At 46.1% G+C, this 119,900-nt stretch overlaps 7 protein-coding genes and 4 pseudogenes across 8 annotated transcripts in view; 4 read left to right on the top strand and 7 right to left on the bottom strand.

Moving 5' to 3' along the window:
- Positions 1–8,965, top strand: part of LOC144108094 (uncharacterized) — a 25,788-nt gene extending 16,823 nt beyond the window's left edge. The window contains exons 2-4 of the mRNA XM_077641375.1: positions 5,399–5,614; positions 8,318–8,388; positions 8,861–8,965. Of these exons, the coding sequence (XP_077497501.1) occupies positions 5,399–5,614; positions 8,318–8,388; positions 8,861–8,965 (392 nt within the window). The remainder of the gene's footprint in view (positions 1–5,398; positions 5,615–8,317; positions 8,389–8,860) is intronic.
- A 201-nt stretch (positions 8,966–9,166) lies between these two features.
- On the bottom strand, positions 9,167–12,398 carry LOC144106413 (leucyl-cystinyl aminopeptidase-like). The gene has a single exon (XM_077639219.1). The coding sequence runs from the start codon at positions 12,307–12,309 to the stop codon at positions 9,391–9,393; it is 2,919 nt and encodes a 972-aa protein (XP_077495345.1). The 5' UTR covers positions 12,310–12,398; the 3' UTR covers positions 9,167–9,390.
- A 1,904-nt stretch (positions 12,399–14,302) lies between these two features.
- LOC144106415 (omega-amidase NIT2-like) lies at positions 14,303–15,775 on the bottom strand. The gene is made up of 2 exons (XM_077639220.1): positions 15,170–15,775; positions 14,303–14,592 (listed from the first exon to the last, which is right to left on the bottom strand). Exons 1-2 carry the CDS (start codon positions 15,773–15,775, stop codon positions 14,365–14,367), a joined length of 834 nt encoding a protein of 277 aa, XP_077495346.1. The 3' UTR covers positions 14,303–14,364.
- Positions 15,776–17,915: 2,140 nt separating this feature from the next.
- LOC144106412 (uncharacterized) lies at positions 17,916–20,283 on the bottom strand. Its single transcript, XM_077639218.1, has one exon. The coding sequence runs from the start codon at positions 20,055–20,057 to the stop codon at positions 18,135–18,137; it is 1,923 nt and encodes a 640-aa protein (XP_077495344.1). The 5' UTR covers positions 20,058–20,283; the 3' UTR covers positions 17,916–18,134.
- Positions 20,284–27,476: 7,193 nt separating this feature from the next.
- Positions 27,477–42,550, bottom strand: LOC144106335 (peroxidase-like). The gene is made up of 9 exons (XM_077639113.1): positions 42,434–42,550; positions 40,140–40,250; positions 39,409–39,544; positions 37,852–38,061; positions 36,215–36,346; positions 32,731–32,955; positions 30,369–30,538; positions 28,166–28,271; positions 27,477–27,610 (listed from the first exon to the last, which is right to left on the bottom strand). The coding sequence occupies exons 1-9, from the start codon at positions 42,519–42,521 to the stop codon at positions 27,505–27,507; spliced, it is 1,284 nt and encodes a 427-aa protein (XP_077495239.1). The 5' UTR covers positions 42,522–42,550; the 3' UTR covers positions 27,477–27,504.
- An 801-nt stretch (positions 42,551–43,351) lies between these two features.
- On the bottom strand, positions 43,352–52,417 carry LOC144108093 (thyroid peroxidase-like). Its single transcript, XM_077641374.1, has 7 exons — positions 51,984–52,417; positions 49,747–49,910; positions 48,321–48,462; positions 47,519–47,751; positions 45,845–46,045; positions 44,396–44,561; positions 43,352–43,430 (listed from the first exon to the last, which is right to left on the bottom strand). The coding sequence occupies exons 1-7, from the start codon at positions 51,992–51,994 to the stop codon at positions 43,352–43,354; spliced, it is 996 nt and encodes a 331-aa protein (XP_077497500.1). The 5' UTR covers positions 51,995–52,417.
- Positions 52,418–55,982: 3,565 nt separating this feature from the next.
- LOC144106337 (omega-amidase NIT2 pseudogene) lies at positions 55,983–58,473 on the bottom strand (annotated as a pseudogene).
- A 3,735-nt stretch (positions 58,474–62,208) lies between these two features.
- LOC144106339 (omega-amidase NIT2 pseudogene) lies at positions 62,209–63,476 on the top strand (annotated as a pseudogene).
- Positions 63,477–70,231: 6,755 nt separating this feature from the next.
- On the top strand, positions 70,232–71,561 carry LOC144106338 (omega-amidase NIT2 pseudogene; annotated as a pseudogene).
- A 3,765-nt stretch (positions 71,562–75,326) lies between these two features.
- On the top strand, positions 75,327–76,392 carry LOC144106340 (omega-amidase NIT2 pseudogene; annotated as a pseudogene).
- A 751-nt stretch (positions 76,393–77,143) lies between these two features.
- LOC144106334 (salivary peroxidase/catechol oxidase-like) lies at positions 77,144–116,630 on the bottom strand. 2 transcript variants are annotated; one of them, XM_077639112.1, is made up of 15 exons: positions 116,359–116,625; positions 115,525–115,691; positions 103,423–103,564; positions 99,562–99,794; positions 97,393–97,590; positions 95,503–95,637; positions 93,498–93,599; positions 90,958–91,068; positions 88,848–88,983; positions 87,861–88,070; positions 84,907–85,038; positions 80,850–81,074; positions 79,681–79,850; positions 77,824–77,929; positions 77,144–77,642 (listed from the first exon to the last, which is right to left on the bottom strand). In XM_077639112.1, the coding sequence occupies exons 1-15, from the start codon at positions 116,367–116,369 to the stop codon at positions 77,486–77,488; spliced, it is 2,235 nt and encodes a 744-aa protein (XP_077495238.1). In that variant the 5' UTR covers positions 116,370–116,625; the 3' UTR covers positions 77,144–77,485. The 2 variants fall into 2 exon arrangements, 1 of the variants encoding a protein (XP_077495238.1); XR_013308975.1 differs by lacking the exon at positions 79,681–79,850 and having other exon boundaries at positions 77,514–77,642; positions 116,359–116,630.
- Between the last annotated feature and the right edge of the window lie 3,270 nt (positions 116,631–119,900).

The following is a 119,900-nucleotide window of genomic DNA, read 5'->3' as shown; positions in this document are numbered from 1 at the left end:
TCTACTCATTAGCAAAATAAATTAAAACACACGAGAAGGCAGCGACTTACTTTCTCATACTTGCATTGCCTCCCGCCGAAAGTAGCCGGTGAGGAAGTTTACGAGGTTCTTCACAGCGCGCAATGTCAAATCGCGCTTCACTGCGGCCATGGCTTTTTCTTCCACCCGCGTCCACATGCGCACACAAACGCTCGAAGGGATTCACCGCAACTACGTCGTACTGTAAACAGGCGTCCTTGTCGATTTTTAAACCGCTTTCGACGACTGCAACGAGGCAAATGAGCCCTTGAGACAGCGAAACTTGCAAGCGCTTTCCGACACGACCGTCGAGCCGGAGACAGCCATCTTGAGCTAATCGGGAAACCGGAGACGTTTCCGTGCGATAAAGGCGCGCTCACACTGGCGGGAAGCTTCCCGCGCCGGCACAGCGTCAACGTCGACGCTGCCTCGCAGCTCCTCGGAATGACGCTCACACTCTGCTCACACTACGCGCGTTTTCTCGCTGCGGTTGTCTTGGAATGTGGAGAGAGGAGGCGCTGAGGGAGGACCCGAACGAGCAGAAAGAGAAGGGGATAGTCACGTGACACTAGAGAAGACTGGAAAGCGCACCCTGCTAGCTCCCCTCCCGTCGCCCTGGCAAAGCAGCCGCCGAGTGCCCCGGCCGGCCGGGGCCGGCCGGCCGGACGCGCGCAGCCTCCGCCGACGGGGTCACTGAGCTGGGACCGACGTCACGGTTCACGGTCGGCGCCCATTGGCTGTCCTTAATCACCGGCACGGGAAAAATAGGTACCGAACCCATCGCTCCGCGGGACGGGAGAGCAGGCTGTCCGCGGGAGAAAAACCGGCTTGGGCGGGAAGCGGCACGCGGGAAACGCCCGGCGTTGCGCGTTTTCCCGCTAATGTGAGCGCCCCTTAAGACGCTATCTCGCCGCCATGACGACGCTCCGCTAAGCCGGCGCGCCAGCGAAAGGAAGGTGTGCCGCTCCGCTGACCCGATAGCGGGTGAGCGTACTGCGCATGCGTACTTCTGCGCCCTCTCCGCTCAGCCGTGGAGCGGACCATAAAACCGGCCAGCTAAAACTGACTAAAGACACTGAGGCATCACTATCGCAGGAATTACGCGCGTTTTATTGCCGAAACCTCTAGTATTTGTCTCGTTAATCCACAGCGTTTTTCAGAACGCGGGTCATTTGGAAATAAGGAGCATACTTGTGCACAAAGCAGTGATCACATATGTGGCTCGTAAGCAGACTTGGCTCGGTGGCTCAGTGGGCAGGGCACTCGGCTACTGATCCGGAGTACCCGGGTTCGAACCCGACCGCGGCGGCAGCGTTTCGATGAAGGCGAAACGTTAAGTCGCCCGTGTGCTGTGCGATGTCAGTGTACGTAAAAGATCCCCAGGTGGTTGGAATTATTCCGGATTCCTCCCTACGGTACCTCTTTCTTCCTTTCTTCTCTTCGACCCTCCTTTATCCTTTCCCTTATGGCGCGGCTAACGTGTCCGTCGAGATGTGAGACAGACAGTGCGCCGTTTCCTTTCCCCAAAAAAAAAATTTTCATTTCATTTTCTTTCATTCATACTCTACTAACCACGCGCGCAACATGTACGCATTTCTTATTGTGTAAATAATTTGTGTATACTACCTCTCCCCCTACCCTCTCTTCCTGTCCCCTCACCTCTTTCATTTCATTTCTCCATTCTGCCTGCCATCCTTTATTTCCATTGCCCCAGCTCTAGTGCTTCAGTATTGATGGCAGATGCCGGGGCTAGGAAAAATATTATCCTTCCTTGTATGATTATTTTAATAAACCACTACTACTACTGTTCATACTCTTGCAGCGCTTGCACGTTTGTCCAACTAGTGTAGAATCATACGTCAAAGCAATAAACTACCGTATTTAAGTAACCAACGTGCTGCTTCCAGTCATGTTTATTCACCCAGGAACGTTAATTCCAAGCCTACCTTACGTAACAAAGGCAATAGAGAAAGAGAGAAAGGGGGAAGCGAGAACCCCTTTTGTTCCGGGTAACTCTTGGCACCTCTTTCCCTCGGGGGCGAAAGGAGGAAGACACTCTCCCTCTCTAAACAGTTTAAAATTTCGGCACGCGCAGCCGTTGCAACCGTCGCCCGTTGCATCAGCTTGTTTCGGGAGTTAAATTGTCAGGCTCTCAACGTCTAAGCCTGGCAGGAAAATATTACAGAAGCTGAGAATCAGTCCACCCCGGGAAGTCGCTGACAAGATTGACATGCCCATGCAGATGAGATCCCACATTACGACTCACCCCATACCAAAACGCATGGATGAGGAATATAACAGAGGACGGAGACTAGCCAGAGCTAGACACCTCTCTAAGCGCTGGGATGGAAACAAGGACACGATCTACGTCGATGCGGCTGGACCCGTTAACGGAGTCGCGGCAATTGCAGCAGTTTCACCCCGGGGGGATATCATTGCAAGCAGCCTTATGCAAGCGGTGGATACCACATCGGCTGAAGAAGCAGCTATCGCACTAGCGATATCAAAGAACAGCGAGGCAACGGTTATGTCCGACTCACAAGCAGCGGTACGCAATTACCTCCGAGGCCGCGTTGGCGCTCCGTGTTGGGAAATTTTGGAAAGGTCTAATCCTTCCAACATCCAGATCTTCTGGACGCCAGGGCACCTCTCAACGACGGGCAATGAGGCGGCCAACACAGCTGCTCGAGCTCTCCTCCTCCGAGCATCTGGCACGCAGCCTCTCTCTGACATAGTTGACAACCCCTCACCCTTACTAAGCTACGCAGAAATTACGGAGTACTATAAGATCACAAGAAGGGAATATCCTCTTCCTCACAAAACCAAAGTAAATATGAAGAGCACATAATCAGGCGACTACAAACTAATACTCTGCCCAATCCTTACCTAATGAGTAAATGGTACCCAGAAACCTACAATTCGTCCTGCCCCTTCTGTGGAGCAGTTGGCACACTCTTTCACGCGGTTTGGGAATGTCAAGAAAACCCAGACTTGGACAGCAATCCCGATCCGACTCATGAGCGCTGGGAGGCAACCCTTCATAGCCACAGCCCACTCGACCAGAAATTGCTGGTTGAGAGGGGCCGGATTATTATGACGACCAATGGGTTCTCGTACTGAACCCACCCAGTTTTTGTGCTCTGAATAAATGTTTTTCCTCCTCCTCCTCCTCGGGAGTTGTGTCGGCCGGCTGTACTGGTGTCACATATGTCAGCATAGGCTGTAAGTGCCGTTGCGTGAGAGAGGTTTGTTTTCACGTGTACACAAATACTAAAACAACTTTTACAATTAACTACGACTTTATGTTAGACAGTAAGTGTTTTTAAAATCGTGCAATGAATATACAAGGAACGACTGCGGACGTATTGTGTGAACTCAATATGCTTGAAATGACGTGCTGGAATTCTCAGCTGCACCGTTTGGCCCTCTCTTTAATAATAGGTCGCGTTAGATGATTGTAGCATAGAGTGAATGTTTATTGTTAAACGTAAGCAAACGGCTATTGTGCGAATGCCTTTATTCATTTTTTTATTTCTCATAAATTACGTAGCAGGGGTGTGGAAAACGCTTCGCGGGGCAGCTTGAAATGCACATCACCACCTTTCGCCTCTACTTCGCTTTCTAGTGGAACTTACGTAAAATCAGCTCACACAGCATGTCTATGCCATACGTAGATACAATATGACTTAAAGTAACGGGATCTAATTGTTTTAAGCTATCCACCTTCAATTTGTGGTATCCGATTAGGCGAGAGTGACGCTTTATCTGGTGTTTTTACCTATACTTCGCTGCACCCTCACATATACGCTTAGGTTTTTATTGGCTTGAAAAAGTCACGGCTTCATTTCGTTGTAGCGGCGAAAAAAACAATCCTCGGAACTTTTCGCACACGTGGGTGATCAGGTGGCTCCATCTCGAGCCTGCACTGTCGACTACCACGAAGAAGAGCATAGCCTCCGAGATTGGCAAAATATTTGCGCCTTCGGAGATCCATAAAGAGCGTTTTTGGCGAAAGAGATTTTCTCTTTCATCGCGTGTTGTAGTGCCGAAACCTAAGGGTCAGAAACGAATAAACTATAATGGTTCATCTTTTAATGAGGCAACGCAGTGCAGTATGCAAAGAAAATGGTTGCTGTAAAGTTAACAGACCAGGGGACAGCAGAGTTGGTCATGGAACAAACGCAGCGTAATGGCCTCTATTCGAAATCAAGAACAAGAAATGGGCTTGGACAGGGCATGGTTAGTGATTAGTGGTTAGCTCAGTGGTTAGGTCGTTCGGCTGCCGAGCATAAGGACAGCGGAATGAAACTTGGCTGCGTGTCGACGAAGGTGACATGCAAAATTCGTTCGTTTGCTGCTCCACGCCAGAGCCCTTTAAGGAACCTTCGATGGTTAAAGCTATTCCGGAGTGTACCACCATACGGAGCCGCTTTTTACAGTACTTTACTTCTTTCTTCATCCCTACCCACACGGCGCACTGCAGGTTCCCATCAAGAGTTAGCTATTGTTCATTTCCTTCCCTCCAAAACAACTTTTCACACAGGCGCGTTGTACTCTTTATGACTCTGGCAACTTCGGATATTTTTTAATTTGCATGATTAACTCCGTGCACGACATGACGGAGATAGTGGGTCCACATCACTACAATGACACGTGGTTGCTTTTTAATGCGTAAGCATTAGAACCCCAATTAGCGCAAAAAGTGTCCGGTGTCGGCGGCGTGTGAAGCCTCATCAGAGAGGAGGAAAAATGGAGAGAGGGAAGGTCGAAAGCGACCTTCGATGGGTGGAGACAGACGGCGAGAGGCAAGCCGCGGTCGCCAATCATAGTTGAGGGGGTGAGTGACGAGGGGGTACGGCGTGTCACATGGTGACTGACGGTCTGTACCACGCCACCCGTCACCATCAGAGGGAGAGATGAATGCTAACACGTACTGTACCACATGAATAGCAATTACCGCCTGTGACACTTTTTTCTACTTTCTCCAAAATTACTGGCTGCCTGAAATAATTTCTGAATTCTTTTTGTCATTTAACATTAACAAAAATAAGCGATTTTACCAATCCAAATTCCTCTCCTAGGCATCCAAGGCTTTTTGTGCATTTTATTGTATGTTCGTTACTTTAAGATAGCATGCCAGTGCAGTAGCGGCTGCGGACCCCAACCCTTATCTCTTCTTTCACTCCCTGCGCACTAAAAGCTTTCAGTTATGCAGAACCGACTAACCCAGCCAGGAGCTTCAATGACCTTTGCAAACTTTGGTGAATTTATCTTTAGTGAACTGACTCACCTAGAGGTTTAGTGAAAATAGCGTTGTCTTTTTTTTAAGTAGTCGAAAATTCATGAAGGCGAATGAAGCGGTTCACGCATGAATGCCCAGCTGCGCTGACGGCGGCGGAGCTACAGCGCCAGGCCAATGAGGACTGCCGTTCGCGGCAGCTGCGGCCTGGCCACTCCTTCGTCCACTGGCACGCAGTGGCCAACGTCACCTCGTACTACTACCGCTGCGACTACGACACGGGCGTCAAGACCGACTGCGCCAATGGCAAACGCACCGACGGTAGCCGGGACGTCGTGTGCCAAGTGCTCGCCGATGGTAAGTTCGACATTACAGTGCACACCGGGCCACAATTCCACTGCTTTCGCCATGGGGGTCTCATCCTTCTACTCTTAACCTCTCCATTGGGGCTTCTTCCGTCACAGTTTTAAGGCGTTCACTGCATGTTTCCCGTTTTCCGGCGTTGTCTTAACGCCGCGCCCTTAGAAAAATTTCTTTAGACAGTCTATAGACTGTCCATAAACTTCTGTTTATAAAATCTATAGGCTCTCTGTAGACAAATCCTAGAGGACAGTCTATAGGCAATAATAATCCCACTGACACTCTATAGAGAATCTATACATTTATGGCCATACACTTTTAGTAGACATTTGTCTATAGACAGTCTATAGATAATGAACAGACAAAAATAAATATATACAGGCAGGCAATAGAGCCTATAAGAAGTCTATAGACCATTCTTGCAAGGGCTCCACGGTTCAGTGACATCAAGTATGACGCCACTACAGCAGTTTCACAACAGACTCGCTGAATATTCAGAACACGGTACCGTGACGCTTGACGTCATGGTGACGTAATGAGAATTTTACCAGGAACAAATTTAATAATCAATCAACAATATCATGTTCACCACCACATGCAGCGATGGACGAATATAGCAGTCTGTGAGTTTTTTTATTTGTAAAAAATCTTTTCGCGACCTTTTCGTTCTTGTCTTATCTAAACTATTATTAGGGTACCTCGCGAATTTCAAAAGAAGACCAAAAGGCTGATGAACCTTCTTTAACTCCCTCCTTTATTCCTTCCCTTATGGCGCGGTTCAAGTGTCCGCCGATATATGAGACCGAAACTGCGCCATTTCCATTCCACCCAAAAAACAATTAATAATCAATTAAGTGTAACTGCTCGAAGGGAGTTAGGAAAACATGTAGAAACACACAAAACCCTTAGAACGATCATGTCGTTCGTGTTCCTTCATGTTGGCCTAACCCTTTCGCGCCGCTATACCTTTTATCAGTATGAACCAACTAGCCCGGCAAATCTTATTGTAACAAGAGGCTGTACTGCCAATGTACGCGAATCAAACTCTCGAAAACTCGTAAGTTTTATTAATTCTTAAATATCAGTCGTACACGTAAACGTTGCATAACAAGTGTATTCCCAAAACAACACGCCGCTTGCCATGGACCTGTTTCGAGGTACAATGAGATTTGTGCAATATATCTAAGGACTTGGACCCATTGCTGGCTAAGGTAGATGTTATGCTTACATTTCCTAGCATTGCTCGGTGAGACTGAACGATAGCAGAGCCACTTTTGCCCTCTAGACAGCTGTATAAACTTATGCGGTCGATAGCGAGTATTGGGATGGCTGACGTCATACTGTGCTATTGGTGTGCTGTGAAGCTGCTTCGAGAAAAAGCAGTGAGGTACGGAGCCACCTGTGAACTGCAGTGAGGGACGACTAGAGCATCCGAGAAAATGGCGAGGTTATCGGATCAGTCACCATCGCAACAATAAACGAGGATGGTATTTCCCGCATCTTAACCTCAAATCTTCGCAAGTTTTCTCTTTTTCAACATCGAAAAAAAAATTACTTCAGCTTTCAACAGCTTTTCTGTCGTCGTTAACAAAAAAGTTCAACACCACGCTCTCAGAATGTTTGTCGTTCGCAAACCAATTCATTTCCGAACCTCGTGTTGTGCAGCCACTACTGCCCGGGTCAGTGCTCCAGCCAGTTTAAGCTATGTAAAGCCAGAGCTCATCTTAATCACAAAATCCGGAAATGCCTTGAGGCTCCCTTTGAGGGAAGAAGCACAAAGTCTTTAGATCAATGAGAGAACTTACTCCTCAGCTCCGACACGGAGGTTCAACTAAACACCGTCCGACTGGCCGAAGCCGTTGGTAGGGTCCAAGGACTCCTGGCTGTTTTTTAGATGGGAAGGCTAAAGCCTTCCCTACAGCTGTTTGAAAAATAAATTTTTACCATTCAAAATACAATCCATTCATCATCACTCCCCACTCTGCTTCTAATCCGAGGCTGTCTCTACTGTTTTCGGATTGCAGCTATGCTCAAAAGCATAAAAGCAGTCACGAGACAGGACTGTATTCCGCCTAGACAAAGCCTTGGCCACTATACCTGTGCCCTCATTGTATCTTGGTGAGGCTTCCTAAGCCTCGTCCGCCGAGCCTAAATCCAGATCAATACCGTTTCTTTGTTGTAGCCTGACCGTGTCAGTCTAGCAATAATGGAACCGTGAGGAACACCAAGGCGCTCGTCTTATAAGCACTTTTGTCTTTGATCATAGACATTGGTCTGCCTTTGCCTGTTTTTTTTTCATAAACCAGGCACCAAGGTGTCATTGTGGAACCACGCAAAGTTCTTGCTTGCTGATATGTACTCCCGCCCTCTGTGGAAAAAAAAATCAAAGCGAAACAGGTCCGGCTAGGAACGAACAGTACGGCAGCAGATGACGCCCGTTAAAAGGAGCGTTCCATTTTTAATACCGCTTTTCAGGTTAGTTTTGCGCGGTAAGACCAACAAGTAAGACATGGCGACGAAGTGCGTACCACACGCACTTCTTTTGGAGCATGGTTACTTATAATTATTATTCAGTTTTTGTGAGCACGTTTTGAACATCTCTCAGTAGTCTCGGCAAAGCCCCCCCCCCCCCCCCTCGTTGACATGCTCCGCTTATCCTCTGAGAACAAAATTATAAAGCCGTTGCCTTTCTATTCGCAGGTGCTGTGGACCCTTATGAGTTCAGAGGGCGATGCCAGTGTACATGCACAACAGGAAAAAACAAGACAGCTGTCATAATTTGAAATAAAAAAATGTGATGCAAGTATCCCACTCCCAACATCATGTACGTTAGAAAGGACAACAGCAATTTCTGCGGGTTTAATAACTTCTTTATTTAACACAAACCACAACGCCACTAATCTAATGGCACCTTGTGCTGACAAAAGCATGTTTTGCATTGTTTGGGATATATCTCGCGCAATGCTTGAAAACTCAGCCACAGTGGAACGCGCTTTTAACTGCCAGCTACTTAGCTAAAGCAAAAGAAAGTCGAGTTTATGCTCCTTTGCTCAACCAGTGCTCTACACAAGATTACTCATGTCGCCTTAAAGAAAACAAGACTGGGTAGGGGCCAAAAGCTCACGTTCCACTCATAGGGCTTTCACTTGTCAAGCCCCCACAGCTAACCTATACCACGATCTGTGAGCCAGCCCGCAATCACACGCTGTGAAACCCATCCCTATCCCATCCCACTGTTCCTAGAATGACGCTCTGCTAGCCGCTAACCCAACCGACCAGCTGAGGCTGATCAACCGTGCCAAGCATGAACCACGCCAACCAGGCCAAGAGATCCTCCTGCACCACTAGGTGTCCTCCGTGGGTATTCATGAGCAACCACAAAAAAACAGCGATATTTAGTTTGCTACTTCTTTTTCGAACGACAATCAGTTCTCTGCTAAAAAAGCTGTGGACTTTTTGTAAATTTAGCCGAAACTATGAAGATTATTGAAAAAAAACGTCAGGCTGCCACTTGATCATTTTATTTCCTTTTTTTTTGCACTGAAACGATCCAGCTTGTTTGTTTTTTCTTTTACACTATGTACAAAAACTACGGCCCAGCACAGCTTTGTGCAACTGCGGACTGCGCGAAACTTTGCACAGCCTTGATAACATGAAGCTGCACAAGTAAACGCATTGTGTTTTCATCAAGTTTGAACTGCGCTTCTTTTGCATGGGCTCAAGCAACGAACGACACAGACAATTCAAACACGGCTGCATTTGTGACCATGGCATCAGGCCGCCAAAGCTTTCAGCAGCTCCGAATCATGATCCCTGTGCCATGCCGTGTAATGCTTTCGCTGTTCCACGGCAAGCGTGAAGGCTTCCGACAGGAGCCGGTTGTTCGACGTAGTCGCCAATGCGGCCGTGAGCAGGCTGACCTCGTGCGTAGTCTTGGCGTTCATGGACACCATGCTGAACAGCGTGTCACGGACGTCCTTCTCGATGATTTCCGACTCGTTGTTCTCCACCCCTTGCCACTTGGACAGAAGGAACTCAAGCATCACTTCGCTCGCGGTCTTGGACGCCGCCAAGTTGTGCAGAACAAAGAGACGATGGTCCTTGAGCACGGACGATACCATAGTCTCGTTGAGAAGCTTCCAGACTCTGGAACTGTCTGAGGTGCAGCTCAGCCCTTGCAGAACAGCGTCCAGGGGTACATTCGAGTGTTCCAAAGTGAATGTAGAGAAGAGCTTAGCCCATAGCATGTCCCAGAGTTCGACGGTACCATGGAGTATAGCGGCACATAGAAGTTTCCCATCCGGCAGCGGAGCTCCAATCACTGTCTTTTTCTGGCCAGTCATGTAGCCGTTCATAACCTCCCGGGCAATCTGGAGACACTGAGGCTCACCGTACCAGCAAGCTCGTTCCATGACCTTCTTCTGGAATGTTCTGGAGTAGGTTTGGGCCTTCTCCTTTATGATGCGCCCAACAATGTTCTCCAGCAGCCTGTGGTTGTAAGAGCGCCACATCCTCTCGAACTCGCTTTGAAGTAGCATCGTGTCGAAGTTTGACGCGATGTCTTCGTAGGCTGCCCAGATGTTGTGATCGGTCTCGTTCTTCACATGCTGAGCTGCCACAAAGAAGTTGGTGTAGGGCGTCACTCCCGCGTCGGCCAGCTTGAAGATGTCGTCTAACAAACGGACTTTTGTGGCGGCGTCGAAGAAACTGGTGTTCTGAAGGGTATTGATGATTACAGTCCACTCGGTCGGTTCATAATTTACTCTGTAGTAGCCGAGGCCTTTGTAGTTGAACAGAACGATGTCATCGTCTGTGGCGTTCAGGAAGAAATTGAGCTCCGACTGTAGTAACCACAGCTTGCCCTCACTAATATGGCCCGTACTCTTGTAGACAATGTAGTGCAGCGGAATTTGCCACGACTGGTTGAAGCACCTGACACCCCCATAACATATAGACATCTGGGACAGCCTCCTAAAGCCTGGTCGGTGAGCGTATTTCTTCACCGTGATGAGGGGATATCCGATGTTGTTAATCCATGCTTCCATTTTGTCCGCAATGTCCGATGAGCCATTCTGGAGCCGGAAAGCGAGCAGGAAGTCCTTGACTCCCGTAGCCCGATGGCGAGTATTGTTCAGAAAGGCGGCAGCCGACCTCACGAAATTTTCCACCGAGAAACTCTTCAAGATGACGTCCATGATTATTTCCGATTTCCGCATCAGCGGATGGTCGCAGAGGCCAGGCAGCCACTTGCGAGGTCTGGCAAGCCTTTTCTTCACGTCTTCGGCCCGCAGGACATCGGCTACCCTTTTGGCAAAGTAACTTTCAGACACTTCTTGCTTGAACATATCGTGGATCACCAGTCGCTGGAAGACAAAGGCGAGTCCTTCAAACATCCAGATGTCATCCCAGTGTCGCGAAGAGACAAGGTTCCCGAACCACTGGTGTGCCACTACGTGAGCCAGCCGCGAAATTATCGCCTCCCTTCTTTCGAAATTCGCGGATTCTTCGTCGTAAGACACTGCAGGCGCGCCGAGGATAATCAGTCCCCAGTCTGGAAATATGCTCTCTTTTGAGTCCGGAATGGCGATAATCTTGATTTTTTGAAACGGTAGCGGCACCTTCAGCAAGCGGCCCATGTATTCTAACATTTTGACGAAAGACTTGAGGGCTAGGTTAAGATAGGGCAGGTCATACTGAATGGCGAACAGCTTCGAAAAGCCGTCGTTTATCATGTCGAAGCCAGAGAGTACGGCAAAGGAGAGCTGAGACGGTGAGATGGGCACCGACATTTCGAAGTAGTCCCTGCGTTCCTCCTTGGCCGTCACTGTAGTGTTCTTCAACTCCCAAGTCGACAGTGCTTCATGCTCACTGTTGCGGACAACGGATAAGTTGAAAGTTGCTCTAAGACCTGCTTCGTCGAAACAAGGAAAAGCATACCTTGCCTTGCCATACAGCAGGTGGGCGGCCATAACTTTGCTCACTTTACCGCCTTCTCTGGTGTAGTTCCTGACCACCAGACCCGTGTTGTCCGCTCGGAATGTCCCACTGAAGGTGGCCGTCAGGTTGTACACCGTACCGCTGACAAGCTCGAAGCCCAAGTCAAACACAACTGTGTCCAGGAGCTCCTGCTGGGAAGGGAGCTGCTTGATGACCACATTGCTAATCTTCTGATTGCCCGAGTACGTGCTGATGTTAGCCTCGTGAACAGTGATGTTCACGGCGTGGGCCGTGACAGTAGTGGAGCCCCTCTCGACGCAGTCGATAACCACGTTGATCCTACCACGGTAAGCACCGCCTACCTCGAAGTTACTAGCGTTGAGATCGAGGTCGTAGTGGACGGGGACTACGTTCTTCGGAAGCGCGGTGCGTTGTTCGATCTGCGAAGACACGCTGCCCTGCGCGAGTCTTGAGTCCAGGGGCGGTGCGGCCTGAGGCACCAGTTGCGTGGAGTTCTTTGACTTCTGTCGGCTCGGCACCGCAAAGAATGACATGAGGAGTACGAAGCTGACCAGGCAGGCGAACAGGACGAAATTTCGCACCTCATGGTCGGCGCTGTTGGTGGACCCCTCCGAGTTGCCGGACAGTCCGAAAGGCAGCCGGTCGAGAATTCGCCGCCGCCTCGGCTCAGGGGGCGGAGGAGGCTCCGGAAGGAGCCCTTCGAGTAGCGTCTGGCTGTGGCTCTGCCTCTGCATTTCATCTCATGTTGTCTTCTTTCTCTTTTGCCATAATTCAGTCTATTCGCGGTGATTCTGCAGAGCTTCAGCGCAGAGGAGGGGCTACCTTCTTCATAATGGCTTTATCATCATCATCAACAACAACTACGGATATTATGATGACAGTGATGGTGAATCAGCCAGAACATAGAGTAACGAGATTATTAGATAATCATATTTCGTTACATGATTGCCTGCTTATTTTTTAATTCAAGAACAAAGCCGGTCTTCTTATTCTGTCTTATCGTTACCTAAACCTGCGTTGTGCAGTGCGCGATGTCAGATTTAGAGTTTACTGCCGTGCAGTTCATAGTTTTTGCTATAATTGCTCTCGCAGAATTATTCGCGGCAATGCATGCAGTTGTTTTTTGATACTTTTTTGCAGGGCACAGTGCCGAAAACTTGAGCGAAAGAGCCTTTCCCAGGCGTTGCGAGCCTCTAGATGCCGTAGCTGTCATGAAAGACCTATAAATTCAGTTTAAAAACACGTACATTGCGAGAACTCAAGGATCCAGCTTGACGAAATCGGGTATTTTGTCAAATTCTTTCTCACCATGCTGTTTGTAGCGCGAAAAATAAATTCTTCCAGATTTAATTTTCTTTCATTTTTTCGTCAAGAAGCATGCTAGACAAGTAGTGCTAGCGTCAGAGTCCAAACTGATGTTTGCGACACGAGGTACGCAGTGAAGTTATGCATCACGATGTATTGTTTTTATTAATTAAACTCTACATCTGATAAAACACAGCCATTAAGAGTAGCAAACCACAGGGGTGGTTACTGTTGTGCCCTGGGTTTTGGTTTCATTTTTTTATTTGATTGGACTTGGGCTTGTTTATATAGATGTGCACTTGTTATTGGCTTTGTAATTGTCACGTGATTACTCCCCTATATAAACCCACCTCACCTGAATAAAACGTCATTCGTCATGTCATTCCGAGTGTTGACTCACTTCTTACGGCTGCCCAGGCCGACACTACAGTTACTACTCAACTATTATCTTACTTAACTTACCACTACACTCAGCAAATAACCTTCTTTATTCACAGCATGCACTTTGTCACACAGAAATTAGTAGGTAGGCTTTTGACTTCTCCTATCGTTGCCCAGGAATATATCCACAATTGCGTTCGTAACAGGAGTCTGCAGCAATGTACCCATGAAGAAAAACATCTACCCTGTAACGGCCCCAAGAGCCAACAGTGTAAATAAATTATCGGCACAACTATTCGATGCAAGAAAACACTTGCGGAACAATCCTGTATTTCTACGATGTGTCAGAATTTCCTCTTTTTTTTCCACTACTTTCTTCTTTCGTTTTCACTGTACTGGTCTTCTGTGCCATTAATTCTCTGGAGATACAACCCTCTTCTTTATACCTGTTAGAAAATTATAATTATGTAGAAACTGCGTGAAACAATGATCTAATCTGCTTGAAATGAGCTGCAATCCTTGGTGATCCGCATAAACTACGAGGCACTCATTTTACGCGGTGAGTAGTAGGAAAAGCCCCCGGATATGCACTGTAGTTTACGCTAATGACTTTCGCTATGACCAATTTTAAGCAGTCATGTCTTTCAAATGAAGGCTAAAAATCAGCACTTTACAAGCTCACCAACCTGAATGAACGAGTAGAAGCGTTATGAAAAGAAACACCAATTTTTCAGATAAGAGATGGCTTTCCAAGCATGAGCGAGTAGCGAATGTTCAGCACGTACGTCATTTTGTTTTGTAGGAATAAATTGTCTTGCTCCATGCAGAAAAAAAATCTTTAACGTCTGGAGTTTTCTTGGCATTTTGTCACAGCTCCCATTTTGGGATTAATAACCAGTTTATTGACGCTGAAATGCCCATTCAAAGATCCGGTATCTCTGAACTAACACTGAGCTTCGCTGCCAGCTAGTAGCGGACTACGAAAAAAATAACTGTTACAGGCAACGTTTGGAGAAGAACTTGAACAAGGAGGTACCTAAAGGGATAAAAAAATAGAAGTTAGAAAATTGAAACGCATAGAATAAAGCTTGCGAGTGTAGTCATTATTTCCGGGAAATCACTTCGTAAAGGTCGTTCCTCTTCTGCCTGGTGAGTGGTATCTGCTTTCTCACAGACTGCAAGTAATCTAGGTCCACGTCCGCGATAACCGCTCTCTCGTCGTGTCCGGCGGAAGCGACCACTTGCCCCATTGGGTCCACCAGCATACTGTGTCCCCATGCAACCACTGGCGCACGCTTGTCCGTTGCAGGAGAGGTCGTGGCTACGTATACCTGTTCAGGCAGACAGGAACGAATGTTATGGAGCTAGTGACACCACTCGCGTCGCTAATGAACATCTATTGCGCTCAGTATTTCTGCATCTACCCCCAAAAAACGACCTTCGATATCTGATTCCAAATAACTTCTGCCAGCATTGACTGAATTCTGACCGCATCCTCCCAGTCGCGTTTTGGGGACCACAGCAAAATCAAACACGGAGGAAACTAAAACAACTTTGCTTTCTTATAGCACCTCGAAAATTGGTTGTTGATCTCATTGGACTCAAAAGGCTTGCTTCTTCAAGGTTACTGTCAAGGTTGCTGCTCTAGCTTGAAACCAGCACCATGTTTCGTTGCGTTTTGTAACACGTATGGACAGCAAAAGTGTTTTCATTATAATGATCCATAGAAAAAGTACTTCAGACTTCTGGAATATTTGCTCTGACAGCCAAATGGAAAGCCAGTCATTGAGGGCCGTACTGACCCACAATATCTATATAAACAGAGAAGTATCTTAGACAAGTGAAAGCAGCGGCGGGAAGCTATATTACTAGGTCGAATTATAATATATTTGTTAGCCTCTTATATACCTGGTTATCGACGGCCCTAATGCGTTGCAGTAGCTCCCAGTGAAGTGGCCCCGTGGTCATGTTGAAGGCGCTTGGGTATACCAGGAGCGTGCAACCACGCTCTGCGTAGATCTGAGCCACCGGCGCAAAACGCAGGTCGTAACAGATTCCCAAGCCGATCTTGCACAAAGACGCGTCAAATATGGTCAGCGAATTGCCAGCCGCGAAGCTGTCCGACTCTTTGAAAGTGATCTTTCCGGGGATGTCGACGTCGAAGAGGTGGACCTTGCGATGCTTGGCCAGCAGGGTCCCATCAGGGCCGTAAGCGAGGCAAGTGTTATAGAGCCTGCCGTCTTCACGTTCAGCCATGGAGCCACCGATGAGATAGACGCCGTGTCTTTTGGCGGCTTCGGAAAGCATCGTGCTCGTCTCTCCTGGAACGGGTTCGGCGTTCGGCGCGAAGTGCTGGACGCCGAAGGGGAAGCCGAAGTACTCGGGCAAGCACACAACCTTGGCACCGCTGGCTGCTGCCTTCTCCACCTCAGTGCTGGCCCTGAACAGGTTCTTGGCTTTGCTCGCACTGACAAGGTACTGGATGAGGGCGACGCGGAATTTTCTACAAGCCATGCCGACTCAACGCTTCTTCTTTGTCCACTTCTTCCAGAGCGTGACCATTTAGTAGTAGTAGTAGTAGTAGTAGTAGTAGTAGCAGCAGTAGCAGTAGTAGTAGTAGTAAGTAGTAGTAGTAGTAGTAGTACTAGTACTAGTACTAGTAGTAGTAGTAGTAGTAGTAGTAGCAGAGCAGTAATAGTAGTAGTAGCAGCAGTAGCAGCAGTAGCAGTAGTAGTAGTAGTAGTAGTAGTAGTAGTAAGTAGTAGTAGTAGTAGTAGTAGTAGTAGTAGTAGTAGTAGTAGTAGTAGTAGTAGTAGTAGTAGTAGTAGTAGTCTTCAGACGTTGCTGGCACATACCCACTGCGGGGAAGTGGCCAAGACACAGGCGGTTAATTGCTGGATACAGGAAAGTTTTGACGGGAAAAGGAGTGGTAATAGTATGTAGTCTGATAGATTGGAAGACGGAAGGAAAGGGGTCCTGTTAACTTGGAGATCGAAGACGGGACAATGGCTTAATGTGCATAATAGTGTACAATGCCTGTAATGCTTCAATGTCGTACTGACTGAAAGAGGGAAAAAGAAATTAGAATGGGTGTCGCTGCGTTTCTTGAAGGAAATTTTGCACAGCAGGGCGCACACTCCTGTCGCTTCGTCCAAGCAAAGAAGCGCCAATGGACATCAGTAAACATGGCACACACTCACGCGGGGGTATTGGCCAAGGTTTGCTGGCCATTTTCTGCCACCAATGACTCATAGCCACAAAGTTCTTGAACTGATAATGACAATGACTGATGATGATGACAGCAGCATCGCAACTACCCTCTGGGTCACAGGATTTCTAAAACTCTGGGTGTTTGGGCAGCGCAGCTGAGCTGATGAGTACGGCCACGTAGCTTATTTTGGCTGCTAAGAAGCGCTTCTGCACTAAAGCCTTAGCAAGCAAGAAAACACTTCAGTACCCAAATCTTTCCTACGTACAATTTATTTGTCACCCTAGTGCGCCGCCTTAGCAATGGTAAGCCGCTTTTATAATTTTTTCTTCATCCTTCTCAGCCACGCTGCATACTGTAGATATCCTCTAATATTATCGCTTCAGACTCAAGTCGCTGTCGTTGTTCTATTACATTGGGAGTACGCCAGTGCAAGTCCGGACGCATTCTATTTATTTAGGTGTAAGGCCATCGTGTTTTAGGTGTTTCTGAGCACCTAAAAACACAGAGCCAAAGGTTCCCTTTTTGAGAATTGTTTCATGACCTAAAATGTCCAGCATCGCTTGTTTGCGCAGCACCTGGTGTCCTACAATTACAGAAGAAATTTAGCTACAACCCGCGACATGCATACTTGTCGGTGATTTCGAGTCATGTAGCTGTAAACCAAACACAAGCGCTATGTACACACATTTGTGTAAATAGCGCTATGTAGACGTCTTTGTGTGTAACGTTGTGTAAATAGCACTTCCCTCCACACACGCGGATCATAGCGCCTTTCTGCCTATACTAATGTAGTATATAGGCTCTATAAAGTCCATGCACCTATGCGCGCGAATATTCAAGTGCCTGGAACGCGTTTTTTTAGGACAGTGATATAAATGATAAATCTTTTGACGTTTGTAATAAGGGAGTGATTACCCATTGGCATCCACCCAAGCGCAGCCATACGGCTACAAAGGAAAGCTATACAGCTTCCCAAAAAATCGTAGTTCAAGAAAAATTCACGTTTTTCTTTAACTACGAAAGTTTGTGGAAGCTGTACGGATTTCCTCTGTGGTTGTATGGCTGTGCTTCGGTCGATGTCTATCAGTAATCAGTCCCTTATTACAAACCTACACCTGTGGAGATTCTACTTACAGTTCGACCAATTTGCTCATGCCCTACCACTTACTATCAGTACTGGTTAGCCCCGTTGTTACTGCGACTTTTCGGGTTACACGGTGGTCCCTGGTTCGAACCACGGACCAGGACGAATCTATAACTACGAAGATTTTGTGGAAGCTGTATAGTTGTCTTGAGTGTCAATGAGTAAATAATGTTTGAAGGTGAGTAATGTCAATGTTTGAAGATGAATATCAATGAGTAATTACTCTCCTTACTACAAATCTGCTCCACATTATGGGATCCCAGTAAACATTTGACGAAATTTGTGACGTTTAGGTTGCCAATCATCGTTTATTTCCCATCACCATGATGCCAATGGCCTAACGTTATCTACTGCCGCTTTATCGAACAAGTTAAAGCAGACAGTTAAAAATTTTCACTTCCAAGAACAAATGCACCTGGATACATCTGCATGGAATAAGACATGCTGCCTTTCGGCAAGCCTTCCTCAGAATGTTCAGTTGTAAGACTGGATATGCGGCGCTGGATTTTTTGCAAGTCCTATTTGTGGTCCTCAGTACTTTTGGATTCATGTGGTGCGACGCCAGTCGACTCCATGATGAACAGCAGTGCCAAGGGTATCGTTGAGATCGACGAAAAAGATTCCGAACTTCTGCTCTTCCTCCTATTCCTTTTCCCTTTCTTAGCTTTAGCTGTGTGTTCGCGTCTCGTGGAGGATGACCTTCGCGTACTCTTACTCCTAGAAGTCCTGCTTCTGGACCGTCTGTGCCTTGTGGATACACGCTTGAGCGTTTTGCTCCTGGTAAAAGACGTGCTTGCGGACAAACGACGTTTCTTAGCACGGTGCTTGTTTGCTGTACTCCTATTCAAGCTACGTGACGAACGGCTACCAGACTGCCTACGTCTTTTGGTCCCGTGCTTCCTTGCAGCACTGCTTCTTGAAGACGTGCTTCTTGACCGGTGGTGGTGATGATGCTTTCGGTCCTTATGCTTGTTCCCGGTTTCGGCGGCAGGTGATGAACTCGCAGACCGGCGGAGTTTTCTGTGTTTTCGTTCACCACCAACCCCGACGCTCGAAGAGTGGCTACTTCGCAAGCGGCGCCTCTTCGTCGTGTGCTTGTATCCCTGATCACTAGTTGAGCTGATTGTCGAACTTTTACTTGGCTGCCTTGGCCTTTTGATCCTGCGCTTGTTCACAGCACTTCTTTTCGATGACGTGCTCCTTGACCGCTGCCCTTTCTGGTCCTGCAGCTTATGTGCAGCTTTCCTGACAGATGGTGTGCTCACTGGCCGGTGCTGTTTTCCGGGTTTGCTTTCGCTACCAACACTGGCTTTTGAAGGTCGGGCATTTTTCCGCCCGTGCGTTCGAGACGAACGCTTGGACTTGCTGCTTCTGCTCGAAGAACGGCTGGTCGACGAGCTCCTACTTGGCTTCTTCAGCCTTTTAGTTCTCCGCTTGCTCACCGCGCTTCTGCTCGACGATGAGGTTCTCGGCCGCCGTTGCTTTCTGCCCTTGGGTTTGGTCTTGGTTACGCTAGCAGGTGATACGCCGACTGCCTTACGCTGCCTTCTCCCTTTTCGTTTGCCATGACCAGAGGCGCTCGAAGATTGACTTCGAGCCGTACTCTTGGACTTGGTGCTTGTGCGTGAAGAGCGGCTCGTTGATGAGTGACTACTTGGCTGACTAATCCTTTTAGTACTCCGCTTTTTTACCGTGCTTCTTGAACGCTGGGACTTTCTGCCTTTGCCCTTGTTCCTGGTTCCGACAGCAGATGGTCTGCTGGCAGACCTGCGTTGACTTCTAGCTTTTTGTTCGCTCCCTCCGTCGCCGACGTTGGAGGAGTGAACACTACGCCGCGGACGTCTTGGAGTCGTGCGCTTAATCTTGGTTGTCCTCGAAGAGCTGCTTTGTGATTGGCGTTCCTTTGTTGCCCTGGGCTTACTCTTAGTTTTGTTATCGAGAGAGTTACTTGATGATCTTCCGACCCTGCTCCTTGAAGGCGAGCTCCTTGACCGTCGTGTCGTCTTCACTATTCGCTTACTCGTGACGCCCTTGCTAGGCGTCCTTGTCCTTGATTTGTCGTTGCTCTTACCATTGCGGCTGCGTTTCTTGCTTGCAGACCTGCTTCTTGAGCCGCGTCGCCCCTCAGACTTGCGCCGCTTGGCAGCGCCTTTCTTCGGCGTGGATGCTGTTGGACGACTCTTCTTTGCCTTTCGTCTGCTTCGGCTACTTCTGGTAGACGATACGCTGCTAGATAGACGGGCCTTTCTTGTGCCAGGCTTCTTGGCGCTGCCACGCCTACCAACGGTAGAAGCTGCTCTGCCTTTCTGCTTGGATCGCCTTCGGCTCGACGCCTTCCTGGAAGATGCGGTGTCTTCATCTTCCGACCGGCTTGAAGACGAGTCTTCTGCGGCTCCACGATCAGAGTCAGACCGCTCGCAAGCAAAGCAAACTCCGGCCATTGCGGGTCTCGGTGGGAAGGGACTGGTCCCGGCTGAAGCTCTCGATGACTCTTTCTAGAAGCTCAAGGCCTGCTTCAGTGGGCTTTCCGTGCAATAGCATGGGCACACGCTGCCGATTAACGGCCCGGGCTGGTGACGGGGTCCAATTTAGTGATCCATTTAATATATTAGACGTCCAATCTGTACGGCCATGTTAGCCGCCCCAACGGTCCTATTCTTCTTTCACCTTTTCTTACCTTCTTGTCTACTGCTAGCGCGTGCATATGCGCGTTATTAGCTGGCTAACCGCACAACACAGCTAAGTACAGCTTAATAGCGCTTCGTCCACTAACAGTCACGTTTTATAAGAACTAGACAAACCTGTATGCAATAAAGGTCACGAATAAACTGCTTCTTCTTCTTCTACGGCGGTCGAATTTTGATAGAGGCGAAATTCTAGAGACCCGTGTACTGTGCGATGTCAGTGAACGTTTAAGGACCCCTGGTGGTCGAAATTTCTGGAGCCCTTCACTACGGCGTCTCTCATAGCCTGAGTCGCTTTGGGACGTTAAACCCCCATAAACCAACCATCTTTTGCTTCTTCGTCATTTCCCTAATTATAAGCACAGATTATTGAAAGAAATAGCAGCGAGTCTGCATTACTTCAGAAGGGTTCGCTAAAGTCAGGCGCACACACTATCAAAACGTGCATTCGTGTTTCAATAGGACGAAAAATTCCAAACAACCAAATATACTTGTGCGCACACTACAAGACCACTTTTTACTAAACAGCCCAAAGGAAATCAGCGAATATTTTTTAAGCTTGCGAGATGCAAATTTAGGTCTCGAGGTCTCCTTCAACCGTAATGTATAAGGAATAAAACATACACTTTTTGCTTGCGTGTCTTCTTGTATCAAATGATGTGTTAGACATAAGAATTCATAGATAGAGTTATTTGTAATCGCTTACGTTCGCTGAATAATTTATAACTGAACTTATTTTATGCCGGTTTCAATTCGGTTTCATCCATGACTGTGACGTCAAGTGGGTGTTTAGGTGACGTGAGGCATAAAAAAACTCCATTATAACCTCCGATACCTCGTTTATTGCCATTCCAGCCATTGAAGCACGCTGTCTTAAGTGTTGTAGTGAATTAAAACATGGTGTTAGCGAATAAATTCGAGTTTTTTCGTGCCTGACGTGACCTAAGCACCAACTAGACGCCACAATTGTCGCTCGGCTGACGAAACCCCGCCGCGGTGGCTCAGTGGTTAGGGCGCTCGACTACTGATCCGGAGTTCCCGGGTTCGAACCCGACCGCGGCGGCTGCGTTTTTATGGAGGAAAAACGCTAAGCGCCCGTGTGCTGTGCGATGTCAGTGCACGTTAAAGATCCCCAGGTGGTCGAAATTATTCCGGAGCCCTCCACTACGGCACCTCTTCTTCCTTTCTTCTTTCATTCCCTCCTTTATCCCTTCGCTTACGGCGCGGTTCAGGTGTCCAAAGATATATGAGACAGATACTGCGCCATTTCCTTTCCCCAAAAACCAATTATTTATTTATTTGACGAAACCGAAACCAAGACATCATCAAGAAGAAATTGAATTAATAACTATTTAGTGGTCGCAGATGAAAACTGTGTTATGATCCATGTATTATGAAGTCTGACGCATCACTCCAGAAAGAAAACACGCCACAAAAACTAGTCTATAGTCCTTTTACGCAACTCATAGACGTCATTCATCTTCTCTCTGTTGACCAGTAGTTAATTGGCGCATAATAGACATCAAATTCACGCTGTCTAAGTAATGTACAGTATCTCTCAAAAATACACAGCCCAAAGGGATTGCTTCCAAGTCGTGTAGCTTGGCACTTAAGCACATTTTACTATCCTAAGCTTGGGAGGGTTAAGGACTTAGTTCATCCCGCCTTTGTGATATTGGGGTCCCTGAGTATGCAAGAGGAGCCGCGCTGCAGGGCTCAGAAGCAGACCCCTTGGGCTGCATACTTTTGACAAAGACTGTACGTCCAAGTAATCCTTAAAGCTCTCTATGAAACGTCAACTCTGCCCAAGAGATCCAACAGCGTATTGCAGTCCTACAGGCGCGTTGTCCGTGACTATCACAGCCAGGGCTATGAACGTCTCGTTGTGCTCGGCTGATGAAACTCCCAGAGAAGCCGGCCTGCCATTATGTTGGATACATCGGTGTATCAGGGAAGCTTGCAGCTTTTCTTTGAATACAGGAAAGCTATTTCTCCAAAGTGGAGATGGAACCAGTTATAAAGACCCCATTGCCCCAAGGACTGTGGAACGTTGTTAGCCAACTGCCTGGCAGGAAACAATCTTATCTCATTGCCGTCACCTTTTAAAAAATGTGGTGTTTTCGGCTTCTGGCGAACCTGTGGCCAGGTTTCCGACGTTTGTAGCCCTCATAGCAAGATGGAATTGCATAGCCTATTGTCATTCTTCACAAAGAATTTCTTCATGAAGTCGAGCGTAGTATTTTCCTTACGCTGCTGACAAATTCGTAGGAAAGGTCCTGACTGTTCCTACAGAATCTCAGACGTTGGCACTGACTGCAAACTGCGGAGATATATTCGAATGTAACCGGTTGAACACTATGCATGACGATGGAAAACGTTAAACCGTCTTTATAGACGGTGGCAGCAATTTATGAGTTCTGAAGATCACTGAGCTTGCCCCAGTCTCCTGAATATGCTTTCTGACAGTAAGTAAGCTTGTACGACGGTAACGTCTCCTGGGTTAAATCCTCTCCATAAGAAGCATTGCAAAAGCGAAACGTGCTCACTTGAAGATGAAGCCACGTTTATTCAAATCTACGCACGCTAGCTTCCTGGTTGGCCCGACTACCGGTGCGTGAATGGCATTTGCATACACGTGTCTAAATTAACTTCGTAGCACATGCTGCAGTGTATTCGGAAAGAACCTGCGCGGAATGCTAAAAGCTTCATTAATGAACGCTAGGTGTTCATCATCATACCTTCTTAGTCTAGTAGGACAGCCAGGTTGCCTCCAGATGATCCATTTTATTGATTTCGCCAGCGATAATAGCTCACAGACGCTCTATCACTGCTCTATAAGTCATCCGCAAGACTATGTTTCCCGCTATTTTAAGTTTTCTAAACTCTTAGGCTCACAAATTATGGACACCCTGAAATATTCTCGATCATGAAGTAATCGCTACATCTAGATCCGGTCTATCTTTATGTCAATGGTGGCTTCAAATATCAGTCCCTTTCCACCCACCTCGATTGGGTACACCAGTGATGGAGTTCTGACGCGCACAAACGTTTTTATGGGTGCACATTCGCATGTCCGACCTCCCTGTAACTGAAGACTTCGATGCATCCAGACGCATTTGTGCAACAGCCGTGCTCTGCCTCGACGCTCTAATGCCTATACTGTTCTCGTACCCAGAGCGGCACTGCTCTGAAAACGGTTTCCCCGTACTGCTATATAATAAATTACATATCAATGAATAAGAAAAAGCGTCCGGTGGCTCTAAGCTCAGTTTAACGCTTCTGAAAAGCAACCGATTTCGACAATCCAAGCTCTTTTAAAACATGAACAAAAACATTTTTTTTTCACAACTTGGACTCTTCTCGAAAGATTAAACATGAAAGGAAGCTTGCAATGTATTTCTTGTCTTTCTAGACCTTCTTTGCATGTAAAGTGTTGTAGATCACGACAGCTAAATTTCTTTTCACTTTGAAAGGAACGCCGACCGGCGCCGTCCGTTTCGTAATAGTTGATGTAAACGGTGAAATACGGCTTTTCCAGCTGAAATAAATAGGAATAGAAGCCAGACGTTTCGCAGTTGGTCGTCTGGCAATGAAAGGTCTTTTATTATATCCGACAGGACAGCGGCCACTTACACATACAGTAGCATAGGCAGGGAGTTTCATCACAATCATTTAGAAACACGTAACGCAGGGCCGCTGGGGTAACAGCGCCCAGGATACTTAGACGGCCGCTGAGCTGTCGTTGCGAGATGCATATTTCCTTACCCGTGAAGTCCTTTGAGACGTCGGCGACAAATCACGCGTCGAGAGATTAGAATGTTAGTACTTCGAACGGTCCGCTGCAACACGGACCTGTTTTCAGGTAGTGAAAACTTGCGTATTTTTTTAATCAGGAAATTGTTTCTGATGATCTCCCTTCATCGGTCTGACAATCTCACAACTCCAGAAGAGGTTGCAACAGCGAGAAGTCAAACATGCAGCCCGGTTCGCTCCTGCTTAATGTGTCTGCTGCGGAATGCATTTCTTTCGGGCGATCCGCAAGCTGTGATAATGCCGATGATTATATTCCGCAGGGATTATGATAATGATGATAGGCGGTTGTTGTTTAAGAGGGCTTTTGCTTCGGCGTCACTGCAACTTTGACCCCTCGAAGCCATTGAATTGTAATTAGCGACTTAAAAATTACATGTTGGAACATTGCGGAGATACCAAGTACGACCCATTGATACATTTCAAATAGTTACATGAGACTCCGAATACAGGTCCTTCTGAGATGATCTTACCTCCGAGAATTGCGCAGATTTCAGGCTCGAGCCTTTTACGGCATTCTGCATTAAAATATGTCGTTTTTGCTCGATGCCAAGAAATATCGCCCATAAATTGCCGACTTATTTCCACAAGTGGGATCATGGATTCTGTTACTCATGAAAGGCATTTAAAATGGCTTCTGCACCTGATATTCATTGCCGGTTTTCCTCTAGTTTCTCTGTATTGGTCTCCGAATATCAAGGTTATTATTCCCATGATCGAACCCACTGCGGGCAAGCAGAGGAAACAAGTTCGGCTCATCGGTACAAACAGCCCTTCATGGCTACTCCGGTTGTGTGTCAGCAAACAAATTTGTTATCTATAACATTATTTCACCATCGCAAGCAATAAACAGGGTTGATGAGTAAAGCCTGAACGGGCTGCACAATTCCCCGACCCCTCCATTCATGGTCAGTGACAGCAGACTAGGAGATGCAATGTCATACGTATATCACATTGATTACTTGTCACTTTGTATGAATGCACATCATATTGACCACATGCTCATTAGTACTACAACGAGAAAGGATAATAACATGCACATAAAATAAAAGGAAGAAAATAAAGATATTGCGGCTCAATTGTACTTTTATACGGACGCTATGAGGTAACAGTCTCTGTAGCAATCGTTTAAGTTTATACTGCCTGAACATATACCATAGCAACGGAAGGGTTGATCAGTTGAATGGATAATCAGGCGAATTTCTGTTTTCTTTACTACTTATGCAGTGAGTTGTGTAAAACACCGTAGGTCATAGCCGCCTCCTCTACAGCACTCGCTTTTTTATAATATAGAAAAATAGAAGTAACTGCCTCCCTAAACCACTAGTTTGACGTAATATTAAGGTACACGTCATGCTTAACATCCCGGCTCAACTATTAAAGTTGCTTTGCTCCTATCCTCTCGATTTACGAAGAACTCTTACGGTAACTTTTACCTTGGATCGAGGTGCGATAGGGGAACGTATGGATATGGTAATGCCAGGCCTGGAAAAATGAATAACATCGTCTTCTTTTATGAAAGTTAGAAGCCAGCGCCAGGAGCATTTTCAGAGTTCAAGAGGAAAACGTTCTCTACCACGAGAGCCTTAAGCCACTTGAGAAGAACACAACAAATTTTGATGTTAATAACAATTATTATTAAATATTTATTAATGTATTTGGTTGGCCTCTCGCACAAGCGTTGTCTCTAAAACCTATCAGCGTGTATTTCAGAGCGCTGCCCGAACGCTTCGTACAAGTTTCCTTAACATTATTCGTGTGCGATGCTATGCCCATGACCAGGTTTCCTGAGCATTATCAACACGCGCCATCTGTCGGCCGCTAAAAACAAACACTACGTTAATTGAATGGGAATATTTTCATTTGTAGCTGAGCGACATAGAGAGAACTAGAGCCTCCCGTGAAGTGGTGCAGCGCGCGAAGATGTTGATAGTGGTGGCTTATTCTTCCTACGCGCTGGAGAATATGGCATATAATGCTTCCTATGCTAACAACGAAAAATTCTGACGGCCATGGGAAATATATCGGATGTGTCAGTCAGTCAGTCAGTTTTTATTTGCAGGAAAATCACATCATCCTGCGGGTGTCAGAGACTAAAGGCATGGTTTCCTGACGAGATCTCTGCCCCCGTAACAAAAGGAGCAACCTACAGCAGTACAGCAGAGAGCTGGTACAAAAAAGAGAAGCTGCGTTACAGATAGTACACGCATACATACAACATATGGCTGTACTTAAGCACTATGGACAGTTTTTTTTTTTTTAAATCACGATGAAGATTCACTCAAGTATCACAAAAACACGTAAAAAGAAGTCAACAATTGAAAACAAAATTTACATCTATCATTGTTACTTAACAATCTCATCGGAATCAAAATTGCCCGCAGTTCACGTTTGAACCTTTTTCTGGGTAGGCAGAAATCTAAAATAGAAGCAGAGTTACATAACATATCTATTACTTGGTATACCAGATCTTGTTTTCCATAATTTGTTCTGACTTTTTTATTTCTGCGTTTGGGGTTACGAATATCATATTGAGCCAAAACAGGTGTGTAAACACTGTGAAGTTTCTTTTCATATATTTGCTGTCCCAGTATCCATAAAGAGACTTTACTTGCTGGTAAAACATCAAATCTGGGAAAAAGTGGTTGCGTCGACAACAATGTAATAGGGCCGGTGTGGTTCACAAAAATTTGATGGACACATTTTGCAGCAGTGGTAGCCTATCATAGTTCCCTTTTGTCGTTGTTCCCCAGACCAGAATGCCATACAAAGGTTTAGAATAGAACAGGGAGTAATATAGTGATTGCTTTAGCCACAGAGGTAGAAGAGAAGCTATTTTTCTAATACATCCAACGGACTTCGCGAGTTCGGACAGCAGATGATTAACGTGAGGGGTCCAAGACAACTCTTCACTAAACCATACCCCAAGGAACTTTTGCACACGTACTTGTTCTAAGATATGTCCTCTGTACTGTAAGTTAATTATTTTTTATGCTTATTGATTGGCTTAAATTTCATGTACTTTTACATTTTAAATTCCGACGGCAAGTTTTGATGCTCAGCGCCATGAAGGAAGTGGTGGCAGCCGCACGAACTAGAACTGCTTATACAGATTTCATGGGCTGGTTGGGCCCACACGCTTTCCTGACCACACCTTGATTGATGCTCTACTGCTCCAGTTTAGAAATGCAAGCTCATGAATATCCGCGAGCACGTTCACGCTGAAGACCAGCGCCGACGAGAGAGCGCCCGTCATCAACTAAGTGTACACAGCTGAAGCGACGTCTTGTGCGCTTGGCCTAGAGGGCTCATGATGCTGCTTTTCCATGTTGGCGTGTGTGGAAAGTGTTTGCGAAGAACTGCGTTTGATAGTCAATCTCCTGGTGAATTTTATTCACGCTTCAAGTTGCGCTTCGTTTCCTGAGTAGTCACCACCACTATTGGAATCCCACAACTCCAGTTGAATTTCTGGGAAGTCTGCGCAAGTCAAATTGCATTCCCTGCACGGTAATGGAAGAAAAATGAAGAAACAGTATTGCAGCACGCGTGGGCACAAAGTAACTACAGCAAGGGAAGAGTAGTGTCTGGGAAACATTCGACGCCATTATACAATAGCCAGTGGAGCGTAAGTTGTCATCAGTCGGCGTTTGTATCTTCATAGTACATGGACTTCTCGCCTTCCCTCATTTGGTACTAGAGACAACAGCCGCTATCCAAAGCTAGGAAAACAAACGGGTGTACATTTCCACAAGCAAAATGTTTTCACCTCAAAAGCTTTTGCAGTTAAGTTAATGAATGGTGTAGTTGTCTCTCCAGTCGGCTCACTTAACAGTTTGCCTGCTTCATTTCTCCCTTCGCTCTGCACTCAGATTCTTTGAGCAGCAACTGATGAGGGATGCTTTGCTTGCAGTGACATTAGACGAGAGAGGATAATCATTTATGGTTATTTATAGACATTAATCGGGTTACAGGATTCGATGACGGTTATCGAACGTTAGCTCCTACCGTGAGTAACACGGTCGACTGTGGGCTACAAGTATAGCCGGGTCACTTACTTGGAATCCAGCAGTTGAAATACATTTCGCTGAAGGTTCTTCTTCACTCCAGTGTTTTCGCAGATAATCTTGGCAAGGGTTGTCTCTCTTATAGTCCGTAGTTGTTCTAAGGAACGCATGAAAGATGGTGCAATGAATAAATCAGAACATATAAATATTTGACATTTAAATCAGTAGAATAGTGTTCGTAGGATTCAGTTTCTTCCTGGATTACGCACACGCTGCGCTCGTGTGTCTAACGCTGCTACCGAAATGGCACATGAATTCTTACTGATCCTCACTAATAAACATTCCTTTGTAGAAGCCAGTTGCGCCTGTACATATGTATTGCCGCGTGTTATTATTGCCGACACTTGGCTCTCTCTTCGGATAGTGCCCTCCGTTTTGTTTATGTGGATATTCTTTCCTCTGTTATAATTTCGACTTCAGGAGTATTTAAAATGGATGAACAACTTGCACTCGAATTTCAGGTAACTGCAGCCAAAAAAACGCTAAAAATTTCTCATCAGACAAACGCGCTTCATGAGGTAGAGTATACATTAGCCAGGGGAAAGACTCACCACCTCTAGCCTCCCTCACCACCCCTCACCACCTCTAGCCTCCCACCTCCCATCTGCTCTTCATCTTCTCTCTCCTCTCCCTTGAAAGGAGAGTGGGGTAGTTACACCCTCCACTTTGCTTCCTGCCAACAGAGGATTCACATGCCAACGCCGTGCACTTTTTGCAAAAATGGGCGTTCTAATGCTAACGCATTAAATGTCACGATGTGCCTTAGATCGAGTGAAGGTGGAAGCGTTAAGTTGTTTTCTGTGGCCGCATTATGCGTGTACCGACATTTTCTGTTTACAGCATACACTCTGCTTCGCTATCACGGACCAAACGCACTTTATTCGCTGATGTTTTGTGTTCCGTTTACTCATACATATGGCAAAAGGTGTAAACCGATGAGCAGGTTGTAGTATCATCAAAGCAGGTTAATAATATTTTCACAGTTTGAGGGGCATGCCTGGCTCCTCTACAAAAAGGTGCTTGTTGTTTTTAAATACCTAACTGTTCAATTTATGAAGCATTACCGCTTGAGGCCATGGCCTTCTCGTTTTCCTGAAACAAACAATCGAGGCTATGCTTAGAATGTTGTCGGTAATAAAAGAAACTCGGAAATTAAGTATTGCTATTTTGACTCTCTGAACATTCAAGGCAGCGTTTTCATAAAGAAGTGCATAGGAAATATTTGTGTTCAATGCGATACGCTGTAGTGAAGTCATTTTCATCGCTGTCGTTTCTTGCATGCCATTGATTCACATTGCGTGCTCTAACAAAGCAAAGCAATCGCTTTCCACCACTGACCGCATGTCCTGCTCATCATGCGCCTTTCTGAGCCACAGTCGCTCAACTTTAGGTGCGCAGAAACATGCAATGATGTTGCTATTGCACGATACCGCTCTTCACTAAGAGTAAACGCCGTACACTCAGTAACGTTTCGAAAGGAACCACTTTCGTGATAGGCTGAATGCCTAAAAGCTTCGCACTTACCTTTATTTTAGCATCTTACAGTTATAAGGCTCGCGATACACTATTTAGCCTGCAAGGAGCTCTAACGACTAATAAAATTTTACCTGTACTGCTAGATTACGACGTTGTAATGTCAAAGACGCCACTTTCACTGTCAAGGGAGGTTCTATATGCAAGAAAACGCCAAAAAAATGAAATAAAGCTGCCATTATAATCTGCGCCCTTTCACAAGGAAACTGCGGTACGCCAAAGGCAGTTTTTCTGCCCGGATCTGTGGGGCTAGACTGCACCGGCATTAAGTTGCGAGCGGTTATCATAAAGTCCTTTTAGAGCCGTAACATCACAAGTTTTATTCGCGTGGCGGAAAAGTTTTCCAGTCCAATTGTGTCGGCAATAAATTCATCGTTTGCTAGCGGACGGACATTAACATAGCCAGAGAGAGCAACAGGATCAATTTTTTACTATGAGGAAAACTTTAAAAGATGACTTCCCAGTGTTTCCTTAAAACCCTCCCCCCCTGCAGTGCTATTTTATCGGGGAAGCAATCTCACTTCATGTCAAGAAAGTCTGATTACTCCAGCTCGGATAATACTCAAGAAATCAACCTCATGTATCGCTTCCTACTGTGGTGCCACAGAGCCTAGTGTAGCGGCAACAACCGAAGCACATAATACAGCGATGCTGTGCTTGCCTGGCGTGAAGGAGCCGGCCTGTCCCCCGTGCTCGTAGTAGAAGCGGTCGCCTCGCTTGAGTCTCCCAAACATCTCGGCCACCACGCACAAGAATGTGGGCCCCAGCGAGGCGCCTGGCACCAGGGGCTCGTTCAGGCCAGCCGAAAAGAAGTCAATGTCACGGACGTCCCTGCGACGGCCGTAGAGGACCTCTCCTTTGTGTCTCAAACCAATTAAATCTACCACACGTTTGAGCGCCAGCGCTATCGTCATCTCTATGATCAGTGGAGTCAAGGCACTGGTCGAGCCTATAGACTATGGGTTCGTAGGACGAAAGTCTGCAGCACAGTAAACAGCAAATTTTCTTGACTTCTAATTTCACCCCTTCCTGTACCCCTATTTATTACGCTTCTCGTCTAGTAGTTCACATTGGGCCACTTCAAAGAGCCAGGAGTTATCGGCACTGCCAGAGTCTGCTTCTTCTTCTGTCATCAAAAGATGCCTTAAACGTGGCATCTTTCCGCTCTGCCCTCCTGGTGTATTTCAATTCACCCCGTATTGTCCAAATTATTGAGTGGTCAAATGAAAATATCATTACATGGGCATTACGCTAGCTAAAGTACCATACAAAAACCAAGATAAAGATTTTCTCACCTCCGCTAAAATGCGAGAAATAGGCATGTAGGCGGTTAGCACTAAATTTAAAACTTTTCAATTTAACACTTGCTAGAATTTGACCACCACGTCAAAGTTGTGTGAAAGACCAAGTCGAAGGCCTCTAAAAAACTCTGATGCCCATGGAGAGTATAAATAGGTTTTGTCCAACAAGTATCGTCTTATTGCTTCAGCAAACAGAAAATGTGATACAATGGATCGTTCGACTCTGGCTTCAAGTCGCTTATTCAAGCCCTCTTTTTCTTCACACATCTTGCTCACACTGAGGCCAAGTATTCTCAACAGGAAACGCTTGCTACTGAGAACAAGTTGGCACCAAACATTGTAATTAGGATCCATGTAGTAACTGAGTACACGGCGTCCAGAAGGTACGTTGCGAATTCGTGGTCACTGGGTGTCTAAGCGTTAATACTGTAGCTATGGTTTTTCTTTTCATTCCTTTGTTATCAACGTTTTACTTCGTTACTAGCTTTTTCATTGCGATAGGTGTTGGAGGATTTTTACGGACTAAGCAGTGTTCATACCCTGTAGAAAAAAAAAACGGCAGTATCATGCCCAAAGTACGACAAACTGATTTGTCGTTTCGCCGTAGGGACAGGGCTTATGGGCTTAACCTCCCAAAGCGACTGAGGCTGTTAGGGATGCCGTAGTGAAGGGTTCCGGAAATTTCGGCCACCTGGGGTTCTTTAACGTGCATCGCACAGTACACGGGCGTCTAGAATTTCGCTTCCATTGAAATTTGACCGCCGCGGCCGGGATCGAACCCACGTCTTTCGGGTCAGCAGCCGAGCGCCATAACCACTCAGCCACCTTGGCGGCTCGCCGTAAGGACAGATTTTTCTGTAGTACTGTAATATTTTGCTGTACTACGTTTTTGTAGTTCAATCGCTGCTAAAAAAACAACACAATTCTACAGAAAGTTTGGTTGTTACTACAAAAATTTTTTATTTCTTTCCAAGTTTATAAGAAATATTGCCCCAAAACTCTGCTAGCCAGCAGAAAATTTTCTGTTGTGTTTTTAGACTCAGTAGAACGCCGTGGATGAAGGCTACTGCGCTCACGCGCCCCACATGCATGCTATACAGGTAGGCTGAGAAGTGGACGTTCTTGACAGCGCTCCCTATGAGATAATATGATCCAGGTAAGCCCTCCTCATATTTGCCACAAGCACTGAGAGGTCTCATATCGTTAGAGATCACGACATGACCGCAGATCAAGCTGTCACATTTCTCCTCATTCGCCCTTTACTTCCACGCCTTTTCCAGCGTTTTCATGTTGGCTTTTTTCCGAGTCTGTTTTCCTTTTTTGCTTAGCCTTGCATCCAGCCTCCGTATTCTCTTTTCTTGCCGTTATTCATTCGAAACTCGCCAATTGTCTGATTTGACACTGCGTATTCCTCCTGGGTCATCTTAAATTATGTCTTTCTTACTGTGAGCTGTTTTCTTCGATTCTACATCAGCGTTTATAGAGAAGGTTGCAGCGTAGTTCGCACCTCTCCACTCCGACCTACAATGCCAGCTACAGCGAATGACTATATGACCCGCTTACGAGTGCTCCACCCATCCACGGGTTCAAATAAAACCTGTGCCTCGCACGTATAAAATTCTATTGTATAGCATAACATATATTTGCACTACAATGCGTTATATCTTATTTCTAACGGCTAAGGCTCTAGGTTCCCGTGACGACACACGAGAGCACACTTACTCGTAAACGTGTGAGTACAGCTTCTCAACGTCGTCGGGCATCAGCTTCAAGCGGCTGAGGTCCGCGAACGTCTTCAGTGTGACGTTTCGGCAAAGCTGGACGTAGTCCGCGTACGGACGGATGCCGTGATCACGGCCCCTCTGGATGTCGATGGCGAACAGGTCAGCGCCGTAGGGCCGCCCGGGAGACCGGAACAGGAAATTTGTCAGGGCCCGGTCACCGAATCTGAAAAGCGGTTAGTTTGAGGAGACTTGATGGCGATGATTATGGATTTTTGTGGCGCAGGGGCATCTTGACAAAAGAGCGCCAGGCACAGGGTATTTTCGATTACTCAAGGTGGGGTCAAAGACAAATTTTCCAAGCATTTCACCCCCGATAAGCAAGCGAGCACCACACCAGGGGGAAAGCTTGTGCCCATTCTATCAGCGGTGGGTGCCCGGCGGCACTGGGGATCGAGCCCCGCACCTCCCGCATGCGAGGCGGATGCTCAACCACTCGGCCACCGCTGCGGTTCCCTTTGACGAGATTTGCGTGATGCTAGAGCTTTTTTCAGTATTTCTCTAGAAGACTCTAGAAGAACTAGGGGGCCGCCGTATAGCAATTCCTGTACTGCTGCGTTCAAATTCAGCCCCCACTTCCTTTGTGCCTGCACCGGGAGCACAAATTAGTCCAGCAACCGAAATGGCGGCGACCAGGTTGGAAAAATTTTGAATTCAATTTTCATGCCATTCACAAAGCACATCCATAGATAGCTTCAACAGGGTGAGTTGTTGGGCTAGTATCTCGTCCCGTCCTTTGCGCTAAAAATATGCCTGTAACATCCATAGCTTGCTGACTTGGGGGAAAAAAATGCGAGTTTTTCCACCTTTTTTTTTTGGCCTATAAGGAGACAGCCGTAGTTTCATCAGTGTTTAGCACAGAATGGCGCCGCAGAAGTCGACATGAACAGAGAGGCGACAAATACACAAGTGCCAACTTTCAACTTTTCTGGAAGGCTGCCATCAGGCCATCATTCCATTACATTAAGGTTTGAATGCTTTTTCCTGAGGCGTGTTATACTTTAGATTTTTCTTTTTCTCTACCCTTGTTCCTTAGGATTTTAGTTTTTTTAATGCGTCAGCATTAGAACCCCATTTTGTAAAAATTTTTTCGTCCGTCCAACTGAAGCCTAGGTTGGCAGATCGCAAAGTGCAGGGAGGAAAAGTTCCTCTCCACTTTTCCAATTTCAGAGGAGAGGAAGAGGAGAACTGAGAGAGCGAAGACGACGGGTGGGGAGGCTTGGTAGTAGATCGATAGTGGATCGGTAGTATTGGGTCACTGAACCCGGAAGCGGCTGATCAGTCCAGCGGGAACACTAATGATAGGGCCGACTTCGTCGCATCAGTCGCATCGATCGTCTATATCATTCCTCTTTATGTTTTTCTTTGTCGTTTCAGTCTTTCTGCGTGTTTCTGTTAGCTTGTGAGACAGCTTTTCTCGAGGTGGTTGCTTTTTATCAGGTCTTTTTCCTTTTTTCCTCATTGGGGCAAGCTGATAATGGTTTATTAACGGTCTTGTCTTAGTTAAATATTTCAGTTTTTCGCCTGTTGCATTACAGTGTTCATGTCATATTGGTGCCCATTGGAAGCACATTTCCATCCATGTTTATTCGACTTCAGTTCTGAATACGGCGGTCCACCATATGGGGTTGTTGGGCTTTGTGTGTTTGCAATTGTGTCAATGCTCATGCCCCATGTCATCTTCGCCTATCGCCTCTAGCTACCACGTATAACCGTTTTACCGCGATAAGGTTAAAGGCCCCGTTACCCAGAAAAGCCGGCGTCAGCATTGTGAGCAAAAAACAGGATGTCGTATGGTCACCTAAGTGGCCACCATTCGGAGAAGCAGCTTAGGTGGGCCACTAGGTCAGGTGACCTTGTGGCGTTATCGCAACCTCCCCAACGGACTGTGAGCAAGGTGACCACCGCGGCAGATGGCTTTTATATTAATGATTGATCGCGAAAGGTTGCTCCGGAAGAGCAAGTTGGTTCGCACAAGCCCCACCGGTGGCAGCACCTGTCATCGCAGGGCAGTGGCGCATCTCTTAACCGCTGCACAATAGCGGAAGGTGTGGTGTGAGGACTCCCACGGACCAGTGAATGTAGGGATCAGAATGACCCTTTCCGCATATATGGGCATTCACTAACTAACGCTATCGCGTCATATACTTCGGGCGGAGCCTAATTGTCCCATCCATTTTTTCTCATTTTTGTCTGTCATGGCGCGTGTTGTCTGCTATGAATTCGCTGTAACGGCAGCATTGCAAGAAAGGTGAAAGTTGACGCTTGTGTGTGTGTCCTGTTCTCGTGAATGTCGGTTCCTGCTGCGCCATTCTTCACAAAGCATTTTTCACCAACTTTCCCAAACTTTCCCGCTACTGCGTCAATGCCATACGCCATAACCACGAATTCGAGACAAGCTCTTCTAGTTGCCTTGGCTGCCATCTTGTGGCGCACTGCGTTGAACATTCATAAATAGCACGATGACATCACCCTTGACGTAAACAAAAAAATTAGCGGTGGTTTAGATCTGGTTAAACCTGCAGTGACGCGATAGCTACAGCTGGCCCCAGTGGAACTTGGTCACGTGACCAACCACGTGACGAACCGCATGATCAGCCACGGCGCCGCGCCGCCGGCAGCTGCTCCACACTACTTGACCAACCCTCTGACAGCGTGGCGCCGCAGCCACAGCCACAGGGTGGCGGCGCCGCCACGCTGAAGGCTCGAAATGCTGCCGTAATGCAGCCATCGCTACAAAAGAATTACCGAGTGGCCGCAGAACACAATGTGATAGACCGCTTAGACCCGCCGCGGTGGCTCAGTTGTTAGGGCGCTCGGCTACTGATCCGGAGCACTCGGGTTCGAACCCGACCGCGGCGGCCGCGTTTTGATGGAGGCGAAACGCAAAGGCTCCCGTGTGCTGTGCGATGTCACTCCACGCTCAAATATCACCAGGTGGCCGAAATTATTCCGGAGCCCTCAACTACGGCATCTTTCTTCCTTTCTTCTCTCAGTCCCTCCTTTATCCCTTTCCTTACGGCGTGGTCCAGGTGTCCGTCGAGATGTGCGACAGATACTGCGCCATTTCCTTTCCCCAAAAACAAATTTTCATAGACCGCTTAGCCACACTGCCCGCTCTGGCAGGGCGCTGTCTCGAATGCTGGTAATGTTGCTGAAGGCGTCCTTATCAAGGCTGAACTGAGCCGGGCAAAAGCAGCGGTATGACGCAAAGAATTTTAAATGCTGTAGCACCAAATACGCTGTTCAAAGCAATTTTTTTCACTCACTTGAGTATAGATTTGTTGATATAGTGAGGGCGTGTACGCGTTCGGTCTGGGGCCCAGCGATAAACTGTTCTGTCTCACGCACTTATTTTGAGGTCAACTGATTTCATTTTTCCATTGAATGCAGAACTAGAAAACGCAAGAATAGAAGATGAGCACCTGTCAGTAGTCTGCATTGGCTGCCTGATCAATCCTCGGAAAGCGTTGTCTTCGATGCCTTTGTAGTTGAAGGGCTGGAAGTAGCCGTCCTCGAGTTGGATGCTTCCCATCTTAATGCCGTCCTCGTTAATTCTGCGCGTCAGAGAAAAGATGCTTTAAAAGAACTTGAAGGAAGGCTAGATGGTTTTCAGATTCAGAGAAAAGATGGAACACAACAACTTCCTTCGGGTCACAACGGAATCGTGCAGAAGAATACGGGTCGAATTGAATACTCCTTTGCGCGCTTTGAAAATCGCGCGCCTAGCTCCTGCCGATGCGCCTCAATTGGCTGCTACCTGAGAGGATCTAAGTAAGCGCTGCAGCAGTGAAGTTTCTCGGAAATTTTTTCACTGACACTCAGCAGACGTCGCTGTTAGCGCTTATGACAATCAATAGCGTCGAAGAACTCATATTTTAGCGCTTTTAGTTCCATACATAAGAAGAAAAAAAACGTTTATGACGACACTACCTTCTCAAACAAGCTGAATTGACGGTTCTCTTGACTTGGTGCTCCTGTTCTTATTAAAAATTTTCACTGCCTCTTGCGCTGCGGCAAACGCCGCTCAAAGAAGGCCCTGCAGCTAAGTGTCGACCTATTGGCACGACTGCAGTGTGCTATAAGTCGAGGCAGTGCAAAAAGTGTGCATAGGTGGCGTGAAGCCGAAAACGTCGACTGCCGACAGGGACGCTGGAATCGAGTTAACGGCGCTGGTGAGCTACTAACGAGCACACGACCCTACGCTGCCATCTCCACCACCACTGCGCCCGCTCCGATGGTCGCGGATCTTTGAGCTTGTTCGCGCGTATGAGGTTATGTCGAGGTTCGGGACAATATCTTCTCAATGCACGAAGTTCGACTCCAGTGTTCCGTTTCTTATTAAACAAAAATTTCAAGACGCTGCTCTCTTCAGTGAACTTACGCGAGAAGAAGAATGTGCACTAATATGAACATCAAATTAATGCGCTTCGAGCTTTCTCGTCGCACATTGCGCACCAATAGGCTTCGCGCGGCGCTATGGAATTAAGCGCGCCGTCTCCTGGGCTTTATACACAAAGTACATCATACGAAGGGTGTCCCTTTTTTCACTATCCCTATTCTAGAGCACTCTAGTCACGACGTCATAAACAACCACCCTGCACATCTTAGTGTGGCATCGTAGGCGGATAGGTGGTGCAAGGCGACTGGTCACGACGTCATTACAATCGATCGACGCCATTGGTTGGAGGCCCTTATTTGACGGGGATGTGTCGGTGCAATCTTGAGTTGTATCCGACTGTATACCTAATTACTTCAGAAGGAGATGCTATACTGTAGACACACGAAGTAAGCGGTAAGAACAGTAAGTTTCAATCTGAGTCCGATAGGTCATCGCACTGGTGGCGAACACTGCACAACAGAAGGAATTTAGCCTCAATTAACGCGGCGTTTCTGCGTTGTCCTTCTAGAAAGTATATCAAGATCTTACACTGCGTTGCACAGAAGCAACAACTATCAAAGAAACCATAGCAATGTCATAAGGTAAAAAAATTTTGGCAGGAGGTGCAAGGATTACAGTGCAGGCACCACAACAACATACGTATCCAAGCGAAATTCTTACAGGTCGAAGTGTCCTTGAACATTCGAGTGGCCGAAGCGAAAGGCAGCCGTGGAGAACTCGTTGATGATAGTGGAATCCACCCTTGGGTCATACTTGGTGTAGCCTTCCTTAAGCGGCCACAGGTCGTATTTATCCATGGCGTCGGCGCCCACGATACCAGGCAGCCATTCATTGTAGACGACGTGCTGAAAGCGGGAATCCACTATCCTCCTAGAATAGATGCGGCGAAAACAACCGACCTCATTACTCTTCACGCCTAACAGCTGCACTGTGTGCTACGGAGAACTTGCGCTGAAGTTTGCAGTGCCGATTGCAGCGTCATAACACACCGCCTAGCGAGAAGAGCAAGCAGTTTTGGGTATACTCTTGGCACTTTTCCGCGCCACCTTCAGGCGCTTATTGGCGTGAGCCTCCGGGCTCTGTCGAAGGCGCACGTGCCGTGCGTCAGCTATCTGGGCTACGCCGAGAGAAGCTAGGCAATGAATGCTGTCAGCCAAACGCGGGCATCTAATCGCGCCTGACAGCTGCACTGTGTGCTCTAAAAACGGCTCTCTGAGCAGAGGCACATTGTAGGGCCCCTGATGAATTTGTAGTGTGAGGCTTTGCGACACGCAGGGAAACCTGAATTCCCGATTTAGGCAAGCGAAATAGTTAACCGGCTCGGAATAATTGCGAGGCACATGCGTGCACAGAAGTGAGCCACTTGATCATGAGTTCTGTCACGTGATCAAGTGGGCCAGTGACAGTGCGCATTTAAGTGGAGGCGAGGGGCGTGGCAGCACGTAACTGATAAATGTTCGCCCGCCCGGCCTATTCCCCAGTAGATAAGTTCACGGAACAAAAGACGCGGACAAGCGAAGATTCGAGCTGGGCAACTTCACGAGAGCGTTATCTTTCCACTACGGTTCGAACGTATTTTTCCTAAATTTTGCAGTGTGCTCCTGCAGTCGCTGCCTGGTTACGACAGTTAAGTCCGCACTTTTTACCGCAATGAATACTCGGAAGAAGTGGCGATGCAATGGTAAAAGAGGTTACTCAATTCCTTTATAACCGGTCCCGAGTTTTTCTTATATATGCAGGGTGCTGACGTCCTAGTCACGGTGAGGTAGTGTAATGTGGTATCTGCAATTCAACGTGGAGAACGGACGCGAGCTTTGGAGGAAGCTGTAAAGGAGGGCTCCGGATTAATTTAGACCACCTGGGGTTCTTTAACGTTCTCTGACGTCACACATCACACGGGCTGTTTTATATTGCGGTACCATTCCAGAATTCGATCCCGCTACCTTATGATCGGCATCCGAACCGCGAGTACACTGGGTAACATCGCCTTCTGGTGAGAATATAGAGCTGCCCTAGATAATGTCGTAATACTGCCAATTTTATTTTTAGTGAGATATTGAGCAACAGTAAAACTGTTCCAGGTGTTATCCCTAAATAAATCCCTTTGAATGTGTCATAGGTTCTGAAATTAATTATTTCAAGACGTAACCTACTTTAAGAGAAAAAAGAACACCACAGAAACCTATTTATTATGTATTAGGTAAACTTCAGACTTACTTCGTAACTTGGAACACCTTCTCGTCGTCCCAGTGGGCGTTGATTGTAGCGAGCTTGTTTGCGATTCGGTTGTGCTCCCTCACAAACAGCGTGTGTAGCCATATGAGCCCCGGATTCTGATTGTTCCTGAGATCACCTGGGCTCAGAAAACGCGCCCTCGGCAATTCCATTCGTCGCCATTATTATCACCATAAACAGTAGCATCCACACTGCACACACTGCATGAACAGCAAAAGCCGTTTAACAATGGCTCCAACGGCTACTCTCCAACCGTTGTGCGCATTGCGGCGAGAGCCATTTCAAGCAGTTTTAATGTAGTAAACGATAGCAACAGCGACGCAGTTCACTGCAAGAGAACACGAATGTAAAGCTGTGCCTACTTTTTAAAAGCAATCAAAATAGGGTTAGTAGTAAAAAGGAGTTCTAAGATTTTGGATAGTACAGACTTATTTCTGAAGAACTAACCAAAACAAAAGAACAAAAGAAATGAAAGGGGGCGGGGGGGGGGGGGGGGCGGCGTCATGTCATTCCCAGGTCGCAACTGGTGGATACTGAACATCAAGAACGTAAAGGTGCAGTAACTGTCTCGTTTCTTGGTGGACACCTCAACCACGCCGTGAGGAAATAAAGGAAGGATAGAATGAAAGAATAAAGACAGAAAGAGGTGCCGAAGTCAAGGGTAGAAATAAGAAACTGTGCTGACAATGCCCGGGAATGCCTACAAGGCTTACCAGCTCTCAAGCAGATTTTGTCTTCCTCGAAAAGGCTGCAGGTGTCGTTTTCTGGCACCGGACTGAGTGGAAGGAACATGGAGCCGTTCACACTGTGGTACTTCAAGAGTCCTGCAATAATTCGTGACGGCACTTCACGTCGCTGTCACCTAAAAAGTTTTTAAAACGCCCTGCATAGGACATGTGCACTTTATATCCCTATATATTAGCTGCCTACCTTTTGTAGGATTTATGTATGTGCCAAACTGCTGGCTAGCCAATTGTTTTCAATTATATTATTGTAGAAACATAAGCAGAACTCTTCGAAACGAGTGTTCTTATTGCAAGTGGAGTGCCGTTATCTACACTCTAAGCGCAAAACAGTTATAAAGGCAGTAAGCTGTCATCTAGCGCTCTCCCTTTAGTAAAACGGAGTGCGCTAGGGGACAGCATCAACCCTTTTTACTCGTATATAGGCGCACTGGCGTTTAGAGTGTACGCATATCTTATGAGCATTCGGCCCGGGGACTGTACGCGTTACCTGTGAGATGTTATAGGGCAAAACTCCTTCCAGCTCCTCGAATATGCACTTGCACGAAACGAGTTGAGGTGCGCCGAGAGGCCGGGAGGTTTTAAAGGTGGGGGGGGGGGGGGGGGGGGTAAATCTGGCGCGTAATATGACATGCATGCAAGAACGAAACTTCCAGGTACGCACGCTGCACTTTGGGAGGACACAGTACATAGATTAATTACCATCGATTGCCCACAGAAGTTCTTGTATTCCATGTATTCCATTGAGGCTATTCTCATCGGTTGTTTGCCTCACAAAATGGCACATACCCACATGGGAGACTGGCTATAACCAGGCGGTGACTTTTCTCATGTTCCTATAAATATTCTCCTTCCTCTTCTTCTTCATACGCTTCGACTAAGGTCACCTCGTATACGCGGACATTTATGCACGGCGTTCCCTACTGTGCCCTGTATACGGCGCACACTTTAAGAAATATAAACCAAACATTCGATGCGCGTCTGCCTTTTTGGGGATACAATATCATGAAGGAAAGGAACGCCAACCTATTTCTTCCAAGAGACACGGCGTTACAAAACCTCCTCGGTTTCTTCGTCACGGTGAGACAGCTGGTGAGTTGGAACTTGGCTTTTGAAACAGCCTCACAATGCAGCTTCTCTGATCTCTGTGCCACTGGACTTAGACCAAGCACGTAGGAAGAAGGGAGGTTTCTGAGGAGGGGGGGGGGGGGGGGGGGATTAACAATACCCCGCTTCTGCTGAATATGGCAGCACTCAAGCAGCAACCTCCTTTTTTGCGGGTTAAACTCGGTCTTCCGCACAACAGTTAATCGTCAAAGTAAATCTCGTGGTCACATACCTCTCAGTGCTGGGCCACCACGCTTTGCTCATTGCCATACGTCGATGACTATTCAACAGTGAATGAAGTGTGGCGGGTGAGCACTGCGGGGTACGCGACCATCAGATTTGCTTTGAGAAAATTGTTGTGCTGGGAATCGAATCGAACCCGCAAAGGAAGTTGTGCTTGAGTCATGTCATATTCAGCAGAAGCGGGGCGATGTTAACTGCGCCTACGGAACCCTTCTTGAGTGATCCGGCTGTCGCAGACATCTGCGTGTTTAAAAGCCAAGCTGTAAATGATTAAGAATCTCAGTACGTTCCTAGACGTCGTGTCTCTCACAAGAACTTCGTTAGCATTCATTTTCTTCCTTATTTTAAAGATATGGTGGCTTCTTTCGCTATCCACCGGAGTTATTTAGTGCGCCGAAAAGCGGCTGGAATTTAGATGCGCTGTTCCTACAGTGTTTTCGGTTTTAAAAATCAGTATACTTAACACTTTTGCACGGGCTACGATAAAGCATTCTAAACTTGGAAGGACGTGAAAATGTGACGAACGTAATAACACGCCACAATTCCTCAAACGAATAACTGCATGTTATTTTAGACAGAAGAGGTCTTCCAAACCTTATGTAGTCAGTTCCTTTCCGGACACGGTTTCACGCCACATAGAAAGCCTAGTAGTGCTTATGAAAGCAAGATTCTTTTTAGGTTTTTGCTTGCAATTTCTATCGGTGTTAGGTTTCTACTGCTTGCATTTCCTGATTATTTGCATTTGAGAAATGTTTATTTTCTTGCTTATTCTTGCTGCTGCGTGTACAATACGGCGCGAGTTGTTTAACTGCATTGGGCTACACTGTCACTGTTGAACGTTTATCTGTTTTGTGTCGCCCGGAGGTTTACATTTACGAAATGCGGAGCCGTACGGACTCGCGTCCAATACGTACCGCGATCGAACGCCCTGAGGCTGTCCATAATGTCTCCGCTGATACCGTATATATGCGATGAGTCGATGAACGATGTCCTTGAGTTCATCTGCTTTCTCGGACCTGCTCGGAAAAATTGCCATGGAAAAAGTTCTAGCAGTAAACGGCCTTCATTTCCAATTTTTTTTTTTTGAACAATGTGAGTTAACTTATCTCACTTTTTTCAGCTCTTTGCGTTTCACCAACGTTCGTTTTCGGGGACATGCTCCGAGGATTTGCAGTTAAATGGCGTTTTGGTGTGGCGAAAATGCCAGGTTCTCACACCGAAAGCGATTTTTCCTTCACATCATTTTTAGGAGCCCCGATACTTGTCGTTGTGGACGGCCTAAAATTCTGTGTGAACAAAAATTCAAGCTTATTTTTTTAACATGGACATGTTTATGCTATTTCTTTTGAATTTTCGCACGGCCTTGTTTTGAAATCGTATCTTATCGGTCAAAAAAATAAAATGAACGGTGGGCCGGTAAGGTCATGAATCTAACCTTCGACATCCAGGTTTCGTGACCGATGTTTTGGCAACTTATTCATGAGGCCGTTTGTTTTGCTTACGTCATGGTAGCAGGATCAGTCAATATTTCGGTTTTAAGGACGCTCATAATACTTTTCTTTTGCGGGAAAACTGCCAATATTTTAGAACAAAGCGAAATACGAAGAGCGACATCCTGCAACTTTAACACAACTAATTCTTTTAAAACTGCGCTAATTTTTAATTCAAGCACACTTACAACTGTTGGCTTCATTCTAAACATATCTTAACCAGACCCTCAACTTCATTATTCATGTCTGCTCGTTGCATAGCGAGTGACCAAGTTCCGCCGTGCTTGACATCGAAGCTCCCACTAGAGGGTTCTCTTGCAGTGGCATGTACCCCACCTTCGGTCAGGGTTCACGTGGCGCTCGCCCTACAGCAGGGCACCCAGGTTGATCGCCATGGTTCAGTGTGGCACTGGTGATTACTCTGAAGGTTAGCCAACACCTAAGTTCAATGCCTTCGAAAGCAGAGGGCGAGTCCGTCGCCTCCGTGCCTATGATGGCAGAGCACCGTACTCGACATGCGAAGGTCTTACGGTTACCACCGGTGACACCGGTGACATGAGATTCTCTTTTCGGATAGTGCTTCTGAACTGTCACGTATCTCAAAGAATTCATCGAATAATTTGGTCTAATTACCAAGAATTGTAATTAAAATAGCAGAAATAAAGCGGAAACTTTCTCCTATGTCGTCTACGACTTTAATGATTCTTGACGTTTTTCTAAATAGTTAACACTGGGTTAGTTTGTACGGCAGCCTTTTAGAAGAGTGAACATCGCGACAAATAAGCAGGAAAAAACGGTTTCACGGCACAATTGTTTGCAATCAACTGAGTCAAGATACGAAAAAGAACGTGATTCTTTGTTGTGAACCCGTTCGAAACGCGACTGTTTAAACCTTTCTTAACAGGATTGAGCAACAGTGTTCCCCACTGCACACGTAATGTCCCAAGATATAGCGTCTGATAATTTCAGTCCAGCAATTTCGGACGAAATTTCTGAAAAGTGCAAAATTGTAAGAAACATTTGCCGTAATACTGAAGGCAATGGTCAATTCTTCTGATATGTAGCAAAATCTTTTTTTTAAAGTGTTTCCATCGGTCGCATCGAACAGTTAAGATTCCCATAGAAAACCAACCTGGAACATTTTTGGCGATAGCAAAAACTTTAATAGAAAAAAAAATCAAGACTTCCGTCGGATGATCTGTATATACATTGATTGTTATAGTAAAATTTTGCATTTTATGAAAGAATTGCGCTGATAACGGTTTCCCACTCAAAAATGCTTGTGTGAACTCTGTGAACACTAAGATATTGTTTCCATGTGTTGCATAGAATTTTCTCTCTTCCTGTCTGGCCATATTTCCGAACCATTGAACGGAACCCGCTTGCCCAGCTTTGAGACCCTGCGATAGAAACTTACCCACGTGACAGTGACAGCATGGTAGGGAACGACTAAAAGGAAGCGAAGTGCGGTTGAAAATGGGGTAGTCCGGATCATCCGGGGGAAACTCGATATCCCAGCTCACGGTGCCATTGCTGAAGCCGGTCTGGAATCCTGATGAGAGGGATACAAACTCACGAGTGAGGGAGACGTCGGGTCGGGCGGACACAACGAAATGTCCCATGAGACGCAAACACTTTGTGACCCACGCATTTAAGGATACAGGCGCCATCTTACTGCAAATTATTCGCACGAGTCGCGTTTACATGAATGCGACAGAAGTCGGCTGCAGACAACTCTTTGAGGGAAAGTGCAAAAACGTCGAGGAAAAGAGTAGAGGACGAGTCGTGCCTTTCCTTCTCAAAACCTGTTCTCGTTCCCCTCGAGAAATCGACTGAAAACGCATTCTGTCGCATTCATGTAAAGGCGGCTATAGTTCTACACAGATTCTTTTTTAGAAAATGAGTTGCTCGTATGACATATAATTCGATATAAAGAGGGAGTAATTACTCATTGGCATCAACCCAAGCGCAGCCATACGGCTACATTCGATATATACCTTCGGTGATGCCCAGTGCAAGAGATTGAGAGAATGATTCCGCTGGCATCTCTGATGAGGTAACAGATACCAACTTCCGCATAGCTATAAGCAAAATTTCAATTTTTCACGGAGGAACCACCTGTTATCAATAAAGCCTCCACTAGCTCATTTTGGATACGTTCGCGACGCTCAGCTGTGAAGGGAACGACAACAGCTTCAACTTCTCTTTTACAGAGAGAGAGAGAGAGAAAGACAAACGGAAAGGCAGGGAGGCTAACTAGGCGGCGCCCGGTATGCTACCCTACACGTGGGAAGGGGAACGGAGCGAGAGATAGAAAGGGGAGAGAACAAAGGGAGAGGATAACTTTTACACATGTCCGTTGGCCATTACTTGCAGGGTACACAGATCCCACACTGATATTTCAAAACCTTGCACTCAGTCCTGAGACCTCCAAGAACTTGAAAAGTGCCTTCAAAGCTGTCCTCTGCGATGAAGGCTTACTCCAAGGACCGAGAATCTTGGCTTCAGTAAGGGGCCGAAGATGTCAACGACGGAGTGTTGCTGCCAGGAGTGCACGCTCACGCTGAAACCGAGGGCAGTTACAAAGAAGGCGTTCTATTGTTTCGTCGCGCCCACAGATCTCACACTCTTTTACAGTTCGCTGGAAAAGAATACGGCTTCAATCTGTCCGTACCAGCAGTGCAAGGGGGTCTTCAGCGCACAAAATTGTCGTCGCAATGTTTCTGTCAAACATGGCGCTTTGGGGGACATATTGCCGGGCATGTACAGCACCGCAGTTTCATCATGTTACAGCAGCAGCCATAGAACCGCAAACTATTCTCTGAATGCACGAACCTGCCCCCAGAAATGTCTCGAGGGGTGGCAAAGTCCCCGGAGGTGTGGCGGTGAGGTCGTGGTCCAGGAACTGCCCGAACGCCATGGTCAGGTGAGTTAGACGGCGGTCCGGAGCTTCCTTCGCTGTGTGCATCTTGTACGACACCCGCCTAGTGTTTGGAAGCGGACGACCGCTTAGGGCCGCCCTCGGCTCGCTGATGCCTGCAGAGACGATGCGGAAAGGGCGTAATAGCTGATCGTCCGGCTTAATAACCAATTTTTTTACAAAGAATATTAACTTCTAGACAAAAAAAAGAAAACCAGCCTCTTCGGCCTCTTGCCGTTGCATTTGGTGAATTGGCGAATTGGTTTTGGAAGAAAAGAAATGGTGCAGTATCTGTCTCACATATCGGCGGACACCTGAACCACGCCAAAAGGGAAGGGATAAGTGAGGGAGTGAAAGAAGAGAGGAAGAAAGAGCTGCCGTAGTGGACGGCTCCCGAATAATTTTGACGACCTGGGGATCTTTAACGTGCACTGACATCGCACAGCACACGGGCGCCTTAGCGTTTCACCTCCATCGAAACGCGGCTGCCGCGGTCGGGCTCGAACCCGGGAACTCCGGATGAGTAGACGAGCGCCCTAACCACTGAGCCACCGCGGCGGGACCATTGCATTTAGCAAGTTCATGTTTATGGGCTCATAAGCAACTGAGGCTATCGTGGAGCAAAACACAATAGTAATAATTAATAATAATTGTTTTTTGGGGAAAGGAAATGGCGCAGTATCTGTCTCATATATCGTTGGACACCTGAGCCGCGCCGCAAGGGAAGGGATAAAGGATGGAGTGAAAGAAGAAAGGAAGAGAAAGCTGCCGTAGTGGAGGGCTCCGGAATAATTTCGACCAGCTGGGGATCTTTAACGTGCACTGACATCGCACAGCACACGGGCGCCTTAGCGTTTTTCCTCCATAAAAACGCAGCCGCCGCGGTAGGGTTCAAACCCGGGAACTCCGGATCAGTTGTCGAGCGCCCTAACCACTGAGCCACCGCGGCAAAACACAAGGTCAAATTAAGAAAATCGAGAACAGCTTGAATAATAGAAGTTGGATACACAGCATCTTAAACTAATGTGGTCTCCACCCTGCTCTTATGAGTCGCAGCCAGTTATTATACCTTGGTTGCATTAATATTTAAAGTGCAGCATCGCATCCATGTGACGTGATAACGACAACGCAATAATGACTGTACCCAAAGGTGTTTCATTTCAACATTCTTTATAGCTCATTTTACTTAAACACTCTGCAGGGGACTGCATCTTTGGTGACTTGTTGCGTGAACTGGCACCTAAATCAGTCTTTCGATCTGAAAATTTCTGCTATATATTTAGCATGTCCAAAATGCGTACTAAACGCGAGGAATTTCTTGGCCCTCCTTCTTCATTTATTAGTTAAACTGCAGTGTAAGCATCGACTTGCAAAACAAAAGTATGCTGGTTATATATAATTTCATATATTTACACCAGTGCGGGTTTCCACGCAGATTGTCGGTGTAGTATACCTGTAGCAAGGAACTGCGAGTTAAACAATAGTGATGTCACAAGAGCCATATGGCTTAAACTGAGTGTACCACTCAGCCAAGTGATCAGAGCTGCCCCCGACCATGTTCCTGCGACCAGTAGACACTACCATCTTACCGTCTTGGTACGCAGCGGGAAGCAGTCTCCGCTCGCAGGCGTAAGCCTGACCCCAGGTTGGATTCTTCAGGTTGTTGCAACTTCCGTCCGGCTCCCGGTACGGCTTGCGGGGGTCGCAAGATGAGGGAGTCTGAACGGGGCAGACCCCGCACGAATCGCTCTTTTCCCTCTTCAACCATTGGTTGACTCGCGCGAGCACTCCATCAGCAACCCCGGGACCGCTTGCGCTTAATCTATAGAAGAAAAGAGGCATAAGAGCCGGCAGCAACTATTCTTTGGCAGTCGTTTCTGAAGACACATAACACAGTAGCCATGCAGCTACGGTGCCCAAGGCTGCGATATCGAATACCTACACTCTAAAGAGTAAGGAGAGAAAACAGCATAAGGTCCAATATAGGCGTATTCGAGTTCAGAGTGCACAGTGGCGGTCGCATATGGATAAAGAATGAATGCAAGCAAAGTCCGTGTCTCTCCACAAGAGTGTAGCTCGTAGATGACTGCGTATCTCGTTACGATCGCCACCGAAGGCGGAAGCTCCACAAGGCTAACCTGATAATGCCTTCGGTGTATAACTAGGCTGCAATTAATATACCGTTAAGTTTTTAATAACAGCCTAGAAGCTTGCCTAAAACTTCTCCCGATGTGAAAAGGTCGAGCATGAACACTACAGTTAATTTCGAATCTCACCTGCATAAAAGCCGCGACGAGAAGAAAAGATGGCGTGCAAGCAGATTCAGTGTGCGTCTCCATAGTATGGGCGCGAATGCTTGCGTATGTTTTGTACTCTGATGTATTCACTCACCGTGATTTAACTATGCGGGTAGCCTCTTCGTAGATGGAGGCGGCGCGTGCACTTCGGGATTCGGCTTTCAGGGCCCGCTGGCTTCGCTTTTGGGGGCCAGAAAATGGGCACCCAAACTCCGACACTCGGATGCGCTCCGACTCTGAAAAGCGATATGGTATAACATTTCCACGGTGCAAGAGGGATGGCTTGTAGAGTGAGGTAAAAAAAAAAGAAAACATGCGCACACAATTTTTCTCTCGCCCACTTCAGGTTATCCGCTATTTTATGGTAGAACATCAAAGTTCCACCGCTCGCTATTATTGATTCCGCGTGCAGTTTTAGTGGGCCTATAGGGTCCTCTACAGAGTCTTAGAAACACCCAGAAGAAGGGCGGGGGAAACCCAGCAGAACGACGGCGATGCACTTGAGCGCCAAAACTTATTTCAGCCCTCATCGTAGACTACTCCGGGCGGAGAAGAAAGCCTCGAAAAAAAATGCGTGGGATCAGTGAGAGCTCCTGCCAGGAGAAGCAGAAATGGAGAGAGGAAACGCATTTAATCCGTCACATTCCGGGTTTTCTGCCAAAGCCTACCGGACAAAAAAAGAAGATGATGATGATGAAAACGTTATAGTTTCATTAATATTCGTGGTCGGTCCCCCTATCCCGGTAATCATTTGTACTTTGCAGCCGCTCTTAACCTTTCGGCCAGCTTGCTCTGAACATTCGGGTCGGAGCACAGCAGCATTTCCTACCATCGCTCAATCCTCGGCTCTTTCCTTCTTTCTATTACTTTGCTGTTTTAGCAAGCCGATGCCATGTGATACAGGTACACCTCTTTGCCACGGTGTGCGAATTGTGGTTTATAGTCTTCTGGATAGATAAAATGCGCTGCTATTCAGATGGTCTGAATGAAGAAGACGTCTAAGAAGAGGAGAATGTACGATGCGATTCCTTCAGAGGCAGCAACAACCGCCTGAGCAAAATGTACAATCGGTGAGAATGCAATTCCAGCACCAGCTGCACTTAGCATCTCTTCTGTATATTTGTACATACCCGCCTTCAACGCTACAAGGTCGAAAGTCTGCAATCACTTCAATTCTGCCCTCGCAACTGTCTGTAATGCTTGTTGACCTGCGCTTTGCTGAACCATTCACACTGTTATGCGGTGACGTTCCCAAGAAAATCGCAGTAGGAGAGATGTTTACGTCTTGATGTATAATGGCCGTAATTACTTGTCACGAGCGCTCTGACGTATGCAGCTGGCCGGATTTCATGCGCTTTGCTGAACCATTCATACTGTTATGCGGTGACATTCCCAAGAATATGCAGTAGGAGAGATGTTTACGTCTTTGTTTACAATGGCCGTAATTACCTGTCACGAGCGCTCTGACGTACGCAGCTGGCCGGATTTCATCTTTCTTGGAAGTCAAGTTCTCAACTCACCAGCGTCGCGCCGTTCTACGGCATTTCCTTGATTGATGACGTACAGTCTACGTTGCAGCTCGTCTACGACCTTCCTGGCAAGTCTGTCCACTTCTCTGGAGGCACTCAATCCCTTCACGGTTAGGACAAGCGTTGCGGTGCACAAAACTGCAACGAGTGTCCAGCTGGAAAGTTTAAAGGGAACGACTAAGGTTATTCAGGACCGTGGGATCGCAGGTGTATATGCAAGCATTGAGCAAGATGGGATCTCTTATGTCCTTTGTGTCCAGTGAAGTCTGCTTTGATGGAGTAGGTTTGAAATTAGAGAGTACCTGCTCATTCGAATCCATGGAAGCGCTATCGAGGATTGCTTTTAAAGATACATATGAGCAAGGGTGCTCCAAGGTGAAGCGACTTCATGCGATTACGACAACATGGCAGAAAGCATGTGCGATTCTCCTTAGGAAGAAAAAGGTTTGGTGGTTTAAGACTCCAAGTTATGACTTAAAGTTTAATATCTCTCTTTCTTCACAAAAATAATATATGTCTCCTTATGCATGCAGGTTCTCGAAGAATCTGTAGCTTCTTGAAACAAACCATCACTAGAGACGGGCTAGTTCGAGTGGTATGGAAGACTGAGACCTAGAACCCACGCTCAAGTGCTTCTGTTCTGTGGCTCCCTTCTGTGTAGAGGGTTACGCAAAATCTTCAAGCGGCAATGCAGGAAGCTGACAAATCAGTACGCTACGCTCATGCTCACTGTCCAGCTTGTTTTAAGTGAAGACGCGCAGCACTGCATCAGCGGTCTCTCTAGCTTCGTTCACGTGTTCCTTTTTTTCGACGCCGACACCAGACCTTTGCAACGCAGCCACGGCTTTATATCGATATAAATCTGTCCGCAGCTCTTCGCACCGTACGGTGGATGTGATCACCCGCCACATGTGTTGCAAACGGAGATCGCACGCTGAGAGCAGTCGTATGACTCGTACCGCATCGTGGTGAATTTATGCGATACAGAAAGGCGACTTATTAGTGGGTTCAAAAGCTATACTAGGTGTAGTCTGTCGAACCGGTGTGCCGGGCGAGAGTGCGCTATTCGATCCACCAGCGGCGAACTGCAGCACATGATAACAGATATTGTTAGCATAGCGTGTACCGTCAGTCTCCGCTGCGCACGCGTAGATCGCTCTGAGAGAGCCAGATGGCGCCACGTTCCCGTTAACAGCACGCCCGCCTTTCCCGTCGGGACCAATCAGCGCATGCATAGTGGAGGGCAGCGGTTCGCGCTATGTTAAATGTACCTAATGTGGAGGCGAATTCGGCGGCGCGCTAGCGGGATGCCGTTCCCCAAATAAGCGAGAGCTATGTCGTACACAAGTAGCAGCGGTGCGGCTGGACAGTCTACACTGCATGTTGCTCGACAATGGCGCTACCTAACAAGCGAAAAGCGGATGGTGGGGATTATAATGGTAATTCAATACAACGGAACGATGTGGGATGAACAAAGCCCATAAACAAGAGAATTAAGCCAAACAACTGTCAACCCGAAGACCGGCACTGGTACTAAGAATATATAAGCTGCCAATTTGTTGTTCAGCGCAGTTAAAGATCCGCTCAAACTTATTTGGAGCTTCGTTTTGAATTTCATATAAAAAGGAAAGGCGCGAAATTTGGAATGGTTCGAAATTTTAAAGGACTGACGTGGAATACTTATTTTAAGGTGTGGTAGCAGGAGTGATTCTTATAACGATTTCAGGGAATGGTTATATAATGGCCTTTCGTAGAAGTCTACGTGGTACGAATTAGAGCTTTCCTTTATTTTACCACAGCGACATTCACCTGTTTCACGTAATGCAAAAACATTACTTATGGCCCCACAATGTACTCAAACTACACCAGTGGCTCGATTTCGTTAACTCATCTCAGGGATAACCTTGTCTAAGGACCATTAACCACTCCACGTAATTCCAAAAAATTTGAGAGGGCACAATGATGCACTGTGACGACACTTGTAACGTGTATTCATTAACGTATATCTATGGAAACCATTTCTAACAAGTGCCGCTGAAAAACCGGTATGCTTTTAGCGGTGTGTCATATTCGCGAAAATAAAGTAACAAAATCGGTTTCACTAAAAATAGGATATTATACATTAATATTCTCACATTAAAACGTCAGGTTTGATTCCTCAACAGCTATCGGGGTCTTCTTCTCTCGGTCGCCTTCTGATCTTCAAGAGGTTCGCATGCAGCACTTACCTTCGGCCCATGATTCCCGCTCCAGTTGGAATCACCCGGCAATCCTTCCAAGGGTTCGTCCTGCCAGCTTATATAGCATATGCTACGGAGTGGCACAGTGACTTGAAGAAGACAAATGAAAGCTAGACCGCAGGTGTCGCTAGTAGCGGTACAGCACGCTACGCTATCTGGCGCCAAATCTGCCTCAACGTAGTAAGTGCGTAGGGAGCGGGGCGGATTAAGAAAGTGACATGATTTATAAGACCTTTGTTATCATGCACGTAAGAGGAACTGAAAGATAACTAGAGTTAAGTGGATTAGGTTTAAATCTGCCATGTAGACAGTAAGTTCAGCTGCAAAGAGGACGCCTACCAGAGTATACGTATCCTGATGATATTATTAATTTAACATATAATCAAAAAGGCCTTCCAGATTCCATGTATGAGGACCGTGGACACCGTCAAACCGTTTAGAGGCTTTCTTCACCATATTCATCAGTGATTCTGGTAAAAAATGACGCCTGTCCACTCATACAGGGTATCTCCATAAGATTCTACACAATTTCTAAAAATTGGCTTTTTGGGTTAGAAGAGGGTTTTTTCCGCAAAACATTGTCAGCGGTGAAGTGCGTCAGAATACAGATGAGACGGGCTAACTATGAGACTGGTTAACTAATATTCAAAAGTTAACTTTTTAACTATTACTGTTAGGTTCGTTAGTTATTGAGTAGCATGTAGACCACCGTAATTTATATCCATATCAGTATTTAGAATTTCGAAAACGCGGTTGCCCTCGGCGCTCTGGCCCAACAAGTTTTGGCTATTTCGACAGGTTTCGTGCACTGGAGAGGTTGCTTTGCCTGCAAGCTTCTCGAAAGCGCATGCATTTTTGCGCGATGTGGGCAAAATTATTGGGGCCACAGCGCCAAGGGTAACTGCATTTTCGAAATTCTAAAATGTGATATGGACATTACTTACGGTGGGCTACACGTCTCCCAATAATTAAGCAGCCTTACAGTAACAGTTAAAAAGTTCACTATTCAATATAGGTTAACAAGGCTGCTTAGCTGAATTCTGATGGACCGCCTTTGCCAAAAGTAGCCGGGCAACGGTTGTTTGTTTCTTAGCCCCGTAGCGAATCACTTGTGGCAGCCCTAAATATGTCAGTCTGTGTAAAGTAAAGTGAACCCTTGTCCTCACGTTTGACACCTTTCGGTATTTAGGGGTGCCGGAAAGGCACCGTTATAGGGTTCAGAAGCAAAAACCTGTTGTTCGGTTGCTTTTGGCAAAGGCGGTGCTACACCACTGACAATACTATCCGTCGTACTGTTGAGAAGCAAACACCTGTTGTTCGGTTACTTTTGGCAAAGGGGGTGCTACACCACTGACAATACTATCTGTTATACTGTTGAGAAGCAAAAACCGGTTCGGTTACTTTTGGCAAAGGGGGTGCTACACTGCTGACTATGCTATGCCCAAAAAAGCGCTCTTCTATAGCTCAAAAAGCATATTTTTGAAAATTGTCCAAAGTATTAGCTGCAGCACCCTGTATAGGATATGCTACGGAGTGGCACCGTGGCATGGCAACGACAAAGCAAAGCTCGACAGCGGGGGCCACACTGAGTTGGTATAGCACGCTACGGAAACAGGTGTCAAGTCAGACTTCCCGCAATGAGTGCGTAGGCTGCAGGTGCGTAGGGAAGGCGACTGTTCTATAAATTCTTGTGTTGTGCGTCAACGGAAATGGAAGATAATAAAGAGTAAGCGGACTGAGTTTAAAACTGCTGTGTCGGCGACTAGGCTAGCTGGAAATAGGGCATATACCAGGATCTACACATGCTGTTTTTATTTTTCTTCTAGCAGAAAATCATAAAGGCCTTCATTATTAGCCGCACTTCTGAGGGCAGGAGGCGGAGGTTTTAGGTTTGAGATTCAGTGCATTAAGATTTTGTGTTGTGGTTTGTGACGGTGATCCGGGCGCCATTATGCTGCAGTGTCAACAGCGGGCAACATAGGACTACTTGTTGATTGGGCATCATGTAAAGGCTCATGTTCGTCCTCTTTCTTCTATCCCGTTTGTTCTGCGCTGTTTACATGACGCTCCATTTCGAGCTAGCTGCAGTTAAGGTGTGCAAACTCCTGCCTATATGTGTGAATTATTAGATTAACTACATGCACAAATAGAGAAGAAAAATAGAAAAAAAAGCAAAAGGCGGAGCACATACAGCATATAGCACTCCTTGAGAACATAGTAAACGTGTAGTGATTCGTGTTATCTGAAAAGCCGCAATGCTGCTGGTGGTGGCGTGCAAAGGTGATCAAAGCCTGCCCAATCAGAAAACAATGGCATAACCTCTTCAAAAAAAGGGCAAAACTTTTTGTGGTTTTGTTGTAACAACAAATTTTTCAATCATTCGGTAGTATTTTTATGTAGTTCTTTAGCCTGTAGTTCTGTAGTGCTTGTCTGTAGTTACTTCACAAAATTCCGTTTTACTACAAAAATTTCTGTTTGTACTGAGCGTTCTTTGGTTGTGACTTCATCAATCTTTCTGTTGTGTTTTTGAAGTAGGTGGTGTATGACTGACTCTACTTTTGAAATAAACATGAGGGACGCCGGCTAGATTAAAGCACACGTGGAGCATCTAACGAAGCAGATCAAACAAATCTGGGCTGGTTAATGCTTGAACTGGGAACAAATGCGCTACAAGCGACAAAAAGGACACATACACACGCTTGTAGCGTATTTGTTCCCAGTATGATCAACCAACTAGCCCCTGTAATAGCTTTGCTAATGCTTGAAGCGCAGGAAACCGAAGTAGGACTAATTACAAATAAAAAATTCAATGGAACGGTACAGAAAAGATGGGGGCAAGAGCTCTCTGGTATTTATACCGCTGTTGTGACAATGCGGTGGGGTAATGGAGAATGCATTAGCAAACCAGTACACAGATAAGTCGAGACGAAGGGAAAAACATGAAACAAGAATCATGAAACAGAAAGTACAGGGTTTTGAAAGTATTGACTAGAGAAAAAATTGTGTCCACGTTGTTTCACGACGTGCCCTTACATTGTTTCAAGCTCAGTAAGCCGAAAGCGATGAAGTTCCACGCCATTAGATTTTGTCTGTAATTATTTTTCGTGGAAACATGTTTTGTATGTAAATATTTTTTCAAGGAGACTTTTTGAAGGGCTTTGGGCCACTATGGAATTGACATTCTTCTCTCGGTCGCGGTCACATCATATATTCCATAAGGAATAAAAGTTACCGCCTTATTCTAGCATCAATGAGCGACAATTTTTTTGCTTCTCTTTTGTACCCAGACTTCTGATACCCCCTGCACTCTAAACACGAAAGGAGTAAAAAAAATGGAGTCAGCTGCCATCTAGCACGCCAACCCTTTTATACAAAATAAGTGTGTTAGGGGACATTTTACTTTCATATGGGCGTATTAGTGTTTAAGCATACCTATTTGCTTCAACTCTGTCGCGCCAGAAAGCTTTCCTCCTTTCAAGTATTGGGTACTTTGTTTATCAGTGTTCCGGCCAGCGTCGGTGATCCCATTTTTCGCACTTTTTTTAGAATTGAACAACAAATAAATAAACTGTCAAAATATTGCTTTGTTCTTGGGTTGTGTCTAAAGCCGCAGCACTGTGGACTCTGCTATTCCGGAGCTACCTGGACAAATCCTTGAATTATTTCCTTCGTAACCGGGTTGAGACCCATTCTCCAACGTATTTTACGCATGAAGTCGAATGAAATGTAGCTAAAAGCAAGAACGTACTCAGCTAAAATTTTAACTTCTGTACATTCACTGTATTATTAACTACGACTTAAATCCACAGTTATGCTTTGGAAGTACGTAAAGATACCAGAAACTCAATTGTGTGGCAGTTTTCGTAGAACTAGGATCCCTAGAAATCCCCTGCGGCTTAATGTCAGCATTCACATTCCCTTACTGGCAATTTTAACGATGTAAATTCGTCATTGTTGCATATACGTTGCCACTAGGTCTCCAAAATATCAGGCAACCGCGTTCCACAAGGATAAAGGCTGTGACATTGGAGTACTGGCTAAATACATGGTGTTTATTATACTGGACAAAAGCTCCATAGCTGGGATTTACGTTGTAGTGAGTTAAGACGAATAATCAGCGATTACATTGCAGCTTTTTCATGCCTCACATAATTTAGGCAGACCGTCTCCGCGACAGGCACCACTCTACTTTCGAAACCTAAAGAGATTAGCGAAGACATTCCGCCATAAGCTATTTGGCAGTTGCAGGCGAATACCTTGTGGTGACCGACGTATTCAAATCTTTTACGCATCATTGCAGAGAAGAAAACACGCTATCAAAAGCTAGGCGTCTTACTCCTCTACACTATTTATAAGAAGTGGAAAAGCCTGTCGTCACCATCCACTGAATTTGTAGGAATCGGCATTCTTAGAAATTATGAATTTGCCTGGTTCATTCATCTCCCTCATTGCTGTTCCGTTACCCTGACACTCCTAGCCTTATTTCTGTTGTAATTTGGTGTCCTTGGTTCTCTTGTTCGTTCTTACAAATTTCTTCCTTTTAGTGCTGTTCGTTTTTAATTGCAGTTGCTTGTTGTTGTTTGTAAAAGTCATTTCTTTGTCACTAGTGAGATTGCTATTCTTACTGGCGTTACTTCCATGAACGCAGTGACAAGCCAAGCGGCTTACGTGGAGTCACTGCAACTGCATCCGTAACCGTATAAGACACTGAAATCTTGAACGTTTACACAAGGTTTTAAAAAAGAAAACAGCCTAACAAGTAGTATAAGATCACACCACACGTTTAGCTTGAACCAAGTGGTGTGCTATCAAGAAAAATAAAATCCTCCATGTCTGATACCTTCCCACACTGGATACGATATAACTTTTGCTGTCAGTGCATCGTCTAGGATGAGAGCAAGAGCAACCAGCAGTAATATAACTGTCATGTTCGAAAGGAATGAAAACAGGTACAACTTCTGAAGTCCGAATTTGGACAAAAAAGATGTGTTCAGAGATACGCCCCTTGCGAAGGGCAAAAAACTTCACTCCAATGGCTCTGCTACCAACCAGTCTCCTATACTGAAACAACACCCACGCCACAGTATACAACTGAACATCCGCAACAACCAAAAATAACATGTTTTCATTGTATAACATCGATTGCTCAGGCCGCGGTCATAACACCCATTTATCGCAGAAGTTTGTGTTTCAAGAGTCAGTGGGCTCGCAAAAGGGGAGTTTTTTTTCGATGTGCCATGCTACGGCAATGAACATCTACGCAGCAAACTGCAGAAAACCATAGGATACAGTTATCGCAACAAAGGCTCTATTCAAAAGCGAGTGTTCAAGAAAATTGTTGATCGCTAGGAGGCAAAAACTCAAAGGCAATTCTGAACTTGTAAAGTTTGGCTTCTGGGGCTAAACCACGTCGGAAAAAGCGTTAGCGCTGTCATCTCTCTTATTCAGTCCACAATCTGCCCTGTTTAAGCTCACAACTTCGTAAAGGTCGTTCCTCTTCTGTGTTCTAATGGGTATGTGGTTCCTCACAGACTCCAGGACCTCCAGATCGACGTCGCCGAATACCAGATCTTCCTCTGCACCCGCCGAAGCGACGACCTTGCCTAACGGGTCTACCAACATGCTGTGACCCCAAGTGACGTACCAGTCTCGTTTATTCGTTGCCGGCGAAGCCGATACGACGTACACCTGATTGTCGACCGCTCTAGTCCGTTGAATCAGCTCCCAGTGAAGCGGGCCCGTCACCATGTTGAAAGCAGCCGGATAGCACAGAAGCTTACAGCCCTGCTGGGAGTAAAGTGATGCTAATCCTGGAAAGCGTATATCGTAGCAGATACCAAGGCCCACCTTGCAGTCAGGGGTTTCGAAAGCCGTCAGGCTGTTGCCCGCAGCGAAGCATTCCGACTCGCTGATCGTCATTTTCCCGGGAATGTCAACGTCAAAGAGGTGCAACTTGCGGTGCTTGGCAAGCATCTTGCCGTCGGGACCATACACAAGACATGTGTTGTAGAGCTTGTCGTTCACACGTTCAGCCATTGTGCCACCGATGAGGTACACGTTGTTGTCACCGGCCGCGTCCGAAAGGAATTCACTTGTTTCGCCAGGGATTGGTTCGGCGTACTTATGGAAGTTCGGGAAGCTGCAGGGAAAGCCGAAGAATTCAGGCAGGCACACGACCTTGGCGCCCCTCGCAGCTGCCTTGTTGACGTGGTCTCGGGCTCTGGCCAGGTTTTCGGATTTGCTCGCCCCCACAGCTAGCTGTACGATGGCAATGCGAAATCTCGTAGACGCCATTCTTTTTAATAAGTCGTAGTTTCAACGTGGCCCTTACAGGCTCCGAGAAAGTGGTCAAATCGTTGTGAGGTAAGAGATAGAGATCGACCCAACCACTTGTAAGACTTCTAGCAAAACTGGTGCAGAAGAAACACTACACAGAATGAAACACTGCATGAGGGTTTACCTACAACCGTCGCTCATTACATTCTGCGGGGCAGCGCTCGGCAGGTGGCAGCGCTTTAAAATAGGACTTCGGCCTTACTTTATGTAATGGAAAAACAGCCACGGCACTCACACGTGGGTGTGTTCGTGCGTGCGTGCGTGCGTGTGCGTGTGTGCCTGCGTGCGCGTCGCTAGCTGCGTCAGCTCTTGCATCGTTCATGCAGTGGTCACGAAAACAGGGTAAAAATTCTTGTTTTTTTTTACATTTTAACAGGCACCGAATAAGCAGATGGTAAGCTGCGCAGGTGTTTCAAGGCAAACTTCATATGAGGATTTGCGGCTGAGCTTACTGACAAAATATAGCGTGGTGGCCGCCAGGTCATCGGGCTATTCTTCTACCACTCCTTTTTCTTCACCTCATGCGCGTGCTGCATTGCGAGGATATATCAAAGTTGTTTCGTTGATGTGCAAAGTGAGCATTACAAAGATATAGAGTTCAAGTTTTTGGGTAGGTGGCATAAGGTAATGGTTATTAGCGGGGTCCCTTGAGCATCACATATATACAGTCTTAGTCAAAAATATACATCCCTAGGTGTCTGCTTCCAAGCAGTGTAACAGGGCTCGTTAGCACATTTGACAGTCCTAAGCTTGGGAAGGTTGAGGACTTAAGTTCTTCCCACCTTCGTGAGGTTAGGGTCGCTCAGTATGCAAGAGGAGCCATGCTGCAGGGCTCAGAAGCAGACCACTTGGGCTAATATATACTTTGACAAAGACTGCACATACCATATATTGGATGGGTGGCTGCCGATGGGACAAGAAAGCACATCTTGGCAGCCTGTACGTAAACGTGCACGGGGGCTTATTAGTGTTTTAGCACAGGCAGTATGCTCCGTACTTTTTAATAGTGATGCTTGAAGAGGCCAGTGCGAATATCGAAGATGCGTTTGCCCACCTCAGGGAGGATGTTTGGCGGTTTCTCGTGTCGTCAATCGTGACACTGGCACGGATTGTGGCATCCATTCCACAGAATTTGAAACTTCCGGAGTTACTTTAACGGCCCTCAGTGCATCTCCACTCTATCTCCTTACCACACCCTAATGGCCTAGTACCTATTTATATTTTAAATTCTGGAATTTAACACCCTGAAGTCACAGATGGGCTTTGTGGGCAACAGTAGTGGAGGGCTCCCGATCAATTTAGACCTGCCAGGATTCATTAACATCCAATGACAAAACACAGCACAGGCATTTTTGTATTTAACCTTCATAAGAATATGGCCTCCTTAAAGCTATCACGAGAAATTGAGCCCATTCTTATCCAGTGTAAGGCCCTTCATCCCTCAGTGCCCCAGGCTACCAGAGATCCGAGTTGCACTCGCATTAGGAATAGCCAAAGGAGGCTCAGTTTGTAAAAGGACAATCAAGTATGATGCGATTAGAAGAATATGGTGGTGAATAGAAAGAGAGTAGTTTAGAGGGGTGAAGAAGAAAACTTGCAGCTATTTCTAAAAAAATTTAGCACGCAAGGAATTAATAGATATCTGATCATTATCACCGTTACAATAGAAATGGTATGATATCTATCTATCTGTCTGTTTGTCTGTCTATCTATCTATCTGTCTGTCTGCCTGTCTGCCTGTCTTACCATCTATCTTATCTTTCTATCTATCTACCTGTCTGTCTGTCTGTCTGTCTGTCTGTCTGTCTGTCTGTCTGTCTGTCTGTCTGTCTGTCTGTCTGTCTGTCTGTCTGTCTGTCTGTCTGTCTGTCTGTCTGTCTGTCTGTCTGTCTGTCTGTCTGTCTGTCTGTCTGTCTGTCTGTCTGTCTGTCTGTCTGTCTGTCTGTCTGTCTGTCTGTCTGTCTGTCTGTCTGTCTGTCTGTCTGTCTGTCTGTCTGTCTGTCTGTCTGTCTGTCTGTCTGTCTGTCTGTCTGTCTGTCTGTCTGTCTGTCTGTCTGTCTGTCTGTCTGTCTGTCTGTCTGTCTTACCATCTCTCTTTCTATCTGTCGGTCTGTCTGTGTGTCTGTGTGTCTGTCTGTCTCTGTTCGTCCGTCCGTCCATCTATCAGCATGCCTGCCTTCCTCTCTGCCCGCCTGTCTCGTACCCAACAATTCAGGACAAAATAATTTCCAACGAGAAAAAGTTTATGAGCGCAATTTTTTCCATGTTATAAGATTTCACTATAACAATCAATACACCTGCAGATCTCCCGTCGGCAGGCTTGAATTTTTTTGTTATTAACGTTCTTGCTATCGTGAAAAGCCTTCCCCATTGCTTTTATATGACAGTCTAACCACTCGATGCGAGCGATATAAATTATTTAAAAGAAAGATTTTGCTACATATCGAAGAATGCATCATTACCTTCGATATTTAAATACCAGTACCTTACATTTTTTTATATTAAAAATTTTTGCCCAAATATGTTAGACAGACTGTCCTTACAGGCTAGTTCACAACGGCTTCTTTCCTTACATTTAACTGCTATAGTTCAGAGCACGTAATGTCGCTGGTGGTGGACAACGTGGTGCCTTCCTGTGCAAAAGCGTGAGGCGCACCAAAGCCATCTCGGTGAAAAGGGAGTATAAAAGGAAGATGGACCACTGAGCTAATCACTACTTGATCGAAAATACAAAACATCTGACTTCCAACCGCTGATGGTGTTCAGGCCGATCTTGTCCGAAAGAGGCGTTAGGTCGGCTCCAAAGCTTCGGGGTTTCTTGTGATGACAGCTTTGGTGAGGGTGTAACGTGCCAGTACCTCTACTCAGCACTGGCTTGATTGGACCTTGAGGGTACCTCCCCCCCCCCAAAAAAAAAAAGAATCAGCATTGCCTTGAGCAGCACCTAGATGACAGGCACGGACGGACGGACGGACGGACGGACGGACGGACGGACGGACGGACGGACGGACGGACGGACGGACGGACGGACGGACAGACAGACAGACAGACAGACAGACAGACAGACAGACAGACAGACAGACAGACAGACAGACAGACAGACAGACAGACAGACAGACAGACAGACAGACAGACGGACGGACGGACGGACGGACGGACGGACGGACAGACAGACAGACAGACAGACAGACAGACAGACAGACAGACAGACAGACAGACAGACAGACAGACAGACAGACAGACAGACAGACAGACAGACAGACAGACAGACAGACAGACAGACAGACAGACAGACAGACAGATGCAGACAGACAGATTCAGACAGACAGATTCAGACAGACCGATGCAGACAGGCAGGCAGGCAGGTAGATGCAGACAGGCAGGCAGGCAGGCAGGCAGGCAGGCAGATGCAGACAGGCAGGCAGGCAGGCAGGCAGACGGACAGATTGATGGATGGATCAACAATTTTAAAACATCTTAGTGTCCTCCCTAATCTCAAGCCGAAGAGGTGCAGAAAAAGGGGTGGTAGAAAAATAGCCTGAACATCTGGCAGAGCGGTTTTCTGTCCCCTGCGCTATATTTTTCTCACTATCCGCAGCTACAAATCCACACAGGAAGTTTGCCGTGAAACTTGTGCGAAATTTCCCATCTGCTGATGATTCCATGGCTGCTAAAATTTACAAAGAAATCAAGGTTATTTTTCCCCCAGATCGAGAAGACCTCATGAACTGCGCAAGAGCTGGGGCAACTACTAGCGGCACACACACACAAGTTTCAGTGGCGTTGTTTTTTTTTAATTAGTTTGCAAGTACGTGAGTTTGCAGTGCCGCTTGTGATCCGTTTTTACACTGCCTCAGAAAAGGCGAAATGCTAGTTATGAGGGCTGCCACCTGGCGTTTGCTGCTTCGCAGAATACAATGATGGAGCCACGATTGTCGGTGAAATGTTCTGCAGTGTTTCATGCCGAGCAGTGTTACTTCTGTGCAAGTTTTTGCTACATAGCATAGAAGTGGTTGTGGTGTTCTATATCACTTAGCTAAACGGCGTGAGCGTTTTCTCCAAGCTTGTAAGGGACACGTAGAAACTACGGCGTTTTAAAAAGAATGGCGTCTACGAGGTTTCGCATTGCCATCGTACAGCTCGCTGTGAGGACGAGCAAATTCGAAAATCTGGCCAGAACCCGAGAACACGTAAGCAAGGCGGCTGCGAAGGGTGCCAGAATTGTGTGTTTGCCTCCATTATTCGGCTTTCCCGGCGGCTTCCAGAACATCGTTAAATATTCCGAGCCAATCCCTGGCGAAATAAGCGAGTGGCTTTCGGACGCGGCCAGGGATAACAACGTTTATCTCGTCGGTGGTACAATGGCTGAACGGGTAGATGACAAGCTATACCACACTTGCCTCGTCTACGGTCCCGACGGCAAGATGCTCGCCAAGCATCGTAAGCTTCACCTCTTCGACATCGACATTCCGGGCAAGATAACGTTCAAGGAGTCGGACTGCTTCACGGCGGGCAGCAGTCTGACGACGTTCGACACACCTTACTGCAAGGTCGGCCTCGGTATCTGCTACGATCTGCGCTTCGCTCAAATGGCGCAGCTCTATGCCAAGCAAGGCTGCAAGTTTCTGTGCTACCCGGCTGCTTTCAGTATGGTGACGGGTCCGCCTCACTGGGAGTTGCTTCAGCGTGGTAGGGCCGTCGACAACCAGGTTTACGTGGCCGGTGCTTCGCGGGCAATGGATAAACGAAGCTGGTACGTCGCGTGGGGTCACAGCATGTTGGTGGACCCAATGGGCAACGTCGTCGCTTCGGCGGGTGCGGAGGAAGATGTGGTGTTCGGGGACGTCGACCTCGAGCTCCTGGAGTCCGTGAGGAACCAGATACCCATCACAATACAGAATAGGAACGACCTTTACGATGTCGTGAGCGTAAACAGTGTACAATGTGGACATCACGCTGATTAAGAAGCATACAAGCGCCAAGAGACCGTTAAGAGACAGGAAGCGGGCAGAGTAGGTGAGGGAAAAAACACGGGTTAATGATGACATCCTAGTCGAAATCAAAGGGAAAAAATGGGCCTGGGCAGGGCATGCAATGCGAAGGCAAGATAGCTGCTGATCTTTAAGGGTAGCGTTGTGGATTCTACGAGAAGGTAAGCGTAGCAGGGGGCGGCCCAGGGTTAGGTGGGCGAATAGATTAAGAAGTTTGCAAGCGTAGGGTGGGCGCAGCTGTCAAAGGACAGGGCTAATTGTGGAGTCATGGGAGAGGCCTTTGGCCTGCAGTTTGTGTAGTCAGGCTGATGATGGTTATGATGATGATGATGGTGGTGGTGGTGGTGGTGGTGGCGGTGGTGGTGGTGATGATGGTGATGATGATGATCATGAAGCTCTGACGCTTTATCTTACTTGATTTAGCCCCAGCAACCAAGCTTAGCAAGTTCAGAATTGTCTTAGCGTTATTGCCCTCTAGCGATCAACAGGTTTCTTTAACGCTCGCTTCTGTACAGACCCTTTCCTGGCCGTGGTAACTGCATCCTGCGGTTTCCCACAGTTTGCTGCATGGTGGTCATTGCCGTAGCATGTCGCAAAAAGTAAAAAAGATTCGTTCGGAGAGTCTCCTCACCCCTCAGTCACGAGCACAATTCTCCAATGAGAAGGATTAATGTCCGCCCCTTGAACAATTAGAGTGATGGAATAAAACATGCTACATGTGCTAATTAGATCTATGTGTCCTTGATGGTTTACCAGCTGTAGACTGGGAAGTTGGTTTCATTTTAGTGCATACGAGAGCGGTCGGCAACACAGCCAATGTAGTGAATTCTATGCGCTTCGCACAGCATGTATCTCTGGGAACATTATTTTGTGCACTGCCGCACTTGGGAGGTTTCGTCAGTTTCCAGTCCCTTTGCACGTTACAGTGATAATACTGCTAGCTGTGCTACAAATACACTACAAGGTTGCCGCTCCCATCCTAGGTGACACAGTGGCGGCAAAATTTGCATCGTATCCAGGGCTGGAAGTTGTCAGACAAGCAGCATTTTATTTCGGTTAATAAAACACAGCTTGGTTCAAGACATGTATCCGATTTGTTCTCTGCAGCCTGTTCTGCTGTTTTCCCTTTTTAAACTTCGTTTAAACGCTTAAGCTTTCAGTGTCTGATACGTGGTTACGCATGTAATTGTAGTGCTTCCGCGTAAGCCTCTTGGCTTCTTATTGCTTCATAAATTAACCCCAGCAGAAATATCAATCTCATGAGTGACAAAAAAAATACATTTAGAAACAACTATAACAAATAACTATCTGCAAAGAAACTGCGTAAAAAACGAAATCAAAGTGCAATAACTGATCAGGAAACCTAACAAAGGCATCAAATTACCAGAAAAAAAAAATCGTTACAAGTGTCAGGCTAATGGCAGCAGCAAGATGAAGCCGACAATTGGATGAAATCTCGTCTTGTCGGGAACAATCCTTTTCGGTCGGCGTCCATTTTTAAGTTTTTCTCGCAGAAGCAAGAGTAATAAAACATAATTGATGGATATGGATGAACCGCGCCTTAATTGTTAACACTTTTCTCCGAATCCTGCAACTTCATCGCGTGGTGACGCCTGGCGTTTCCCCTTTTATTTAAGTAGTACCGAGATGCATATGCACCTAAATTGTGACAGCGCATTTTCTTCTTTGTAAAGATGCGTAAGAATTAGTATACATCGATCACCACATGGTATTCGTCTGCGACAGCTAAATAGTTTATAATCGAATGTTCTGATTCACCTGTTTTTAGTTTCAAGAGCAGAATGATGCCTAGGACGTAAAAGATCAGCCTAAATCTTATGAGACATGAAAAACTGCCACATAATCGTTGATTATTCATTTTAACTCGCGCAGTAGTCGGTCTGAGATGCAAGCAGTGATTGGCATGTCCTTCAAGCAAAGAATTTTTCGTTTTTTTCTCTCTACCGTCATCATAATGTGTCGATGTAAGACAAATTTCATTTCATTTCGCGTGTTTTTTCACAACTTTGTGCTCTTTTTACTCAGGGACTTTATGTACAACTAGGCGGATGACATGCGGCCAGTGCGAATTGATGTCCTGATGGTTTTTTTATAAGTTAACAGCGGTCACACATGGCGACAATAAAAACTTCGAAGCCCAAACTAGTCCAGAGACAAAAGTAGTAGCAGTTCGATACTTTTTTCAAACTGACTTCAGGTCAGGGATTTACTAGTATCTGGGCAAGGTAAAGGCCAAGAATGGTGGCGGAAACAAGAAATAAAATAGGGGGGGGATACTTAAGGGTATGACGCGGTAGCGTAATGGGTAAATTCCCATATATGCAGGAAGTCATTCTCTACATTCATAGATCCCTGGGAGTCCTCATACCCTTCTTGGTGCAGTGGTGCAGCGGTTAAGCGATGCGCCACTGCCCTGCGATGCCAGGTGATCCTAGCGCTGGGCCTTGCACGACCCACGTTGCTTTTGCCGAGCGGTCAATCATTAACTGAAGTGCCACCCGCCATGGTGGGCAGTTTTCTCACTGTCCGGTGGCCAGGTTGTGATGAAGATGAAAGGTCACGTGATCTAGGTGGCCCACCTGCCTTCTAGGCTGCTCGGGTTACTCTCTGGGGACCACCTACCAGAGCCATGCCCGTGATCGTCCGCTCACGATGCCGACAACGCCGACGTTGAACGGGGTCATTAACACTCTTGCGTTAAAATCTGTTAAGGGCAGGTCTTAGGCTGGATACAAAAAGTTTTAAAGCGCAAGCAGTACCAGTGTCACAGTGAGAAACAACCGGCGCCTGCCTGCCTGGCTGCCTGCCTGCCTGCCCGCTCGCCCATCCGTCCGTCCGTCCGTCCGTCTGTAATCTTGGAGGATCAATAATTCAGCCCTCACAAGCAACACACTCCACCCCACTGAACATCCGCTGCAAGGAGGCTCGCTCCATCACCCTACCCAACTCCCGCCCGCATTCACCCTTCAGTGCGCCTTCCAGCCCCACTCACCTAGCACTACCCTCCACCCACCACCAGCCCTTTTACATTCACCTTCCACAAGGCATCTACCCACTATGAATCCCGCGCCGTAGCGGAACCAAAAAGCGGCGGTGAAATCGAATGCAAAGACGTGATGGCAGATCCAGATGGCTTACCCAGTATGTCCGCCACAAATCACTCGCTGGTGACGGCAGTCCAGCACATTTGTCTTTAATAGCTTTAGAAACGTCCTCTCTCTCTCACCTTCCCACTTCAATTATTTTTGTTTAATGCGATTGGAGAAGCAAGTAAGTGCACCGACTTTCCAGACATTCTAGTCGAGTTTTGGGCAGGCAGCTTTGCTTGCAAGGCAGCTGGCAATCACATGTAGCTGTAAGCACGGATACATGTCATTTATTCGAGAAGGAGGCACTATTGGCACATATTCAGACATTAGAATATACGCCGGTAGACTTCTGCCGATATCTTTCACGCCTGTTTGGCAGCGTGCTCATCCGTTAGTCTAATAAAACTCAAGTTCTACGGTACCAGCTGTTTCTGTGTCAATACTGAAAAATTAAAAAGCGAAGTTTGTCAACATTGGCTTTCCGTGTCTTCCATCTATTCTGATCGCTTGTCTCAGTCGGGACGCATCCACCTCCGATCGCAAGCAAGCTGCATTTTTATTTCCGGATTCTGAAGAAATAAACGCAGCGCTCCTTCCCCCCCCCCCCCCCCCCCGCTTATCTTTTCACATCGTTAATTTTTCCTCACTGTGCGCTTGAGCGCAGGAATGCAATAAGTTATCACCAGCGGCAGCACACGCGACGATCTACCGCAAAATATCACGTAAGAAGCCGCGACAAAACAGGTTATTAGCGAACCGACTAATACGGCGGGTGCAAAGGGGAATGCTTGTACTTACCCTGTGGTACTTACCCAATGAGCACTGAAACTCCCGAGGATGTCTTAGGGACTTTTGAGACGTCCTGTGGACGTCCAGTGAAGTTTCAGTTGCGATTGGGCAGCTGCTTCTCACTTTCCTAGCATTTCGCGCACCTTGGTCTACCCTCTTCCGCGGCGTTTGAAACACAAGCCATTGGCAAGGTCATCGTCCTGTCCACAAACCACATTTTACCTACATCAAAATCAAGCTCTGATGTGCATTGGTAGTCAAGACGCTGGTAGCCAATTTCGTTACGGCGAGACGTACACTAACATTGAGGAAAAACGCTAAGGCGCCCGTGTGCTGTGCGATGTCAGTGCACGTTAAAGATCCTCAGGTGGTCGAAATTATTCCGGAGCCGTCCACTACGGCACCTCTTCCTTTCTTCTTTCGCACCCTCCTTTATCCCTTTCCTTACGGCGCGGTTCAGGTGTCCAACGATATATGAGACAGATACTGCGCCATTTCCTTTCCCCCAAAACCTATTATTATTATTATTATTATTATTATTATTATTATTATTATTATTATTATTATTATTATTATTATTATTATTATTATTATTATTATTATTATTATTATTATTATTATTATTATTATTATTATTATTATTATTATCAACCTGCCCAGCCAGATATAACAGCTAATTCTCAGCATCAGAAAACAATTCAATAGATGCCAGGCCAATGGGACATTGGCAGTAATTTGTAATTTTCAGCGCATGCTTTCTCATGCGCTGAAAAAAACTTAGTCATTAGCCTAGACCAAATCCCACGATCCACGCCAGTCTCATAAATAAACCAAAGTACAAATAAGTTACAGGTATCCTCCATCCGAGACATGGGAAAACACACCACGATTCAAAATTCCACATTGGAGAGATCGCTCTATATTGTGCTCCACGGAAGCACTATTATATCCCAGCACGTTCGTCTTTTCCTCTCCCATTGGTGCGGCGCCCTTCGTAAAGCCACGTACTACAGCAGCGTTCCCGTTAATATCCGACGCCTTAACACACCTCGCCCTGAACATTCACCACATTCCTTGGGAAAGCTAACTCGACCCAACAACACAAAAGCTCCGAAAAAATATGGCTGTGGTTTAGCTCCGGTTAAACCTGGAGTGTCGCGATAGCTACATCTGGCCGAGTGGAACTCGCTCAGTCGAATTGCAAAGTCAGTCTTTCGCCGCTCCGTTTCACTGGGCGTTCCTTCTTCATTTTCGTCCCTAGACGTAGATTCACTCCCCCCTCCATCTCTCCATCACCACTCTCCATCTCTCCATCTCTCCATCATCACCACCGCAGCTGCTCCGCACCACGGGACCAACCACGCGACCAGCCACGGAGCTCAAGGGGTGCCACGCTGAAGGCTCGAACTGCTAGCGTAGTGTAGCTATCGCTACAATATTCCGCTGTCCTCCATGATGTGCTGGAAGAGGAACGGGAGGTGCATTGTTATTGATTTTTTTTAAAACGAAAACTTTGCTGCTCCTCTCCGTAGCTGCTTCGCCGTGTGCGCGAGTTTGCCCATTGCCCCGCCGCGGTGGCTCAGTGGTTAGGGCGCTCGACTACTGATCCGGAGTTCCCGGGTTCGAACCCGACCGCGGCGGCTGCGTTTTTATGGAGGAAAAACGCTAAGGCGCCCGTGTGCTGTGCGATGTCAGTGCACGTTAAAGATCCCCAGGTGGTCGAAATTATTCCGGAGCCCTCCACTACGGACCTATTCGTTCCTATCTTATTTCACTCCCTCCTTTACCCCTTCCCTTACGGCGCGGTTCAGGTGTCCAACGATATATGAGACAGATACTGCGCCATTTCCATTCCACCAAAAACCAATTATTATTATTATTGAACCGAGGAGAAGCCGCCTGACAGCCGTGACGTCACTCAGCCGCCGCCGCCGAAACCGAGCGCTCGCCTCTGTTTATATAGGCCGTCGGCGTTCACTGTGTTCATTGGTGTTGGCAATGAGAACGTTCTAGACTCCGATGATTTTGAGGAAAGAAAGGGCGCATAACTGTCTCCTTGGGTCAGTGGACACCTCAATCGCGCTTTGAAGTACGTGGCAGTGGTGAGACAGAGATGTGGGCTGCATGCATTAGTGCTGACAACGTTGTGGGAGATGGGCTGCACTGCAACAATAAGCCGCAGCGTTCATTGGGGGAACAACCTCTCGCACGATCAACCATTAACAATATGCAGGGTGGCAGGGTAGACGCACTGCCTATCCAGCGAGCGGACCGCACTCAACGTTGCAAACGCCAAAGCGTGTCTAGTTGCCAGATACACTGCAGCTTGCTCTCTCTAGCCAGGCTCAGCAGTAGTTAAACCGCAGCATATTTTTTTTCGGTTGGCTTGTTTAATTTTTTTTTTTGCGCCGTTATCGTTCCCCTCTATTCTCGGGCCATGCGTCAGCAAGTGAGGTTCACCTTGAACCTCTTTTTAAAACTCGCACATCTGATTCCGTGAATGTGACGTTGTTTCAGCCGACACAGTTTCACGATCGAGGAAATAACGGAATCAAGCCTGCTTTTCCCGTCGATTGAGACAGCCGAGGTCACTGGAATAAACGCCGACGCAAGACCGCGGCCACTTGCACGCACATGCACACGTGTGCCTCAGTGCCACATTCCAGCTCTTGCACTTTCCGTCACCGTAGGTGCACCAAGACGTCGCCCTAGCTGCAAGCTCAGCAACGCTCGCAATATTTTTCTCTTGTGCGTTTTTTACAATGTTCTTAATGGAGGCGAAATCCGGTTTCCCAAGGCCAACCGTACGAAGAGAGCTGCCTGGCTGAACGTGAAGAGCCGCAAGGGTCAATAAGCTCTTCTCAATGTTTCGTCGGCGCCTAGTGTGCGCCAATTTTTCTGTTTTTTTTTTTTGAGGGCGTAAGTTTCTTAGGAGAAGCAGGTTTAGTTTCCGCTAGAAGGTATAAAAGCAGCTGCGGAGCGCGCTTGCACATAGTTGAAAACAGTTAGAGAGCTTTCTTGGAGGTTCTCAATTGAAGCCCGCTTTTTTATTTCGGAAAATAATGGCGTCTACAAGCTTTCGCATCGCCATCGTGCAGCTTGCTGTGAGGGCGAGCAGATCCGAAAACCTGGCCAGGGCACGAGACCACGTCAGCAAGGCGGCAGCAAAAGGCGCCCATATCGTGTGCCTACCTGAATTCTTCGGGTTTCCCTGCGCCATCCAGAACTTCCATAAGTACGCCGAGACAATCCCTGGTGCAACCAGCGAGTACCTTTCAGACGTGGCCAGTGCAAACAACGTGTACCTCATAGGTGGCACAATGGCCGAACGTGTAAACGACAAGCTCTACAACACAAGTCTTGTGTATGGTCCCGACGGCAAGATGCTGGCCAAGCACCGCAAGTTGCATCTCTTTGAAATTGACATTCCCGGGAAAATGACAATCAGCGAGTCGGAATGCTTCGCGGCGGGCAACAGCCTGACGGCTTTCGAAACTCCTTACTGCAAGGTGGGCCTTGGAATTTGCTACGACCTACGCTTTCCAGGATTGGCGTCACTCTACTCCCAGCTGGGCTGCAAGCTTCTGTGCTACCCCGGTGCTTTCAACATGGTGACGGGCCCACTTCACTGGGAGCTGATTCAACGGACTAGAGCGGTCGACAATCAGGTGTACGTCGTATCGGCTTCAGCCGCCACGGACAAAAGCGCCTGTTACGTCACGTGGGGTCACAGCATGTTGGTGGACCCAATGGGCAAGGTCGTCGCTTCGGCGGGTGCCCCGGAAGATGTCATCGTTGGCGACGTCGACCTGGATTACTTGGAGTCCATTAGGAACCAGATACCAGTCACACGACAGAGGAGGAGCGACCTTTACGAGCTCGTGAGCGTGGATAGCTCAGATTGTAGAGATCACTTCGCGCTACGTACATGCTAGCGTTGAAGGCAAGTGCTAGCGTCTCTGATCTTTTTTACCCCAGAAACCAAGCTTTATGTAAGTACGCTGTTTGACTTCGTTTTGTCTCAGAAATCAAGCTTTATGAACTTACAATTGTCTTAGTGCTGTTGTGCACTTGTAATTAACACGCGCCTTTTGAGAACTTACTCATCAAGAGAGTCTATAGAGTGATTAATGCTTCTGGAATATTTTCAACTCTGCGATGTGGTTTTTGGTTGTCTTAGCGTTTCGCAAAAGAAAGGTACCCTTTCTTCAATCCGCACTAATCAACAGGACCTAAGTCACCGGTGTGTCCAATTTTTGAGTACTGGGCAAACAGAACATTAGCAACACTCTTCCTGTGGTTTCTACATACCCTCCAGAGGCCAGTTACTATCCTGTATCCTTGAGGGGGCGATGTCCTCTACAACGGCCGTGCTTCATGAGTTCAAAGAAGCTGTCCTGCATATTGTCATGTACTTGTTGAAAAAGAGTACTTTAATACGTGGAGCCTGGCAAGAGGAGAGGGCAACGGCAGCCTACACGCGATGGCGCGAGCGCTACGTCGTCGTCTTAAAAGGTCAGCTACTTCTCTGCTTGCGGTTTATTGACACTTCGCCGTGACTGGTCTGCACTAAGCAGCCCGACGATAGGCGATATTAACTGATTCAAAAACAACTCCACAAAACCTCTCCAGCATCCGCAGAAAAAGCAACCATCAGCCAGTCTGTCATGACAATAGATGTCTACATAGCCTGGTCAGCGTCGCAAACCGCTGTACACTTTCCTAACGGACCCCAGCACGCTGTCTCGTTTTGGGCAACAAAACCGAGTGAAAAAAGGGGAGGAAAAAATATGACCCCTATAAAAAAAATGATGGTCAATTTGAGTCAGGAGGCCAAATGCGGGTTAGGTGCGGTAGCAGTTCGGATTTCCCTTCGGTTCTGGTGTTCCAGATCCAGTATTCCCGGATGACAATTGTTCGCATAGCGATAATGGGTTAATGTCAATATATGCGGAATAGGTCATTCTCTCCGTTCATAGATTCCTGGGAGTCTTCCTACTATTCCTGTCGCTGTGGTGCAGCGGTCAAGTTAAGATGCTCCACTGCTCTTCCATGCAGGTGCTGCCATCGGTGGGACTTGCGTTGCTTGGGTTAGGGTGCAAACCAGGTTGCTCTTTCCGAACAGCCCTTTACGAGGTTGGTAGGTATATATATATATATATATATATATATATATATATATATATATATATATATATATATATATATATATATATATATATATATATATATATATATATATATATATATATATATATATATATATATATATATACCTGCGAAAGATGCCCACCACCAGTTGGGCAGCTGAGCAGCCTGCCACAAAACAGGCTTCAGACAAACAGACAACATATAAATGAGCGGAATGGCCACTATAAATGTTAGCGCACTTAAACGCTATAGAGAAGGCGTTATTGACCACTTGACACCGTGATGAATAAATGGCTGCGCCGCTGCTATAGCTTAGAGTTATCGCCTTATGATTGGGACCTCCAATGATGTTTAAAAAATTTTGGCGTCATTATTCAACAATACAGTAAGCGTGATGTGGAAAAAAACTTGCTTGGCGTATTTCAGTGCTTATCAATAATTAGAAGCTATGGCACAATATAAATCCCAGTGATAAGGAACAACCGCTTAATTTGGCTCTGCGATGAAGGCGTTTTTTTTTTCTTACCTACAAGACGTCTTATGGAGGTAGTGGACTGTGGGGAACGATGCTTGCATGAAATGATGCGTAAAGTTATGCGTTCTAGCACGAGAAGAATCTTTTTTGTAAAAAGGCACAAATTTGTTGCCACAGATACGGTTAGAAAAGTTTGGAATGTGCTCATCTTAAAAAGTTTCGAGTTCTGCATATATGGACGAAAAAACTGCTTTCGAATAATCTCTAATATATTTGGGATTAGATGGCATACGTTTTTGAAATCCCTTTGAGCTCAAACTGAATGAACGAACGAACAGTCACTGAGGCCCCGCTGAAATTTCAATGAATCAACTAGCTCAGGAAATCTAGTTAGAGCAATATCAAGAATATTTGCGCAGGTAGGTGTGGTACGAGTTGGCTGAGTAATCAGCTGAAAAAAGTTGAAGTATGCACACAGATTTATGAAGCCAATTGCGTCTGATGACGAATCCAGAGTGGAGTGCAATGCACAGGACGAATTTCTTTTTTTTTTTTGATGCCTTGAAATCACCAAGTAAAAAACATTGGCGAAGAAAAAAATCTAACCAAACCTCGGTTGAGCACATCACGAAGGCCGCCACAAAATGACAATGGAGCATTTGGAGGGCGATAGCATGCGCAGAAACTTTTATCTCGATGATTAATGCGTATACAGACGCACACGGTTTCTAGAATAGAAACAAATGGCACGTGTGCAGAATGCAGATAATCAGCTAACGCTATCAGAACACCTCCTCCTGTTCTGTTGCCACGGTCACATCGGTATGTAGTGAAATTCGGAGTTTAGTATTTCGTCAATCGATATTTTGGAACTCAGCCAGACTTCAATGAGGCCCAAAATGTCTGCATTGCAGCTGTCAATGACAGTACACAAATCATCACTCGTGTTAACAACACTACGAATGTTAGAGAAAGAAACACATGTGTAATTTGGAGGCTCATTATCACGAGCAGATAGCTACTCGGAGGGCTGATCGGCTGTCAGAGCACTACTGTCAGGGCTGTGTGACGATGACTCGTTATTTATGTGATATTCGCAGATGCTATTTGACGCCTAAATGTAGACGTAACGCTTATTCTTTATGAACAACTTGTTGTACCATTTATATGCCGAAATATAGACGTAACGCTTATTCTTTATGAACGACTTGTTGTACCACTTCTATGCCGAAGTGTAGACGTAACGCTTATTATTTATGAACAAGTATCACTTCAGTAGTCAAGTTCAGTACTGCTTCTGCACGTACTTAACTCGTCTAAGAAAATGTAACAGATCATCCTCACCTAGACATAAAACTTCAATAGGCACCAGGCCAGGGCGGACAGGTGAGTGAATTTGAGCGCGAATGTGCTTTGCCCGCTAAAGTAGCTCCAGGATCTCCGACTCTCCGCAATGGATACCACAGTCTACGCCAGTATCATGAACGACGACACAAGCAAAGAGCAGCCATACTTGCAGAGGTGCGAAGACACACCAACGATATTCCCACTATCCTATCCGAACCTCACTCTTAAATACTACGCAATATATTGAATAAGCTTCACGTGCCAAACCATTATCAAACCTCAATGCACTCGCTACATCCAGAGGCTGCCAAGTTGGTCATTCTGGTGCCGTTTGCTTTCCCTCCATTAAATACAGATAAATGATGCTGGAGCGTTCCTGATCATATTCTACACATTACACAGTCTACAACAATATGTTCGCCCTATTTCTAGGTAAAGCTGACCTTCCCTACCAACAACCACTCCGACATGTCTAACTGCCCACCTAATTCAGCAAGCCCATGAGATGCAAGGAGGTGACAGAAAAAGCATTGGTATAATACTGGATGGGGCGTCTGAAACAGTTTTCTCCGCCTCAGGTTGTATTTTTCTCACCAAAAGCAGCCATGAATCCGTACATGAGGTTTATATTGAAACAGCGGCGCAATTTGCCACCTCGTGATCCCGTGGCCGCTAAAATGTACTAAACTGCCGAGGGTTTTTGTTTTTTCCTGGCTGTGACAACTGTGTATATAGGGCAAATATGGCACAACGTCGAGTTCCTCGCGCACGCAAACATGCACCAACAAACACCCACATACACACACACACAGACACACACACACACACATGCATTCGTCAGAGCCTTGTGCGTTTTTCGCTCCATGTGCAAGTAATTGCCCATTTTTGATCTCCCGCAAATGTTGCACAGAGAGGCCCTGGATTCATGCCGAGCCACACAACCAGAAGTTATGTGTTATGCGTTTTTACATTATTTTCAACAGAGGCTAAATCCGATTTTCAAGGCCCCGCCAGCTGGTGACTGCTGCCTCTCTGAATATAAACAGCCACGATGTCGGTAAAAGCTTCTGAAGCGTTTCAATGCCACCTCGTATGTACCATTTTTGTTCTACGTTCGGTTTCTTGCGAGCAGCTGTAACACTTGCTAGAAGGCATAGGAGAAATTGCAGTGTTCGCTTCGCACGTAGTTGGGAAAGGTTTTATCGTTTTCTAGGAGCCTATCAGGGACACGTTGAAGCTGCAGCGTTCTCTTTGTGAAAGAATGGCGTCTAAGAGGTTCCGCCTCGCCATCGTACAGCTTGCTGTGAGGGCGAGCAAATCCGAAAACCTGGCCAGAGCCCGAGACCACGTCAGCAATGCGGCCGCGAGGGGCACCAAGATCGTCTGCTTGCCTGAGTTCTTCGGATTTCCCTGTGGCATTAAGAACTTCCACAAGTACGCCGAGCCAATCCCTGGGGAAACCAGTGAATGCCTTTCAAACATGGCCAGGGAGAACAACGTTTACCTCGTCGGCGGCACAATGTCTGAACGGGTAGATGACAAGCTATACCACACTTGCCTCGTCTACGGTCCCGACGGCAAGATGCTTGCCAAGCACCGCAAGCTGCATCTCTTTGACGTCGACATTCCTGGAAAGATGACGGTCAAGGAGTCGGAATGGTTCACTGCTGGCAACGGCCTCACGGCTTTCGAAACTCCTTACTGCAAGGTGGGCCTAGGCATCTGCTACGATATTCGCTTTCCAGAAATGGCGTCAATTTACTCCCAGCAGGGCTGCAAGCTTCTGTGCTATCCGGCTGCTTTCAGCATGGCGACCGGTCCGCTTCATTGGGAGTTGACTCAGCGGAGCAGGGCTCTCGACAACCAGGTCTACGTGGCATCGGCTTCGCCAGCAACGAATAAACCAGCCTGGTACGTCGCCTGGGGTCACAGCATGTTGGTGGACCCAATGGGCAACGTCGTTGCTTCGGCGGGTGCTGAAGAAGACGTGGTCTTCGGTGACGTTGATCTGGATCTCTTGGAGTCCGTGAGGAACCAGCTGCCCACCAGAAGACACAAGAGGAGCGACCTTTACGACGTCGTGAGCATAAACAGTGCAAATTGTGGACATCACGCGGAATAAGAGACATGAAAGCGCTCACGCATTTTCTGCGGTCCACTTATATCCGAAAACTTTCTAATCACAACTGCCTTCATGTCTTTCTGCCACTCTGTGTTACGCTTGCACTTTCTTGGAAACCACTCTGCTACCTTTAACAACCATCGGCTGCCTTGCCTTCGCATTGCATGCCCTGTCCATTCCCATTTCTTCCTACTTATTTCTTCTTGTGATCCCATTAAATCGCATTTGTTCCGTGAATCTTCCTTAGTACACATCTTGTAAGCCATGGAAGAAAGCTATTGGTCTGTAGTTAATTTTAGTCCTGTACGTCGCCTTTCTTATGTATTAGGATAATGTTTCTTTCCTTTCTTCCAACATTCTCACGAATATATTGTCACGTAGTGGTGACGACCGTCAAAGTAGCGATGAATACGGACGAAAGGACCTTCTAAAATAAAACTGTTTATTGGGCTGACTTGCACCCAAAATGGACTGAATCACTCGGCGGCGGCGAAGCGACAAGCGTGCTCAGCGGTCGTCGAACAGAATGCCCGCCGCTGTCGGCCGTGCTCAATTTAAAGCTGATAGCGAACTTTCGAGATAAAGTGTGCAAAGTTCCTAGAACATTCCGGAACAACGTAGAATCAGCTCTGCCTGGCTGCGATCAATCGAGATAAATCTCGTTGCATCTTGCGTCGCAAACAAAGCGATAGAGTGGTGTGGCGGCTGATTTGAAAAATGAACAAACACTGCAAATATTCGCGGCAATATACAAGTGAAGATGAGGTCCACGCACAGTGCTTGCGCTAATTTCCCCCCCCCCCTCCTGCCAACCTTCCCGCACGAAAGCGACCACCCTGGTTGGGGGTTAGAGTTATGACGGGCAAAGGGTCTGAGGCGCGACATGAGGACAATCCCGATGCCATGACAGCGATGATCGGTACCAGGTGAAGCGGGTACGACACGGTAGTTAACTGCCACGTTTGTTCAAGCACTGAATACGGACAAATATAGCAGCTCTTGAGTTTTTCACAGCTATTGCTGGACATGATGTTTATTATACCATTAAGTGGGCATGCTACCGAAGAAACATAAGATCTGAACAGAGGTCTACATACCTATATTTTAATGTGTAAATGTGCGACAATAGTTTCTAACTCCTGAATAAAGGGATGTATTTGTGTTCAAAGCTACAGCTCATTGTCAGTTTCACTGCTGTCATTGTCAGCTTCACTGCTGCCATTGTCAGCTTCACTGCTGTCATTGTCAGCTTCATTGGCAGCACTGCTGCCTGCCCAATGCTCCAGTCGAATGTCTGGAAGGTCGTCGCAATTCACTTCTTTCTCCCTGCGAATTGAAAAGCAATCATTTATGTAGGAAAGTGAGAGAACACAGCTATAGTGGTTAAAGACACAAGTGCTATTCAGGATACAAAAAAAAAACGTGTACGCCACTTGTTGTTTATGTTGCCACTGAAAGTATTAGTATCGCCGGAGTGTATATTATGAATCTCCGTATGACAGCTTACCCCGAACCTGGCAGCTTGAAGACATTTCGCTGAAGTTTGGTCTTCACTTCGGTGTTCTCACAGATGATCTTGGCAAGGGTTATCTCCTTTATGGTCTGAAGTTGTTCTACGTAAACAAGGAGGCGCGACGCAAGGAATGAATTCAAAGCGGACCAATCCTGTCCTTCGAATTATCATCTGCTTAGTTTCTAAAAACAGGATTTACATGCTTATTCGAGACACTGCTTTTATTTCGTGGCATCCTCAAGGTCGGAGCAGGGCGTCCCATAGTGAAGAGAATTATAAACCGTTACACAAGAAAAAATTATTAAAGCACGCAACATAAACACCACACCAACGATTTCACACTCTAAAAAATAATAGCATTTAGATTGAAAGGTTCGTACTCGCAAACTGATTTGCTATATGTAGCAATAAATAGAAACTCGGGGTATAAAATTATGCTGGAAACGTTATACAACCTCTCAAAAATGGCAGGCTAAAATATGACAACAACGTAGGCCTCGTCTCATTAGGCTGAAAAGAAATTAGTCCTTATCAATAATTTTCTACAGTAGGGACATTTGACTTGCTAAGTTTGTTGCAATGAGACTCATCATCAAAAAAAAAATCTAAAGTATGCGCAGTGTCTGTTCCGAAATACAAGCAGTGTTTCGAATGCATGTCAAATTCATTTCCGTTTTTCTCCGTGCCGCTAACATAATTTATGGGTGTTACACAAATTTCATTTGATTTGAAGCGTAGTTTCACATGTTTATGCCCTTTTCCATCAGCCAACAGCTGTAATTTCTGCACGCATACACTTAGTATCAGTTATTGGACGTAGCACACAACAGCACACATCTCCAGTTGGTAATAGGAGCCATTAAATAAGTTCCCCGTAGCTTTACGCACAACAAGGCACATGGGAAGAGCTGAGTGCAAAATAATGTCTTGATTGTCTTTGGAAATGAGCGGCTCTTACGCATGACGACAAAGAACATGAAAATTGTCACCATCGTTTATTTAATAAATTATGTTGTAGAAAATGTTGACAGGCTCAGGAGGAATCTACCATTCGACGTCGTTTTGCATAATTCAGGAATTGCAGCAACAATATCACTCCGCGGCTTCTCAATATGAAGTCGAAAGGTACATTTCGCAAGTTATATAATTGGTTTTTGGGGAAAGGAAATGGCGCAGTATCTGTCTCATATATCGTTGGACACCCGAACCGCGCCGTAAGGAAAGGGATAAAGGAGTGAGTGAAAGAAGAAAGCAAGAGGTGCCGTAGTGGAGGGCTCCGGAATAATTTCGACCACCTGGGGATGTTTAACGTGCACTGACATCGCACAGCACACGGGCGCCTTAGCGTTTTTCCTCCATAAAAACGCAGCCGCCGCGGTTGGGTTGTGGAGGAAAAACGCTAAGGCGCCCGTGTGCTGTGCGATGTCAGTGCACGTTAAAGATCCCCAGGTGGTCGAAATTATTCAGGAGCCCTCCACTACGGCACCTCTTCCATTCTTTTTTCACTCCCTCCTTTATCCCTTTCCTTACGGCGCGGTTCGGGTGCCCAACGATATATGAGACAGATACTGCGCCATTTCCTTTCCCCAAAAACCAATTGTATAACTTGCGAAATGTATCTTTCGACTTAATATTGAGTTCCAAAGTTGTAATTTTATTTTGAGGAAGCCAATGAAATCTCTCACAACAATGGGCACAAATGATATACGAAGGAAACGCGGCCATTCGAAACCATATTGCGCTTATGGGAGAGGGCATAGGGAACACTAAACCCGAGTAAGAAAGGAATGAATATAAATCATACCGCGAGCAACTATTCAACTCTCTGCAAAGGTCAATACTGCCGCTTGCCTGGAGTGAAAGATCCGGCCTGTTCCCCGTGCTCGTAATAGAACCGGTCTCCACGCTTGAGCCTCCCGAACATGTCGGCCACTAAGCACACGAAGGTCGCTCCCATGGCGGCGCCTGTCACCGGGGGCTCGTTCAGACCCGCAGAAAAGAAGTCTATGTCACGGACGTCCCTGCGACGTAAGGTTCTGGATCAGCTTTCTCTTGCGAGCGCCTGCCCGGCTTTCTCCTGGGCTCCAAAGTGTGTTTGTTTCATACGAAAATTACGTGTAAATATACTCGCAGTTTTTTATTGTATGCTAATCGGTGGTATGCAAAACAAGCTTAGAAGCGAATAGTTTTTATTATATTTATTTATACGTACTGCAGCTTTTCATGAGGATACGGCAGAAGGAGACAAAAACGCAGAAATAAATGGCAGCAGTCAGCGGAACACGAAACACTGTGAAAGCGCGAGGGAATGCGCAGTAAAAGCATCTACATATCACGGGATCTAAAAATTCATTCAAAGGTAAAGCCCGAGTAGGGACATGAAGGTAGTTCCACATTGCTACAGTGCGCGGGGGAAAAAAATTATTTCAATAATCAGTATACGAGGAAGGACCGAGAGGTGAAACGTTCAGTTCTTGGTAGTTCTTGCTCACTGAGGATGGTTTATTAAATTTTATAAAGCTTTCAAGTGACACAAATCGCATGAGAGTTAATGAGCGCGTACGAGAACTTTATACAATCAGTGCGACGACATGAACAAAGCGGAGTTAGCCCCGGGTCAGAGAAATGATCAGAAGGCGAAAAATATCTCGGAACAAAAGTAAGTCCTCTGTTTTTTTTCCCAATACTCATTTTACATAACTCTTACCTTATAATAAAAAGTGACGAATGATGAAGAGAACACGGTATACTCATGCCTTATTCTGGCTGTGTTTCGTTGCCTACAAATCTCTCATATCGCTGGCAGCTCCAGTGATCTGATAAAGGCCTGAGTGAATATGCTTAAGTGCTGTGGTCGTTCCAGGTATGGCATATTACAGATGTCGCAACCGGTAACATTTCCTCGCACCAAACAGCATAGGTCAATGTCGCGGTTCATCTAGAGAACGACCAAAACCCTTTACTCCTCCTCTGGACCCCTTGCGCGTGTTAAACAGCCCTTCCCACACTGCCGCACTTACTCGTAAACTTTCGAATACAACTCGGCAACCTCTTCGGGCATCAAATGGAAACGGGTGAGGTCCGCGAACGTCTCCAGCGTGAGGCTCCGGCAGAGTTTGACGTAGTCTGCGTACGGCTGGATGCCGTGGTCGCGGCCCCTCTGGATGTCGATGGCGAACAGGTCGTTGCCGGTTGGACTCCCGGGCTGCCGAAAGAGGAAGTTGGTCACGGCGGGGTCGCCAAACCTGCGGATCGACCAAGTCAGTGGGGTTTGAGCAGAGTTCTTTAATTCCACAAACAGCGAGATTTTATCCTTAATCCGAGAATCACCATTTTCAGGCTGTTTATTTTTTATGTACACCACCGGCCACGAAATCCTACGTGATAGTGCTGTGCGAGGAAATATTTATTCAGAAGCAGTCACGCAAGCCAATCGCTTGAAATTTCTGAGGATGCGTTGTAGCCAGCGGGTTCCATCAGCTGGCAACATTACCAGGCTACTAGGTCATGAGGCAGAACAACATTTCCACTACTTCAGGAGGTCCAACGTGCTCACCGAGTTTATGTGAAGCTTGACCTTGAAGGCGACCTTGGCCAAATCATAAATAAATAAATTAAACTAATATTGCCATGACTGAGTATCGAACCCAGATCAGCTTCGCTGGCTACTCCGCGAGAGCCCTATGCTGCAGCCGCAGCTGATCACGCCTCGTGTTAAACTGCAACACACTCTCGCGCTGTGCATTGCAGATCGCAGTCTTCATCAACTAATACTACAATCGAAATAATATACACTCTCTCACGCTGTGCATTGCACATCGTCATCTTCATCAACTAATACTACAATCGAAATAATATACACACTCTCACGCTGTGCATTGCACATCGTAGTCTTCATCAACTAACACCACAATCGAAATAATATACGCTCTCTCACGCTGTGCATTGCACATCGTCATCTTCATCAACTAATACTACAATCGAAATAATATACACACTCTCACGCTGTGCACTGCACATCGTCGTCTTCATCAACTAATACTACAATCGAAATAATATACACACTCTCACGCTGTGCATTGCACATCGTAGTCTTCATCAACTAACACCACAATCGAAATAATATACGCTCTCTCACGCTGTGCATTGCACATCGTCGTCTTCATCAACTAATACTACAATCGAAATAATATACACACTCTCACGCTGTGCATTGCACATCGTCATCTTCATCAACTAATACTACAATCGAAATAATATACACACTCTCACGCTGTGCATTGCACATCGTCGTCTTCATCAACTAACACTACGATCGAAATAATATACGCTCTCTCACGCTGTGCATTGCACATCGTCATCTTCATCAACTAACACTACTATCGAACTAATATGCACATTCTCACGGTGTGCATTGCACATCGTCATCTTCATCAACTAACACCACTATCGAACTAATATGCACATTCTCACGCTGTGCATTGCACATCGTCGACCTCATCAACTAATACTACAATCGAAATAATATACGCTCTCTCACGCTGTGCATTGCACATCGTCATCTTCATCAACTAATACTACAATCGAAATAATATACACACTCTCACGCTGTGCATTGCACATCGTCGTCTTCATCAACTAATACTACAATCGAAATAATATACACACTCTCACGCTGTGCATTGCACATCGTAGTCTTCATCAACTAACACCACAATCGAAATAATATACGCTCTCTCACGCTGTGCATTGCACATCGTCGTCTTCATCAACTAATACTACAATCGAAATAATATGCACACTCTCACGCTGTGCATTGCACATCATCATCTTCATCAACTAATAGTACAATCGAAATAATATACACACTCTCACGCTGTGCATTGCACATCGTCGTCTTCATCAACTAATACTACAATCGAAATAATATACACACTCTCACGCTATGCATTGCACATCGTAGTCTTCATCAACTAACACCACAATCGAAACAATATACGCTCTCTCACGCTGTGCATTGCACATCGTCGTCTTCATCAACTAATACTACAATCGAAATAATATACACACTCTCACGCTGTGCATTGCACATCGTAGTCTTCATCAACTAACACCACAATCGAAACAATATACGCTCTCTCACGCTGTGCATCGCACATCGTCGTCTTCATCAACTAATACTACAATCGAAATAATTTACACACTCTTACGCTGTGCATTGCACATCGTAGTCTTCATCAACTAACACCACAATCGAAATAATATACGCTCTCTCACGCTGTGCATTGCACATCGTAGTCTTCATCAACTAACACCACAATCGAAATAATATACGCTCTCTCACGCTGTGCATTGCACATCGTCGTCTTCATCAACTAATACTACAATCGAAATAATATACACACTCTCACGCTGTGCATTGCACATCGTCATCTTCATCAACTAATACTACAATCGAAATAATATACACACTCTCACGCTGTGCATTGCACATCGTCGTCTTCATCAACTAATACTACAATCGAAATAATATACACACTCTCACGCTATGCATTGCACATCGTAGTCTTCATCAACTAACACCACAATCGAAATAATATACACACTCTCACGCTGTGCATTGCACATCGTCATCTTCATCAACTAATACTACAATCGAAATAATATACACACTCTCACGCTGTGCATTGCACATCGTCATCTTCATCAACTAATACTACAATCGAAATAATATACACACTCTCACGCTGTGCATTGCACATCGTCATCTTCATCAACTAATACTACAATCGAAATAATATACGCTCTCTCACGCTGTGCATTGCACATCGTCATCTTCATCAACTAACACCACAATCGAAATAATATACGCTCTCTCACGCTGTGCATTGCACATCGTCATCTTCATCAACTAACACCACAATCGAAATAATATACGCTCTCTCACGCTGTGCATTGCACATCGTCATCTTCATCAACTAACACCACAATCGAAATAATATACGCTCTCTCACGCTGTGCATTGCACATCGTCATCTTCATCAACTAACACCACAATCGAAATAATATACGCTCTCTCACGCTGTGCATTGCACATCGTCGTCTTCATCAACTAATACTACAATCGAAATAATATACGCTCTCTCACGCTGTGCATTGCACATCGTCATCTTCATCAACTAATACTACAATCGAAATAATATACACACTCTCACGCTGTGCATTGCACATCGTCATCTTCATCAACTAACACTTCTATCGAACTAATATGCACATTCTCACGGTGTGCATTGCACATCGTCGTCTTCATCAACTAACACCACTATCGAACTAATATGCACATTCTCACGCTGTGCATTGCACATCGTCGACTTCATCAACTAACACCACTAGCGAACTAATATACACATTCTCACGCTGTACATTGCACATCGTGGTTTTCATCAATTGATACTACTGCTGAACTAATATCGTCGCCAGAGGTGCCAACGACCCAGCAAAGTGAAGCCATCAGCCCACCAGGCTAAACATATACTTTCGCACTTCTACTCAGTTCAACTACGTTAAAAACCCTCCCTTTTTTTCCCCGAGAACACGAATCCCGTAAACGTTTGTGGCCGATAGTACCAGCAAAGCCCGCCGCGGTGGCTCAGTGGTTAGGGCGCTCGACTACTGATCCGGAGTTCCCGGGTTCGAACCCGACCGCGGCGGCTGCGTTTTTATGGAGGAAAAACGCTAAGGCGCCCGTGTGCTGTGCGATGTCAGTGCACGTTGAAGATCCCCAGGTGGTCGAAATTATTCCGGAGCCCTCCACTACGGCACCTCTTTCTTCCTTTCTTCTTTCACTCCCTCCTGTATCCTTTCCCTTACGGCGCGGTTCAGGTGTCCAGCGATATATGACACAGATACTGCGCCATTTCCTTTCCCCAAAAAACCAATTATTATTATTATAGTACCAGCACAGCAAAACAGCTTACAAAGGGGGTTTTTCTTAGAATGCGTATATCCGCTGCCAAGTTCGAGCGCTCGATAACGCGTCATGCCGAAGGGAACAAAGGCAAGATAGAGGACGATTACCTGTCAGTAGCCTGCATTGGCTGCCTAACGAATCCCCGCAAAACACCGTCCGTAACATTGTTGTACTCGAAGGGTTGGAAGTAGATGTCCTTAAGCCGAATGGCTCCCGCTGCAGTGCCGTTCTCGTTAACTCTGCGAACCAGAAAGGAAACGCAATTAAAGCGTTTGAGGTGAAATGATTTAGCTGCTACTGCCGTCACTAGGACAATGGCCCGACAATTAGCAGTTTGAAGAACACGGAGTCTGACTTCGCAGAGCGCAACTTCTGCCTGGCCTACAGGTATTTACCACTGGCTCTCTGCCGTGAAGGCGAGGAGGACCAATCGAGGTATGCTAGAATGCCTGCTGGAAAACATTACGCGGTACAGATAGACGCATTTTTCAGAAAGGAAAAGCAAAATATAAACTAAACCAAAGGGCGGGTGACACTTCTTTCAACTAATTAGACTTCTTAAACAACCACACAATGGAACACCCTGACAGCGAAAGCACAGTTGAAGAAAAAAAAACGAACAAAATAACACAAGACACCACAAACTAACAACATCAAAGGCAGTGTCCAAACCCTAAAAGGGTCAACGCTGACCTTTTTTAAGAGCAACTTTTACCTCAAAATATAGGTAACAGCTGAAGAAGTGACGGAATGCAAGCAGGCAGAGAGGAGAAAGAAGAAATGTAATACATAAAAATCTAAATCACACCGACGTCACGTGGTTGTTTTTTCTTCTGCTTTCTTATCAATTATCTTTAAGTGATTGAATATTTACACTACTAATCTGTCATTAGCTCCACAAATTGGAAGATCCCCTATGCTCCTTGGCTTATGTGACTGTCGGCTTCCGCCATGTATGTGATAACGAACACTTCTTTTTCATTTCACTTGTCTCCTTAATAATTTAATGAGGTCCTCGTTTCTGGCAGTCTTGATGCCATAGGTAGCATAAGAAAATTCTCGAACAGCAACCACCCTCAACTTTTGACCACGTTCCTACGTGGCACTCGCGGCAATACAGGATGTACTACGTCCGCCGCTATGGAAGAGGGTGGCGCTGGTGAACACTCTCATGGTTCAGTTACACTACACATTAATACCCCGAAAGCTGAAGATTACACAGCCGTCGCCGTAGCTCAGTTGGTGGAGCACCGTACAGAAATTCGGTGGTCGTGAGTTCGGATCCTACCGGTGGCATGTGGTTGTTTTTTGTTCTGCTTTCCTGTCAATTATCTTTAAGTGATTGACTATTTACACTACTAATCTCTGATTAATTAATTCCACAAATGAAAAAGATAAAAACATCCCCTATGCTTCTTGGCTTTGCTGACTGTTGGCTTCCGTCATGTAAATAAATAATTGTCGGAGGAAGCCCGCGCTAAACCGGAGGTTGTGACAGGCAGAAACAGATATCATGATGGACCAGATATCTTGGAGGTACAATAGATATATTGATGCATAAACTGTAAGGACACAGTCAACGTTTTTTTTTTTATGAGTAAAGTACCCTATGCATGCTCACGGTTTGTCAGCTCAGTAAACGTACAATATTATTCCTCACAGTGCTCAAATCTTGTACGCTTTTCTTGCTGAACATCGATGTACGCGATGTGGTTGAATCTATTCGCTACTTCCGGAAAAGACTGGGCGCTCTTTCTGCACGCCTACAGCGCGCAAACCTGAAAGCATACAGCGTCACTCTTGCACGTTAAATGTTTAGGTCACCTTGAACTTACGCTAGCGGGTACGAGCGTTCGCAAGACAAACAATTAGAATGACTGTGCAAAACAGCGGCGTCCTACGTGCAGGACACTCGAGCGGTGTCCTCTCCTGCATAAAAATCGGCATCTTGTCGTAGCGTCTAGCTTTAAAAGGCTACGATTGCAAGGAAGTAGAGCCACATAAGCTTCCAAGCAAGGTGGTCACAAGCAATTTGCTCGCAAAGCACTAATTATTCCGGAGCCCTCCACTACGGCACCTCTTGCTCCCTTTCTTCTCTCAGTCTCTCCTTTATCCATTCCCTTACTGCGTGGTTCAGGTGTCCACCGAGATGTCCCATTTTCTTACACCTAAATCCAATTTTCTTCTTTCACTCCCTCCTTTATCCCTTCCCTTCAGGTGTCCAAAGATATATGAGACAGATACTGCGCCTTTTCCTTTCCCCAAAAAACCAATTATTCTTATTATAATTATCTTCTAATTTCACTTTTGACTGTTGTGCAGATTGCTGGAGCGCTCTACACAAGAGTGACGCAGATTATACGTGTGACCGGCATTGCATGTGAACGGACCCTACACTGAAACTCCGAGAGCGTACACAACACTTGGTACGTACTGTCAGCTAATGCAAAAAACTTCGTTGTATGAATTGCCCCGAAAGTGCAAGCATGCCGTAGTTGGCGAGTGGAAGTTGAAGAGCCGACTGTGCGGTTCGAGACCAGGCTCGATGTTCACGCTTGATGATTATTTGTGTCCTTTATTTCATCATCATCATCATCAGCCTGACTACGCCCACTGCAGGGAAAAGGCCTCTCCCATGTCTGTCAAATTAACCTTGTCATTGGCCAGCGGCGACCACCCTATGCCTGCAAACTTCCTAATCTCATCTGCCCACCTAACCTCCTGCCGCGCCCTGCTACGCTTGCCTTCTCTTGGAATCCACTCCGTTAGCTTTAAGGACCAGCGGTTACCTTGCCTTCGCATTACATGCCCTACCCAAGCCCATTTCTTCCACTTGATTTCGACTAGGCTGTAATTAACCCGCGTTTGTTCCCTCACCCACTCTGTCCGCTTCCGTTCTCTTAACGTTACACCTATCATTTTTCTTTCCATAACTTCAGGAGCAAGCAATACATTATCGATTGCGTCCCTTTAACTAGGAATTCCTGACCTGAAATTGTGAAAGCAGCAATATCGGATCGTGGCGGCAACAAAACCAAAAGTAGGCAAGCCAAATGCTCACATGTCGAAGTGTCCTTGGATGTTCGAGTGCCCGAAGCGGAAGGCAGCCGTGGAGAACTCGTTGATGATCGTAGCGTCAACACTCGAGTCATAATTCGTATAACCATCCTTGCGCGGCCACAGATCGTGCTTGGTCATGGCGTCCGGACCAACAATGACCGGCAGATACTCGTTGTAGACGATGTTTTGTAAGCATGCCACGACTATCCTCCTGTGAGAATAGTGTACACAAAAAAGGAACTCCGATGGTATTGGTTGGTGTCAGAATATTACTAATATCATTAACAGATAACTCGAAGTGAGAGGCGCAGTGTCCGAAATCGCGAAATGCGGAATTCTTCACCGAAAACTAAAATCAGGCAGTCGGTGGTGCGCAACCTCCGCGAAAGTCATTTATCTGTTTCAATTAAAGGGACACTGAGGAGAAATTGAAGTTGGCTTGTATCCATAGAATACCAGGTCGTGATCACAAAAACGCCACTCTTCCTGAAAACAAAGCTCTTGTAATGTAGAAAATAGCAAGAACCAAAATGCAGGTATCGCCGCCACAGGCCAATCTCGCAAGTAGAAGCGTGATGACTTTCTAGAACAAGAGGCGCCACCATGGAGGAATCTTCCTTACTTCATGGAAGTCACGAATCTCTGAGGCTTGCAAAAAAAAAGGTTGCGCACCGCACCGCTACCTAGCAGAAATCACGGAGTCTCCGTTTACGTCACGTTTCACGTCACTCCGTTCTGTGTAGTCATAAGAGTTCTCCCGTGTCGTCATAAGAGTTCTCGAGTTTGAATCGGAGCGGCGGGAAAAAAATTTTTAACTTCGAATCCAAATTTCTTTGAAATAAATGCATCTTTCGCTCCCGGACAAGCGTCAACAAAGTCATGAAATGCCGAACTATCAGATATTGCTAACAAAAAAAATTCAATAGGGTTCTCCTCAGTGTCCCTTTAAAGGAGGAAATTTTAATCAATGATTTTAGGGGAAACTCACCTGGCTGTTTGGAAGACGACATCGTCGTTCCAGTCGGGATTCTTTTCAGCCAGTTTCCTGGCGATTCGGTTGTGTTCTCTCAAGAAAAGCGTGTGCATCGTCACGAGGCCCGGATTCTGGTTGCTCCTGAAGTCACCTGGGACCAAAAGAGGGGACCAAGGTCGAAATCTAGCCTCTATTTTTTTTTCGACTTGCTTATTTTTGTTATCGAAATGTTTGTAGCTTCTGCCCCCACCATTTGCGGTCGCCTTCACACGCTATTATAGTTTTACTCCGAATGTAAAATATTCAAGGAAGACAAGATTGCTACCAAAACGCTGGGTTACAGCTGTAATAAAACCCTGCGATGATGCGAGACAGCTGTATACTCTTCTTTGTACTGAAGTGGCTATGCCGTCGCTGGTAATCTTTCTATTGAAATAAATATATTACGTCTTCAAGGATTTCCCCAAAGAGTACATGAGGGTATGACTCTGCTGCTTTATAGTGGAGAACTCGGTGTAGTACGAGTTGCCGGAGTTACCCAAAGGTTTTCCGCGGGAGTTTCGTGCATCTTTTTTTCTTTTTTTATCTTTTTTTGTGATCAGAGCAATACAGTTTCACGCAGTTAACTCGAGGAAAAGCTGACACTGTAGTCTTTCACCCACCACAGCAATACCAGAAAGTATGAACTTCACATCCGGCTTTGCTGATATTCCTCCCAAAATGTGAAATTGCCTAAATGTGTAAAAAATTGGTTCGAAGAAAGCCCCTGAGAGTTACTTGCGCGATTTCAAAACACGCGTAGTACTAAACGCTTTCCGATGACAATGTGTATTCAAGAGTGAGAAGCAGCAAACCATAATTAATAATTTAGCTTGCTTGGTGAGAGCACAACTATCCAACTCTGCAATCAAAAAACCTGTATGAACATTAGAGACAATAGCCTCCGGACTACTAATATTGAGCTTTATTTAATATTTTTTTTCAGCAGTGCAATAGTCTCCATCGCGGCGTCAGCTAACTTCTGCAGCTGTATAAACGTTTCCGCTCAGTTATTAACCAAGTAAAATAAGCAGTTCACACTGCTAGTCATGGCCACTGTGGCTGACCCACTCTTTCAGCAAATATCTACATAATTTTGAGAATCTCTGTATGAGGATATATTGCACTGCCCAGCAGCCACTAACCTTGTTTCCTGTACAGTCGGCACAGTAGGAAGATCGCCTTAATCAGTGTTCCCAAGAATTCGACAATGTTACGCCTGCAGTTCACATGCGCTCCATACAATTGCGCGCACTGCTGGGGACAACATCGACCAATCAGCATTAAAAATTTAGGTGGCACTAGAGAAAAAGAGAGAACTTGTTTTAATAAAAAAGCCCATTCCAGCTATCAACATTTCTTTTCGAAAGGCCGTGTATACGTTCTGGATTTAGGATCGGCAATGAGAGGTGTTAGAAGTGATTTGGTAGGGGCGGTACCAGCTCTATTTAGAGACAGAGTGCAAGACTGGAGTAAAATGGTCTAGGCGCCAATACGCAGGCTTCGGAGCTTTACGGGGTTGTATTTGCGGTATTTTGTCAATAACACTTCGCCCTCGTTGTACACCGACGCTGCAGAGTGCAAGAAAGAATTCGCCTCGTTTCTTAGTGGCTGACAGTCGGCCACCGCACAGCCGCAAGAATTCAAAAATTTCACATCCCTGCCTTCCACTGGCTCTCTCTCTCTCTCTCTCTCTCTCTCTCTCTCTCTCTCTCTCTCTCTCTCTCTCTCTCTCTCTCTCTCTCTCTCTCTCTCTCTCTCTCTATATCTATCTATCTATCTATCTATCTATCTATCTATCTATCTATCTATCTATCTATCTATCTATCTATCTCTCTCTCTCTCTCTTTCTCTCTCTTTCTCTATCTATCTATCTATCTATCTATCTATCTATCTCTAACTCTCTCGCTCTCTCTCTCTCTCACGAGCTTGCTGCACATGTTAGATAGAAAAAAAAACGCGAAAACTACGAAGTGATTTAACGATGCCGTGCGCTTTATGCATATATGCGATCAAGACATCGATGCTCTGGTCATACATAATGTCACTCGTCTAGCACTGCAGTGTAGACCGAAACAGCTGCTACCTGTTCTCGAGCAGATCTTGCCTTCGTCGGGACGACTGCAGGTGTCATTTTCGGGCTCCGGGCTCGGGGGTAGTACGACTGAGTCGTTCACCGTCCCGTACTTCAGCAACCCTGCAAGAGCGGAGTAGTTTCAAGTTCATCCAGACGGTTGGGGAAGCGCGCTCTAGGAAGTGATTCCATCGGGATCTACGAGATATTTATCAACCATGGCCGCACAGCCGACTCTATACGAGGTAAACAGGATCGTCTCCATTTTCTGTCGTGACCGGAAATTTTGCCCTTCACCTGATGTCTACGGTTGTCCATGTGTGCCGCGGAGATAGGGGTCTCGAGAACATGCCTTCTGCGATCACCGCGGTGGCTCAGTGGTTAGGGCGCTCGACTACTGATCCGGAGTTCCGGGTTCGAACCCGACCGCGGCGGCTGCGTTTTTATGGAGGAAAAACGCTAAGGCGCCCGTGTGCTGTGCGATGTCAGTGCACGTTAAAGATCCCCAGGTGGTCGAAATTATTCCGGAGCCCTCCACCACGGCACCTCTCTCTTCCTTTCTTCTTTCACTCCCTCCTTTATCCATTCCCTTACGGCGCGGTTCAGGTGTCCAACGATATATGAGACAGATACTGCGCCATTTCCTTTCCCCCAAAAACCAATTATTATTATTATTATTACTATCACGTGACGCAGTTGAATTCTTTCACACTGAATTTCACCCGGAGTTCCTGTATAATCTAAGTCGATGTCTTTGTGGATACGTGAAAAGCCTCGTGTGAGTTGGAAGGATGGTCCATATGGATAACGGTTTTTTCATGTGGGTCTTCTTTCTAGCCGATCTTTCCAGTCTTAAAGTGGGCGCTTTCGTGGCGTGGCTGCGCCCCTACTGCTTTTCTTATTTCTTCGTTATGGATGACAGCAAGATGGCTCGAAGTTTTCTTTTTGTGTTTTGATTTTGTTTTGCGCCATCACACGGAGGAAGTTGTGTGTGTGTGTGTGGGGGGGGGGGGGGGGGGGGGGGTCTACCTTTCGGGTTGTAAGGCGTTGTGAGGCGAGCATAACACAAATAGCGCACTTCCCACTGGTCGCCCTCGTCCAATGAGCCTGACCTAGTTGTCCAGGCTGTAACGAAAGCCTGATGTGCCTGGGACATATGCAGCTATTGCTAAATTTTCTTCATTCGAGGTTTTCGGAGCGAGAACTACTCCCCTGAATACTGCCTTTCGGAATATAATGAAATCCACTAGTGACCACGGTTGTATTTTATTTATTCAAGATTATTAAAGGAAGAATCACGTTAAGCCTCGATACTGCTGCCGAACTGCTATGGGAAGGTGAAAGAAGTTAAGATCCAAAATTAGGATACCACATGAAGACAAAAACAAATTCAAGAAGTGCCTCGAGCCCAAAATCAGCATCAAGGCGTACCGACCTGCCGCGGAATGAAAGGCTCGAAGACGTTGGGTGTGACCCCTGCTTAGCATACAAAACGCATAACATTCGCCTTGGTGCGAAGTTACACGTGTGATTATAAAAGGCCTCAGCGCGCGAGCCCAGCCGCGAACTCTGGTGAGCCGGAAAGCGATATACGATAGAACTTCATATGGGTTAGAAGTTACCATAGCACCATAGCAGATAAGTTACCATACCGTTCCACTGACACACTAACCGCTTTCATGGGGCAACACAACATACAGACACTGAAAACACGAAGAAAAATTCAAAGGTTGAAGCTACTTTTCGTACTCAAAAATAACAAACTTTCTTGAGCCCTGATTGATTTATTAAACCCAGCACAACGCGACTAACAAGAAGTCATAACCTGGAATCACTTACACCGTACAACGCTAGGGTCGATGTTTTTAAATACTCATTCTTTTCGCGCACAATACAACAATAGAATGAACTCCCGCCTGATCTACTAAACAACATCAATGCCTTTGACAAAATTGCTTGTTGACAGCTGCTGAGTGCTTGTTTCTTGTTCTGTGCCATTATTTATATTTGTTCTGCGATGTTATTTGCTGTATTTCTTTTATGCCTTTTTGCCCCTCCTTCCAGAACCCAACTAGGGTCTGCAGTATACTGTAAATAAAAAAATAAAATAATAAATATCAGGGCACGAGTTATGAAATGCATTCGCCCACGATTGTAACTGCCGGTTACAATGTCCAACATCCTTGGATAAAAATTTTGAATATTGGAAAACGGTAAAGTACTGAGTACAGAAATATTGAAGGCAACTATCCATTCTTCTGATATGTCGAAAAATCTCTTATAGAGTTTCCATCGCCCGCACCGAGCATTTAAGACTGCCATAGAAAACCAATGGGGAACGTTTCTGAAGCGAGCAAACACGTTAATAGCAAAAAAAAAATGCAAGCGTGATGACAGGAGATGTGCGGATATATTGATCGTCGTAGTGAAATCTACAATATCTGAAAAAAAAAATTCCGCTCATAAACTGTTTCCCATTTAAAAATGCTTTTGTCCAGAATTGTTGGGCGTGATAAACTGTGTGACCGCATAAAGAAGAACCAACCACTCACCGCCATCGAACGTTCGCAGGCTGTCCATGATGTCCTTGCTGATCCCGTAAATTTGCGACCCGTCGATGAACGATGTCCTTGAATTCATTTGATCTCTCGGACCTGTTAGGAGCGGTCGACGTCATCGACACAAGTTGTCAGCTACCCGTACAAGCAAACGAGAACTTCGCAATGATAATCGAGAGCTAACACCACTACACTTCTGGAAACTTCGTCTTAAAGTCATGAGACATCCGAAGCTTGTCTGCAGAAAACTATCTGGAATGAGTGATTAATTTTATCGCTACAAGGCATATGAAGTGAAAACATTTCTGAACCACTTAAAGCGAGCAATATTAGAACATGGCATCACTCCTCAGACGGAGGGTATTTTGCCACTTTTGCACCGGTAAAAAGAATACTTCATCCGTGATATACCAACATATCTCAAAAGCACAAAAGCCATGAAGTAGCCAATCCCTTTGTTTGTTTGTTTGTTTGTTTGTTTGTTTGTTTGTTTGTTTGTTTGTTTGTTTGCTTGTTTGTTTGTTTGTTTGTTTTTGTACTCTAAAAAGAATAGGAAGCGCGAAGTCCTGAGGCCGCTGTCTACCTGACTCTGCACGGACGTACACCCCCCGTCAGTAGTACATAGCCCCAATGGGGTTTGCTTGTGAGGCCTGCAGCCTGCCTCTTTATAAGTCCTCAGCGACTTATAAGGACGTATAAAGAAGATCCCGCCGTGGCCCGGATCTGGAGATTACAGTCGATTGCTCAATTTTCCCAACCTTTGGACTGCTAGGTGAGCTACGGAGCCACGCATAACAGCATAGAACCAAACCTCTTGTGCTGTATACTTTTTTCCGGTAAGTCTACATGTCTCATACGCGATCCACTTAATAGGTTAACTCCTGAATTCATATCAATGTGTCTGTAGTGCAGAGCTACTTTCAAGAGCTTGTGTGCCAAGGAATTTGTTCCTTGGTCGCGCTGTGAGACTCTCCAGCATTCCACAGCTCTAAAAGATGAACACAGCCTTAGCTTTTCACCTCTTCAGAACTATAGTTTACTGGAGGAGCGTCTAATTTTCCGCTACGCAGTCTGAAAGGAAATCTCGTAGCCCAGGGAAATCAAGAACAAGTCAGGACAATGGGTTTATGAGGGTTAACGTCCCAAAGCGACTCCTATTATGAGGGAGGCCGTAGTGAAGGGCTCCGGCAATTTCAACCACCTGGGGCTCTTTAACGTGCGCTGACATTGCACAGTACACGGGCCTCGAGAATTTCGCCTCCATCGAAATCCGACCGCCGTGGCGGACATCGAACCCGCGTCTTTCAGGTCAGCAGCCGAGCGCCATAAGCGCTGAGCCACCACGGCGGCGCACAGATCAGAACAAATCTCAAATTGAGAGCACTCATAAGGAACTGGCTCGGTGGCACAAGGAGTTTAAGGGTACACTCTTCAGTATGCGTCTTCCTTTTTGAGACGGTTGGTCAAGCGCTGGCGTTTGATTACACCAGAAGTGCTTTTTCCTGACATTGTTCTACAACGCAAATATTTCCAAAGGTATACAAGTGCTTGCTCAACTTATAAAAGGTAATAAGTATACAAGAATGACCAAAAATAGGCACGCAAAAAAAAAGGCGTTCAAATCACTTTTTGCATGTCTCTCGGCCGACCACTCTGCTGGACGCAAAAATAAGACTAGATGCGATGTTCTCAAGACAGTCCTAGAAAACACAAAAGTGACAGTGATCGAGTACTTAACCTTTAAGGTCAGCGTGCGACTGGCACCCAGCTTTATTCTCACTTTTTTTTTCAGTTACGTGTGAGCGCATTTTTTCTTAATGTGGATTCTATTTACCATGCCACAAACAGTACAATAAGAACATTGCGGTGCTCTTATTAAAAAAAATTGTTTTCTGCGCAGCTGTAAAAAATAATTCGCAATTGAAAATCGTTCACGTAAAATGCAAGGGTTTTCTTTTCTAACCTCACAAACGCAAGCATTACAAAGGGAGGAGCTTACCCATCTGACAATGACAGCATGGCAGGGAACGAGTGAAATTCAGAAAGCTGCGATTGAACCGGGAGTAAAATGGATCGTCCGGGGGAACATCGATGTTGAAACTCTCGGTGCCGTTTGGGAATCCGGCCTGGGAGCCTGTGGGGGGAGAAATTTAGTACGCAGCTCAACTCAAGTCAACGGCAGCTGCAATAACCCTACTTTCTCTACAATATTACAAGCACAAGTCAGGACGTAGCGTTGTCCGAATAGCGTAAATGCATATTGCTCACTGCACCTTGTCCAGTCCACTCCCGACAAAAATAGGAGCTCAACCATTGTTGGCGCCCCTAAAGCTCTGTTTTTTTAATGATTATGTTCTGGAAAAGCTGTGGATGTTCAACACATAATTCCTAAACGCTGCATTTTCGCGAGCTGAACACTTCCTGAGTTTTACAGGCAGGCAAGCAATCTATAGCACAACGCCGAAGCTATCATGCAGTCTCATGAAAAATTATTTTCTGCCTCTTTTTTTTTTCCAGTGTACAAAGTGTCGCTTAGTTTTACACCGAAGTAAACAAGAATGTAGCTTTTAAAACTGCGCACAATTTTAGCCGCTTTTCTTACTAAGACTTTCCGCCTGCCTTTAAGCTTGTGAAATTTGTAGCTCCTGAAACCACAGCGTTTTACAATGTATCAGTTAGTATGGTCATTCAAAGTCTCGTTAGGCGTTTCTCAGTAGCGGAATCTAAAGCAAGGACTCAAAAAAATAAGGGGTTTTCTCATGGCGAGGCCACACCAGCGGCCGCGTTTTGTAACAATTGTTTTTAAGTTTGTTCTTCTGATCCCCTCCTTTAAAAGCACAGCCGGGAAATGGTATTTCTCCTTTAGCTGCCAGTTATGACTTCACATGCCACAAATGCTAGTAGCAGAATGACAAAAAAGGATTAATCGCGAAAAAAAATACTTACAACCCTTGGCTATGAAGGCAACCTTAGCAGAGCTCCCAGGGGAAAAATTGGTAGGGGTTTAACTTAGTTAAATCGAGCAGACGCGCGAAAGCAGGCAGTGATTCTTCAATTTCAGGAGGCACCTAAGCTCCGCCTTGAGGGCTTGACGCTATGTATTTTGTGGTTTAATGTCCGTATATGCAGAATTGCTCATTTTCTACTTAACATTCATAATCGCGGCGAGTCCTCATACCCCTGCCAACGCAGTGTGGCCGCGGTTAGGTGATGCGCCACAGCACTGGCAGTCGGCTGCTCCTATCACTGCCACCCGTAGGGATTGTGCGACCCAAGTTCTTCAAGGTTGCACTGAAGGTACCCCCTGAAAACCTGGCGTAGTGAAGCTTTCGCTTCAAAAGCTACAGAGACTGTTCACTGCATTAGAGTCAGTGCTAAAGCACGGATTTTTGCTACGTAGAAGACGACGATGAGCCGGCAATGCCGCGGGACGGATCGCTCGCGCTAGGCTAGCTGCGGACATGTGCCATTAATGGCTTCACAGGCAACAACAACTACAATGCAAGAGACGATTTTGCTCGGGTCAAAACCACCGGATTAGTGTCATGTAGAAGACAACGAATACCGGACAGTGCAAAACTCTCATCCATTTTCTGTTCATGGGGTAGAAACCACAGGTGTCCGTTCTCGCATGCTTTTTTTGTTAACTGAGTACAGGTGAATAGCCACCCGATTCTTGGCCGATCCCCCAGTGTGGGTAGGTGCAATCTTTTGTTAGGCTAACAACAACTACAGCGGGACGGAGCGCTCGCGCTTGGTGGACAACGCGACAACGGATGGCTTTGCTCGGGGTTAACACCCATCGGATTAGTGTTTACGAACTAAAAGCTCGGCCGCCGGGGATTCGTCGCTGAACCGCAGCAGCAGGTATGGAGGCGACTGTACGCACCCACAAACGTCTCGAGCGGAGGCAGTGTGCTAGTGGGTGTGAACGAGATGTCGTGGTCGAGGAACTGCCCGAAGGCCATGGCCAGGTGCGTAAGCTGCTTGTCCGGCACGTCTTTCTCCGGGTGCAGCTTGAAGGAGACCAGCCTGGCGCTGGGAAGTGCGTTTCCGCTGAGGGCTTTCACCCTCGGCTCACTGACGCCTGCAAATTAAGACGAGAAAAGAGTCGCGACATGATTCTAAACCAAGCCCTATTTACTTCGACATACTCTCCCTCTTCTCGCTGCTTTTACCAGGTTGAGGCTAGAGCTCTCAGGCAGCCAAAATAGTAGCCTCAGCCTGGATAAAAAAACTCACAGGACGGTTACGACCGTGTAACGCAATATTCAGCGATAGCTGTTTAGGCGCTTTGTTTTGGGGGATATATTCCTGGCACATTGGAGTAGTGGTCAAGTGATGCACACCTGCACTGGCAGGTGGATATCCGAAACAGAGCCACCCATAGGCTTATACGACCCAGGTTCACCGTGACATGTACGCACCCACCGGTTACGCCGACGCTCAAGCCAGGGACGCCCGCCTAACAGCTATCGCTGTAATATACTGGCGAATATATAACCCTACCTCAGCGTTGTGTGCAACGTATAGAGCTTCTTTAAAGGTTTCTCATGTACGCACATGACTCATACGCAAGTGTGTGTGTGTGTGTGTGTGTGTGTGTGTGTGTGTGTGTGTGTGTGTGTGTGTGTGTGTGTGTGTGTGTGTGTGTGTGTGTGTGTGTGTGTGTGTGTGTGTGTGTGTGTGTGTGTGTGTGCGTGTGCGTGTGTGCGTGTGTGCGTGTGTGTGTGTGTGTGTGTGTGTGTGTGTGTGTGTGTGTGTGTGTGTGTGTGTGTGTGTGTGTGTGTGTGTGTGTGTGTGTGTGTGTGTGTGTGTGTGTGTGTGTGTGTGTGTGTGTGTGTGTGTGTGTGTGTGTGTGTGTGTGTGTGTGTGTGTGTGTGTGTGTGTGTTGCCACTGAGCCGCCACGGTGGATATCCCTTCAACGCGCACTGTCACGAGTTCTCGACATACCAATTACATGCCGAGTAGTCATTACTACTTGCAGCTTGCATGGAAATTTTGATATCGACATGTTCTCAGTAGCCAGTGCTTTCCGATCAAACTGTTTGGCTTCGCTCTCAGGAGGCTGTGCTAAGAACGTTTCGTCATCACTCATTTTCTGAGAGGTGTTGCGGAAAAAACAGGATGAGATTTGTTGAAGAAAAAATTATCTACATTCTCCCGTGCCGTGCCCTCAACTCGGTTCGTGGCCTTCGAGTCAAGATTTCGCACAACTCGGATTAGCAACCCATGATGTACCAAATGCTAATTGCTGGAGCTGTGTCGATTTCTCAATTTCTAGAGGCACTAACAAAATTTGGACTTTGAGTTTTTACTGTGCGAACATACTAGCTATCAATACGTGAAGGTAACTATCTTTGGTTCCTTCATAACTTCAGCGTTAAATGCTTAAGTGATAAGCGTTAAAGTAATAAAAACAATAATAATAATGTCTTTATTCGTGTCATATACGATACATGACACTGGAGGCCGGCAGTAAAAGCTGTCATAATGACAGCTTGACAGAGCCGCAGGCCCCCAAGCACTAGACAGCGGTACAGTGCCATTGCTTATATATAAAATACAATAGAGCACACAGTAAGCCCTAATCAATGAAATTTCACTCCTCGAGAGTGATAGAGCATGGAATTAGCATATATAAAGCAGGAAAAAAGACAAAAATAAATTTACTGAAACAATAAATGTTACAAATATGCATACACAATTGTAGTCGAGTGAGGTAAGAGAGAGCAGTTTTAATTACAATTCACTCGTCCGGTGGAAATAACTTCAGCACATATACATTTAAAACGGGTAAAGCAAACATGGTCACAAGGGGGAAGGCCTTAAAGGAAAGGGAAGTAAGTTGACAACAAATTCAAGCAGTAACAGGCGGAAAAAAAGCAAGTAGTCAAATTTCAGCTGGTCAGTGACAAAGTGACAGAGCCAAAGACCATCATTCGAACATGTAATATTTCCAGAGTTATTTAATCGTATATATTTCTAGCTGTACTCTGGTGATGCTCAAGCGCCAGTCCCCCCCCCCCCCCCCCCCAATGGATTCTGTCGGCTCACCGTCTTGGTAGCCAGCGGGTAGGATCCTCCGCTCGCAGGAGTAGGCCTGTCCCCATTGTGGATTCTCCAGGTTGTTGCAGCTTCCGTCAGGCTCTCGGTAAGGCTTGCGCGGGTCGCAAGATGAGGGAGTTTGCACCGGGCAGAAACCGCACGACTCGTTCCCTTCCTTCGACAGCCGTTGGTTGATGTGCGCCAGCACAGCGTCGGCAGCCTCATTGCCGTCATGGCCCAGTCTGATGTGAAAGCACAACAGCTAGGTGTAATACGCGGCAGCAGCAGCTTTGTCTCGCTTAGCGATTATAAAAGACCATCCAGTAATCGTAAGTTGCAAGTCGCATTTATGTAGGGTTTATGCCTGATGGGGGTCTAACGTCCCATAGCGACTCAGGCTATGAGGGACGCCGTAGTGAAGGGCTCCGGAAATTTCAACCACCTGGGGTTCTTTAAGGTGCACGGACATCGCGCAGTACACGGTCCTCCAGATTTCGCCTCCATCGAAATTCGACCGCCGCGGCCGGGATCGAACCCGCGTCTTTCGGACATGATGGATGATGGTGTACATGTAAATCGGAATGTCGTAACCGTGGTTCTAGACAGCCAGTGCTGCTCTAGCACCTGTGGAGGGGGGGGGGGGGGGGGGGGGAGGTTGCTGAGTCCCCAAACAATACCTAGGGGAATCAGGTCCGCACAACCCTCCCCGCTGCAGAGTCCTTGCCGGTGTAGGAAAAGGAACAGAACACTAAATTCACGCTGAGGGAGGAGCTTTATTTCTTTCCATGTGGGACGCATCTGACCGCTCGTATCCCCGTTCACTTATGTTCCGTCCGTACACTAACATGGTTTAAAACAGTTGCCGCATCTACCATGTTTTTAGAAACTAACGTATATTGGCTTATGCCATCCGAAAAATCTCATCGGACGTTTTTTTTGTTTTGTTTTGTTTTTATGGCATGAGCTTCACGGGAGCACGAAAAAAAAAAAGAAAGCTACGGCACTCCCCACAGCACCCTGTCTCCCGTACGCTTGCTAGGGTACGTGGCGCCCTCTCTGTTTTGTGTTATATACTACAGCACGGATTGAAGGGATAGGTCCGTGGAAGGAAAGAGCGTCGGTGACGCAAGTGTTTCGGAACGTTTACGTAGACAAGCATAGCACCTCAAAAGCAACGGCGCCGTGACAACAATGTCAAAGAAGCGTGTAGCGTTACATTGGCGTCGGACTCAACTGCGCATCTTAGGCATAGAGTCCTTCAGTTTTGGGTTTGTTTTCTTACTTTTTTTTTGCATCACGGAGCTAATAATCAGGGGCTATTTTTCTTAGCTTAAATTCGGGTACAAATTAGGTTCTTCAACAAAATCTTGCATAATAAGGGATTTTTCGTCTTAGTTTTTTTTACCGGAAAAAAATAAAAACTATTGCCCCTCATTTTCACGCAGGACTTAACGTTATCTGACTTTTGCTTGAAACGCTCGTTACCCAGAATTGACCGAGATGCTCTAAAGAACAGTTCACCGGAACAGGCATTTTAGTTAGATGCCTCATGGGGCCAAAATGGGTCGACGGTCATAAAATTCGCCCATGGACTGGAGGGGATGTGGCAACTCAGATGTACCTTCACAGTGTCCCTGTCGCGACTTCTAGAAACCTTCAGTGAAACATCTAACCAGCAGCTAGGTGACCCGAAGAGATGCCTGGCTGTGTGTAGACTGATGTTTAGGGGTCCACAAATCCAAACTTGTAATATTGTTGCAATGCCAAAACATGTAATTAGATGTTACTGTTAATTTCTTTTCTTCAGTATTGCAGTTATTTCCTGGGTAACATTATGATCTCCATGCATGTGCAGAACTTACGTGCATGCTCAACCTAACTGCTTCGTTTGTACGCTGGAAGAACATTTATTCAACATCATAGCGTACATTCGAAAGAGGGAAAAGCCTTGGAGCACGACATCATTAGCGTGGCGCAGAGATCCGGTCGATCATTTCCTGTGCTCGGGTCTCTCGCTTTCAAAACATACGTTTAGAAATTATGCTCGGATTAAACCGCACCGTGAATAACAACTTTTAAAAGAACTGTAAAACCATCAACCATTAAATGAAAACACTCCTCCCCTACAATAAGCACACGCCATCGGCCAGTTTCCGTACGATGTCTTCAACATTGTGCGCTAGCAAACCACATTCTGAAAAGGCGCATTTTAGGGCATAAATTTGGTTTAAATCGATTTTTATTACATCTGTTCGGAGTGCAGGAATCGGTTGAAATTGTGTTTCCTTCGAAAAAAAGGGGGGGGGGGGGGGCTACAAATTATATTATGCAGTACTTAGAGGAATTCCTGATTGGTTTGGCTCGACGTATAAGGCCGCTATGCATCCTGTAGTAGGTTATATCAGGGGCACGCGGACGATCCTGCCGACGTTTACTTCATTGAACTTGAAAAATTATTGAAGAAATCTTAATTCTAAGAAGGAAAAAATTAAAAACAAAAACCAAACAGTAGTTTTCAATCATTCTTAGTAAGCCTTCGTTGAATGTATGCTGAAAAGTATCACCTTCCTTATAGTTCCGAGGTGCAAGTAATACGTGTTTCAACATATCTGACATCGCGCAGCACACGGTTTTATGGAATAAAAACGCTAAGGCGCCCGAGTGCTGTGCGATGTCAGTGCACGTTAAAGATCCCCAGGTGATCGAAATTATTCCGGAGCCCTCCACTACGGCACCTCTCTCTTCCTTTCTTCTTTCACTCCCTCCTTTATCCCTTCCCTTAGGGCGCGGTTCAGGTTTTCGGCGATATGTGAGACCGACACTGCACCATTTCCTCTCCCCAAAAACCAATTATTATTATTATTATTATTATTATTATTATTATTATTATTATTATTATTATTATTATTATTATTATTATTATTATTATTATTATTATTATTATTATTATTATTATTATTATTGTCCTACGCATGAGCCGGAGATGACCAGCAGCTACAATCTTGAGCGCAGTCTGCTTTGTTATCCGACTATATCCGACTATATCCACCTCAGGGAGCAGGAGGGGTGACTCCAAACTCCCTTCTCGCGCAGCTTTCCCACAGGGCTTGGAACAAAAATGGCGGACCTCGGCGCAACCCTCCTCCTTGCGGGAGAATATACAAGGAGACTACTGGACCCCAACACGTAGAGTCATTTGTTGGCCGCCAGCCGCTGCTGCGGCTCAGTGGTTATGGAACTTGGCTGCTGGCCCGGAAGACACGGGTTCGATTCCGGCCGCAGCGGTCGCATTTTTATGGGGGCAAAATTCCAGAGGACCATGTACTGGTCCGTATAACCCGAAGGCCCGTAGAACCTCAGGCGGTCGAAATTTCCGGAGCCCTTCACTACGGCGTCCCTTATAGCCAGAATCACTTTGAGACGTTAAACCCCCATAAACCAAACCAGTAGCTATCGCCCTGTACGTCAATGGGGATATATTGAACTTGTAACTTTGGGAAAACTAGGCAGCGCGACGACATTCTGCGCGAAGCATGGTGACTATCATGGCCACCGCTTCCTCCTCGCTGCAAATTCTTACCTCTAAAATGCTTCCTCCGCATTTTATATCAATATAAAGTACCGAGGATTTGAAGTTCCCGCGGTAATTTTGAGTGTTCAGCGCCACACAGCAATTGGTGGCAGCCATGGAAACTAAAAGCGCCTGTTCAAGGTCTCCGAGAATCGAGTACAAACTTCTGATCTAGGAGGCCATGGTTTGTCCACCTTTCCTGTGTTTGAGAACGCAGTAGGCACTAAAGCTAACGCGACGGCTGGGTCGCGCGACTAATTCCAAGCAGCGAATTCTCGCCACTGCACGCTTATGCTCACCTGCTAAGAATCGATCGCAAAAGACCTTCCGCGACGGCTGCCACCTGTGCGCTGTGCGCTTCATTTCGCAGGGACCGCCGACTCCGCTGCTGGCTTTTGGCGAATGGGCAGCTCCATGTCGACCTTGGGACGCGCCCCGGCACTGGAAGATAATTGACCGCGGTGGTGTTTAAAAATTAAGGACAAAAATACAGATCTTTTTAGAAAGTAGCGAGCTGGTTTTTAAATATTTATTCTACATACTCTCAAGCGCCACAGTATTAGTGAAGGGAGTGGGAGAGACTAGACCAAGAAAAACTCTAGCACAACGGCCAGCATTTGAAATTCTCCGCCTTTCTTTCATTAAAATTCCCTTTCTTCTCTTCTCTCTCCGCGGAAATGTTGAGCGTTCAGCGCCACGCGCCAGTTGATGACAGCCGTGGTAACTAAAAGCGTTAGTCCAGATTTCCTGGGTTTGAAAACGCCTTACGAACTAGGCTAAGGCGACGGCTGGGTCGCGACTAATCCCAAACCGTGAATTCTCAGTTAAGAATGCAAATAAATTTAAAAATGAAAGAAATTACGAAAACTACTCTAGCAAAAATCAAATACAAATTAAAACAAGCCAGAATAACACCCGAAACTCTGAAATGAGACAAACCTGCACAAGCCGTCAGAGAAAAAAACGTTCTCCACGTATCAAGATAAAATGCAAAAGTGGCATGATTAGCTCGCGCTGTCACAAGCAAAAATTGGTGGGTATGATGCGATAGAGTTAATGGGTTAATACTGATTAATTCTCGGCTTGCATTCACTGATACCTAGGAGTCCTCAAACCAATCCTGCCGCAGTGGTGGAGCGGTTAAGAGACGCGCCATGCAGTGCGATGGCAGGTGCTGCCACCGGAAGGGCACCTGCCATAGCGACGAATCATTACTTTGACTGCCTCTTGCCACGGCGGGCGGTTTCCTCACAACCCGATGGGCAGGTTTTGATGACGTCACAAGCTTACGTGATATAAACAGCCCACCTGCCACCTAGATTGCTTCTCTGGGGAGCTTTCGTAGATTCTTTCTCGCACGGCCATTGACAGCGACGACGACGCCGGCTTTTCTGCGGCACAGCCCTTACAACAATAGTCTATAGACAGTCTATAGACTTCTCATACACTCTATTGCCTTCTTATAGATATTTATTTTTGTCTATTCCTAGTTAATAGACAAAAGTCTGCTAAAAGTGTATGGCTATACGTCTATAGACTGTCTATGGGATTTATATTGCCTATAGGCTGTTCTCTAGAGTTTGTCTATAGAGAGTCTATAGACTTTAGAGACAGATGTCTATGGATAGTCTATAGACTCTAAAAAATTTTGTAAGGGAGGGCCCTTAACGCTGTCGCGTGAAAACAATGTAAGCAAAGACTGCCGGAAAACTGGACAAGCTGCGGCTGCGGGAAGGCGGTTCGCAGATAATTCGCAGATAATTCGCAGATACCCGCCGCGGTGGCTCAGTGGTTAGAGCACTCGGCTACTGATCCGGAGTTCCCGGGTTCGAACCCGACTGCGGCGGCTGCGTTTTTATGGAGGAAAAACGCTAAGGCGCCCCTGTGCTGTGCGATGTCAGTGCACGTTAAAGATCCCCAGGTGGTCGAAATTATTCCGGAGCCCTCCACTACGGCACCTCTCTCTTCCTTTCTTCTGTCACTCCCTCCTTTATCGATTCCCTTACGGCGCGGTTCAGGTGTCCAACGATATATGAGACAGATACTGCGCCATTTCCTTTCCCAAAAAACCAATTTAAAAAAATCGCAGATCGTGGGTTGAGATTCGACAGGCGGGATGTGCTTGTTTTTTTCTTATCAATTATATTTAAGCGCTAATTTAATTACGCTATTATTCTCCAATTAATTAACACCGCAAATTTTGGAAAAAACATCCACTGTGCTCTATGGTTTCGGTGTCTGTTAGCTTCCGTCATGTATGTCGTAACGAGCACCTCTGTTTCCTTCACTTGTCTGCTTAATCGGAGAACTACAAAGGAATATAACCGACAACGTTGAGGCAACGGAACGGGTTCCAAGAAGCAAAGCGTAGCAGGGTGCACGTAAAAGAACCCCAGGTGGTCGAAATTCCCGGAGCCCTTCACTACGGCGTCCCTCATAGCCTGAGTCGCTTTGGGAGGTTAAACCCCCATAAATAAATGAAGAAACAAAACGTAGTAGAGGGCGGCAGAGCGTCAGCTGAGCAGTTGAAATTACGAATGGTTTGCTGGGACTCGGAAGTAGCGGATAGCACAGGACAGGGTTAATTGGCGACCTGTCGCGAGAGGCCTTCATTATGCAGTGAATGTAGTTTGAATAGAAATGACAGTATAATGAGATCGATGGCAATTGTTGCCTGTCATTTGCTTTGCTTGACTACACATCATGACGGAAGCCAGCAGTCACAGAAACCAAGGAGCATGGGGGATGCTTTTTATCCCAATTTGTGGTGCTGATTACTCCGAAATTAAGTGTTCTTATTTTATGACTTAAAGATAAGTGATAAGAAAGCAGGAGAAAAACAAGCACGTGCCACCGGTTATATCCGAACCCACGACCTCCGAATTTCGCCTCCAGTGCTCTACCAACTGAGCTACGGCGATGATTTTTTTTGTTGTTGTTGTTGTTGTTGTTGTTGTTGTTGTTGTTGTTGTTGTTGTTGTTGTTGTTGTTGTTGTTGTTGTTGTTGTTGTTGTTGTTGTTGTTGTTGTTGTTGTTGTTGTTGTTGTTGTTGTTGTTGTTGTTGTTGTTGTTGTTGTTTCAAATAGCCATAATAATAATAATTCTTCAGTCTTCATAACGAGCACCTCTTTCTTCTTCCCTTGACTAGATCTTGTTAGTTTGGTTGGTCTAATGAAAATAGATACACGCGATTAGGGTCGCAGTATGACAGGTAATGTTCACATGCTAGATTTGCGTAGTTGAACCAATGATCATGAAACGAAGGCGCTACACCTACGCGAGCAGATGAAAAAAAAAAGCGTGCAGCAGATGTGTACACGTGGAATCTTGCAGCTGGTTTGCACTGGGAGCTTTTTTCAGCAGACAGGAAGTGTTCGCAGAGCACTGAGCTGATTTATTGCTGGTCGGTTTGCACAGCCAAGCTTCCAGAACAGAGTCATGCTCTGGCAGTTGAGTTATTGCACCCCCATTTCGCTGACGAGGAAAAATCGGAGGTTGTTGGTGCGCGGTTTTTTTTTCATGAAATATCGAGAAAAAGAATGCAGGTTTTCGAAACCAATTTATGACCCGTTAAAGAGTCCGATGTTGCGCTAGTTGGTTTTCCGACAAATTATGCTTATTTTTTTATCCCAAACACGGCAGGACACAGAAAGAAACAAAGGCAAACACGGGCGCCCGTTTCTTTCTGTGTCCTGCCGTGTTTGCGCTAAAAATATGCACACTTTATTACCCGCCTTTTGAAAGTATGATGAAGGATGTAGCATAGATCCGATTATCGAGTTATTTTATTCAACTAAAATTCCTGTAAGCGGATGCAGACCATTTATTAGAGCGACAGCCCCTTTATTACACTTCTTTACAGCACTACTTTGCATTTGTTACAGCAATATCATCTGATTACAGTTCGCGTAAGGGGACGGGGAAAACTCCATGTTTCTATTGGTAGGAAGGTCCAAATTAAAATCCGTTAATGTACGAGCCTATACGAATTCGGCCGGATAATTACTAACTGGTCTATTCCTCTATGTTTGGAAGCAAGAAAGAAGACCATTCTCTAAACGGCGACACATACCCAGAAATTCTGGGCAAGCTCATTTTCCAATAGAGTACAGTTCATGAAGACAATTTTTGTTTATTGTATTATAGCGATCAATATGAGCGATGGGCAAATTTTAAAAGAAAAATTTTGCTGCGCGTTGAAAAAATTGACAATATTCTCTTCATAGTACCTTACAATATTCCTCAGTTGCATCACAATTAAAGTTTATGTTCATCAGTCCTGGACTTGGGAGCATGCCGTACTAAGGAATTTAATTCTTATATTCCTAACGGTAAATTTTCCAGTAATCGATCGCAAAGGTTCGCTCCTAAAAAGTAGAAAACGTCTCAAATAATGAAAACATGAAATTTCAAAGGTGTGCAAGCAAAGAAAAAAACATTTTTCAAGTGTATAATTGTCAAAGTCGAAAGTCAGTAACTGACACGACGTTTTAGGAATATGCCGTGGTCAGAACAAGCTCCATTGCCTCGATAAGTGGTTAGTCGAAAAAAACTGGCCACAATGCAATGTTTGGCATTTTCTTACGTGATGTTTTTGATTGTTATTGATAATTTTTACTCCAGCGTTACCAGCTAGCAATGCGGGAAGATAACAGGAACAACAAGCCTAATTGGAGCCTTAAAAAGCTCTATATTATTGTAACTTATATGGGCTTTCAGGTATAAAATGATTAAGGTGTTAATTTTTAATTGACCACTACCACAAATAAAAAATTTCAAATCATTCCCCTACGCTTTCCTTGTTTTAGCTGACTGATGTCTTCCTTTCCTGGAGACAGTCTTCCTTTCCTGGAGACGCCACTGTCTCCTTTCCTGGAGACAGTAGCGCAGAGCAATGCGTCATCCCGCCAGTAACGAAAGAATAAATAAAGAAAGCCTTAGGAGCAATGCAAAAGGGAAAAGCCGCTGGTGAGAATCAGGTAACAGCAGATCTGTTGAAAGACGGAGGGGAGATTCTGCCAGAAATACTAGCCACCCTGTATACGCAATGCCTTATGACCTCGACCTTACCAGAAGCTTGGAAGAACGCATACATTATCTTAATTCATAAGAAAGGAGACGCCAAAGACTTGAAGAATTACAGACCGATCAGCTTACTGTCCGTTGCTTACAAGGTATTTACTAAGGTAATCGCTAATAGAGTCAGGGCAACCTTAGACTTTATTCAACCAAATGATCAGACAGACTTTCGTAAAGAATATTCCACAATGGATCATATTCACACTATCAATCAGATGATAGAGAAATGCGCAGAATATAACCAACCCCTGTATATAGCCTTCATTTATTATGAGAAAGCATTTCACTCAGTGGAAACCTCGGCAGTCATACAGGCATTGCGGAATCAGGATGTAGGTGAGCCTTATGTCAAAATACTGGAAGATATATATAGGAACTGTACAGCTACCATAGTTCACCAGAAAGTCAGCAATAAAATTCCAATATGGACGGGCGTCAGGCAAGGAGACACGATCTCGCCAATGCTATTCGCCGCCTGTTTACAGGAGGTATTGCGAGGCCTGAATCGGGAACAGCTGGGGATAAGAATTAATGGAGAATACCTAAATAATCTGCGACTCGCGGATGACATTGCCTAACTGAGTCACTCACGAGATGAGTTGCAAATCATGATCAATGAGTTAGACAGGCAGAGCAGAACAGCAGAACAGTGGGTCTCAAAGTTAGCATGCAGTAAACCAAAGTAATGTTCAACAATCTAGCAAGGGAACAGCAGTTCACAATCGGCAATGAGGGCAATGAGGCCAGGGTTAATTGGGGAGACATAGGAGAGGCCTTTGCCCTACAGTGGGTGTAGTCAGGCTGATGATGATGTCTTCCTTTGTAAGTGTTAACTATGTCATTTCCTAGTTCACTGAGCCCTGTCTTAACTTCCATCCTATTTTCTAATCACCTCCCAAACCGCCTGTCTGTTTTAACCAGTCCAGTCTGAACGAGGCGAATGAAGGAATAATGAATTATCCTGAGCATAGAGCCTCTAGCAACACGTCTATTGTTAAATAACGTTTCCTTCTTCGATGCTAGGACAACTAGCAACTATTTTAGGCAACGTCACAGACACGGCGCAAATTGACTGCAGTCCATATTTTCCAAAACACGTCTGTTTCAACGCTCGCTTAAAATGTCGTTTCGGTACATAGCCCCACAGGCTCACCGCTTACGGGCTACAGCAAAAACACGCATTGCGAGCTAAGATAAAGACACGACAAGCAGAGCTTCAGGTCGCGGAAGAAGTGATTCACAGTGCTCACGCCGCCGCAGTTTCCAATAATTCATCCAAAACGAGCCAGACGCAAGAGATAAAGTTCCGTACCTACCATTATTATCTTTCTTTTAGAGCGAAAGGTTTACTACGCCAGCCAGCGAGCCATTTCGGCTCGTCGCGCACTTCAGCCGTATGCCGTATGCCGTGGCCGACGAACGACCATGAGCCGTCGCTGCCTAGCAACGCCGCAGCCGCGCTCCAACAGATTGTAGTATTGTCTTGTATTGTATTGTAGTCGTTATGGAGAGCGCGAAAGAGACGCAACAACGACAGAACGAAGCGAGGAAGAGACAACGCGCTCAAGAGACGCCAAAAAAACGCGCCGCACGACTCGAGAAGCGTCGTAACGAAGATGCGGCTAGCAGGAGTCGTGCCACGTCCCGGAGTGACTCTTAAACAGCGGAAGAGACCGCTTTGAGTTCTCGAGAGCGTCGGAATGAGACGCTGCGTAAACGACGTGCAGAGGAAACGAAGCTTTCGCAATTCAACTGGGGTCAACCAGAGCTAAATCACAGCCATTTTTTTTTCTAATCCAATATGGCTTATGCTTTTTCGTAGTCTACCATCATTCGCCAACACCAGCAGCTGTTTCGCCGCTCCCTGCTCCCCCAGAAAAGCGCCTGCAATGACTTCGCCACTTTTAAGCTTTGTTTTATGCCGATAAAAGTCCCTGACCAATAACGACAAAAAACAAAAGCTCAAGTGCGGTTGTCGCACTAACTGTTGCACGTTCGAGCAATGTTAAACGCCCTTTCCGGCCGCCACAACGTAGTGAACTGGAGCGCAAAACGATTGCCTGAGGTAGTGCAACTCCGACAGCTCTACGCACATCAGTGCGTGAGGAACGTGTGCGTGTTCCCGTTAAAATAAAATACCACTAGCAGTAGTTTTCGTCGCACCTGCTGCAGTTGAAGCGAATTATCAAAGCACGTACGGTGTTCCTTTGGCTAAATTTTCACTGATGGCACCTTTCTTCTTTTCTTCTCTCAGTCCTTGCTTTATCCCTTCTCTTACGGCGCGGTTCAGGTGTCCAACGATATATGAGACAGATACTGCGCCATTTCCTTTCCCCAAAAAACCAATTATTATTATTATCACCTTTTTATCTTCAGTAAACCTCTGAGACACCACGATGCCAAAATTTCACTAACTTTTCACTTAGGAAACTCGCGGCAACGCAGTTAGTATGACATGTTAATTGTTAAACAGATAATACTGATCCCACAAGGCGGCTCAGTGCTTTTGGAGCACGGCTGCTGATTCCAAGGTCGCGGGTTCAAATCCCGGCAGCGGAGGCCGTGTTGTTTCGATGAGGGCGAAGTACGCAAATGCCCGTTTCTCCTTTTCTCGTACTCCCTTGTTACACTACGTTACTTTTAATGTCTTATTAGTGCCCTGATTAAAATTTCTGCATTGATTGCAGTCAACTTGCTTTTTGTTTGATATTTTTTCCACCTTGATTGTGGCTTGAATTACTTAATAACTCAATACTGACCCTGTAACTGATTCTGCTACTGCAACTATTTTCGTCATGTGCTCCTTTCTAGTTTTTAAACTTGTATAACTGCGTTATCAGTTTATGTACATACTCGATTTTTCCAATTGTTGTCACGGTTGTATGCATAGCTCGTAGGTATGATTGGTTTATGGTTTATGGGGGTTTAACGTCCCAAAGCGACTCAGGTTATGAAAGACGCCGTAGTGAAGGGCTCCGGTAATTTTGGCCACCTGGGGTTCTTTAACGTGCACTGACATCGCACAGTACACGGGCCTCTAGAATTTCGCCTCCATCGAAATTCGACCGCCGCGGCTCGGATCGAACCCGCGTCTTTCGGGCCAGCAGCCGAGCGCCATAACCACTCAGCCACCGCGGCGGCTCGCTCGTAGGTATGAATAGTACCATTCACAGCCCTTCCTGTTACAATGCATGATAGGATTCACAGTATCAAACAAAAAAAACTAATACTGAGAACGTTTAGTTCTGACAGAAATGACAGCGAGACCTTTAGTTCCTGTACAAGACTCATATGTCAAGCAGGGCCTTGCACGTCATGCGGAGCCTTGCATGTCATTCAAGGCCCTGCATGCAGACAGAGAGAGACATTAATTATCCTTATTGAGGCCATGATTTAAATACACGCTGCATTTAATTGCACTTTATTTAATTGCATTCAAAAATTGAACATTTCATTATTTCTTCTGCCGCTGAATTCAAACTCCTGTCGTCAAGACCACACATGACTCCGTGATTACCAAATGCAAGCGAATGACAGTGCAGCCCACACTCAATGGTCCGCGCCCAAAAAATAACTGTCTACGTCGTCATACTTTGCTAGATAAAACAGCTGCGGTGGCGATACGTGTACAGTCCAGCCTTGTTATAACGAAACGGTTTATACCAAAATAATGGATACAACGAAGGAATGACCGTTCCCCTTCGAAGCTCGGTTAGCACTGGCTATAACGAAGTTACTGCTATAACGAAGTAATCGCCTGGCCCCTTCAGCTTATTCCATTTTTGGGCCTTTTCTATGCATTTTCAAGGAAAGTACCCACTTTGTCAATATAACACGGTAATCTGTCGATGCAGGCCAACTTGAATTTTCGTGCGATGATTCTTTAAAACTTTACGGCCCACGACACAAAAATGTGCGAGCGCATTAAAAATATTATTTTGGATCCTAAAGCAAAAATGCACATGTTCTGGCCCAGCTGAAACGTTTTGTGAGGGTTTAGAAAATAAATCTGTCCAGCTAGTTCGGGAAAGCACCTAAGAATGGGCCTCTCATCGCTTTATCAAAAGGGCGCATATTTGGAGACTTCCCAGATGGCTTTGAAGGACTCCTGCTCGATGCAAGAAGTGCGACGTTTACTTGTGTTTTTACCATGAGATTGAAATTTTTACACTTTTTTTTTCATACCAAAGCATAGGTATCTACAAACTTTTTGACATCTGCTGTAGTGACACTTTCATCAGTAAAAGGCCAGCCCATTGTGTGGGTTCACTTTTCCAACTAGGGATTTAATTTCTTTTCGTAGTTTGATATTAGACGTTATGTCAGACAACCTTAAAGACCAATAATTGAACAAAAACTCAGAGATTCTCGTTTAGTTTGTTGAGGGCTATAAAGGGTTAATATGGCTCACAAAGCTAATGCACCATGGAGGAACGAAAGCTAAAGGGAGGCCATTTCTATTCGAGGTGTACGACAGAAAACTCACAGGACGGCTACGGCTATGTACCATGCTGTTCAACGATAGCTGTTTAGGCGTCTAATTGTGGGGATATATTCCTGGCGCACTGGTGTAGTGATCAAGTGATCCACCCCTGCACTGGCAGGCGGCTGTTACAAACAGAGCCACCCGTAGGCTTAAGCGACCCAGGTTAACGGGGACATTACATGGTCGTTCTTCATATTGCAGTTGTGTAATTCAGTAACTAATACAAGAGCTTATGATTCAGTTTCCGAAATTTGGATGCCCTGGACGCGCTATATAGTCCAAAAAATGTGATCGAAATTGAGAACGGGGAACTCCTCCCACCGGCAGCGACCGCCATATTGACTACTCTCGTGACGTCACTAGGGCCTACACGGAGCAACGTTGTCTGCTCTCGTCGCTGCAATGTGCGCCGCGAGGTCTCATTCCCTCATGTACTTTTTTTGTACCATCATTTTGTACCTTTTTGAAGACGTTTAGCTTGAACTTGCTCTGAACTGTAAATATTATTATAACGCCGGTAATTTCTGTTTATGTTGTAAACATGGATGATGTGTAGTGCTTTTGTTTTGTAGTATTTACATTGCTTTTTGTTTTGATTGTGATGCTAAATGTTGAAATGTTGTATTTAATTCATGTTGATACTTTAGTTTTTGTTTCGACTGCCTCACCTGCAGCTGTCTTGTGAAAAACTGATGCAACACGCTGCCTCGGAAATGTGGGCGTAGGGTGCCTCTCAAGCTGCATTCAAGCAGCTTTTTTCCCTGCGTCCTCTCTCTCCCGGTGATACCTGTACCACTAAGAGCGAGAAATAAACTTCAACTTTCGCGGGCGATTGAGGTAGCAGTCATCTCCCATATATGAGTGACTGGTGCCGTAAAAGCGTTAATAATAGTAACGCAGTTATTCTTTGGTATAGGTAGGGCCCGGTCACGCTAGGCCGATGCGACGGCGATCGGCGGTCGGTTGTCTGGTCGGTATGCAAATGCCGTCGCTGACGCACCGGTCTGTCACGCTAGACCGACGACGACGCCAGCACGATCATCGACCCCGTATCGCAGTAGTGTAAAGAGTGAACTTGGTGGGAACTGGCCGAGTGTGGTGGGAGACTAGTTGGTATGACATTCTATAAACTTAAGAACTTTAAAACTTATTGAACCTGATCATGCTAGTCACGGCGACATACGCGATGTGCGTGTACAGCGAAGATGTGCTTTCATTCGGTGCCTGCGCATAGAACCTATCGGCGAGACAAGAGACACGGACAGAAAACGCCTCACGACGGTGCCGCTCGTCGCTCGCCGCCGTCGCCTAGGCTTGTGCGGCCGAGCGAAAGCTTCACGCCCGGTGAATAGACGGCCCGAAAAACTGCGCTTGTGTACCTTATCCGTATGAAAAAAATGAAACGAGCGGCTACATATCATATATTCATACTTTCTTACTAATCAGCGGGGAACTCTTGTCAGATTCTTGAATTTCGATCGACGATGGACCGCCGGCCCCTTTCGTGACGAGGCCTAGCGAGTACGCAGGATTCGTGTGTGCGATTTCGGCGATTGCGGAGAGTGAATTCGCAAGTTTTAGCGCCTGAAAATAGCTGTCGAGCGTAGTTTTGGCTACAGTGCCCTCAAAACGACGACTGCCTATGTGGCAGGGCGCAAGTACAGCAAGGGGGAAGTGTCGATATGTGACCCGGTCTTCACAGCATGTGCTGAAGGCAGCGGCAGCCGGCAGCAGCCGTCGGCGTCGACCGTGGACAACAAATCTGGTTGTTTTCATTAATTTAGTAATTTGCGAACGTATATTTAGCAAAAGCGATTTAAAATCAAATATAGTTGACATAAGAGGAAGCAGATACAATTAAGCAGGAAGCGCCGGTCCTACGCGATGCGTTTCCGAAGCAGGCGATATAGCATCAGCGGCGCTTAATTATTGCAGTGTTATCATAGTGTGCAAATGAGTAAAAGTAGAATTTGTGAGCAATACTGCATAATATTTAAGATAAGGATAACCCACCTGGCGTTTTATGCCACGCAAACTAACGGTACTGTTTGCGCACAGCTATGTAAACAACCTCCGCGCGGGGATGCAGTTGTCGCAATCGTCGCACTCCTGGGGCACAGTGCGCACGCACAGTAAACGCTAAATGCTGTACTATTATTTTCAAGCCCTCGTTTAGACGGCGGCGACTATTCATCGGTGCGGGCAGTGAAAGCATTCGAGTCGCGTAGGATTTCGCAACTGGCTTGGTTCCTGCAAAAGGGTTCAACGAGCCTAAGGGAATGTATGTTGGACTTACAAATGCACACATGCAGCTGGGAAGTCGTCTCATTCGACACTTTTCCCTCCTCCTTTCGTGCTTCAAGGTTACTCTGGTGTCACCTTGGGATAATTTGAGTTTAATTATCGAGCTGATGAATAGCGGACAAGAAATTCGTAGCTAGCTACAAAACTTCGCGGCTTTCACGGCGCACATCGGCGAAGCCATGCACGGTATGTTGTGAGACCCAGGTTGCTTCTCCTTGGCGACCAGTCATCAATTTATTTGCCACCTTCCACAGTGGCCAGTTTTCTCACAATCCGTTTAGAGGTTGTAATGCCGCCGCCGCAAGGTCACGTGACCTAGGTGGCCCACCTGCCTCCTAGGTTGCTCTCTGGGGACCACCTGTCGGAGCCATGGCCGTGATTTTTCACCCACAACGCCAACACCGAATTTTCTGGGGAACGGAGCCTTTAACGCTATCTAGTTAAACAAATGTGACGCAACGGCCTGTCTTTACTCTTTCCCTTCTTCCACGTAATGCAACCAATAAAGACGTTTAAGCGATAACAAACCCACCAGTGTCTTTTCCCTCCGCTTTATCTTGCTTGCTGATGGCTTCCATTGCACGCGCCAGCGTCTCCTTGGCTTCATCTGCAAGTGCGTCCATTGCTTCGCTCGAGAGGCTACCGCCATCTGATGTTCGCACAAGGGTGCCTACCCACAGACATACGATGAGCAGCATGCTGGAAAATTTGAAAAAAAAAATGCAGAAGGCATGGAAGCATTCTTTTACACTTTTCGTCCACCATAAAAAGAAACAGTTAATCAGACTACGTTTACAGCGTTTCCAGCTTGAACCCAGAGGTACAGTTTACTAAGCAAATTACGCGTAGTCCAGAATTGATTACAGCTCTGATTTGGCATGCCGTCTGCTAGACTATTCTGTCCTCAAGGAATGTACGTCGAACACGACATATATCGGTCGCCTATTTTCCAATGAATAGCAGTGAATGTCGTCGTTTATATTAATATGAATAGAAATGAAGTGTTTCCATCGAAACATGTTTGATTCGAATTAAACGCCGGTCTTTATTCATTTTATCCGGCTGTCCTCCAATTGGCCGCTTGTGTCAACAATGGAACAAGTGTACTAACAGGCCCAGCTCAGTGCCACGTTCCCTCTAAGAATATTTTCCAGAATTTTCAGTGCAATACACAAGGCTGTGGCCGTATGCCACTGGTCGGATAAGCCGCAATGCTCGTACCGTCTTGGACAATCTTCTTTTTTTCTGAGGCAGTGCTTCTCAAGGACAAAAAGTATGGTGGGGCAGCCTAAAAAGACTGTAAACAATTAAACCCCTGCCTGTGCCACTACGTATAACAGGCTTACTCTCCTCAAGGACAGCTTACCTTTGCCGCATGGCTTCCGCTTAAGTGGCGCTGGCTGGGCTCTCTGGACGCCAGTTCGGCCTGCCCGCTTATATCAGCCGCTGCCTCGCTCCGCGGGTTGACAAGGAGAAATGATGGAGATAATAAAAAACGCGCATGCAGATGGCGTTCGGGTTGTCGGTGGTAGTGGTTGCACCGCACTTTACAGCTGCTGACTCGCCTTATACCCGTCACCGACCCTGCGGGCAGCATGGCTCTACGAAAGGTCCGAAGTGTACGCTGATGCATTTTCTGCGCCAGCTGACTAAGATTTCTTTTTTGCGTTGTGCACCTCACCAAGCCTCATCGCAACATCTGTGCGCTCTCTCGCTATGTACGCAAGGAAAAAATAATAAAAAATGAACTAGTGAAGATGTGTCAGTGATGTCGACGGCCAGTCCTGAACCGCTGGTTCCAGCAGGAGCTGAAACCGGCTGTGGTTAAACTTTTTGTTCCCTTTTGTCAGCTCAGGCAACGAATGCGATGTTTGACGTCACGCTTGTCAGTTGGGACAAAAGTATGCCCGTCTTACCGCAGTTGCTCAACATGTTTGTGGCATGTAGGCTTAATTGCAAGGTGAGGGCAACGGCTAACCCTGGACCATTGGCTCCGGTAGGCGCTGAAGCCGGTTGTTAAATCAAGATTTTCTGCCCCTCTTGCTTAACTGAGGCAAATCATGCGACGTCTCATGTTATGCGTGTCAGTTGCATGAAAGCTCAGCGTGTGAGAAAATAAAAATCGCAAAGACGAATCTAATAAATATAGTTGCCCCTGACAATGAGCTTAAATGTGCTTTAAGCTTAAAGAGCTTAAAGTGGTAGGGCCGCAGCTGGATGACGCCATTTTATCAAATTATAGTTACGTCTGTCAAAAGGCGTAACAGTGACCTCCACTAGGGGGTGCGCAACATGAAGTCAGTGTATTATGTCTATGACCGTCATGTTCTCAGTATAGGAAAATTAACTTTTGGCGCTCGTGACGACAGTGAAAATCTCCCGCCACATCTTAGTATAGGTGAGAAAGGCGAGACCTACGTGTGAGTCATGGCCTCCGAGATCAGGCACGCAAGCAGGGTTTGCTGAACCCCCATGATCATTGCCATCTCGCCTAGTCATGGAGGCCATGTCAGTGCACGTTAAAGATCCCCAGGTGGTCGAAATTATTCCGGAGCCCTCCACTACGGCACCTCTTTCTTCCTTTCTTCTTTCACTCCCTCCTTTATTCCTTCCCTTGCGGCGCGGTTCAGGTGTCCAACGATATATGAGACAGATACTGAGCCAATTCCTTTCCCAAAAAGGAATTTAAAGAATGTCTCTCGCGCTCGAAAAGACATTTCGCCGCGAACATGGTGAAATCGGGCTGGATTTCGTGGCAATTAACGCCCATGCACCTGGAGTCACATAATGCAAGGAGCCGCATCCGAACACAAAGTTCGAAGGGCGTTTCGATGACGAGCAGGCTCCTCGCAGGATCTTGCGGCGGCCGCGGAATCTACGGAACGCATGGATTTCAATTCCGAAACTTCATGAATATAAATTTCTCATAACCTTTGTCCTTTACATAGCGAAGCAGCAATATTAATGCAAGAAAAAATATCTGTTTCTTCGGGTCCATAAAAGCGTAATTAGGAAAACGCATGAGTATTCGTTAGCCTTTAAAACCGTAGAAATTTTAGCCGTTTATTGTGACAGTTAGCATCATGGTCAAAGTTATCATGCGAATTCGAAAATTACGAGGACATCAATAACCAATCTGACCGACCTTGTTCATTGAAAGCCCGGCCCACACAGCGTTTCCCAACAAACACTCTCGGATATTGGGTAGTTCACTTGACGCACGATCTGTGGCTTTCATTTGTCCTTTTCTTTCCTTTTTTAGCTACCTGCTTTTACTTCTTCTTTGAACCAGACCAATGCCCTCTTTTAATTTTGTTGCCGCTTTTACAGACGGCAAAAATACACATTTTCGTATTTATTTCTGCATTCTTCCTCTATTATTCTATCCATATGGTGCTGTCGCAACCGCAGCTTGGCCCAAATACATATCACGATTTCTGCAATCGCAGTTTTATTCTTGCAGGATAGACTGTCTTTCTATGCGTAAAGGTTACTATCTGTGATTGCGCAACTTGTTTATTTGGCTTGTATGACATATTATATGCAGCAACTTTAACTTAGCTATGTAGATTCATTAGAAAATATGCGTATATTTAAGTAGATTCTGGTCATGTTTTGTGTATACATGCGGTGACCATTGCTTCCAGCGACGCTTTTTTGCCCTTTCTCAAGCTGTATCTTCGCATTTGTGATATTCCATTGTACCCTCGCATTTATGATGTATATTTTGTAGAACTGCTTTTTCTATAATGTATATTTTGTAGAACTCCTGCTTTTTCTATGTGCGCTCTGTTGCGACTATAATTTCGGTGCAATCACTTACAATACTCGACCGATCCCAGCTGCACCCACGCAATGCATTGAAACGAAGGACAGCGTCACTGAGGTATTTTCCTGGACGTTGCATATGTACAAAATTGCAAACAAGGTTCTTGAATGACAAATATTCATTAAAATATTTATGCTCAACTTGATTATTCATATCAGAGACGTGCACTACTTTGCTGGTTTCCAACTGATATGATTCTAAAATTCAATAAAACATTTTCTATACTTACAAGATAGAAAAAAAAATATGGAAGCATTGATATCAGTTATTTCTGCCACAGCTTTTGGGACATGCGAATATATTCTTTTATGAAAAATACATATTTTACTTGCGTGGACAGTGCGTACCGTTCAATAATTCGTTTGCAGCATCTCATACGTAATAGCATTGGCAATGGCAATGCAATTATGATCAATGTATTTGATCCCTCTACGAATTCCATGAGGAGGAGGGCGCGCTGCAATATGAGCCCCCCTCGAACAAAATTTCTGGCTACGCCACTGTTTACTAAAGGTGTTTGCACAGCACGCAGTGTGAACTAGTTTAACTTATAGTTAATTTCTTTTCTAAGATGCGACCAGCCGAGGTGGATCAGTCAGTGGCTTTGGCATTCGGTTGCTGATCCCAAGGTCACGGGTTCGGCCACTAACTCGGTGGCCTTGTTTCGATGGAAGCATAATACAAAAAACACTCTGTGCTGTGCAATGTCAGCGAACGTTCAAGACCCCCAGAGGGTTTAAATTGTTCCGGAGTCCTCCACTGCGGCGCCCATCATAGTCTATGTGTCACTTCGGCACCTTAAGCCAAAGCATTTTTTTTCTATGATAAAGATCCCGAAGCAATAGAAGAGAATAACTAGGCGCACTGCACCACAATTAGACACGCCCTCTAAAAATTGTCAGGCATGTCACTGCAATCTGTTTCATGGTATTCATAACTGAAGTTGGCACAAACAGCAAAGGTCTCCTTATATGTGTTTTATATACTACACGAGCAATATTATGCAACAGGTTTTGTTGCTTACGAAGCTACATACAGCGCACAATATCTGGACATACTTTCACAAATAATTTTTTGAA

This window comes from Amblyomma americanum, chromosome 10 (genome assembly GCF_052857255.1).
Source record: "Amblyomma americanum isolate KBUSLIRL-KWMA chromosome 10, ASM5285725v1, whole genome shotgun sequence".
NCBI lineage: Eukaryota > Metazoa > Arthropoda > Arachnida > Ixodida > Ixodidae > Amblyomma > Amblyomma americanum.
Note: the sequence above shows the minus strand (reverse complement) of the source record. Positions and strands in the feature narration are given on the sequence as shown.

Excerpts from the sequence above, each read along its gene's own strand:
- LOC144106334 (XM_077639112.1), bottom strand. Across the intron at positions 99,795-103,422 it reads TTGCGATCGATTCTTAGCAG|ACTGGGCCATGACGGCAATG; the intron begins GTGAGCATAAGC and ends CTTTCACATCAG. Across the intron at positions 95,638-97,392 it reads TCCGCTCGAGACGTTTGTGG|GCTCCCAGGCCGGATTCCCA; the intron begins GTGCGTACAGTC and ends CTCCCCCCACAG.
- LOC144108093 (XM_077641374.1), bottom strand. Across the intron at positions 46,046-47,518 it reads TCCCGCTGCGTACCAAGACG|GCATCAGCGAGCCGAGGGCG; the intron begins GTAAGATGGTAG and ends TCGTCTCTGCAG. Across the intron at positions 43,431-44,395 it reads TCGCAGGGTCTCAAAGCTGG|AGTAATCACCAGTGCCACAC; the intron begins GCAAGCGGGTTC and ends GCTAACCTTCAG.
- LOC144106413 (XM_077639219.1), bottom strand. The coding sequence starts at position 12,309 with ATGCAGAGGCAGAGCCACAGCCAGACGCTACTCGAAGGGCTCCTTCCG.
- LOC144106335 (XM_077639113.1), bottom strand. The coding sequence starts at position 42,521 with ATGAACTCAAGGACATCGTTCATCGACTCATCGCATATATACGGTATC. Across the intron at positions 38,062-39,408 it reads AAGGTGTTCCAAGTTACGAA|GAGGATAGTGGATTCCCGCT; the intron begins GTAAGTCTGAAG and ends CATCTATTCTAG. Across the intron at positions 27,611-28,165 it reads TTTCAACTGCTGGATTCCAA|GGAATGCAATTTGACTTGCG; the intron begins GTAAGTGACCCG and ends ATTACCGTGCAG.
- LOC144106415 (XM_077639220.1), bottom strand. The coding sequence starts at position 15,775 with ATGGCTTGTAGAAAATTCCGCGTCGCCCTCATCCAGTACCTTGTCAGT. Across the intron at positions 14,593-15,169 it reads TTAGGGCCGTCGATAACCAG|GTATACGTAGCCACGACCTC; the intron begins GTATATAAGAGG and ends CTGCCTGAACAG.
- LOC144106412 (XM_077639218.1), bottom strand. The coding sequence starts at position 20,057 with ATGGCCGGAGTTTGCTTTGCTTGCGAGCGGTCTGACTCTGATCGTGGA.